Source organism: Aulonocara stuartgranti (assembly GCF_965226115.1).
Source record: "Aulonocara stuartgranti genome assembly, chromosome: 2".
Taxonomy (NCBI): Eukaryota; Metazoa; Chordata; class Actinopteri; order Cichliformes; family Cichlidae; genus Aulonocara; species Aulonocara stuartgranti.
In genome coordinates, this window is record NC_138940.1 from 2870065 (window position 1) to 3011299 (window position 141235).

The window sequence follows — 141235 nt, forward strand, 5'->3', positions numbered from 1 at the left end:
TTTTCTCCAAGTTCTACCATCGTGCTACATTGTTACCTGTTTCACCAAGTTGACACCAAGTCTCAGAGCTGCTGGCTGGATAAAACCTGATCTCAGTGCACAGCCACCAAACTACAAAAGAGAAAGTATCTGACTTATTTTCCTCTGTACAGTGACGGCCAGCTCTTCACAGAGGTGAGGAAATGCCGCGACAGTCATAAGTAGTGAGATCTCACTGATATGTGGCTAGCATGAGCACAAACATGCTGTATCAGTCTTGCCACCATGTCAGGGTCCTATTGACTAAGGACATCCTGTGTGGGAGCATCACCTAATGGACACACAAGTAGGGATTCCCCAAAGTTTGGAAATGTGTCGACCCGGTGTATTAAAAAGGTGGCAAGCTATCACCTATCCACAAACTCAGTAGAAGGTTCATGCAACAACACTTGGGACGAAAACTGATAAAGGTGTATAAACAGTTAACAGTTTATACAGTTAACAGTTTATATATTTTAATTCAATTATTTGAATTAAAATATTGACTGAAAATCTAAAAGAATATTTCAGCGTAAGCTCTCAGGTCTATATCTATTATTGTCATCATGACTGGATCCTCTACCTCCACCTCTTCATGGATGCTGCTCCCAATGCTTCTGGCTCTTTTTGTCATTTCATCCTTTTCAGCTCCTGCTACCAATAATTGTGCATTAGCACGATCGGTACTATCGACCAAAACAGAGCTTAATGCTCTGAAGGTAAGCTGACCAACCAGTGAGTGAAAAATTGTATTGTGATTCTTTTTATGTGGTGGTACTTAGAACTATAAAGAAATTCAACAAAATTATGCACAAAACCATCTTTTAAAAAGCAGTCAGATGTTATTGTGTCCTGTCTGCTTTATCTGATTACATACTTTGTTATCCAAAGTGTTTCTCTTTTCGTTTAGGTTTTAGGTTGTTATATAGACGTGTAACGTAGGGTTTCAGTATGTCAGGGGTAAAACTTTGAATTGGTGAATCAAAAGCCTCTTCTCAGGGATTCACCTGCACCATTCTCATGTAAGCTACAAGAAAACTGCTGACTTTGTGTGGGTGAAGTGCGGAATAGATAGCTGATAAAGTAGCCGATGTTGCTGCTTGGCATCTATTTGACATTTAGGTTGTCTGTTACTGCTGTTGCTTCAACTCTGTTTCTCCTTTTGACAGGAGTGCTCTGACAAGTCCAGCAAAATTGTAAGCCTACAATTTATTTTTTCCCATTTGACACCTTGTGTTGCTTGAACTTATGACTTTTCTCACCAACTTCTCTGTCATTTTAATTGATTGGAGTTCAAATTCATGAGCCTGTTAGCCCTTAGCGGCCTCTGCTTTCTTTCTTTCTGAACAATGTCTATCTGTATTCCTGCTTCCTACATTATTTCCATTCATTATATATTTATATAATTACACTGCTCTTGCACTTGTGAGAAAACATATGAGTAATGATACTGAACCATGAGTAGTAAGTATTTCAGTGCACAACAAATTCTGTTCTAACGCTGGTCATTAGCGGTGGCGTTTTTATTTCCCGTGCTTTCATTCTGTGACTGTGATTGTTATATAACAGGAGGGAAGAGATTGGACTAACAACACAGCTTGCATTCATAAATCATTTCTAAAAAAAACAACAGAATATAAAATTATAATTCACACGAGGTTAAATGTGATATACAATAAGCAAACAGACTGATAATGCTTTTTTGACTGTCACTAAAAAATGTTCAAAAACGTTCACAAATGCATTTTCTATCATGCGTGCTCTATTCTGCATCTTTACCACTTCCTCTTTGCTTCCCTCTTATCTCATCTGAACTAATTTCAGCTATTCATGTGCAGCTTTGTTGACTGGAGGATGCTTGCTTTCTAATTCATCTCTTTTTTTACATACATACAGAAACACATCCTTATAAAGTGCACCCATCCACTTTCCTTCTTGTCAGTAGTTGAAACAAGTAAAACAAGTTGTAACTCTTGCATTTGTCCTCGTACTGAACAACAGCACAAGGACAAATGCTGGTTTACTGATTCAAGAATATGATGGCTCATCTCTGTTTTCTCACTGTGTTTTCTCAGCAGTTAAACATCTCCGTAGCACAATCGGTAAGTCGGAGTTATCATTACCAAGTGCCGTAATTTTCAATCGTGAGAGGTTTTAAAAGGGGTGCATGTAGATGTAGGATAGGGAGACATGTAATGAAAACGAGCACAAAGATCCTTTAAAAGTGCTTACTCTTGGATTTATACTTTGTTAGGACACAACTGGGCATGAAAGCTGCTTCATGAACTGCATTGAATGAATGAATATGAATATTCTTTATTGTCATTGTCACAAGTACATTCGTCATTTAAAAAGTCCTGTCGCCGCTGTGTTGTAGCAACAGGGCTCAGCTCTGTTGCTTTGTGACCACAGAAAACACTATCCTGTGTGTGGTCTCATAACTAGTTCAAATATGATGTTTATGTTTCTCAGTTATAGTTCCCATTAGGGTATAAATTGAGGCATGCTTTCAAAAATCAAGTATAATTGTGGTACAAGTGTTAAATTGAGAAAATGGGGGATGTTAGAGATTTACTGTTCACTTTTAAATTCAGTCTGGGGGTTTAAACCATTTTAATCAAATTTCTAACGAATGTCTGTGTAAACTGACATTCTGACGTACTTACTATGTTATAACATGCAGGACTAAACCTGCTACATTCTGGGAGTTAAACAGCATAAGTAGGATACTTACAGCTACTTACAAGTAGGATTCCCAACGTTTGTACTAATGTTCCTGTGTTTCTCTGGAAAGAACTCTTCCATTCAGTATTTTATCGAGGGCATCAAGTTACTCAACTGTACAGACCCAAACTCACTCATCTCAAACCTGTCAGAGCGCCTGAAACGTTCCTCTCAGGTAAGCGATCATGACTGTTCATTTATGTTGAACCTAAAATCATTCATGTCACTTTTTAACATTAATCTCTGTTAATGTGTTTTCCTTTAGAGTATCGTGACGTCTGGGTGTGTGCAGACAGAACCGAATCAATCAATCGAACCAAAAGAGTTTCATAAGAAACTGGAAACGCTGTTTCATTGTTACAACAGTTGCTTAAAAACAGCGAAATTTACCACCTGATTCTTCTGTCGCAATACAACTGGCACCCAGATTCATTCTGAATCCTTTGTGTTCATGGAAAGTCTGGTTAAAGTGATTTGCTGCAACATTTGATGTTAGCTTATATGAAATTGTGTTCAACTACTTTTTCACAGAAAAATACTATTGTTTACACTTTCCTTTGATACACTTTTCCTATGGTAGAGACTGGCCGCATATTTAAGTTTGCTCTGTAGTTTGGGAAATAATGGACCACTGTATAAGTTCTCAACAAAAGAAAAGTCATCTTAAGTGCCCTGTAGGTCCCTGTGCCTCATAAATAATCTATTTAATCTGTCAGTGAGTAAATCAGACACTATCTCAGTATGACAGCAGTTCTTTTGTGGAATTTAACTTACTGATGCTGACCTGTTTTCAGATATGTTCTAATGTTGCTTTCTATTTATATTATTTATTATTTATTTATTAAAGTGCAAATTAAAAATGTTTACCTGTTACCGATTGTTTTTTTGTTTTCAAATATGCCATTTGGTTTGAGAACATAATGCTGATTGTAGTCGTGATTTTCTCTACACAACAATTTTTTTGCTTTCATGCTGCAATGACACAGCTCTGCCTGAGCTCTCGTATTCTTCTATGGCATGCAAATATCCCACCAGCTCTCTTCCTGATCAGAAATCCTTTTATCCGTTTACAAACACAGCACCAAACAAACACTGCTGCAGCCACCTTTCTATAGAAAATCAATATTCTTTGAAAACATAACTTACAATACAGAGTTTTATGTTTTCTGGCACGAAACGTAATACTGACCATGCTGTATGTACAGCACTGAAGAGACGGGTTGATGCTGATGACAACTTTATTCTTCAGTTATCAAAGTGCTTTCCTCGATGTGGAACAGAGGAGGGATAGGTAAGAAAAACCAGCCTGTGCACTGGATTCTGCTTCCCTCTATAGGCTTTCAATCACAGAGAGAGAGCGAGTTGCACATGTGCATTAGTGAAACTAAAAAGGAAGTGAGAATGCACCACAGCTGAAACAAACTGACAGTAACAGCTTCCAAACATGCAGCCACCACATAGAAAGGTAAAGTCATACTAAGAACCTGATAAATGAAAAGGAGCTAACGGTAAGGTAAAAGTGGTTACTGCTTAAACACTGTGCTAATCCACCACTTTCAATTCATGAGTAATATTAACACTACATCCACTGACAGGTTTTTGTTCATTTTTTGCAATAAATGTCCTTCACAATATTAAGTTTGTTGGGTAAGCAGGTTAAGTTCCAGCTGGAAACACAAACCAGCCTTTTGGGTTGTGTCAGGACATGAAATACCTGCCAAATCTAACCTACTATTCAAACTAGGATTTATGTGAACGTAATGAGATTGAGCTTGATTTATTTACACCAGAGACTAACCCGGGACTAAAATAACTTGTTGCCGTCTCTCGGCTCTTACATCGTGGACTCTTCCATTTCGCAGCGCTCTCTGATAAAGCTCTCAGATGTGGCAAAGTGGTTTTACTTTCTAAGAATTATTGCTGTGTTCAACTGCGTCTTGTGTCAAACTAGCAAAAAGTAGAGAACGCCTTTTGATGTGGAAAGCTGCTAAATTTATCTTTTTTCAATACTATTTGCTTGAAAATTTCTTTCACACGGCAACTGGCAAGGTTTCAAAGGAAAATTAGACTACCCTTTTTATTGTCGGATAACAAGGGTTACAGTTGAAAACAAAGTCACATTCTTATAAAGACTTAATTTGTTGAAATTCACCAACATTAAGAAGGGAACGTAATGGGGTGTGTGATGGCAAGCCACACATGGTAAGCTCCACATTTCACCACCAGTTGATTCACTTTAGTTTACTTTGCAGTCACTACTTTAAATGTATTCTACTTATTGTTCAATATTGTTTCTTTATTAAATGTATTTATTCTTCCATCACACCTTCCAGTGTTTATATGGTCAAAGTTGTGTTTTATGTTATATTAATACATCTTTCTTTGGGGTTTGGTTTCTTCTGTCTGGCAAAGGGCTGGAAGAGCTGAAGTTTTTGTTTTAAACTTTATTTAACAAACAATGAGTATACAACATACGAACAGATGAAGTATACAACAGAACATGAACACAAAAAGCCAGGGGTAAAAGAAAAAGGTAACAATTATAAGAATACACGCAAAAATTCACATACATATATTGTTGTGAGAGCCTTTTTGTTGGTGCAGTCTGATATTGATTGTATGTGCATGTGCACATCCTTAAAATAATGACAGAAATATGGTGTTTTGTTAGTAAACTTACATTTATGGATAAAAAATTCAGCTAAAAGTATTAACAAATTTATCATAAAAAAACATTTATCATGCTTCTTGGGGAACTTAAAGAAACAGAATAAAACATTTTCCCATCGTAAAGAAAACTCCCTTAAAATATGGACAATAACAAAGCTGCTAAATTCCTTCCAGAATCTCTGTGTAAAAGAACAGTACCAAAAAAGATGTGTCACAGTTTCTGGATGATCCCCACAGAAAGTACAATTAGTATTTATGTCCCTTTTAAATTTGACCATGTAGTGACTGGCTGGATAACATTTATGTAGATTTTTAAATGAGACTTCTTTCACCTTATTTACAATCAAATATTTATGGGGGACCATCCAGACTGTCTTCCACTTGATATCTGGAACAAATCGGTTCCAATAAGATTTTATATATGGGAGAGAGACGATATCTTCTTGGAATAAACTACGTATTCCCTTATTGCTGTTGAGCTGAAGTACCACTGGCAGCCTAACTGGATGAAACCACATGCTTCTCTAGGGGGCGGTGTTTCACGTTTGTTTAGTTGTTTTGTATTAGTTGGTTATGGCAGCCATTTTGTTTGCCCCGTGTGTGTCATTTGCTTTAGCTAAACCAGTATTTAAGTTCTCCCTGTGTCCTTTCAGCAGGTCAGTTTGTACGGACATGGGAGAAAAAAAAATTAAGACGGACTTTTGTGAGATCTGGCAAACGTTTTGCCAGATCTCGCAAAACAAACTCGGGATCTCGCAAAACTTTTGCGAGATCCCGAGTTTGTTCTGCGAGATCTCGCAAACCTTTGCGAGATCCCCACTTTGTTTTGCGAGATCTTGCAAAAGTCCGTCTCCCTGCAGGGCTCCGTAAGTTTGTCTTATGTTTGTTTGAGATTTCATTGTTATTTTGAGTTAAGTTTGTTAAGTTGACCTCTTTTAGTGGTCTGCCTGTTTAAGTTTTTTGGATTTGTTAAATATATTTTTTAATTAAGGCTACGTCCACACGTACACGGGTATTTTTGAAAACGGAGATTTTCCGTTTTCGTTTTAAAAAATAATCCCGTCCACACATAAAGGCAGAAATGAAGGAAAACGCTGCTAGGAACATGCCAAACCAACAGGTGGCGATGTAGTCCTAACCGTGCAGAAATGTTGGCCAATCAGAAGTCTAGAAGCCTCGGCGGGAAAAAGTAAACAAAGCTGGGGCATAGAAGCAGAACCGAGTCGTATGTGTGGACGGACAGTAACTGTGTGTATATGTAAGCATTTAAACACTGCAGAGAGTAGAATTAACAGTATTGTAGAAATTCATTTCACTGAAACAATAACGTGGCGCACAGTGTGACGTCAAAAAAGGCGCACACCTTTGACGCTGCGTTTTCTCCGTTTTTCTGTCCACACGTAAATGCAAAAAACTGAGTTTTTGAAAATATCCACCCTGGCAGGCGTTTTTAGAAATCTCCGTTTTCAGTGACCAAAAACGCCGTTTACGTGTGGACGAAAGGTGCAAACGCATAGAAAAATCTGCGTTTTCAAAAATACCCGGGTACTTGTGGACGTAGCCTAAGTATACCTGTGTCCTTTATGCTTTACTGCTTGGTCCCTGACAGGGTAATTGAACAAGCAACCAACTAAGATTTTTCTCTTGAGCTTAAAGGTTGATTGAAGAGGATCAACCTGAGCACCACCTCCACAGAGGTTAATGCAGTGTGTTTTTCTTTCCAGCCGGTAAGGTACAAAAGTATTTTTCTTCACATCTTCCACGCCTGAGGCAGGGGAGGAGGCTCGCAGGGTGACAGTGGAAAATAAGTGAGAGTGGAAGCTGGGCTTAGTACAAACTGGTGATGGGCAACAGGTGTGCCTGAAGTCTCCAGAAGCTCTGCCTTACCACTGAAAGAGACTGGTTAGTAGCTGCCCACCCACAGTCAGACAGAGGAAGAGAGATATGTGAAAGTTCCCACAGAAAATCACATTGTATGGCTTCCCTCTCTTTAATGCTGGATTATGCAGGGTTCCTTTTATTTGAAACGAACCTAACTGGTTGTGTCAAATACACTGTACACTGCCTCTATCTGGCAACAGAGCTCACTGCAGGCAGATGTGCAGTGCTGGTGGAGCAGATAGTGACACACTCCCTTTGAAAGACCATAAAACCAGCTTAAGGCTACGTTCACTCTGCAGGTCTTAATGCTCAATTCACATTTTTTGATCAAATCAGATTTTTTTGTCTGTTTGTTCACACTACAAATAAAATGCGACAGCAAACGCACTCTAGTGTGAACGCTCAAAGTGGCAGCATGCGCAAAAGAAGACGTCACACACAACGCGCTCTGTTTAGACCCAGAGCAACAGTATTGTTTCGGTCTCGGTTGGTGGTCAGAGGGCCCGGTGGCGCCAGTGTCCGGCAGCCTCGCCTCTGTCAGTGCGCCCCAGGACATCTACAATGTAGCTGCCATCACCAGTGTGTGAATGTGTGTGTGACTGGATGTAGTATAAAGCGCTTTGGGGTCCTTAGGGACTAAGAAAAGCGCTATACAAATGCAGGCCATTAAACCTTCCTGTGCAGTTGACAATCTGACATGGAAGACTGAGAATGGCAACATCCCTTCAACTGGTTTTATGTCCCTTCCTGTGTTCGGTCACACTGGGCCAATACCACCAAGTTCACTTGCTACACTGGGATTAGCCCTCAGTGCCAGAGCAAAGATAGGATGGGGCCCGATTATTTAAGACCTTGTATGTGAGGAGCAGGACTTTGAATTCAATTCTGGATTTAACAGGAAGCCAATGAAGGGAAGCCAAAACAGGAGAAGTCTGCTCTCTCTTTCTAGTCCCTGTCAGGACTCTTGCTGCAGCATTTTGGATCAGCTGAAGGCTTTTCAGGGAGTTTTTAGGACTTCCTGATAATAATGAATTACAGTCGTCCAGCCTGGAAGTAATAAATGCATGAACTAGTCTTTCAGCGTCACTCTGAGACAGGATTGCTCTAGTTTTAGAGATGTTGCACAAATGGAAGAAGAAAGGTAGGTCGTGGAAAAACTTCCAAGACCTACAGATTAAGCCTTTAGTCTCTGGTCCTAAAACTCACCTGTTGCTCTCCCTGTTGCAAATTCCACCACTTAACCTGAGTGCATATAATATATAGCTTTTTAAATTTTATGCTGCAAATTGGGTCTTTCTTCAGAGTCCATGGAATTGCTGTCATTGATTGGGACATTTAGGAGAGCACGATTGCTTTATTTCATTCTGAACAATGTCTGTTTGGATTCCTGCTTCGGTTTTTAAGTGGACGTGTTGTTTGGATCATTGTTCTAGTTTATAACTCAAGTGCGCTTGAACGTCAGACAAAAGCTGATAATTCTCTGGTAGACAGTAAAGTTCGTGGTTCCATCAGTTACTTTGGGCTCCTTTGCTGAGCCCCAGGCCACCACACCACCACGTTTGACTCTTGGTGTCATGTTCTTTTTATGAAACGTTGTGCTAGCTTTTGTCCAGATGTAACAGCACTCAAACCTTCCAAAAAGTCATTTTGTGTCATCAGTCCACAGACTGCTTTCACAGAAAAACACAAACACTGACCTTGACTGAGGCAACTGAGGCTTGCAGTTATTTAGATGTTGTTCTGGGTTCTTCTGTGACACTCCAGATAAACACCTGATAATTCTGGTTAGCTTTGGGAAACAACATTCAGGCTTCTGGGGTCTATCTCAGCTGCTTATCTAGCTAAACCTGATTAAAAAGCATGTGACAGTTTTAGATGAAATATATATAGACAACCATTCTCCACATAGATTTTAAGATAAATACACACAATAGTACCTACAGATATTAGAATACATATCAGAAATTTAGAAATAAGTAAAGGATGTGAGCAGGAAAGAGGAGAGTCCAATATGCAGGTGGTGCTGATGCAAAGTTACTGTAGCCTGAGTAAGTCAGTGTGTTGAACAATGAACACTCCTGCAAACATAACTGAGAATACAGTTTTGTTCAGCATTTTTACGTCTGTTGTAGCACAATACTCAGTGCTCACCATGCTGTGTGCATAACACAGAAAAACTGACCAAGCAGGCTCCAGAGAAGCTGTTTTGATGGAAGCTTTTGAATGTGCATAGCAAGGGGACACAAAATCCCAGACCTCGTTACAGACACTATTATTAGTTGGTTACTATTTTTCAACAGCTGTCCTGTGGTGATACAGAAGAATTATTAGTAATAACATGGACTCTTCAAACCAGTGTTACTCTGCTGCCCTCTAGAGGATTTCAAGCCAAACAGCAATCTGAGAGAGAGAGCGCGTGAGAGGGAGAGAGAGAGAGAGAGAGAGAGAGAGAGCGCGTGAGAGGGAGAGAGAGAGAGAGAGAGAGAGCGTGAGAGGGAGAGAGAGAGAGAGGGAGAGAGAGAGAGTTGCACATGTGCATTAGTGAAACTATAAAGGAAGTAACGGTGCACAAGAAGTGCAACAAACTAACGCCATAACGGAGAGAACAGCTGCCAGCTACATCCAAACATGCAGCCACCACCGAGAAAGGTAAGGATACCAAGAATCTGACGTAAATGAGTAAAATATTCACACTGCACTGACTCCTCGGGGTTGGTTCACTTTTTCTGAAAATAATTCTTTTATGGCCTCAATGTTTTGTCAGCTTTTGTTTTCCCTGCAACTCAAAAGCTAAAGAAATGAAACAACCTGGGATGTTACTGGGTTTGTATCACCTGAGGTGTTGGCTCTCAATACAAGTGTTAACAGCCTCAACATGCTCGACTGATGAATAAGCTAGCTCCTAAACGCGTTAATAGGCAGTAATGTGCACGACCTGCTCAAAGCTAATGTTTGGGACCACTTCCAGTAATTGGAAATGTAAATGAAGCTTTCTAATATTTGTTGTCTTCAGCTAGAAGGTGCTGTACTTTTCTGTGGGCTTTTTCTCTTATACAGCAATAGAATGATACATTACAGAGATACCAACAACAGAAAATGACATAACACTGTTTAATAAGGTTTAATTATCTAAATAGACTGCTGTATTTGTGTCACAGGTTAGCATTGTTTGACCTATAAAATAGCCTTGTACCCTGCACCTGGCTGTCATTTTAGCTCACAATAACTATATTATGTAAAATTATTGTAATTATTGTATATACTATATTAAATATAATTTTAGGAATCCATAAAATGTTGTTGTGCACTTTTTGTTGTCACAGCATAACGTGGCACAAACCAGCAACTAATGTAGACTAGTGAATGTTGTTTTAGTCATTAGGCTTTGGTCAAGGAGGTTGTTTTTTTATGAACCTCTCCCAGTTCCAAGTCAGGCCAAACATTACCGGGTGTCCATTAGTGGGAGCCACCATAGTCAGCACTGAAGTTATAATCTGAAAAACTTCCGGTGAAACAAAGCCCACCAATATCGTCTTTTATCAATGAGACTTACTGCACAGCTGCCCCGTGTGTGAACAGGTAAAGGAGAGCCAGCAGATGAAAGTGGTGTTCTCAGAGCAGCTCAACAAGCTGCAGACCAAACAGCATCTGGACACCGAACTGCTGGAGGAGATCAGGTCTGACACACTGTCTGTCTCATGAGCAGGTGTTACGTTACACATGTCCTGTGTGTCATGTGTTGTTTTCTGTTTGCTCCCAAAGGTCCTTCAGTAAGCATCGCACGGCTATAGAGAAAGAATACGGTCAGGTGAGTAAACATGATCTATTCTAGTCCTGTCTGCTGCTGTTACTGACACTTTTCATTGTTTACTGGAAATGCTCAAAATATATTGATTTAAGACCCACATTAGTACCTGAGTGCTGGATTGGGTTTTGACTTGTGTGACGTCTGCACACATACACGGTTTGTGTATGTGTGTGTGTGTCCTCACACAGTTTTATTAGGCTTTTGTCCTACTGTTTTTCATTGATTAGTTCTAAAAGTAATAAGATAATAATATTTTTAGGACATTTGATATCCTGGAAATAAATATGAAATGTAAATTAATGACATTTTAAACCTACCTGGTGAGAGTAACTAACACTGGTATGGGTGGAAGGGGTTATTTGGTTAACCCTGTTATTTTTCAAGTGGAGTGAGAAAAAGTGGTTTCTACCTCGGGCTGAAGGTGTTGAAGGTATAAAGGTGCTACATTTGTTGCTGCTGTTCTGGCTTTTGATGCCACAGTGTTGGCAAAGCGGTAGTTGTGTGAGTCTAGTTTACCTAGGCCGAAAAGTGTTATTACTTTGCTACTGCTGCACATCAGGTAGTCAGCAAACCACTTAGGTGCAGGGATAGGGTTAGGTTGCATTTTAGCTGCATGCTAGGCACAGTTTCAAAGGATGTTACAGAAGTTTCAGAAGATTTTGCCTCTGCAGTTTTGAGCTGCAGTTTAAAATTAAGGTGCCTGCAGGGTTTACATTAATACTAGCAAGCCACCATATTTTGTCACAGAGTCTGAAAGGCTCAGGCGTGCATCTTTTACCCCATGTGTGGCCTTGCACCTAAATGGGGAGGGGTTTTTGACACCAAGCTGGAAAGGTGACGGTCTATGTTCAGCAGTCTGAAGGTTGACTTCTAACCTAGTCTCAGTCAGGTACAAACCACAGAAGTAGGTTTGCTGTGGAGTGTCTCTGCTGAGGACAAAGTCACTGCTTCTCTCACTTAATGTTACAAATCTCCTTGGTTTCAGCTCAGAGCTTTATGTGTTTTCACACCGTGGTGTAGAATGTTTCACGTAGAACATCTGAAAAGTATGTGAGTGGATGTGTGTCTGTATGCATGCATGCATGTGTGCCTGGCTTTGTTAGAGGACAACAAGGTAGCATTCTCCTACCTTTGCTGAAATACTATTAAACTGTTAACACTGACAACTGTTGATCATATTACAACATTTATAGCTGTAAAAAGCAAACTGAGCTGCCCGGTGGGAAGAGCCAAAGGGAATATGTAGCAAATCTCAGGGGGCTACAACAGCAAAATTAGGAGTGCCAGCTCCTTAGTTTAGTTTATGTTTGTCTTGCTACAAAAACCCTACTGTAAGAAGGTAAGCTCCACCTCCAGAGGGTCCAGTGGGTCATGTAATAATACTTTGATCACAGCTACTTCAGTCCACGGGCTGAAGTGTCCCTGTGTAAGATACTGAGCCTGTAATTCCCCTAATGCATCCACTGGGCTGTGAGTGTGTGTATGATAGTGTTGAAAGGCTGTGTGATTGTGCCAGTCCATTTAACAAGTTGCCAAAACAAAAAACTCAATTGACACATTTTCTTACATTTATTACATCCCTGTGTGAGGAAAGTTACTTTGTATGTTATAGAGGATGCACTTTTTCTTGTGTTTTTTCAGGCTCTTCAAAGGTTAGCTGTCCAGTACCAAAAGAGAGACTGGCAGAGAGGAAATACAGATGTGATCACTTCTGGGTAACTACACAACTTTACAGCATGCAATCTTCTTAACAGCTGTTATTGATTGTTGATTTTACTTTGAAAGACCAAACACTCGATTGGCTCTTTTTGCTGTTTGGAAGTTACATCAGCAAAACAGACATGTTAAGAAAAACGGATGATTCTGCAAGAACTTTTTTGTAGTTTGTGAAAAAACAGTAATTGGACAGCAGTGGTAATGTGGAAATATTTTGTTGTCGTAATCTCTTGATATATACATCACATTTCACTTGTTGCCCATTTGAGGAACTGCATTCAATTACTTAATGTACATAAAGCAGAATAATATTATATGTAATATTATTAATATGTGAACAAAAGTTGTTACCAAAGGAAATAAAATACTTTTAGATCAGCAATGTGCTGATGCTTATGTTGAAATAACTTGGCTCTCTCTAGAATAAACCTCTCAAGCATGCACCTTATAGCAGATAATAAATGGCTTATGACTAATTTAGAAGAGCATCGTTTAGCCTGAAAAAAGAGTTTGTTGCTTTATAAAACAGCCCTCCATAAAGCTAGACCGCCTTACTATTGATTACTGATTCATTATTGACTGAAGGTTTCTCTTCAACTACTTTCAATACTATTGAAATATATGTTGACTGCAGCTGATCTGAGTTAACTTCAGCAATTACTTCCAATGTCTTTTAGACCCTGATCCCAAGTCCTACTATTAATTAATGCTTCGATCTTAAATATGATCTCTTTTAATGTACATCAGGTCTCAGAGTGCATCACAGCACAGAAACAGCTTTAAAGGCTACAAATGATGATCTTGTGGCCTCTGACAGTGGACTCATCTCAGTGGTTTATTACAGCGATTAGAGCACGCTTTAGCTGCAATGTTTTGAATCATATCTGTCTAAGAGACTCTAATTTGTTGATGTAAATAGAGAGTCGTCTTAACATAGTGAGGTTCCACAGGGTTCTGTGCAGGGATCGGTTCTGTTTACATTATACATGCTTCGTTAGGCAGTAACATTAGAAGACATAGCATACATTTTCACTGATGTGCAGATGATGCTCAACTTTATCTATCCATGTGTCTGTAATAAGGTTTGCAAACCCTTTGGTGTGGGTCTCCTCTGGGTACTTTGGCTCCCAAAACAGACATGCATGGTTAATTAACTGGTGATCTGTGGATGTGAGGAGTCTAAAAGGCTTTAAGATTAAAGCACACAACAGTGTGTGAATGAATGGGTGTTGCGCTTTAATCTCTCTATCTCTCTGTGTCTAATAATGCAGTGATTGGTGAGACAAAGCATTGCTACAAAAGGCCACCCTGTGTGTGTTAGTAGTATCTGACATTGTGGAAGGTGTCTGTTGGTGGTGATATGAATGCAGTTTGTGTGCTTTCAGGAGTGTGTTCAGCGTGTGGCGCTCTGTGGTCGATGCTACAGCTCAGACTGCGGCATCGAGACTTTTCGCTGCAGAAGAATACCGTCGACTCAGTGGGCAAGTCTCCAAAAGTCTCCGCAATGCAAAGGATGTCCGGGCTAAGAGAGTGAGACAGTGCACACAGATTAAACATTTCTGAACAACACTCACATAATGAAACATTTTTTTCCTGCCTTCCTCCCCGCATCCCCAAACGGTTGTGGCAGATGGCTGCCTCTCCCTGATCCTGGTTCTGAAGGAGGCGTTTTCCTGTTTAAAGGGTTTTCCTTCCCAATACTGTCAAAGCGCTTGTTTAAACCGGGCTGTTTAATTGATGGGCTTTCTCTCAGTTACTCTAGGGTCTTTACCTTACAGTATAAAGTGCCTCAATTCAACTGTTGTTGTGATTTGGCACTATATAAATAGAATTCAGTTTAATTTAGCTTAAAAAATGTATGAAATCTGATGCCTTTGGGTTGTGTGCATATGTGCGTTAGGGCCTGGAACGGCTGCAGAGGGTGCAGGCTGAAGTGGTGGATGCTCTACGGGAACTTCAAAGGGTCAAGAAGTGCTACCACGACTTCAGTCACATTGCCAGTATTGCACGTGAGAAAACTGCAGATGCACAGGCCAGGTCTGTGTTTCAATGCGGAGGTTTGAATCTTCTGCTAAGACTTTTGACCAGCATTTCATTTTGTTTTAAAATATTTTAAAAGTAACTAAAAGTCTGATTTTTAAGGTTGTATTAAATACATTTTGGAACAATGTTTGTCACTTCTATATATTTTATTCTACACTTGTACTCTTAAACTATTACTCACATTATTGTCACGACTTCTTTAATAAAACAGTAAAAAAGTTACTACTGCCGATGGGAGTTCAGCCAATAAGAGCTCAGCTTGCAGATTGAACGTTTCCCACAACTTGTATTTTATATAGAGCATTAACATAAATATGAAGCAATATGTTAAGTGCTGTAGTTTTCTCTTGTCTTGAATGACATAAATATGATTTCACTTTCTCTTCCAGAGCTAGAAAAAGTGAACATGGAATTTTTCACTTTAAAACAGGACTCCATAAAACGACCACAAAGGTACGGATGATTGAGCTGCTGAAATCTTATTTCTATGCTGAACTGTGTCCTGGTGTAAAGTGGTTTCTCCCCTGTGATTATGAGTTGTCCCAGGATAATCTCTCTTGCCTTTAATGCAAACCAAATTATATTATCACTCTATCCATCCATTTTCTTCCTGTTAACCAATGTTGGGTCGTAGTAGCAGCAGGCTAAGCTGGGTGTTCTGGGTTTCCTCTCCCAGTATGTCCATTTGCTTCCAGATCAGACTAAATGTTTAACCTCTCATGAGTTCTGGTTTCCTTTCCTCAAAATACTCAAGCTGAGTACATTTATTAGAATTAAAATTGAGACTAGAATAAAGTTTGTATTTTTATCTGATAATGTTATTTTATTATTACATTAATATAAGGTTCAGTTGCATTTACACAAAAGCAACTCCTTCAAAGATCTTAATCTGAGTCTGTACTTTCTCACTTTTTACTTGAGTACAGAAAAGAATCAGTAGTCCAACTTTTACCGGAGTATTTTTTAACACTTATTATCTGTATTTCACCTTAAGTACACAATGTCTGCACTTTTGCCACCTCTGCATTAGGATATAAACAACAACAGCAAAACATCCTAAAGAATGATCCCAGGAGGCATCATAATCAGATGACTCCTATTTTTCCGAGACTCCTTTCGAGGTCATTGGTAGGGTCTCCCAGGGGCGGGGCCACAATAAGAGATTAAAACAAAACCCCAAATGAGCTACAGCACTTCAACAAGAAGCTGTCAGGCTTGGCCGTCAGTTTGGTTCCACCACCTTGTGGGCCGTCCCCCACAGGGACAGGCGCTGGGGTCCTGAGCAAGGTGGCGGTTGACCCCCTGGGACGCAGGCTGTGTTTTTGTGAAGTGGAATGAGAAGGTTATTACACAGCACACACTGCTGAATTGTATAAATGTTGCCTGTTTGTGTGACATTGTGTTTGTGCTCACTTACATGTTTGCAGCTCACTGCCAGACTCAAAGAGTGCGATGACCGCTTGACTGAAGTTCGTAACGAGTATCTGCTGACATTAGCAGCAGTCAGAGCGCATCGGCAGCACTACTACACAAACGACTTACCATTTATTATGGAGGTAATCCACACACACTAACACCGTCAGTGTGCTACATTTATATTGACGTTTTTACAGATGGAATGGACCAAAATGTCCTTTCACAAAAAGCTTCATGGCTACTTTTTTTTAAGGAACTAGTGTCACCACAAGTGTTTGGATGACTGTTTTGCCACGTAGCGTTTAGCCTGCTGCCTGTACTGTATTTAATGAGAACACAGAGTTACAGGAAACACACATAACATAAGTGATTAGTCTTCAGCAGAAACTCAGTAGAAAATGTTTGAAAACTGACGTTTAGTGTCTGACCTTCTCAGCAAATGGATGGTGATATTTATGAGGATTTGAGATGCCATTTCACCCTGCTGTGTGGGACTGAGATGGACTGCTGTCTTCATACACACAAACAGTACAGCGGAGTGTGCGACAGTGTTGCAAAGGTTGGTGTTGTATATATGAACTACAAAAAAGAGAGATGAGATGCTTTGGCATGCTTTGTATATTTTATATATCGACACCTGTGGTCATTGGTCATCACAGGGCCTCAGACTGCAAATGATTGGTTCAATCTGTGATTAGTCCCATTGCACATTTGTCTATGTTGTAAACTGTGACAGTGTTGGATCATCATGTTAAACATGTCTTCTTAAAATAGAGTTGATACCTTGTGTGAGGATTTAGAGTTTTATTTTTGTAAGTGAATAATGAGAATGAATAAGAAGTAAAATAAACTGTAATCTGATTAGCCTGAATAAATGATGCATTGTGACAGATTCATAGTAAGACCCTCCTCACTATGAGGAAACCGTGATAACCACATTTAGAAACAATACTCTTTGAACATCCAGCTGCTTGTACAAATAAGTTCACCATCCAGCACACATGAGGTGAGAAGCATCATTTACATGTAGATGTATAGAAATGGCATAAACAGTTTCATGTGTGGACTTTGTGTAGATGTTGTTTGTAACCAAATCAAATCTGTCACTGCAGATAGTAAGCTCTAGACCGGGAGAAGCTGAATAAATCTCGAGATGTTCCCCTTAGCCTGTACTCTCTTGCCAGTTCAGAGTTATTCCCTGCACATTTTGAGTACATTTGACTTTCAGGTGTTCATCCAAAGTCGGTAGAAGTGAGAACATTGTATTTTTGTTCATGCTTTTCTAGCATTTGTGAAAAATTCAGCAGAATTTGCAGCGCTGCTGTTAATGAGAGTTATTTGTTTCTTTGAGGATGGTGTAACCTGCTTTTGTTTAATTCGTTTTTGTGTTGCAGGTGACCAGAGACAGAAATGTTCAGCAGTTTCTCCAAGATTCGGTATCGTTCAGCAAAACCCCTGAATTTACCTTCCAGCCTGCTCTGCGTGACAAGGTGTGTCTAAGGAAGACATGCTGACTGTAGTCCAAGTGCCACAGTGACAGTCCACAAATTGTAGTAGAGATTTAGTGATGAGCTCCATATTGAGATATTTTGCATATTTGGCTCAGTTTAATACAATGAGAGAAAATGTGTGACTTGGCAAACATTGGCAAAAAATTTAGAATAGAATAGAATAGAATAGAATAGAATAGAGTCTCTGAGGGGGGTGCCAATTGCCCGCCCGCTGCCCTCCCCACCCGCTGCAATTTCCTCTTGCCTACAGTACAGCAGTTGAACCAGAGTGTGGTTGCATTATATGCTCACTCAATGCCCAATGCACATATCTGATCAGAAAACCACATGGTAGTAACTCATTGTGCATGTAGACACAGTTAATGCGACCTGCTTCAGAAAGTCATTCAAAGCGATTCAAGTGAACATGGCATAAGACCCTCCTTCTTCACAACCGTTTCCACCCTTTTTGGAAGATTCAGTACCATCTGTCCTTTCCCATTTCTCTCTTTAACATCCTGCCTATCCCACACCTCACCCCTGGTCCCTTCACTTACTACTTCAACCAGTTTACTCTTATTCTTTCTCTTCTGACATCCAACCGTTGTGGACTAATAAATTGGCACTGGCAACATTCACTCTTTAAACTCATGATCGTGTCTTCACTGTTACTGAACTGGTAAATATCTACTCTCCACAAACAGCATATCTGCCTTCTCTCCACGATATCAGCCACCTTTCTCCCTGTACCTGTCCATGCTCACACCTCCACACCTGCCCAGAGATGGGCAGTAACGCGTTACTGTAATCCGATTACTTTTTTCAAGTAACGAGTAAAGTAAGGGATTACTATTGCAAAAACGGTAATTAGATTACCGTTGCTTTCCCGTAGGAACGCTGCGTTACTGCGTTACTAAAACCGTGATTTTTTTGCGAGAATGTCTCACGACAGTGACGTAAGCGAGTGCGACGTTCGTGACAACAGCTGTGTGCAGATCAACAGTGGATCATATATCGAGTGCAGAGAGAGTATGAGCGTGCAGCGTTTAAAGCGTGGAAGTACTGACCTTACTTTGAGTTTGATTCCATAAAAAGTGACAAAAACATTAGTGTCCGCTGTGCGTGGGAAGAAAACTTCTTTTTACAGCGAAAAAACCCCTAAACTTCCAACAAGCACCGAGTAGCTACGACGTAATGGGAAACTCACAGAGAAACTCACGGATTCTTCCACTGACCGCGGCACACCTGCACCAGGGTAAACCTCCGCCTACCCCACTCCTGCTTTACAGGTGAAAATAGAGCAACAGGACCGCTGAGTCTTTGACTTTATTTATTTTCTGCTGTGTTTTACTTGCATCTATTTGAAAGACTGAGTGTAAACACAAAAAATATTTTATTTTATGTGCTGGAATGTGCAGAAAATAGGTTTAAATGTTAAACTAATTTCTTCCAGTCAGAGAATGTTGCAGATAATTTAATTTTTTAAAAGATTAAAACTAATAAAACAAGTTTTAAAAAAAGACTTTTCCATTTGATTACATTTTGTATGATGGATTATGTAGAAAAAGCAGAATTGGGCTGAAAGTTCTATCGCTTTATCACCTCTTCAGGTGAAGTAATCAGTAATTAGTTACTGATTACTTTTTTCAAGTAACTTGACCAACACTGCTCCTGCCTGTCTTTCTCTCTCACCCCCTGCAAACATTCCTTCTCCCTCTCCTGTTTCTGTCTTTAACAGTAACACAGGGACATTAACTCAGTCTCCAGCCTGGAAATCTCATTCTTGATGATCCACAAGCTTTATTTGGCAAGGATTTACAACAGATCATTTACTTTTTAAATTCAAACTCCATGTTAGTTCTTGGTCATTCCAAAGGTTTTCTGTACTGCCAAATACTGAATTTTGTATTTAAAAACATTATTTTATCATTCATACAAAGTCTATATCTTAAAATGAATTACAAACTAAAGCTGTTAAGCTTTTAGTAAATTAGAAGGTTTTTTTCACTGAAATGTAATAAACCGTGACTATACTCTAAACTAAGAAATACTCAAATGAAAAAGTATCTGTGTAAATTCACATTGTGGTCGCTGGTACTCCTCTTCATAGGTGTCAGTTCTGCAGGAAGTTTGTAGTTCAGAAGAAGAGGGCTGCCTGGTGAAGGAGGCCAAGAAATGGACTGCCAAGGTGGCTAAAGACCACAAGATCGTTGCCCACGGAGAGAGGGTGAGAAACTAGAGGAAGAACCGTCACCATTGTGATGCAGTGGCTCCTTTCTGGTTTCCTGTATAATGTATAATTTTGCATTACGTTAACTTTAAGATCTGCTTTGTTTCATCAGGCTCTACAGATGTTAGAGAGCCGACTGAAGCTCCTATCCGGGGAGACGGCGCTCAGTGTGGAGCAGAAGATAGCAGAGGTACAGGAGAGCGTCAGGAAAGCCAAGGTACCGTATTTCCCGGACTACAAAGTGCACCTGAATATTAGCCGCACAAGCTAAAATCAGGGGAAAATCCTGTTTTGTACATACATTAGCCGCACCTGACCAAAAGCCGCAGGTGTTTCAATGTTGACTTATCATATGTAAGAGAATATGCACAAAGGGAATTGTCAGGAAAGAGATGGCTGTTTGGAGACATCACTTTTATTAATATTTTGAAAAACAAGTTACGGGTACATATTTGCACATGTAGTACATAACAGTAACCTACAGCACACCAGAAAAATAGATTCGGCCTACCTTTTAGGCTCAGGTGCAGCGACACGGCTTTAACAAGAAGAAAAGTCAGTCATTCACCATCTTTCTCGTCTTCCTGCGCTCTAAAACCACCAAAGTCCTCTTCTCCAATGTCGGAAACGAACAGGCTCAGGATGGCTTCGTCATCCACTCTCCGCTTCTCTCCTTCGTTGTCACTTTCAAAACCAAAGAAATCCTCGTTGTCAGTGTCAGAGTCGAACACCCTCAGAAGGGCCGTGGCGGTGTCCTCCTCTCCATCATGCAGCAGTCCAGCCCTTCAAAATCCGTTGGTGATCGTGGATGTTTTCGCACTTTTCCACGCTGTCAGAATCCACCGGTGGAGTTGAGCATAACTTGCTTTTCGCAAGTTTATCGGCGCTCGTCATCCACGCCTCCCGCTGAATGCGTAGCGCTACTTTGAAGTTTGTTTTTCGCGCTACTTAGTACGGCACTACGTTGCCTGGCGGACGGACATGTGACTAACATACCACTCTTGAACCCCGATCCTTCCGCCAGGCAACGTAGTGCCGTACAACAGCGGAACAAACAAAACAAATCATCTTACGATATGACAAAAATCATGGACAATCCATAGAAAAGCCGCACCTGACTAAAAGCCGCAGGGTTCAAAGCTTGTGCAAAAAGTAGCGACTTATAGCCCGACAATTACGGTACTTGTTTTTGAAAGTTTCTCCAGCCTATAAGTTCAAAATCCAACATTCAACATTATTGATACCACAAAGTATCAACACTATCAATCGTCAGATTAAAAACGCTCCAAAGCACAAAATCTGTTGCACTGGTGAAATAAAAATTGGTGCTGTATCAGTTTTGATCAGTTTTATATCATTAGCTGAATCTGAATCTGTGACATCACAGCAGTGACATCACCAATACCATACCAATCAGGCATAACTTCACGAGCACAGAGAGGTGAAGTGAATAACACAGACGGTGGGTTATATTAGGGAGCAATGAGTTTGGCAATATATAATAACGGCATCTGGAAATCTACATTATAATAGCTGAAATATGAAAGATGTCGTGTCTGTGTAGTTGAATTTGTCTCAGAGGGATTTAGATTTCGATGTTGATCATGGTCGTTTAACTGAGGCACACAAAATCAGCTTGGTTTCAGCTTATGACCAAACCAAAGCTCAGGAAAATTCGCGAGTTACACAGAATCCGTGCGACTCGGGGTTCAGAGTCACATGTCTGTGTGTGTCTAACTAAGTTTCCTGGTTTTTCAGCTGAACAGGGCGAAGGCCGAGGCTCGCCTGGCCCTGCTGTCAGAGAGCACACCAGGAACAGAACAATGGCTTCACGCTGCCATGAACCAGGTGGAAGAGGAGTTGGAGAGAGAGCGACATCTCAGCGAACAGAGGAAGTCTACTGAAGACTTTTCAGTATGCAAACAAACAAACACACAGATTGAGCTGCGTTTTCATCACATGGTGGCTTGCATGTCCTCTTTAGAGGCCTCTATCACTCGTAACGCAATACTCCTTTTGTCCTCTAGGGTCAAAAATGACCCCACTTCATTTGAGTGTTTTTTTTAAAGTACATGGTATAAATTGTCAATCAGTTGTGTTACACCTTAAGTTTTACTTGTGTGTTTATGACTTTTTAGCCACACCCTTTTCTTTACCCAAGAGTCTTTGCCTCTGACCATGACCTGCAGACCAACCAGAGGTGTATCTGAGATGAAGAACATAGGGATATCATCCTGACCTCATTATTTGAAACTTTATTAGACTGTATAACTTTAATATAAGCCTCCACCACTGAAACATTATACATGTGACAGAAAGTAAGGAAAGCAAAATACGTTCTCTTTAACTTCAACTTTGCCCTGACCTTAAAATCAGCCGTCAGCCTCCAACACAACACAGGAAGTCGCTTTTTGTCTACAACAAAAACACACAAGTATGACTCCACAACATAATTGCACACAACAGATGTTACACACAGGGGAACAAACAGGCTAAAGACTATTTCAGATACAGAATTAACTTCAGTGCATGCTTGCTGGATGACACTTGTTTTATCACTCAGCGTGTCTTGCAGATGCTCTAAAAATATTTTTGGGATCAGAGTGGAGACGACACCCTTAAATCCTTTGTTTTGCAGGAGGATGAGTTTGAGCTGACTGACTTTGAGGACTACGATGATAATGGAGAGATCTTCACAGATCCAGTGTCAGCATCTGGAGTGTGTGTTTACCCTGCAGCCTGCAGAGGTATTTACAGCTATCAGGTAGTGATCATCAGCACCCCCCCCCCCCCCTCCCCACACACACACACTTTTTAAAACTTTTTTTTTAGCAAATTCAATGAATCAATGAGTCTAAAAGATCTGTACAAAGTCTAAAGCAGAGCTGTTAAGCTGTTTACAAGATGCTCAAGGCTGTTGTTGGTGCCATAGTGGTGCAGTGGATAGCATTGTTGCATCAAAGCAAGAAGGTCCTTCATCAGCTACCCCAAAGCATGCTCGAGCCCGATGTTGGAGATGTGAAATGAACAAAAAAGAAGTTTAAGTCAGGAGGATCTGGTGATGGCCTGCACGGGTCATAGAGGGGAGCCAATGATTTTTTGGGCGGTGCTCTTTACCCTCTGCGCAGCCTTCCTGTCCTCAGTAGTGGCCTAGGTATGAATCACTCAGCTGAGATGTGGGTGCCCAGAAACCTGAAGGTGGAGACAGATTCCACCCATTCTCCATTTATAATGAGAGGAGGGTGGACCTGCCTGTGCCTCCTGAAGGACGTTCAGCTTCAGGTTATTTTCTGAGAACCAGCAGGACAAGTTCTCCACCTCTGCCCTTTACGCTGTCACATCTCCATCAGAGATGAGCCACAGTGGTGTCATTGGCATACTTGACGATGACATTGGTGGGTAGATCGGTTAGGGATGGGAATGATGGTGGAGCCCTTCAGACGGGTGGGAATGACATTAGTCAGGAAGAGGTTGAACAGCCCAGTGAGGATCTCTGCCATTTGGTCCGTGCAGGCTTTAACCACATCCCCTGGGATGCTGCTTGCACCCCTCCTTAGGTTGGAAGAGCGCTTCACAGAAAACTGTCCCGAGTTCTGATCAGAGCCTGTACTTCACTCATCGTCCAAAGTTTTCGGTTAGCAAAAACACAGATGTCACATTCTCTACACAGCACTTGATGTAGAAAAGGACAGACTGAGTGTCTCTGGGGTCCTGCTGTTCAAAGCTGGACCAGTCTTTGCATACAGCACTGAACTGATGTTTTCATAAAATAAGCAGGTCTGTGTTATATTTTTTAGGTTTGTATCACTATAATGTTAATATAGAGTAATAACAGCTATTTGATAACCTGCATTAACAGGCTTACAGTTAAATAATGGAAAATTATCTCTTTTAGGCTAGCCAATCAGATGAGCTGTCAATCATGGAAGGGGAGGAGCTTCAAGTAATCGAGGATGGAGATATGGAGGACTGGCTGAAGGTAACAATACTGATGTGATACAGTATAATGTACTTTATTGGAAAGGTTACTCTGATGTTCTCTGTGCAGGTGTGTAACTCGTGTGGTCAGGTGGGCTACGTCCCTGAGCGGTATGTGCAGCTTCTGTGTCTGCCAGCAGAGGACAGCACTCCGCTGGACAGCTCATTCAGCTCCACCTCCTCCACTGTGACTAAAGAGACACCAGGGAGTAGAGGTCTGTGGCCATGTTTACACTTGCACTTGACGTCACATTACTTACTGTGCACTTTGTATAAATAAGTGCTGCCTCAGAGGGGAAATATTGACCCAGGCCCTACAAATCCTTCCTAAAACTTGGATCAAGTCTATTTTCATTCAGTCACTGAAAGTCATAAGAAATAACTGAAAAACTAAGATAAATTAAGAAGATGAATCTAAGATGTATTTTTTTCCAATTTCCGTAATATGAGTTTACACCATGTGCTCTGATGTGTCTCAGGTGTAGCCAGGGCTCTGTACTCCTACCAGGCTCAGAGCGCAGAGGAGCTTTCCTTCCAAGAGGGGGCGCTAATACACCTGATACGCCGTCCACGTGGAGAGGTGTGTGTTCTACGCTGCCGTTGGACGTTGGAGTGATCACAACCCTGGATTTGTAGAAAACAACGTAGAGCCCATCATGCACCAACAGCAATACTTTTTTTAAGAATGTTTGTTTTTTTGTCCCTACAAACATGACTGCTCTACATGAATGGATAGAGGGTGTGGCTTATTTAGCGATTTACAGTAAAAAACACCTCATAACAATTTAGCTCTTTCAAAGCTACAGAGGAAGGGAGGGAAACCCTAACAGCCACCAGCTTTTACCTCGCTTCAGTCACTCAGGGTGAAGACTGCAAATCTAAGTGAGTCTTTTTACAGGTTGATGATGGTTTTTGGGAGGGAGAGCTGAACGGACACGTCGGCGTCTTCCCATCGCTGATGGTAGAGCTTGTTCACAATGAAGAGGAGGATGAGGAAGAAAAAGGGGAGATGGAGGTGAGACTACATCCTGGTAATCAGAATCTTCTGAAATTCAAAAATCAGTTTTTCTGATGTTTATTTTCCTCTCCAGCCTCTTCCAACCCCAACCATGCCCCCTTTCTCCCCTCCCATCCCCACACCCTCAGCTCCTAGCTGTAATTCAGAACTGAGCGCTGCTTCTCCGAGCAGTATGGAGGACAAACAGCAGGCTGCTCTAATGGAGGGATCAAAGCTGGCAGGCAACAGACCGGGTAGAGTCTATTTCTCTGTTTTCTATCTAAAATGTGTCATTTGAGGTGTTTCACTCTGTGTCTATTGCACCGCCAGAGGCCGGAACCAGCAGCCACAGCTCTCCTGAGCACTCCAGCACTCCACTGAGACCAGTAGGTGCAACACCCACACGTATCTTATAGAAAATAAAAGCCTACCTCAGAGGAGGTATGGAAGCACAAGCCCAGACAGGGCATTTTAACAGGCAGGAAGAGACAAAGAAAAGGCAAAAGTTTGGAGGTGAGAGCAGGGACTTTAATTATAGGGATTATAATAATAAGCATGGAGATGAAGAAAGATAAGATAGAAGTTCATGTACAGCAGAGAGAGGTGGCAAAGAAAAGGCTTAAAGTGAACTGCATATACGACTGGACTCTAAGCAAGAATAAAAGTAGGGCTGGGTATCGTCACTGATTTCTAGAATCGATTCGATTTGAATTGGGGAAATTTTGCCTCAGACAGTCAGAAATATTATAATTCTGATCATGCATCAGTACATTTTCATATTTTTATATCTATAAAAAGGAAGCTGACACTTGCCAGACTTTATCAGAGCTGTGAGCATCACAGCAGAGGCCTTTGTGTCAAAGTAGCTGAAGATAAAACACAGAAAAACATGAAGGTGATTTTCCTGTTCTGGGATTTTATAAAAATATTCTGCAGTACATCAAAAACGAAAGAAAACCATTAATCAGCATATGAACATTACCTGATGCTGCTGAAGTGAAGCAGAGCAAAGTTACAGAGGTTTGATTAGAGACACAGCTGAGTGTTTTGCAATTTTGCACAATTTTAAAAAGTTGAAATTTGTTCAGTATTGAACAGCAGAAATGAGGTTTTCTTTTCGGAAGTAAGTAAAAGTAAAAACAAGCAAGCGAATAATGCAGAAAACAGATGAGAGAGAGAGAGAGCCGTGCATGAAGTGAGATTTTATCCTGGTGGAAGCAAAACAGCAAAAGTCAGAGTGAATCCATGACGATGTTTATGTGAAGCGTAGTTTGGATCTTCTTTTGCTGCTGGTTCGGTCAATATTGTTTGGAGAGAGATAAAACTAACAGCTTTAGAATCGGCGCATAAAGGAGGAGTTCATGAATGTAGGAGATGAGAGCATGGGTGGTTAGTAAAGGAAGTGTAGAGGATTAGGAAAGGATGCCTGAGGAATGGAGAAGTGGTGTTCTGGTACTGATTTCAACAAGGATGATGTGCAGGTAGCTGTTGAAGGTACAGAGGTGGCGATCAGTGAGCAGCAGTAGGGCTTCATGCAGAGAAACAGCACCGTAGATGTGATGCTTGTGATGAGAGGGACAGATCAGGTTGATAATTTTGGAGACAAAGTTAGTGAGGAAAGGCTGAGATGGTTTGGACACATGCAGAGAGGATTCATAGATGTAGCAACGGAGGACACACAGAGGGCTGGTGTGACAGAAGAGGATGCTCAGTACAGGGTGACACGGAGACAGAGCTGGGACTAGCTGACGGAAGATTTGAATATCTTTGAGCTCACACAAATCAGTGCTTATTAAAACCCACATTTATTTTCTCTCTGTATTGTTTCAGTGTCGAGCACCTCCTCCACCTCCAACACAGAAGACTTCATCTCAGGCTTGAGACAGACTGGAGTCGTAGCTGTCTTGTTACAGCCAAAACATTGCTGATTTGTGCCATTTATGTATCGTCAGGTGGTTTTCTTGGTCATGTGAGGCGTCACACAAGTACAGTAGTTGCAATCTGTGTGTGTATCACCGCTCTGTTCATCGTCGCTTTTGCAGGAACAACAGGTTATCAAGAAAACATGGCAGCTTAGATCCAGAGCATTGTTTTTTAGTACTTGACCTTTTAAAGACTGCCAAAGCACTGTTACAAGGAATATCAAAATGCCAATTTTATTAATACAACTTGTAAAAATAAGAAATTGCACATGCAATACGACTTTGAACCACAAGATAGTCCAGCGAGTCTGTCCTGAATCCAAAATGAGACATTCCTATATGAGTATTACTAAAGCTACAGCTAGATCAACAGTCAGGATTACAATATGTCCCCACTTGTTTGGGCAGCTAGAAGAGCAAAGAAGCATTACAAAGTCATTTATATGTAAAGAATGTAATACTTGACATGAAACTTTTACAAAAAGTATCTTTTTAAAGCGGCATTGTAAAAACAACCTTAATTGATTGCAGTCGTGTGAAAAAGAAAAATTTCACAGCACTCCATACACTTCTGTGAAAGCTTATATAGCACTACTTTTTTAATAGGAATTAACAAGTTACATGGCAGCCAACTGTTGATAATCAGATGCACTTGATTAACATAAAGAAGAGGTTTTGGCAGTTTGCTGGTCGGGAGCATGGAGGTGTGCAAACTCACTCCAAGTTCAGACTTTGCAATTGTCAGAGAATTGCAAAACACCCGAGCGCTACATCTTACACTCTTCAGACCCCAGTAAGTATGTTAAATATTAAAGTCAAATGTGCACAAACCCCAACTAATCGAAGCAACACTGTAAAGAAGAGCGGGCTAAAACTCCTGCACAATGTGTGATTCATAAAGAAATACAGAAAGTTGTTGTTGCTAAAGGTGGCTCTGCAGCTATGCAACCCTTCCAAAATGCAACCCATCCTTCCCACATGACTACACAATCGCGTGTTAAACTTGGACCTCTTAAGTTTTAGTGTAGCAATCACTAACAAACACAGTTCAGATGTAACATTAGGTATTTGTTTTATTTTCATGAAGTCTAACATTAGCTAGCATACATGCTATTCTAAACGGCAACAGTTAAGCTAGTTAGCATGTCGAAGGCTAACATATGATCTACTTGTTTACCCTTATATTATGATATTATAATAACAAGGCTAGTGTCATAATTAAACAATTTGCTTTTGGATTTTTGAAATATCCTCTTCTATATAATTGTTTTTGTACTGTAAGTCATTGTTGTGGAATAAATTAAGTTATTAAATTTGGAGTTTGTTTGGTTATTTATGTAAGTCATTACCACCTGAATCACTTGGCTCTTGTGGCATTATCTAATAAGGAAAAAAGACACACTCAGAGCTTTCAGAAGCACAGACCAGAGTTTTTTGTTTTTTATTGCATCAGAATATATTATAATCCATCTGCTTATTTACATTTTCTTTAGTGTTTGTATAATATTTTACAAATATTCCAAGCTCATCACAAGAAACATCTCTCAAACACTCACACTCCAGGATTTGATCAAGCCAATTATAGTAGTTATTTTTGTTTGCTTGCTTATTTATTTCAGGTTTTGCAGCTTTCAGTGGCGCTTCAGTAGCAGCACGAGTTCTTATCTCAATGAACCACACAAATTCCAAGAACTGGTTTTATCTTGTCAGCCTGAAGCAGAAGAAAAAAATGCAACTAAAGTGAAAACCAGATGACGAGTCATGTGACTTTACATACTTTTTCTACTAACAAATATCACGTTTGTTTGTCAGTATAGCATCAGTTCCTCACACGCGGACAGTACAGGTGATATGTGAAGTATAGACCTGCCTTTATTCTGGTTTTAACTTCGATCAGTCAATACATAATCTGACCTCTGCATAAAAACACAGCACTGTCCATGAGGTCAACTTTTATATTTAAAGAAAAGAAATCTGTGAAATTCATTGCAATTGAAGCTCGGAATGAGATATCTTAGCAACAAATGGTTCTGAATAACTCGATGCGATGCTGCAATCCAGTAAACTTGACTCATGATTTAAGTTGAATTCATTAACCTGTAGAAAACAGACAGACTGATCTAATCATGGTTAACCAGGAACATAGTATCAGTGTTTAAATCATCGGCTTCATTTTGACCGAATACAATTATGTGAATGAAAATCCAGCTTTACATGGAATCATATTGTTATCATCACCACAAAAAGAATAGGTCTTAAATCATGGGCTCCATATTTTTTTATAATCCAGTCACTATACTGTATTTGAGCTTTATTTTTAATTGTACTTAGTCTAACTGGAAATTTTGATATGTTAGAGGTAATTAAGAATGTCAAGTTTTCACTTCAACTGTAAAAATAAAAAATAAAATAGAACATTAATGAATCATCTGCACTGAACTATACTTTTTATTAATCTCTGTCTCTCTTCCACAGCATGTCTTTATCCTGTCTTCCTTCTCTCACCCCAACCAATCACAGCAGATGGCCCCGCCCCTCCCTGAGCCTGGTTCTGCTGGAGGTTTCTTCCTGTTAAAAGGGAGTTTTTCCTTCTCACTGTCGCCAAACTGCTTGCTCATAGGGGGTCATATGATTGTTGGGCTTTTCTCTGTATCTACTGTACAATATAAAGCGCCTTGAGGCAACTGTTGATGTGATTTGGCGCTGTATAAATAAAATTGAATTGAAGAGAAAATAAGCTACAGACACCTGCTCTGTTAAGGCAAATCATAGGCAGTTCATATAGTTATTTTTATGTTTTCAAAGAGTATATAATATATATGCATGTAATGCCGAGTTAACTGTTATGGGTGTTTAATTATAGTGCATAAGTGAAAAAAAAACTTGTGTCTTTCATATACACATATCCAGCTGTGTAAAACAAACAGCCCTGTGAACGTATCATTTTGAAAAGTACAGACATGTTAATGCTGCTAGAAAAGTTTGCTGGAGAATAATGGAAATACACGCTAACGCATGAAGATGCTATATGTTCATTCATTTATAGCCATGCATAACACTGCACAAGGAGGCAAGCCACTCAGAGAATGGAATGAAAAGCGAACGCATGGGAAAAAATGAAAACTGGGACACTAGACCAGGGACTTCTGGGTTTGTTTCTCACAAGGACAGGAAATAATGCTGAACTCTGAACTGTGTCTCTTAAACTTTCTGTTTTAACACAGCTGTGAGTCCCAGGGCTCGAAGCACACAAGAAAGTATAAAGCTGAATAAATACAGATTAGCCCCATTTTAAGGCTACATCATTGAGAGCTAAGTGAGATCAAATTTGTCTATAGCTTATATTGTAGCTTGCTAAACAAGCATATAACTTTGTGCTCCATTCTCTTGTTCAAAGATGGCCAAAACACCAATATTGTGGTTTCTGTCAGTAGTACGGAAAGTTGTATATTAACATTTCACATCCTGTTGTTCTCCCTGCTTTATGAGAGTGTTTTAGGCTTTTCTTCATGAAGTGAGGGAGGTTCTATACATTCAAAGATCAATTATATGATAATGTAGTCTGATAGCTATAGCAGCTTCAAACAAATTAAAACTTGTGTGGTTATCAGTGCTCAGCCTCATCAGTTATTTTAGTGACTAAATGAGTAAAGTGTCGTTACACAAAAATGGAACTAAATTTCTAAACAACTAAAAGCAGACAATAAGTCTTCTTCTGGCCTCTGGAATATATAAGTAGCTAAGTATGCTTCTGTAGTTGAAGCATATAATGACCTTGTTACTATTAATATTCATTAAATTAGACAATATATAGACATAAAAGTAAAGTTATAAATAAATAAAGAATGAATAATATCACCCTGGTTTTACTCTGACACGTGGCCTTTCTTCATATAACCATGTTCAAGTTTCACAGCTACGATCAACTGTACAATCAAATATTGCAAACAGAGTGCATGCATCAATAGAGATCCAGTCTATTCACTTTTATTTTATATCATGTAAAATGTTACAAGTTGCAGTTTAGCATTCCCAATATTTTGAAAATGTACACCTTTACATTATTTTTATTTTTAAGTTTACTTGGAAGTTGCCTGCAGGTTGACAGCTTCTTGGGAAGAAAGTGCAGCTTAGTCGTCCAAACGACCAGCTGACAGTTTGCTGCTCTGCTTTCCAATATTGTTTTTGCATCAGTTTAATGTTGAAAATAACATGTTTGATTTATGCATTTATTTACTTATGCATTCATATTTAAACGACAGAAAACTGAGCCATGGTGTGGGGTTAAAGAGGTTTGTATTTGCCAATGAAAGTGTCTAGCACCATCATAAAAGGCAAAGGTTCTTGAACAAAGTAACAGTGTGCAAGTCCTTATCGGGGCACTACTACTGACAGGGCACATACAGAAGAGTGTATATCATAAATGTTCTGCTGTCAAGGTAAAGTTCTTTGTTGTGCTGTCACCTACTCTCCTATGAATGACAGTTAGCAGTAATTTAGCACAAATATTAATTTGGAGGAAAGAAAATGGAATAATAGGACTGTTTGAACCAGCTTGCAACATTTGCACCTTTATATAGCATAGCATCAAACACAATTACAACTTAATGGAGAGCCAGCACATTAATAAATCTCCAGCTGCCCATGGAGTCATTATGGCTCCACTTTGCTTCACAATCTAATGGATGTGTTGTAAAGAATTACTGTTTCAACCATCAGCTAGACCATCTTACATCTCAACAGCCCGCTGATCCACAGGTCATACTACAGCCATTAGTAAAAGGATATCACTTTATGTAAAAGTGATGGGCTCTGCTATCACCTCAGCTATAGCTAGCTTAGTGCTCATGTCCATGCACTAAATGTGAAAGAAATAACCTTCAAGTACATATCTTCTGCAGTTCAGCCAATAAACACACTTTTTTAATTCAAAGACGAAGCAAACCTAAGTTTCTGTAACACCGGGTGTTCAACATAAAATTACACCTGCAATACACAGGAACCATTCATTCAGGATCTAGTGTGGTCACTAGTGTTTTTAGGCCCATCATGATTAGATTTGCCAGCCATCGTATGAATATGCTCATCTTTGACTCGAGTTATTTAACAAACAACCATTTTGTGTTCATTTCTGTGTGGTATGAAATCTTGAAAGACAGTGAACACCATCTGTTCATGTTGAATATAAAAGCAAACTTAAAAATCACACAATTCAACACTCCTCAGGAGTTTCGTTAGCATGCTAAAGTCTGCTAATTACCCCTGAAGTCAAAGTACAGCTGAGGCTAATAGGAACATGATTTCTTTTAGCAGCTGTGGAATTAAAACCTACGGAGCCCCACAAGGGACAAAAAAATGACAATGAACTTTTGTGAGATCCAGAGTTACTTTTGCGAGATCTCGCAAAATAGGCCGCATCCTTCGCAGGTCGCATTTGAAGGCCGAGTCGGTGTATCCTTCGTGGTCCAAACTATCCCAGAATTCATAGCGCACCCCAGCCACTTCCAGTTTCCAACAATGGTGGCAGCTACTTAGTTTTAATATTACTCTTTCTGGGTCTCAAAATAAACTAAACTAAGATATTTTGAGGCAAGAATGTAGCTGTGTAAACTTCAAACATCTGCTCGGTTTATCAAGACATCACATATTTGCAAAAGCGCTCCGACGTTTTCGAAGACATCTGTTACCCACCGGCTTGAACCTGACTGCTAGGTCGAGGCTTACTAGAGCCGGGGGGAGGACCATACTCCCGGCACACTGTGCCTCGACCTCACGGTCAGCTTCGAGCTGGCGACCTCTGAAGGATGCGGCCTATTTCGCGAGATCTCGCAAAAGTTCATCTCCATTTTTTTTCTCCAATGTCCTCTGTGGGGCTCTGTAATAAACCAGCATGTGGGAAAGAATAATAATTTTGACGTGATCGTGGAGCTAGACAAAAAGTTATTGAGATGCATCTCGAGAAAAACTTGATGAAATGTCAAAAAATGTCAATGCAATCATTCTAAAAGATACCGAAATTTCATTCAAGATCACCAGAGGTATTGAGATTCATTCAGAATGAATGTCTGTAAAAAATTGACTCAATGACTGATCCATCCAATTTATATCTAAACAACTTTGTTGAAAAACACTTTGAGAGTTTTGAGGTAAAACTGGATGTTCTATGTCATCTTTTGTGAGATAAACAAAAGAACAAGGATCACTAAACATCAGTTTCATCGGGAAATTTGAAGTAATGTCAGTGGTTGATAAGGTAACATCACCTATAGTTGTGTTATTTTCTTGTAATCCTGTTTCAGCCACTTTAATTTCTCTTTACATTTCTTCACTATGAGGTGAGTATTTTTTTTAGAAAAACTAAATTGCATCTTTGCTGTCAGTTCTCTTCTTTCTGATTTGGTCCATTTTTAGGGCTCATGTTAAAACTGTTGTTTGTATGGTAATATTTTGCCAGATCTACATTCATGTGATTGACCAAACTGTATCTGGACAAATCACTGTATGTTTGCTTCACTTATGTCCTACTCTTACACACAGCCCAAAAACAGATCTAATAACTTGAATTTTTAGCTACGCAGTAAAAAGTTCCTCCATCGGTTCCCAGAACTTTGACAAAGCTCCGGCTGTGAGAAAGTGTGTAGAGCTTAGAGGATTCCCATCATTTGGGGATATTTGGTACTGAAGTGCTTAGTATGGACCAAAGTGTGAACTGAAGAGTGGTTATCCATTATATAAAGACAATTTGAAATTTGTGTGGATGGCTTTTCAATCAAGCATCCAGTCCAGTCCCCCTACAGTGTAACCAGTTAATAATTAAAAATATGCTCATGGTTATTTTATAAGAATGCCTTATTCTACTCAGTGGTGGCAACAGTCACTTTCTTTAGATCAGCACTGGACACTTAACTTTTCACCACTTTGTGACTTCAGCTGTCAGTCCTTTTCCATCTTCAGCTCCACTTCTTCCTCCATTAACTGTGCTCCTTCCACCTGCATCACCTTGCAGTCTCTAATATCTTCCATTTCCATCATGTCCTCCTTCTCTTGACTCAAAGACGGGATAACCTCTACACCAGAAGTTTTTCCGCTCTGGCTCTCAGGTTGTGTAGCACCTGGTACAAAATCTTCTCCTTCAGCTGATCTGATAACCCTCTTGTCTGTTTCAGCTCCAAGTTCATAATCGTCTTCTTTCTGGTCGTTAGTGGTTGACTTCTCTTCTTCCACCATTGTGACAACAGAGAACTCCCTCTGGCTGTCAGGACTGGCTTTAACAATGGTCACACTACTTATTCTGCCACCTTGAGGTGAGGAGGGAGACAGGCTAGAAGGTGACAAAGGTAAACTGCTTGATCTGTCTTTAAAAAGTTGTTCAGGTGAAGATGAAAGGGCAGAGCTTTTAGACTCCCCTGCTGCAACTGGTGACAGTTTATTTTTTTTTAGAATTCCAGGTCTCTTAAATTCTAATTTTTCTTCAGCTTTGGGCATTGTGGTGCCTTCAAGCTCTCTCTCCGGAGCCCGGGCTTGTGATGGACTATAAGTTTGTCTAAAGGATGAATAGGAAACAGGTGATTGGCTAGACATTTCTTGGTGAAGTGGGAGTTTCGGGCTTGGTGTGAGGACACGAGGAAGTTCTCCTTTTACAGCTTCTGGTGGCATATTTTTTGAGCCAACTTTGGGACTTGCTGCCCCTGCTAGGGGGGATGTAGGAGTTTTTAATGAAGAAACTGAAGATGGCGTCTTGATTGGGAAGGAAGATGAAGGGGATGAATCTAGGGTTAAACCTGGTTCCATATCTGAACCAGAGCTTAGGTCTTGAATAAGCTGAGAACCTGTCCTGGAACAGGCGTCAAGCTGACCAGTATGAGTGACAGAAGTGAAACCTGGAATTGATGTGGGCATAGGTACAATGGGTGTAGATGTCTGCAGTGGACCAAACTCATATGCCTCTTCAGGTTTTATCCACTGACCCTCAACATTTACTCCCTTCTCAGATGGAATAGGAAGAGAACTTGGGGCAGAAACAACTGTACTCCCGGATGAAGACTGGATCTTTTTACAAGGTTCAGGATTGAGCAGAGTTTTAATCTGGGAAGAAGGAGAATTAAGAGAACTTGATGTTTTGTTCTCCTGTTGTAGCTCAGTCTCAAGTATGGAATCAGATTTAGTGCCATGCTGAAGATCAACTTTAATGTTCTTAACAGGCACGGGCTCTTCCAGCACTACAGGTTGCTGCTGAACAGCAAATTTAACCCCTCCAATATCTTTGCCCGTCTCCTCCCCTACCTTCATACCTACAGGGTCACTGCCCCGCCTTAGCCCAAATATAGTCACGCTCTTTTTTCTTCTTCCCACATTTGCAGATACTCCACTGGCACTTTCTGAAGGTCGGCGGACTTCCTTAAACATGCTTCTCAGGTTGTATCCGCCATCTTTCCTATCATCGCTGTCTTGGGATTGGTCCAGCTGGTCCCCTGAAATGGCCAATGGACTTGGCCCACCATGAGACTTTTTATCAGTGTGTGTCACTCGGAACCTGAAAGGATTTCAATAAATTAATTATAAATCCTCTTATTTGTCACTACTTTATCTCTGTGTCTGTCCAGTTCTTCATTATTACCTGCCAACAGAGAAGACAGTCTGTTCCCCAGGTCGTTGCTTGGCACGTAGGGTTCTGCTTTGTCTGCGGCCTTTTTTAGATTTAATCTGGGCACAGAGGTGGCAGGAGTTGTGGTCGGTGCCTGAGTGAACTGTGTGGAGATGGGGAGGAATACCACCAATGGACTCCTTACGCAACCTGGCCATTAACATGAGCAAAGTTTTGAAATTAGATTAAATACCTTTCTACCTTAAATAGATCAGAATGTTTTATCCAGCTCAATCCCCTCAGTGCCTTGATTTTACAAGAAACCTGAAGCTACCTTACAGTCTCTGGCTCTAAGATGTTAATGTCCAAATCAACCCCATATTTTGGAAAATGGGGAAAAAAGTGAAGTCCTAGAACATTTAGATCACACTTAGGCTACGTCCACACGTACCCGGGTATTTTTGAAAACGAAAACGGAAAATCTCCGTTTGCAAAAATACCCGTGTACGTGTGGACGTAGCCTTAGATTATTAGAGTCTCAGTGACGTTCACATAGGCAGATTCTTGAAGAATGCCCAGATCATCCTTATGACTGGGTCATAAAATGTGATAAAATGTGTAATTCTTTAACGGTTAATGCAATAATTGTTAGAGGTCATATAAAAAAGTAAAGATTACCATGTAGTGTAACATAGCTTTAGCTGAATAAGCATACCTGGGGTCATGACGTACGCAGACTTTATGGTTTCCCAACATCTCATTGAAGGCTTCCATATTTGCTAGAGGACACAAATAAAAGAAGTAAATAGTAAATTAACAGGAATACAACTTCTACTGTTAGGTCCTGGGTCCGTGATCCAGTTTTATGTATCTGGACATTTTTGTTCCGGTTTATTTAATGCTCTAAAATGTAGTTTATGTTCCTGGCTTTGGTTCTTATTGTTGCGTTTCTGCCTTGTGTAGTATTTGCATCTGTTTGTCTTGTAGTTTTAAGGTTTCTGTTTCTATGCATGTTACATGTCACCCTTGTCATTTTACTCCCAGTCCTAGTGTCACATTCACATGTTTCTGCGTCTTGGTGTTAGGTCCAGTTCCTGTTCCTGTCTCGTCAACCTGATTAGTGTCAGCTCTGTTCCCACCTGAAGCCTGTTCCCTCATTACCCATCCCATGACATTATGAAGGAACTGCCCACTCCCACCCATGAAATAGCCTTTAAGTCAATAGTCCAGTTACTTTTGGTCCCTTTAAAAAGAGCGAGGCACACGTCGAGGAGCTGAAACTCCTAAACCGGGGGTGCATCCCTACTCCAACACAGCTGAATCATATGGTTGGATTACCTCTTCAGCATGCCATCAAGTCTGACAAAGGCCTGATAACAAGCCAATCAAACGAGCCATTTGATTCAGGTGTGTTGGAACAAGGATGCATCTAAAAGCTGCAGGACAGTAGCTCTCGAGGACTGAAGTTGGACACCCCTGTCCTAAACCCTTCATCCAATTTGAATGTGGATACCCTTAAATGAAAGTTGAGAGTCTACATCAGGGGTCTTGAGGGCCGGTGTCCTGCAGCTTTTAGCTCTCACCCTGGGTCAGCACACCTGTATCAAATGAATAGTTCATTACCAGGCCTCTGGAGAACTTCAGACCCCTGGTCTACACATCATTTCCATGACCATTATATAACTATAATTGGAATATGTTATAGGTTTAGAATTTCCAAATTCCAACAAGAAATTAAAAAAATATTGAGAAAATATTGGTGGGTTGTCACCTTCATTTTGTATGATACATTTAAGGATCTGCTCCACCGTGTCCTGGTTCTCTTCATCCTCATCTGAAACACAGTAAAACAAACACATTCATCTTCTAGCTGATAAATTCCTTTTATTTTGTTCTTAAAACATAAGAGAGTGAAAGTCAAGATATGGGCCTGAATGCAGGACCTGGCAGGAGGTGGCAAGCAGACCAGCCAACCATCTCTGGAGCTCCACTATTCAGGTTTACTCTGCTGGCATTTGTCTGTACCAGGACAGCCACAAGGTAATGGGGCTATTTACTCAAAGCTGGGGATCTGGTGTGTGCCTATGAGAGCATGTCCACACACCAGTGGGCGTGGGTGCGGAACAAGTGGTGGTGGTCCGATTTCTAAAGTGTGCCGTAGTTCAGTCTGGAAGGTGCTCAGCTGATGTGTGTCATCAAAAGAAGACACTTCAGTGATTCTTAATGGCAGAAAGGCCATGTACTGTCAGGGAGAGACTCACCTACTCACTTCTGCTTTTCACAGTGCTGCAAGCAGCAATGCTAGCTGGCACTGTAAGCTAGAGGCACGTGATTCACATCACTTCAGTTTTATTTGCACACCGCTTATTGCAGTATAACGCAGGGAGTGTTCAAGGTCAGCTGATCCAGACCCAAAACGGAAAGCTTTAAGACTAATCTTAACATTTTTGTCAGAAGAGGGACCTGAAAGTTGAAGGCTCTGCCTCCCATCCTACTTTTTACCACAAGTAAAGTGCGCTCTAACGAGGTACTATGCTACACTGAGGTCTTTAAGATAACATGGAATTCATCCCAGAGGAAATGAAGGGAAGCCAGTAAAACTGCTCTCTTTCTAGTCCCTGTCTGCTCCCACTGCAGCATTTGGATCAACTGAAGGATTTTCTGGGAGTTTTTAGGTAATAATAATTATGATGAATTACAGTAGTCAAACTACAAGTAACAAATGCAAGTGGTAAATGAACTGGTTGTTATACAGCGCTTTTCTATGCTTAACTGCTTTCTATCTAACATTCACACACATACTTCGATGGATCCATCGGCGAGCAACTTGTGTTCAGTATCTTGCCCAAGGATACTTGGCACACAGACTCGAGCAGCCAGGGATCAAACCGCCAACTTTCCGATTAGCGGATGGTCTGCTCTACTATCTGTTAAGCTACACGACTGGCATCTCAGCTTCACGCTAAGACCGAATGTTTCTCATTTTAAATTTACTGTCATGGGTCTGTGACTCAGTGTTTTGCGTTTGTTGATTAATTTATATTCTTCGATTATTGTTATTCAGGGTTTTGGATATTCCTTAAGTTGGCCTGTGTATAATCTCAGTCTCTGGGTTTTTCTCTCTGCCTGTTTCATGTTTCCTGTTTTATTTTGGGTCGAGTACAATAACCTCAGTTTTATCTGAATTAAGAAGCAGGAAATTAGAGGTCATCCAGGTCTTTGTCTCTTTGGTGTGTGTTATCTGAAGCTGGGTATCATCTGCATAGCAGTGAAAATGTCTGCTATGGTTTCTAATAGCAATGGGAACTATTTAGAATTCAACTTATTTTAATTATGTAGCGCAAACTCAAAACAACAGTTGCATCAGTGCGCTTCATATTGCACGGTAAAGACCCTACAACAATACAAAGAAAGAGAAAACCCAACAACCCAAACAGTGGGAAGGAAAAACACCCGTTTAACAGGAAGAAACTTCCAGCAGAACCAGGCTCAGGGAGGGGCATCTATCTGCCACGACTGGTTGGGGTGGAGAGGAAGAAGAGACAAGAGATTAATGATAACAAATGACTACATGCAGAGAGGTGTATAAACACATTGTGGGTGGAAAAGGTGAATGAAAATCAAAATTTCCACAGAACCCTGTGGAACTTTATAATTCCAGCCTTATTGTGTTATGAAGACTCCCCGATTCCGTGAACCAACTGGAGTCTATTAGATAGTTATGTAATAGACTAGCTACTAACCAAACCACTGCAGTGCCTTAATATGTGCAGCACATACTATAATATCTGTAATAAAATATTGTGCTGGGGTCTAGCGCAGAGATGAGTCCCCCGCAGAGATCATAAGATCATCTGTAACCTTCACTAAAGCCGTTCCTGTGCTGTGAATTTGAAACCTGACTGAAAGTCTTCAAATGAACCTCTGCAGATGATCTGTTAGCTGGTTTACAACTACTCTTTCAAGAATCTTCTAGATAAAAGGAAGGTTGGAGATATGCCTACATTTAGCGAAGACAGCTGCGTCAAGCGATGGCTGTTTAAGTAACAGTTTAACTACTGCCAGCCTAAAGTCCTGTGGTACGTGTCGGTATTTGGTTCATTTATTAAGGAAAAGATTTTTGGAGGTTAACCCTGAACAACTGGAGCAAAAAATGTAAATAAATATCAATAGTATTGAAAGCAGCTGCAGGTAGTGATACATCTGCGAGATGGTTATGAATGATCTTTTCTTTAACAATTAAAACATTCATGAAGGGAAAGCTTTGCTCAACAGAGCTCTGACTTTCAGCCTGGCTACAATCACTGATTACCAGTAAGATGTTCTAGTTTTACAAAGTATTTCTCCAGGCTAAATGATGATCTTTGAAATTAGCGAGACGCTATTTCCTCTCCAGCTTACGAGTCATCTGCTTTAACGTGCACATCTGTGACATGACAAGCACACGAGCACAGCCACTACGATAGATGTGTTAGCAAGCTAACAATAGCCCACTGTTTGTCATTGTTGTGGTTAAATAAATGAATGCAGCTTTAATCCTCTATTTATGTTACTAACAGACACTGTCACAAACAACAAAATGTTTCTGTTCGCTCTGTATTATTGTAGAGTCTTTATCTTACAATATAAAGCACCTTAATGCAACTGTTGCTGTGATTTCTTGCTATACAAATAAAATTGGATCATATACATTACTCATAGTACTCTAATAGTAATCTATTACAAATATATATGTAATTGTCACATGCACAATAATGCCAGTATGGCTAACTTAAACCTTATTTTACTTTCTGTCTTCCTTGATTAGCCTTTTCTCTCCAACCCACCATCTGCATTTTCTCCTAGCTTCTCCTCCTCCTCCTCATCCCCCACGTCTGTTCGACAGTGATAGCCCTTCTTCTTCAAGAGGTGGCAGATTAGGAAGCCCAGCAGTCCCGTAAGAAAGAAAAGGAAGACCACCAGAAACATTATGTAGGGTGGAGGCGTCCCTGCCCCCATGGCTTCTAATTCAGTCATAATGTGGCTTCAACCTGAAACAAAACAGAATCCATGTCATCCTTGAACTCCACTGTTGGGACAGTAATGATCTAAGCAGGAACATTTTTTCAGAGGCTGCAACATTAACATCAATATTAGGTTAAGAGGATAGAGAGACTCCTCTAGAGGAAGTGGACGTGAAACAGAGCAGGAAGAAATGTGTGTCATACTACGTGCATGCCTCATCTGTATTAGTTAATGCAAATGCCACACACACATCTACTGTTGTCTTATTATAGGCAGTTAGGCTGTGAAGGGTTGTTTTCTAACCTTTAGCATGACTACGCTTTAACAGGGTGTATGAGTTGTGAAAGTTACGTACGTGTTTTCTATCATAAACTAATTATTATTTAGTTGAAAGTTTTGTCATGGTCCTCCTGTGCGTCTCCACCATCTCTCTTTGTCTCTGCGTCTGATATTGTGCTTGTTGCTCTGTGTGTGGGTGTTTTTACCAGCCTCACAGAGGCGGGATCCTCCTGGAAGCTCCGCCCTCTGCACCTGAATCAATCAAGCACCTGTGGCTCAGCTGGCACTCAGCTGTTTGCTACTTAAGCTGGGACCTGACCTTCAGTCTTTGCCTGAGTGTTGTCTAACTGTAGTCGTCTGCACTGTGTCTCTCTGCAAGGCTCTGTTTCAGTTTACTGGCTAAAGAGTTTAATGCGTCTCTTCCTGTGGCAGGACGGCCCAGTGGAGTTTGGAGAAAGTGTTTGTTGCTTGGCGGATTCTCGAGAGACTCAGAGGATCGGGAACTCGGATTCACCGACCTTCCTTCCAGGGAATTTTGTACAAATAGGACGTTTGAACTGAGAACTTCAAAAAGACTTTGTATAGAGTACTGTCTGCACCAACACTGTAAATAATCTCAGTCCTGCATTTGAGTCTGGCCAGACAAACCGTGACAAATGTACCTTTATTTAAAACACCTGTTTGTCTAATTCAGAATAGTCTCAAGAATTATATATGTATCTTACATTAAACCTAATAATTATTCTATTAACACCAGTAATTGTAACACTCATATAATCTTTTTAGTGGTATTTTGGATTATATTACAGATTGCGTGAAGTTTTTTTAAACATACCAACAGAAAGCCATGGAGGCAGACATGATTAACAAAAAGATCCAAAGATGTATTTTGGATTGCATTAACCCCACAAACACAAAATCCAACTAAGCCCACAAAGGGAATCCAAAATCTCCTGGAAATAGGAGTAAGAACAGGAATCATGAGGGAAAGCAAGCAGGCTGATGACACAACAAATCCCACACACGTGTTCATGTAGTTCCTGAAAAAATTCCAAATCATTGACATTTTCTTATGGTTAAAAAAAAGCTTATGTGTAGTAGATCTTAGACAAACACAGATCTGGAAAAAGGTGTCACCTGCAAACGTCTCAACCACTCAATCTTTTTCCTTCTCATTGTTTACCATACTCGTCTTATTCTTCATTTACTTTGCTTTGGTTATTGTAAAGTCTCTTAGGCTCTGCCCAGGCAACAGTTTCACCTACAAATACACATTATAGGTTCAGAACTCAGCTTTTTGTCTGTTAAGCAACAAATATTCCTGTAACAAATATTTCTTACCAGGTTCACTGCCTGCGTGGACACATCGGAACTTGTGAAAGTCTGCGATGTTACTAAAAAACAAGCTACTAAAAGAAACCAATAACAACAAAGCAAAAACGCTGTTCAGATTTAGCCGATAAACATTGTTTCCAATGAGTGTGGTGGATAAGAAACTATCATACAGCGTGTGCCCCTCCAGTCTGGCTTCCCTTTAGCCCCACCTTTTCTGTCTATCTCCAGAGAAGAGATGGGGGCGCAGGGCAACCACGTCCTTTTTATTCACAAAAAGAAATGTTACAAAATCTTTTACAAGTAAAGCTTTATGCCTGTAGTACAACTTGTGCTTTAATGTAGTGATACTACAAACTGTATCATAGAGAAAGGTTAGAGTCATGTATTTGTAGTATTACTGTGTATATGTACATTTTACATAACGTGATTATGAATAACATACTTGCATACATGTACTGTATGGTGTAACATATGACTGCTTATCAGTTTGGCCCTCCAGCTGGCTTATCAGCATCCAGTTACGCCCTTGCATGCATGCACGCGCACACACACACACACACATGCACACACACACACACACATGCACACACACACATGCACACACACACACATGCACACACACACACATGCACACACACACGCGCGCACACACACACACATGCACACACACACACATGCACACACACACACACACACACGCACACACACACATACTGTATTAGCACTTGTTCCCTTTGAAAGTGTTTTTAAGCAGTGATAACAAATATCATTAGGATCATATTCAAAATAGAAAATCTTTGTGAATTGAATAGTTATGTGGCAATTATTCAAAATGTAAAGTTCACAGAGGAGGCAAAAATACACATCTTTACTTGAGTAGAAGTACAGATACCTGTGTTAAAAAATACTATGGTAAAATTTTTTTAAAAAGTACTGATTCAACTTTTTTACTCAAGTAAAAGTGAAAAAGTACTGTCTCTGAATGTACTCAAAGTAAAAAGCAGCTCTTTGAAGGATATTTCTACCAGCTACTTTTGTGGAAATCTCCTGGAACCTTGTGATATATTAATATAATAAACAAAATAATATTAATATATAACTTTATTTGTGTAGCTCAGTTCAAAAACACAGATATACAAAGTGCTTGACAGTTTAAATAAAAGCCACATGTTCCAACACAGAGACATGTGAACAGACAGGGTTACACATTCACTTTAACATTGGGTGGGATCGCCAGTAACAATTAGAAGACCTGATCAGAGACGTCACTGCAGTGATAAGGTTTCAGGAGTTCTGATATATAAGCAGGGTCCTGTTTATGAAGAGCTTCATATGGTAAAAGAGGGGGATTGTAAAGCTGATTCTATGCAGGACTCAGAGATGTGAAAAGCCAGCTATGATAATCATGGCAAAGGAAAGTGAAGGTGTTTACTAAAGGTTTCAGATGCCCGAATGACAGGAAAGATTTGCTTTGCAATGTTTCTGAGGTGGAGAAAGCCAGACTGGGTGAGCTTAGAAATCTCAGATTCAAAATTCAGTATTGGTGAAACATGATAACAAGGTTCTTAGCAAATGTTTTGATGTCGCTGGAAAGGGGGGCAATGTACTGACTGACCTCGTTAGAGAAAGCGTCGAACACGAGAACATCAGCTTTACTGACACTGAGATGGAGCAGAGGGAGGGGTTCGCTGAGGTATGAGAAGCTGCTGAGAAAAGTAAAGCTGTGTGTCGTCTACATAGCAAAGGTAAGAGTGTTAAGTGAATAGCCTGAGGGTTATATCCATCTCCCCCTCTCTCTCTGCAGATAAGTCAAGCAGGACTAAAATAAATGTTCATCTTCATCCAAGCAAATAGGTCATTTTTACTGAAGCTGTTTCCGTGGTGTGGCTTTGTCTGCAACCAGATTGGAGTTTACCAAACATACTGTTTACCTCAACTAGCTGAAGGAGCTAATGAGCCAAAATCCGTAAGGAAAATCAGACTCAGACAACAGAACTGAATGAGAGACCTGGGTTGAAAGGGCACCGACCTGAACAATGACCTGATCCTATCGATCTTCCCAGTAAAGTCTTTGCAGTCATTAGAAGCTGTGCGTGGAAGGCCACAAACTGAGGAGTGTGGATTGTGTTTATCACCACTGATCAAACTAAAAAAATGAGATGTTGTTGGTTCTTTAATGAGCTGAGTGTGGTTAGGAACTCCCTCATGTGGAAGTTAGAAAGAGTTATAACTGCAGACACACTTCAGAGGCAGAAGCTTACACAGCACAGTCATTAGATTATTATTAAAAATGGTCAATATGAGACATTTCCATCTGCTTTTTTTATTGATAAGCATCATGATTTTAAAAAAGGACACTTATTTGTACTTGTTGCAGAGACTGGGCCTCCCTTTGGATTCTGCTTTTTAATTCATTACCTGCGCTCTGACTGTTAAATGCCACCAGGATTGCAGCTGAAAGAATATTAACTAAAACTGTCTTAAATATTTAATTATAGTCCTGCAGGATGTTGTCCTACTGATAGAGTCGGACAAAATCTGTTAAGTACTTTTCTCTGACTTTCCTTCCTTGAATACTCATGCAGTGCTTTTAATACTAGACTTTTGTGCAGTACTGTTCTTCTTGCACACACTAATGTCTTGTCTGCAGCAGCCATGTTGCATTCAGACTGTGTTATGAACTTCTCCATATTTTATCATGTATAATTTTCCCTTCCTGTGCTATCAGTACACTTATTCATAGTTATAAAAGGTCAGAGGGGAAACCGCATGCTAACTTAGCGAGCTGATAAGCAGCTTTGCTCTTTCTAATTCCCAGATAATTGAAAGATAAAGAATTTAATAAACAAAAAATGCAAAACAAACAACACCGTATTCATTTTGTAACCTTTTGACCTTTTTATTTTTATAAGTTACATTCTTGGCGTGAGCGTTTCGAGTGCATACTACCAGAACTGTCATCAGGGATGATTTGCCTTTGCTGTATTTAACATTTGATTTAATACTGTATTTAACTGAAAGACTTACTCCTCAGTGTTGCACTTCTCTGTCTACAGGCTGTATTCTCAGAGATTTTCTTCCCTCTTCCTCCTACTTTCCAGTCCCAGCCTCTCTTCCTTTCCTTTTTATGGAATTCTGTTTAACGTCTGTTTTTCAGAGTGAATACTCCAGGGGCTAAAGGGAACCCCAAGAGGAGTAATGTCTCATAGTTTGTTTGCTTTTCTAACTGAACTGTTCGTTCATTTGGCTGTTGTTCTCATGTAGAAGAACGTGCACTAGAGATGCATTTTTATAGCAGTCTACGATGAAGCATTTACACACAAAACTAGAAACGGATTGGAAATACTTGTGCACTCACTCTGAAATCTTGGGGGGAGACATATTTAGCCTCACTTGGTTTTCTGCAGACAGCTAGACCTTCACCTGCTCCCAGTTATATTGTTGCAGCCTTGATTGCCACGGCTTCAGTGCTGACTCACTCGTCACATGGCCTTCGTGGATGACAGACGCCTATTCGGTTGTTTTTTCTGAAGTTTCGACGACTTTTTCTCTATGAAATGTTTTGTGAGGAATTTTTCATAATCAGAGTGGAGCATCTGAGCACAGAGGAAATTAGCTTGTAAATTTAGGATTTCACATTATGCTCATTTTGGAGTATAATCGACATCTCAAAGGACTCGAATATCCAACTTGTAAATGCAACACCCAGCATTTCATCTAACTTCACAGTAAAAACACTTTCTGTCATATACAAAAGCAAATGTCATTCCAAAGACATTCAGCGAGCGCCTCCTACCCAACTCCCACTGAATCAGCTGATTTTTTTTAATGATAACTTAAACATATCTGATGCAGCCATGAAAATGATTTGCCCTTTTCTTGTATGAAACCTTGTACATAGCTAGCTACATACTTTCATCATTTTTAATCTCTCATAACTTCTTAAGTAGAAGACTTACACATCATAAAGCCAATCTCTCTTTTGGCTTTAGCAAGAACGAGCACTCAAAGGACATTTTTAAAAACCCAATAAAACACATTACAAATGCTGTAATAGTTTTGATCAGCCGTCTATACCACATGGTGATATGACCCTTTAAATATACAGAAAAAGACTATTCAATTTTCCTCAAATAAACGATCGAAAACAGATCCTGTCAGGATTCACACGGACAAAACCAGACACAAATCCATCCAGGATCACAAAAGCAGTTTTGCTGTGATACATCTCATAAGAATGATGCTCAAGGTCAGTCATGGAAAACAGGCCTTCATTTCTGGCACTTGCAGTGGATGCAACGTTTGTTTCCCCGTAGATTTAAACAGAGCTTAAATTTGTTTGAAAACCTTGTATACCCGTCTCCTGTACGTAGACGTTACAAGGGATCAAAACTTCAGTCAAAAGAACACAGTTGTAAGGCCCTGTAACTAGGATCATTTTAATGGATAAGTGGAATGGAAATTGCACAATAATGTTACGTTATTGTACAAAAACCCATCAGGTGAAACTCTCAGAATGACGGAGACACATTATCACACTAACAGTCTCCTCTCTCTCGCGCTCCCATCTTAAAGAACCAAAGAGCTCAGAGAAGCAGAGAGATGACTCAGCATCCTCATGACCTCAATAGTATCTCTTCCCTGTTTGTTTCACGATATGCTTGCAACGCTGCCTTACGTCAAAGAACGCTGACATCAAGATCTATAACAATTTGCATGTGCTACATCAGAGAGGGAGGAGAACGTTCTAGACCACTCTGTTGGTAGTTTAATATTAACTTTATTCTATTTCTATAATTAGCTTTTAAAATGTCCATGGATATGAAAACTGAGTGGCAAGGACTCATTTTACACAGTAAAACTCCCAACGTGTTTAAACTGGTTAACATGAAAGTACTGCTAGTGATAATACAACTGGTCAGATGGGAACACGTTTACATCATTCTTGCTTCTCCATGATGTCTTTTATTGTCTGCATTTAACAGTGTTATTACCTGAGATAACTCTGGTCCCACCGTACATATTTAGATGAACTTCTTTCTAACTGGACCAGGCTTTAAGTCACTGCAGCACTAGCTGCACTTTTCAGCCATAGATGTTATCTCAGTCTTTTATATACAGTCTTTGTTTCCAATATTTTCACACTTTCGAGTATAAAGGGATGATGGAACACTGTGTTGCATGAGCCCGTGCATAATTCGCCCTGAAGTCCACATATTTTCCTCTTGAGCTTGTGAAAATATAATAACTTTGCCTTGTGGCATGAAATAGCAGCTGATGTTAAACTGTCGCCACAAAGTAGCGAACATGGTCAGCAGTACTTAATGTGGTTGCAGCATTAAGACCATGACAAACAAAACACTATTCCACATATCATTACGATGAGCAACGAGTACTCGGCAGGTTAGGCAGTGGGTCCATGCTGTTGCCCCCCATCTGCAATCTCAACAGAAACTGCAATAGCCAATGAGCAGTCATACCTGCCCCCCTTCATCACATCGGTTTGGTTTGGTTTTTCTAAACCAAGACAACAATATGAACACACTCATCTCTAGGCATTTCCTAGTTAGTTAGTTAGCTAGGACTAATTAGGCAATACTTAGCTGTATATAGTTAGACAACAAAGCCCATTAGTTTTGGCTGGAAGCATGCACTTAGTATTGTTAGGTATTTTAGCACCATGGGAGCATTTACTGGATATTGTTTTATAGTGACATTATGCAGGAAAACTCTGTCATTCAATAAGGCCCCTTTGTTTTAGTTATTTTTCTCTTTGACCCAAGAATTGATGTGTGAGAATCACAGGCTGGTACAAGGTTGAAATACCACAGAGATCACTCCCTCAGCTACATTAGTTTCTTAATCTTTTAGATGCCTGTTGAAGGCCAAATGGTTTGTTTCAGATTTCACTAATGTAAGAACTCTTCGTTTTGTGCCTTGAAAATATGTCGCTGAGATAATCACAATTGTAGCTGAACTAATAAACTACACAAAGGATGCTTCTTCACCCAAGGGCAGGAAGACGCTGCCTTATCTTGGTCTGTACTGGTTTAAACTGATAATCTGCTGTCTCATGAATTTTACCCTCTATATAAACTGTTGTACTTGTGAATAAAGTTGAGTCACTTTGGGAAGACAATCTAAAGCAGTCTCTGTTTTCTTGTTCTCCCAAGCTGCTCCCGAGCTCGTACTAACACGCTGAATGGCATGCTTGAATATTACTTGAGAATATATTTGACTGTGTTACAGACTAAGGGACATTCTCTGCTGATAGGTGAAAGTACATTCTCTTTTTTTTTTTTTTTTCTAAATGACATCAGAAACAGCAGTATGCGACATTACGTGATGGCAGAGCTTCAGTTCATCCTTTGTCATTTTTTTTTTTTTTTTTTTTAATAAATAGGACAGGGGGAATGAATGAGAGAAAGAGGGGGAGAGAAAGAAAGAAAACCAAAGGGGAGAAGAGACGGTGAGAAGGGGGGGGGAAGAGAGAGAAAAAAAAAAAAAAGAACTCCTGGGTCACCTGTATGGAGAAAAAAAACAAAAAACAAACAAACAAAAAAAACAAACAGAGGAGACAGCAAACAACAAAGAGCAACATAATAATAGAGAAAACAAAGCACCATCACAATAAACTAGCTAGTCATAGATATCAATATTTACTAAATAATAAACGATATTGTGCAGCACGCAAGATAGACAGCGCACAGTGTGCTTTGAGGCAGCAGCCAAGAAAGCTTTAGTCCGCGTCTGTGAATACCCATGTGTGCATACCTGTGTGGATCAGCATGCTTGCATTCCAAAGGTTTCTCCATGTAATGATCTGCTAGGGAGTGTGGGGGGGCCACAGCCCCGTCCTCCAGGGTGTGAAGCGGGTATGGAGGAGATCAAAACTCCAGACATCCAGAGGCCCCCAGAACACAAGAGACCATGGAAGACCAACAGAGGGGCAGCCGCGCCACTGTCCCAGTAAGAGCTGAGGAGAGTCCCAGATGAGGGCTCGCCCAGCAGCCGCGGAGCAGAAGTCAGGGGGAGTTGCAGTGACGTGCCCGTGAGCTCCGCCGGCAGCCAGCTGCGCCTGAGTGACCGAGCCCCAGGCCGAGAGGCCGGGGGCACCCCACCTCCAAAGGGGCCCGAGCAAGCCCCAGGCCCCAGGCCCCGACAAGCGGCCGCCAAGGAGTGAGCCGGTGTGTACCCGGACGCCCACCCCCAGACACAAAGAACCACCAACACACCGACACCTGAGGGAGTCCGCCACCGGCAGGGGAAGTGGTGGTGGGTGGAGATAGGCCTCCAAACCTTGGAGGGCCTGAGGTGTCCCCAGAGAGGTGGCGTCTGATACCCAACCTGACATATAGACACAGACATACAGGCACACACAGATACAAACATCCATTCCCACCCTCATGCTCTCAGGTGAAGGGACATTCTCTGCTGATAGACGTCCACGCCTCGGAGGAAGTCGATCCACGGATTAGGCCTTGGAAACCGTTTCCTTCAAGTATCATCATACTGCCATCATAATAAGCTGTAACAACACTGTAAACTAGTAGCACAATTTCAAGTGTTTATGTTCATCTTAACCACAGACTGTACGTAAAGGTTGGACACAGCCCAATGCATTTGGTTAGTATTTTATGACCAGCTGCCATCTTGGTACACTATATTGCCAAAAGTATTCACTCATTCATCCAAATGCTCATTCCTTCCATTGCCACATGTGTATAAAATCAAGCACCCAGGCATGCAGACTGCAGACTGGGTCCCTGTCAGGGACTAAGACTGCATAGAGCCGCTGAACCCAAGCCTTACATCACCAAACACAATGCAAAGTGTGGATGCAGTGGTGTAAAGCACGCTGCCACTGACTCTAGAGCAGTGGAAACACGTCCTCTGAAGTGACAAATCACGCTTCTTGCTGGAGTGAATGAGACAAAAAACTAACCTGGAGAGTGTTTGTTTATGTCACTGGGGATGTTTGAACTGATTTTTTTATTCATTCATGTGGTTATTTATTCTTTGGACCTTCTGTTGTTTTTATATTTTCATTTCACACCCAGTTATGAACAGCACATGGCAGTCATTTCTTTAAGTGGCTGAAATCATTCATATAGTTCTGTATATACAGCTTGAATCATATCAGCATGAGTGCAATCTGATAAATATTTGACCAGCTTCCTGTGGGGGGGCTGCGAGGAGAGGAAAACCATTCCAGGGAGGAGGGATTTTTATTATTATTCTGGGCCAGAAAATCATTAATCGTATCTTAAGGTCATTAAAGACCCGCTGGAGCTTACCTCTTAGCATCAAACACACCGACTTGCTTTTAGCACCGATGATAGATTACGACATCGCTCTCTGATTGTAGAGTGATCCAAGAGAATCACCAAACATAATTGGGAAATGTTAAACTTTTATACGTTTTTTTTAAACCCTGCAAATATTTCATTGAATCAAAGACAACTGCCTTCTCAATCGGGTCACACGGGATCCATATTCCCGTTTCCGAAATGTACTGGCAGCCTGAGAATCGTCCCTGTTTTGTGAAGATTTCTAAAGTAAATGTAACACTAAGATTGGACGAATTAGTGAATCAACGTCAGCCGAATTCACAAGTGCTGCCCATATATTCCTAAAATGCCGAGCACTCTATTTTATTCGATAAATGTGCCGTCTGAAACGGCACAAAACTTTAAATCCTGGCGATTCGTAATAGAGTTTGGCGCGTAATTTTTCTTAGCCTCGAAAGGCTACAGTACTGCGTGTTTCGGGTCTGTGGTCTATGCCATCATCTACCATAGCGCTGATTCACTCCATTATTCAGCTCACCTGGTCAACAGCAGCAAAAGCCCACCAGCATCCTCGTCACTGTGCTCACATTCCGATACCTGAGAGGACAGCGGTCCCCCACACCCAGCGTGAGAACGTCTCCTGAAGGTTAAATACGAGGCAGTACCACAACACAGACACACCTAGCTCGGATCCTCACCTTCAGCCAGGCAGGCTGGGACACAGCCTGGTCCTCTCACACTCAGTGTACCTGCCGGTTTTGATAACGTCCCATACTGCAGCCTTCTCTCCGTGTCCTCTGGCCCGAAGGGGACGATGAGGTTTGCTGTCAGCTGAGGAGAGCAGGATGACAGGAAGCTCGGAGGCATGTGTGCTCCATAGGCAGCTAGTGCTGCAACTTTGAATTTAACCTTTGTGTCTCCACACAGTCAGCTAAGCTGCAGGCTGACTCTTTATGTTTCTCTTTCTGCTCGTTTAAAGATGTTGTCAGGTGGGGACATGAATATTTGATTTTTCAAAGCCATTTTTCTGATAGACGTTTATTATAGACGTGACTGTTAAAAGAATAAACTAAAAAAAAGTCGCAGGCTTTAAGTAAAATAAAATGCACATGTTTTTTGGGCCAGTGGCCAGCCATTGATCAGAACAGATAACAGCAGCATCTCTGGGGATGTGAGGACTGAGGAGTTATATCTACAATCTTTGTTTATTGTCCAGCTGGATCAGCTCACCATGCCTTCTTGTTTTCTATTGTATGGTATTCTTCTCATTAGTGCTTTTTAAAATAGACCTAATATGCTTTGTTTGTTGTCATATACAGTGGTATTTGTTATAAGGAACCCCATTAGCTTCCACAACAGTGGTTGCTTCCTTTTTTCTGTACAGAAATCTAAACCAAAGCTACAAAGTTTGAAGATTCATTTTCTGATCTTCTATGTTTGATCATTTAAATATTAATCATATTTGCTATTTAATTTCTATATTAGACAACGATAACACAAGTAAACACTAAATTTCTGTAGCCACACCCAGGTCTGATTACTGCCACGCCTGTTATTAATCAGGAAATCGCTTACGAAGGACAAAGTGGAGTAGACCAAAAGATCCTGAAAAGCCAGATATCATGACCCAAGGTAATTTAGGAACAAATGAGAAGCACGGCAATTGAGATCTCAGAGTCTGGACGAGATGATAAAGCCCTTTCTAAAGCTGTGGGACTCCAGCAAATGATAGTGAGAGCCATTATCCACAAATGGCCAACACTAGTGATGTGCAAATCAAGCAATGAACCAGTATTGAACCACTTCATGAGTTGTATAGAAAACAGATGAATTCACTTAGACCCCCGGAGAGCAGTCATTTTGGTTTTCTACCTTAGACCCCCGCGGAGTCATCATTTTGCGTTTCTACCTTTAAAAGCCGGAGAGCAGTCAGTCAAATGCTGGAAGTGGAAGCTAAATTGGCTAGTCATTCATATGTATATTAGGTCATTACCTAGGAATTCTGGAGGGAGGGGAGTGGGGGTGAGTGATTGAGGGGGTGGGGGAGTGGAGTGTTTCAGTTTGCCATCTTAGGGAGAAATCAACACATGTCCTTTGTATGTCCTTTGTTGCTGACATTTATTGATGAAAACAGTACAAAAAACCAACCATTTGTACACATATTTACAAATAATGATAAAAAGTGAGTGAGTACATTTCAACATTTTCAGCAATCACTCACAATCCTGGCACTGCCACGGTATCTGTCGTCTGCATTTACCACATGTGTATCTTTTGCAGTGAACACATCGCACAGTGGCATGATTGTTCTTGCATCTGTGTTTGACCTGACACGTGGCCCTTTTTCCAGGGCTCGGTGTGGAGGGTTGTGTCCGAAGCAACTGATCTTTTCTTGCCTTCTTCGCAGCTACATGAGAGCGAGCCAACTCCCTTGCAAGCTCCACCAGGAAGTCCACCCGTCTTTCCTTCGTCCCGGTGCATGCTTGATACAGCACATGTGCATTCAGTGCTGCCATGTCAATCATGTTATAAAACACGGCGACTGGCCAGCGCCGTGTTCCTCTGCGGACAGTGTACTCCCGAACCATCTGGTCCATCACATCCACGCCACACTTTGTTTTGTTGTAAAGGGTGACAGTGTTTGGCTTCCTTTTGGTGGTGTTATCAGTCTGAACCACGCTGTGCATGCTGCTAAGAATATAGACTGTCTTCTTCCGTTTGGCCGCATACGCTGTCAGCGTGGCAGCAGAGGTTGAAAACACCTAAGAAATAAGATAAATTGTTATTTCCATAGCCCTTTTACACACAATGAAACACATAAACATAGAACCACAAAAGACCTGCAACATACCTGAGTGGTGAATTCATTGCGATCTGTCTGTCTAGTGGATTGAGGAATTTCCCTGCGAATCTTGTTGACTGTGCCGAGGATGGTGGTTTTCCGTCCAAGAAGTTTTTGCGCAAGTGAAAGCGATGTGAAGAAATTGTCCGTGGTAACATTTCTGCCCTTGTCTAGGAATGGTTCCATCAGCCTCATTACTACATTTTCAGAAAGTCTCTCCCCACTGGGACGATTGGGGTCCTTGCCAAGATATGGGAAGACATTGCAAATGTACTTGGATTTTAGGTCGCAAGCCACCCAAAACTTGATCCCAAACTTGTCAGGTTTACTTGCAATATACTGCAGGAAACAGCACTGAGTCTTTGATGGGAAAAGCTGCTCATCAACGGTGATATGTAGACCAGGGTTGTAGCACGTGATGCAGTTGGTGACAAATGATCCCCACAAACTGGAAATTGCAGCAAACTTATCAGTCTTTGCTCGATCACTGCGGGTGGACTTGTCATCAAAGCGTAGGTGTTGCATGATGTCTTGGAAGCGGTTTCGTGCCATAGTTCCAATTATCTGTGGGTTTCCCAGGTTTGCTGACCAGCAGTCATTTACCGATGGAAGCCTGCAAACCCCCCGCAAGATCACAATTGCAATAAATGCCATTAGTTCAGGGAGGTCCATGAACCAATGAACATGCTCCGTTTGCTGTGCATGTTGAATAGTCCATTCTTGAATGCTATGAAGCATGTCAAGAGTGATGAAACACAGGAAGCTCTGAAGGCGACTCGAGATACTTCTCCTGGCCTCAGCTGTTGGCTCTCCATCTGCAGCGTACGCTTCTATTGGGGTGAAAGGGAGACGGGTCCCCACCTGTTCTTCACGCCACACTGTGCCATCTTTCGCTGTCTCAGTCCCCAAACAAGCTCTCTTTTTCGGTGGAGAAGCAGTCTCCTCATCTGCAGTGTGAACAAATTCAAATTGTGAGCAATGGGAAGGTCAAACAAACTTACTAACTACATCCACTTACTTGTTTGAAATGAAAAAGGAAATAACATGAAATGAAACTAACCGGAAGACTGATCAGACAGCTCTGAGTCCGAATCTGGCTGAACTTCTAGGTCTTCTCCATCCGAGTCACAAGGGTCGACTTCCGTCAGGATAATTTCCAACGCCTGCTGAGTAGTGAGTCTTCTCTGCATTTTCTTTCCTTGGAGAGGAGGTCCGTACACCACAGAATTCTTCAGGGCAATGAAGGGTTAGGCTAAGTGCAGTGAGATTGTGTCATATATATACCCAGTACAAAAAACACCCAGTGCTCTGATTGGTGCACAATCATAGAGATGATTGTGCACCAATCATAGAGCACTGGGTGTGCCCCGTCACAGTACCCCGCTTAGCGGGGCACACCCAGTGCTCTATGATGGCATTTATTGCAATTGTCATCTTGCGGGGGGTTAACAGGGTTCCATCGGTAAATGACTGCTGGTCAGCAAACCTGGGAAACCCACAGATAATTGGAACTATGGCACGAAACCGCTTCCAAGACATCATGCAACACCTACGCTTTGATGACAAGTCCACCCGCAGTGATCGAGCAAAGACTGATAAGTTCGCTGCAATTTCCAGTGTGTGGGGATCATTTGTCACCAACTGCATCACGTGCTACAACCCTGGTCTACATATCACCGTTGATGAGCAGCTTTTCCCATCAAAGACTCAGTGCTGTTTCCTGCAGTATATTGCAAGTAAACCTGACAAGTTTGGGATCAAGTTTTGGGTGGCTTGCGACCTAAAATCCAAGTACATTTGCAATGTCTTCCCATATCTTGGCAAGGACCCCAATCGTCCCAGTGGGGAGAGACTTTCTGAAAATGTAGTAATGAGGCTGATGGAACCATTCCTAGACAAGGGCAGAAATGTTACCACGGACAATTTCTTCACATCGCTTTCACTTGCGCAAAAACTTCTTGGACGGAAAACCACCATCCTCGGCACAGTCAACAAGATTCGCAGGGAAATTCCTCAATCCACTAGACAGACAGATCGCAATGAATTCACCACTCAGGTATGTTGCAGGTCTTTTGTGGTTCTATGTTTATGTGTTTCATTGTGTGTAAAAGGGCTATGGAAATAACAATTTATCTTATTTCTTAGGTGTTTTCAACCTCTGCTGCCACGCTGACGGCGTATGCGGCCAAACGGAAGAAGACAGTCTATATTCTTAGCAGCATGCACAGCGTGGTTCAGACTGATAACACCACCAAAAGGAAGCCAAACACTGTCACCCTTTACAACAAAACAAAGTGTGGCGTGGATGTGATGGACCAGATGGTTCGGGAGTACACTGTCCGCAGAGGAACACGGCGCTGGCCAGTCGCCGTGTTTTATAACATGATTGACATGGCAGCACTGAATGCACATGTGCTGTATCAAGCATGCACCGGGACGAAGGAAAGACGGGTGGACTTCCTGGTGGAGCTTGCAAGGGAGTTGGCTCGCTCTCATGTAGCTGCGAAGAAGGCAAGAAAAGATCAGTTGCTTCGGACACAACCCTCCACACCGAGCCCTGGAAAAAGGGCCACGTGTCAGGTCAAACACAGATGCAAAAAAAATCAGGCCACTGTGCGATGTGTTCACTGCTACAGGTACACATGTGGTAAATGCAGACGACAGATACCGTGGCAGTGCCAGGATTGTGAGTGATTGCTGAAAATGTTGAAATGTACTCACTCACTTTTTATCATTATTTGTAAATATGTGTACAAATGGTTGGTTTTTTGTACTGTTTTCATCAATAAATGTCAGCAACAAAGGACATACAAAGGACATGTGTTGATTTCTCCCTAAGATGGCAAACTGAAACACTCCACTCCCCCACCCCCTCAATCACTCACCCCCACTCCCCTCCCTCCAGAATTCCTAGGTAACGACCTAATATACATATGAATGACTAGCCAATTTAGCTTCCACTTCCAGCATTTGACTGCTCTCCGGCTTTTAAAGGTAGAACGGTAGAAGCCTGGAAATCCCAGTGTTAAAAGCTTTGTTTCAGTGACATCTAGTGACAAAACAGGGAACAGCAAACAGTGTAATCGTGTGCTGAGTGTAACGAAGGTTTGTGTGAATGATATCAATACAATTTTGGATGAATTGACAGATCAGTTGCTTCTATACAAACAGAGGGTGTGATTATGTTCATGGGATTGGGATTTTTAGATTTTTAATGACAAAAAATATTTTTTCCACTGCTTTTCTTTATTTTCTTGCTGACAACTTTCACATGGCACTGGGGTGTTACAAAGCGTCTCGTGTTACGTAGCAGTATTGATGATTTTGACCACTTATGTGAGCCAAGTGGTCAAAACATCGCGTGTGATTTTCTGCACTGGAGCAAGCTTTGAGGCGGCGGTTCGAGGAAAATGCAACTTCAAGTTAGCAGCTTGTATCGGAGCATTGGTGTCATGTGGCCATCACAAGAGAAGACATGGAACAGTGGTGAACCTTAATTTTGGTGGCTGACCAAAATTACCCCAAGATCACAGCGATCACTCAGTCACAAAAGACCGCAGAGCAACATCCAGAGAACCGCAGGTCTCATTTGCCTCGTCTAAGGTCAGTGTTCATGACTCTACCATAAGAAAGAGACTGGGGGAAATGGCCTGCGTTTTTTTCCAAGACAAAAACCACTGCTGAAAAACTTTCGCCAGAAAACTCTTGATGGTCACCAAGACTGTTGGGAAAATACTCTGTGGCCTGACGAGACGAAAGCTGAACTTTTTTGGAAGGTGTGTGTCCCATTACAACTCACTTAAAAGTAACAGAGCATTTCTAAAAAGGAACATCATACTATCAGTAAAATATGGTAATGTGATGGTCTGGGCTATTTTGCTGCCTCAGGACTGAAAGACTTGCTGTGGTAAATGGAACCATGAATTCTGCTGTCTTCCATAATGTCCTAAAGGAGAATGTTCGGCCAACTGTTTGTGACCTCAAGCTGAAGCACACTTGGGTTCTGAAGCAGGACAATGATCCAGAACACACCAGCAAGTCCACCTCTGAATGACTTAAGAAAAACTATATGAAGACTTTGGAGTAGCCTAGTCAAAGTCCCGACCAGAATGAGATTCAATTCAATTCAATTCAATTGTATTTATTTATATAGCGCCAAATCACAACAAAAGTCGCCTCAAGGCGCTTTATATTGTACAGTAGATACAGAGAAAAGCCCAACAATCATATGACCCCCTATGAGCAACACTTTGGCGACAGTGGGAAGGAAAAACTCCCTTTTAACAGGAAGAAACCTCCAGCAGAACCAGGCTCAGGAGGGGCGGGGCCATCTGCTGCGACCGGTTGGTGTGGGAGATGGTGTGACCTTAAAAACACGGTTCAGACTCAAAAATGTGGCTGAATAAAAACAATCATGCATGTAGGTTTGGATTTTTTGCCTAATAATAAACACCTTCATTTAAACACTGTATTTTGTGTGTACTTGTGTTATTTTTGTCTTATATTGTAATTTGTTTGATGATTGGAAACATTTGTTTGTGACAGACATCCAAGGAAATCAGGACGGGAGCAAACACTTTTCACACCACAATATATCCTTTAGATATTACAGTAGACTGCAATGCAACAATGACATGCTAAATATCATACTTATCATATAACAGTGGGGGTGATGCTTGAAGATGGTGAGACTTATTTATTATATCAATCAGACAGCTCAAGTTTGGGTGGTTTGGAGGCAATGTTAGGGAAGCAAGGCTGAGATGTTTGGGACATGTGTGGAGCAGAGATAGTGGATATGTTGGGAAAAGGTTGGAGCTGCCAGACAGGAGTAAAAGAGGAACGCTGCAGAGAATGTTTATGGATGAATGCAAGAGAAAGAGTGAGATGGAGGAAGATAATCCACTGTGGCAACCTTTAAAGGAAGAAGGCATTCAAATAATATACTGTTATTATATAAAATATAATTCAAATAATCAAAGTCGTTTATTTTCTTCAGTGTATCATGTCTAAAACATAATTTTCTAATATGACATTGAGCAGATTTCTTTGTATAGGTTTTGTGTAGAGCCATCATTGGTATCCTTATATTTTTTTTTCTTTCTCATTTCTCCTTCTTGTAAAACAAACAAAAAAAAACGTCACCTGACAGAAAAACTGGTACTCAACGGCACTTTAATTTTGAAAAGTCGCACCGGAAGTGATATTGAACTTCTGCTAGACCGCTAACTAGCTGGAGTTTGTTGTTCCTTCAGCAATCGCTTCTAGAGTAGCTGTCATTTTCTAGCTTTTCGAGGTTGACACATCGTGTTCTTGTGACCGCAGGTAGAATTTAGCTAGAAAGAAGTCACGCAGTGTGGAACTAAACCTGGTGTATGTGTACTAGGTACATTTGCAACCTCGCCCATTGGCTAGCTAACGCTAAGCGTTAACCTTGTAAGATAACGCTAGTGATCTGCTAACAGTACATAAAGTACAGTTAGCTAACTTAACCAAGCTTGCTGAGCTCAGCCCCTAACAAATTCATTTGAAGTGATGCACTGAGGTATGTTGTCGTTTCGTGATTCTGTATGTGTTTTATTACGGACGCTAAATGCAGTGTCACTAACGTTAGCCGAATCATGTTTCAGTTCCGCTTCTGTCTTCAGGCGTCTGTATTTGTATTGTATTTTTCTGGCCGTCAGAACGTATACAGTGCTGTCCGCATTTAACCTGTTTTTGTATAAATGGGAGGCCTGTCTGTTTACTTTCTTCCTTCAAAAGTGTCGCGCTTTGTTTCGTGTAGTATAAATACTTGTTATACTCAGCTGCTTGTCCCACCTCTGCCTGCGTTCATCTTCAGTGGTTCCTCTTGAATTTCGTTGTGATTGCGCAAAATATATTTTACATACATTCATTTTTTTTCCATCGCCAAACTGTTGAAACACGGCAGCGTATTGATTGGAAATAATTAACCATTATTGATTGGACTGTAGGCTTGATGTATGGGCCTATCTGATGCTGCTGCAGTGATATTGCCCTTTTTTGTGTAGGTGTATCTATTGTTGAACCATCAGGATGGCAGGGTCCCAGTGGGAGCTTCCTCCGGAGCTATGTTGCCGGCCCATGGCATTTGTGGCTTTGACTGGCCTGGATGTGGTATACAATGCTGTGCACCGGGCCATTTGGGATGCCTTCTGTGCCAATCGTCGTGCTGACAGAGTCCCTATCTCTTTCAAAGTGCTACCAGGAGACCACGAGTACCCAAAATGTCGCACTAAGGTGAGCTGCAGCTTGAGAAATCTTTGACAAGTTGAAATTTACACTATATTATATCCCAGTAAAACTCAAACTATTACTGGTTTATCGTTTTCACACTTGCAAATAACAGCATCACTCCTAAAATGTAGGAAAACACTAACCGCTATCAACAATACTGTTTTCTGCTCTGTGCCTAGCGAACATCATATGAGTGGTACATCCCTAAAGGCATCCTGAAAACCGGCTGGATGAACAAACATTTAAACCTGGTACCTGCTCTTGTAGTCCTGTTCTATGAATTGGACTGGGATGACCCGCAGTGGAAAGAGAAACAGTCTGAATGTGCAACTAAAGTGGAGATTGTTAGGTGGGTGAAATGAAATTTGTGAAATGCCTTTGGGGGTTTTTTTTCTCAGAAATGTGTAGTGAGTTTTTTCCGTTGTGTGGCATTTGTCTACCTTTAGGACCAGTCTTCAGGGTAGAAACACCAAAGTGGCTGTGGTTTTAATCCAGAAGAAAACTCCTCTGCCTCCAGGTAGAGCCTTCTACAAAATAACAATATGTGCTCATGGCAGCTTTTTTTTATTTCACAGTCATGCAAAAAACAAACAAACCTGTAGACCATGCTGACACCTACCATCTTTGTTTCACAGGAGAGGACCTGGTGGCATCAGAGCGGGCACAAGCTCTCTGTCATGCCTGTGATCTGTCTGGCAAGAGCCTCTTTGTTCTCCCTCACACTGACCACTTAGTGGGCTACATTATAAGGTACCTATGACTGACTGAGCCGGTGACCTGATTTAAAGTGAAGATTGTGTTTTCACTGAGTATCTTTTTGGTGTGATTCTAAAGGTTGGAGAACGCGTTCTACGAGCATGCTCAGACCTATTATTACACTGAGATTCGGCGCGTCAAATCTCACAAAGAGTTCCTCAACAAGACAACCCACCAGGTATGAATATGTTCCTCCGTGAACAGTGAACGGATACATGAAAGGTCTCGTGCTGTTTCTGGTCCTTTCGTTTGTTTATTACACAGCAGTTGTAGGTGCTATGCAAACAATGTGAATCTATCAAAATGCTCAGTGCACAGCAGAAATTGCACAAACAGGATGCATGCAGGAATTATATCTTTTAAATAATCAGTCAAGCTGTGATGACTCTGCGATATTGTTACTGCCCTCTTCTATGCACATCCATTTTTCTGTCATTAGTTCCTCTTCTGCTAACATTAAATTGTCTCAGTTAGGAAGGAGAAGATCACACCAAATATTCTGTGGTTGGTCATGTGGCTAATTGAGCAAGCATTGCATTTGATCATCAGGCCAGCACTATTTGAAAATTGTAGCTCTACAATCAGAGGTTGTAGACAGACCATTCAGAAACCAGTTAACATGCTGAGTGTGGAATACTGGCTTTTCCTGTTGTCTTCTATGGCCTGTGCTGTGGTGCTGCCTGCACTCAGCGAGCTTTTTTTCTATTTCCTGACAGTGCCAGTATGCCTTACACTGTTGGAACAACAGTGAAAAGGGCACAGGTTAGAAAATTCATTCATGATCTGGCCGGTTACTGAAGTTATTTCGACCCCCTCATATATTATGTGACGGTATCAGACTGAATCCACTTCTTGAGTATCACGTGTTCAGTTTACTCTTACCAGCATTGCTCTGTTGCTTCATTTGTAGCAGCACTCTTGCCTTTTTTTGTTTTTACTGAATGAAGTAGGCAGCACTCGTTTAATCCATATTAACTAATGATTAAAGAAGAGCTTTATTAAACACTCCTCTGTGTGAGCATGCAAAGCCTAAGAAAGTTGGTATCTGATTGTGAGCAGGGTTTAAGGTTTTGTTGAGCCAGTTAACACAAAGAAAGCTGTTTTGAGTTTGATTCCCCCCCGGTGTCTCGATTGTAGGAGAACTACTACTATCATGTGACAAAACTTTCCTGGCTCAAGATTATCAAAATAAGACCCCAAACTTTGTCCAGCTAATAGTTCTCAGAGTGGTGCAGCTTAACTAGTAATACTTGGGCTCAGCGTACATTTTCGCACCTGTGACATTTCACAATACAGAGATGCATGTCTTATTATCTATTATCTCATCCTATTTTTTTTGACTGGGTGATCCATTGACGTTGAGACAGAGGTGTCACACATGAGGTTACGGGCCTCTAACAGATTATTGTAGAATGAAAAATAATCTGCTGAAATGAAACTTATTCTAAACCTAATCTAACGTCATTTCAATATTTTTTTCAAATGAATCCAGTAATAGAACAGTTTAGAAAGCTGCTTAGAGATGGAAGGAAACACAGTGTAAGAAGTCATTGTGTTTGAACAGCTTTCTAATCTCTCTGTTCCCAGCTGCTGTTTGTCAGGCATCAGTTTAAAATCGCTTTCTTCAGTGAACTGAAGCAGGACACCCAAAATGCTCTCAAGTAAGTGTGTGTCCTGAGATTCACAATAGGTGCTAAAATAGTCAGCGTCCTAAATGATAGCTGATCAGTTTATCTTGTGTGTTTGTGTCTGTAGGTATTACAGAACTGCCTACAGTCTTGTGCATGAGCTCCGATCACATGAGACCAACATGTTGGAGATCAAAACTATGGCTGGATTCATCAACTACAAGGTACAGTCGTGCTTGTCCTCTGTGTAACTGTTCTTCAGATAAACAGCAGTGGATCTGACTTTTTGTCAGATTCATGTCTTTAAATTACTCAACATTAGTAGGGACGTCTGTGCACACGTTGTGACAAACAACTTGAGCAACTACAAACACACGGCTGTGTGAATTTGTTCTCCACGCGGTGACGTGTCGGGCCCTCCAGGTAGCAGTTAATGTCAGCTACTGTCATGGTTGCAGTTCAAGTTAGCAGAGTTGGTGTAAATCCAAAACGGAGGTCAGAGCCACAAAAACAACCTGTGGGCCAAGTAATAGAACAGGGGCCAGATGTTTAGCATAAAAAGCCAACAACAAGTAATGAATCATCGAACAGTCCTGGTAAACACAGTCCCAACCAATGTTCCCTCTGATGTTTCATGTGTCTGAGCGAACACACAAACTCCCTGAGCGGACACTTGGACCACTGTGAGCGACAGCAGACGTGTGCCCTGTCGTCACGCCAGCATCGAATCCACCCAAGTTACATGTTTATTAAAATAATCAAATTACAGCATTTATGTTAGACTACTTTTGATTAGCCCACTTACAATGAAAATTTAAAAAAAATCTAGTTCCTGACCTGTGTAGCATGTTAACACTATTGGAAGGAAAAATAACTTGAACTCCAATTTTGAAAACACAACTTTCTTTCTTTCTTTATTTTTTAAATAAAGCTCTGACTTATATTATGAGTCTGTGGTCTGGGAGAGAGTCTGTAACTCTCTGTCTGCAAAATACAGGATATAATGACCAGTGTTGGGTAATTAATTATATAGTTACTTCTTCAAAAAAGTAACTGAGTTTTGCAAACAACAAAGTATTTTGCAGCTGTTTACCTAAAAATGCAGCCAAGGCGTTTTTAAATAAACATTTCAAACTATTTACAGAACAATCAGCTGTTCTGCATCAAATCTGATGCCACACAAATTATTTGTGCCGCTCCACAAAATAATTTCTGTCCACTATGAGATGAAGGAGAACAACAGCCTGATACCTGCAGGCCTGACAGCAGCAGATGTGTCACTGCTGTAACACCTGTAACACTCAGCAGGCGCCTCATTGTTCTGACACACAACAAAACTACTGACTACACACTAACTGCACACTAACTGCACACTAACTGCACACTAACTGCACACTAACTGCACACTAACTGCACACTAACTGCACACTAACTGCACACTAACTGCACACTAACTGCACACTAACTGCACACTAACTGCACACCAACTGCACACTAACTGCACAAGATTTGTGCTAAACGTCGCAAATCACTCACATCTCAAACACGCCGTCACTCCTAAAACTTCCCCCTCCCTAAACAACTAGATGCCATGTTGCCATATCACTTTTTGATTGGTCGACATGGTACATTTTTCACCAATAGGAAAGGGCGGTGTTTTTGTTCACAGGCTTTCCAGCGTTTTTCTTATAAAACGCCGTTTTTACCGTTTCTTCCTGCAGTAAATATAAACAACGACAGTATTCAGGAAGAAAACCAAACATTGCAGATATTTTATCATAACTCTGGTTTTACGTGGCCGATCAACACAATTTAAAAACTGGTATAAAGTCCACACTTTGTCCGTCAGTTGTTCCGTCTGTCCTGCTCACATCTCCAATGGTTGGACACGTTGTCATTAACGTGGCTTCACTCCACATCAGCCGCTTTGCTAAAACACCGGTGTCGGCACATAAGGACGCTGTCATAGCCGGTCACCGACGCTGATCAGCTGCGTATATACGAATGTGAATCGCATCATTGGCTGGACTATGGGATAAGGTGGCATCGTTGTAATCAGCCAGTCACTGACTGACTCACACTGCAAAACAGAATTATTAACGTATTAATTTTAATTTCAATTCAGGTTAGATTTTTTCTTGTGCGCAGAGACGTGCCAGCAGTGCGCAGCTTAGAGGGAACATTGCTCCCAACTGTACTATAAACTAAACTTTTTGTGACACTTCTCCCTTTATGTTTCTCTCCTGTTCTCGGTGTCTGCAGATCTGCCGCCTGTGTTTCCAGCATAACACTCCTCTAGATGCTATAGCCCAGTTCCGAAAGCACATCGACCTGTGTAAGAAGAAGATCGGCAGCGCTGAACTAGCCTTTGAGCACTCTGCGTGGATGTCTAAACAGTGAGATATGCTCATTGGATATGAACACACAGAAATTACACATGTGGCCGATAGTCCATCACCCTCTGTATGGAACAAGATGAAGTGATTAAACCTTATAATAAAAATGTTAATTCACAATGGTGAACATGCAAACTCCACAGTGAAAAGGCCCCACACTTGTCCTCTAATGAGTGTACATGAACACAGTACATTATATAAGGACTCATGTTTATTTATAATGCACATCCATACATCATGTCTGCACATCTTGACTGTTCGACTTTGCCCCGTTCAGGTTCCAGTCATTTGGGGAACTGTTTGATGAAGCTATAAAGTTGGGACTGACGGCAATCCAGACCCAGAACCCTGGATTTTACTACCAGCAGGCTGCCTGCTACAGTCAGGACAGGAAGCAGCTGGCACAGCAGCTCTGTCAGGTGATGGCGGTACAGCTACTGTAACTATGCCTCAGTGTACCAGCAACACCAAAGACAGCATGAACTCGCCGCTTTAAAATGCAACTGAATCGTAGCTTCTTTTAGGAGGTTTCTAATTATCATATTGCATATCAAACACAGCTTAACAGTTTCATTGGTCGGTTGTTCCAGGCTGGTGCAAGTTACCCCTCCCCCGACCCTCTGGACACCCAAAGCGCAGGACTGGATTTCTATGGCCAGAGACCTTGGAGGCAGGGACAACAGAGTATGTTGACAGATACAGACATGGAACAACACTGCTGGCCTCAGACACTGTTAATGTTACTGCTTCATTCACAAATCTGCACAACAGTGCTTGTGCAATATTATGTACTGTAGCTGAGACGTGACCGTGCGTGATTAAACTGTTTTGAGTTTCTAGATTTGGCCATATTTTGTTTACATTTCCTTTATCTTGTTGTGAGGACACGTGTGCACACCCCTATGATGAAGGTCAACAGTAAACAGACTAACTGCTGTTAGATTGTTGCTTTAAAAGGACAGCTGGCTTCTCTGAAGTAAAGAACACTTTAATTAGCTGTTAGGTCCTGAGTGATCTTGTCTAAATATTTTATTGTGGACACGTGTAACACATCCAACGTGCTTTTAGAAAGCTTATGAGAGGATCCTTCTGCTGTCTGATGCTGCGTGTACCACTGCTTCTAATGAAACCTTCCAAAATGAAGCTTAATATCAAGAGTTTGTTCAGTAATTACGTCTGCATCACTTCACTTCCAGGTATTGATCCTCCAGATGCTGAAAAAGAGAAGACGGGGATTCTAGCTCTGCAGATTAAAGAGAGAGATGTACCACATTCTGTAAGAGCACACAGCAATATTTTACTGCTTTAGTCCTGCTTATTTAAAAAAAATCATTGTTATTGATGACACACACCCTCAGCCTTACATATGAAGTTAAACTAGCCTATTTTTAACATGGTAGCTGATAAAATCATTTGAAAATGACCAGCTTGGTTTGTGAAGTAGCTTAAAATGTAGAGTTTGTTGGACGCTGGCATCCTTGCATCGTGCATCCTTCACATGCCCACAGAAGTCAGTGTGCAGCCTTTTAAAAGGTTCAGACATTATTGGAGAAAGTGCCTGATCCGTGAGAAAATGTTACCTAAAGCTACAGTTGGTCTAAAATCAGTGGAAGCGCACTTTGGGTTCGGTTATTGAGTTTTTCAGAACGCCAATCCCTGTAAAGATCTGTGATTTGTTTGTTTTCTACAACAGTAGCTTTTCTTGGTACTATTGAAGATACTCAAAGGTATAGAATTCTTAAATACAGCAAGAAAAATGTAGGAATTGTGTGTTTTTGTGTTGCGGGAATCTAAATGTGTTGGCACATCGTATGCTGAGGTCCTGTTTGTACAGAGGAAACGATAGGCTGCTCTGCATGTGACGCATTTTCCCAGCTAGAGCAGAAAAAGCTTTACACAGAGACATGAACATTCAGCTTTGAAGCTTTGTTGTGTCATTCTCATAATTGTGTTTTACTTCTAGTTCCTGTCAGGTTGAATTAATCCTCTGGTGTCTCTGCCCCTGCAGGAGCTGATAATAGCACTTCTCAGCAACGCCGTCGCCCAGTTTAAGAAGTACAAGTGTCCTCGAATGAAGAGCCACCTCAGTGCGTATGATTAGCGTTTTATAGTCGCTGGGTTACCTTCTTACAGGTGGACGTGTTCTAATCCCTGTAGTATATAAAGAACATCGACACTGTGGTGATTTTTTAATATGAGCACGTTGCAGTTCGCAGCTGTTGTGTCGTTTCACCTCGTCTCACTGTGTGTATCTTCTGTAGTGGTGCAGATGGGAGAGGAATACTACCATGCAAAAGACTACACCAAGGCGCTGAAGTAAGTGAGACACAGCTTTTCCAAGTTACGTCCCACTTTTATTTTGATATAGAAGCTGAGAGCAGGACACGTCACACCCAGAATCTTACAAACTCCTCACACGAGGGGAAAGGGAACAGAACTCTTTACCTCTCACTCTTAGAAAGCAGGCTGTGTGAAGAATCGTCTTTACCCATTGTGTGTGTTTTCTTATCAGGCTGTTGGACTATGTGATGTGTGACTATCGCACAGAGCGATGGTGGGGTCTCCTGACAGCCATATTGACCACAGCTCTACGCTGTGCTTATCTGATGGCTAGTATTAAGGACTACGTTATCTACTGTATGGAGCTGCTGGGCAGAGGTGAGAAAAAGACGGAACTGAAAACTACGACAAAACATCAGGAATAGTTAAAGAACAAAAGATGCCAAATAATCCTGTAAAACACAATCCTTTAATCTGTGGGGTGGTATTAGAAACTGCTGCTGACACTCAGAACATTCTTACTTGCGTGTGGTAAATCTGAGAAATTTGTTGCAACTGTCCAAGGATGTTTAAAATATCAAAGATGACGTTTGAGTGGAAAACTGAATAATATCAGATCAGAAGACTCACGCTGATCTTGTCTTTTAGCTTCCACCCTCAAGGAGGAGCAAAAGTCAAGGATTGAGAGGAATCTCATCAAAGTCCTCACGGTGAGCTGAAGGGTTCCACCGATCTAATACTCATGATTTCAAACGTTAATATAATTGTAGTGTGTTTCGTAGGAATTAAATGCTTAAAAGCTGCAGTTTGTAGCTGTGTTGTAAAGCTCAGAGTAGCTAAGCAGAGGTCAAATCAAAATTGATGCATCCACATATTTTAATTTCCAGAACGAGGTCCCAGATGCTGAGCCGGAGTGCGATCCGTCTTCTGTCACTGCTGCCAGGTCTTTGTGGAATGACCGCATGGCTTTGGCTGGATCGAACGAACTAACTATAGAAGTGCAAGACTACATCCCATTCAGTTAGTAAACACACGATTCGCTCAAAACAGGGGTTTTAGTTCTCCTCTTTTATCGTGTACGTGGCAGGAAGAAAAGGTGCATGCTGACGAACGATACTGGGTTTAGAAAGAGTTTAGTATAAAATGGGATCCGTCTTAAGTAATAAGTTGATGCAGCATTCTTCTATATCTCTTTATAAATGGGTTATAATAGCTGTCCTTTTTTTCTTACTCCAGTCCAGTGTAAAGCCAAATTCCAGTCTCCCAGTTTCCACGTGGACCAGCCTGTCCAACTGCAGGTCTTCCTCCGAGCTGACTGCCCTCATCCCGTGTCTTTCAGCAAGCTAGCTGTCAGCCTCAGTAACCAGGTACGTGCTGTTTGCATCGCCGCCTCCAGGTATGATGTCAGCTTGGAGCGCTTTGTCTGTCCAACGTCCCACAAAAGCAGCTTCAGGTGAGCTGGTGTGCTCTCAGTCCACACAAACTGAACACATTCAGTCTCGTGTTTATTTACTTCTGTAATTATGTTGCATGCTCACCATGTTAGTTAAAAAACTGCAGTAATAAAACCCAGACTGGTTCGTGTTCACCTCGTTTTAGTGCAGACAGCTGAAAATAACATAAACCTTACGTTCACTGTTCTTCATGGTTATGCTGCAGTAGCTTAGCTTCCTATCCCTCAGCCATAAACCACTGATGGGGTATTGTATGTGATGTATAAAGGTGTTTTTGTTTATTAGGAGTATAACCAGTGGTGTGTGGCAGAGTGGTCAGGCCAGGAGGCCATGAGTCTGTTACCAGGAAAAACCACATGCTACAACTTCAGCTTTGTGGCAAAAACTGAAGATGTTGGTAAGAAGATAGAGGTAAGGAGACTTTGTTGTTTGTGATTGCGAGAGAGAGACATGGATGGAAACATTGATTAATATGTGTGTTATCATAGATGACGGGTATCGAGGTGATGTTGGGTGGCGACAGTGGTCGCTGTGTGTTTGTGAGCTGGAGAGGAGCAGGTGGAGACGCCGCGTCTGCACATGAAGCCTTGCAGGCCAGCAGGTGTTCACGGCGTTGGGGCCGTAACATCGAAGCACGTCAGGAGCTGGACTGGGACAGCTTGACCATGCAGCACAGCACCATGTGAGTCAGAAAAAGCCATTACCAACCCGTCAGTTTGAGCAGTGTCCGTGCTGGGATCGAATCAGCAGAAATGGTTCTTGTGTTTAGGATCATCTCCAGAGTCCCAAAGATCTCTGTTCAGCTGAGCCACCAGCCTCCTGCACTCACCAATGAAATGTACTGCATCAAGCTTACTGTCCAATCACAGGAGGAGGCCATGGCTAAAGATGTTAAATTAACTGCTGGCCTCAAACCAGGTAGATCGGTACTGTAATCATTTCAATAACATACAGCAGCATACGAATGCTAATTTAGCGTTTGTCTTGGTTTGCTTGTTCAGGTCAGGATGCCAATCTAGGCCAGACCACTCACGTCACACTTGACGGATCAAAGTTTTGCGATGACAGCGCGCCTTCTTTGCTCCCCGATGTGCCTCTGGGAGAGCTGAAACCGGGTGAAAAGGTGAGTCTCACAAAGAAATGTCGATTCAGCATACCACGCAAAACGCCAACACTGTCAGTTCACAGCAAAAGAAGAAATTTGAGTTTGCGAGCTGTGTGTTTGCCTCTAGTTGGAGAAGTGCGTGTTTGTCAAGTGTGTGTCAACCGGACCCAGGGTCTTCTTGTTCCACGTGGCCTACGGCATCGACACCACAGTAGAAGGACGACAGATTATGTGCAAGTGTCACAAGGTAGAAAGCTCGTCCGACCCACAGTACAGCTGACAGACGGCTCAGCGATAAACACGTTAACATTTGTTTTACTTTCCTGCTTTACACCTCTCTCTTTTTCTTCTTCTCCAGGATGAGACGGTAACCATAGAGACACTTGTTCCATTTGAGGTTTCGGTCAAGTTTGTTTCCACCAAGGTTTGTATTTAGGATTCCCCGTTTTTATTTTAGCGTGGACTTTACTAATAGTCAGGGAGGTGTGAGGGGATCTTTAAGGGGGCAAGGGTAGAGGGCATAAGCTTAATATCATGAAATACAAAAGCGGGAAATGAGAAACATCCAGATTTGTCTGATTACATTTACATTAGCGTAAGTTAGCATAAACCTACCTCAACAACCTGTTTGTATGACAGCTGCTTGTAGAAACTGAAACAGACACTCCAAGTACAAAGTAAAGGACAAAAAATAAGTAAGACAAAGGTTAAAGTAGAGAGAAAAGCCGGAGCTTTGGTATGTTGCATTCGATTAAATAAATTTCATCCTGTTAAAGTAGGATAATGAGTCTTTTTATAGTAAGTCTAATAAAGAGTATTATTATTGTCTCTGCTGTGCTGCTGCAGTTTGAGCCGTTGGACCGGGTATCAGTGGACATTCCCTTTCTCCTAATGACTGACATCGTGTCGTCGTCTCCGTGGCCCCTCCTCCTGACTTCCTCTTCTCTGCAGCTTCTTACTGTGACCAGTAACACACCGCAGCTTCAGTCACAGTTACAGGAAGGTACCCGATTACTTAAAATAGTTACCTAAAATTTCCTGTTTAAATTTATCGCTGAAAAGTAAAAAGTGTGCGCTTGTGTTCAGTTGTTCTACAAACAGGGGAGTGTGCCAGTGAGTGTTTCTGTCTCCGATGCCCGCCACAGACCAGCATCAATAACACGGTGGCTACAGGGCAGTACCTGATATCATGGAGGAGGTACGTACACGTTAATGGAGGCTGTGACGTGCTGCTGCTGGGTTTTCAGAGGGCTTGAACAGACTTCTAAAACTCTGTTTGACAGAAACTCCTCCAGTCCAGACAGTCCTCTCATCCAGACTATAGTTAGTCTGCCTCATGTGGTCCTGGAGATGGTGCCTCTGTACATCCACGCTGGTCAGTATGCAAGCATCGCATGCACACAGTGTTCCTGATTTTACAGAAAATATTCCAATACACGAAGTAGAATTCAAGAAATGTTCTCATTATTTGCATTTGCTATTGTGAAAGATGTTAACCTCTGGCTGTTGGTGGTGTCACATTGTTGTTTTGATGTTTTGGGCTATAGATTTACCGTCGTTCGGGCGAGTCAGGGAGTCTCTTCCTGTGCGTTACCACATAGAAAACAGAACGGCTCTGGTGCAGGAGGTGGAGATGGCCGTGGAACCATCCGATGCCTTCATGTTTTCTGGTCTCAAACAGGTACAGCTGCACCGCCTGTAAGGACTGACGGGTCATATTGATGGACAGTTTTGGTGATGTCATCGTGCTTCATCAGTACTGAAAATCTGGTTTTCATGCAGCACTTGTGTGTGTTTTCTATCTATCTGTAAATATAAAACTGTGTGTGTGTGTGTGTGTGTGTGTGTGTGTGTGTGTGTGTGTGTGTGTGCGTGTGTGTGTTTTCTATCTATCTGTAAATATAAAACTGTGTGTGTGTGTGTGTGTAGGTGCGTCTCCGTATCCTCCCCAGTTCAGAGCAGGAGATGCTGTATAACTACTATCCACTGATGGCTGGTTACCAAACACTACCACAGCTCAACATCAGCCTGCCACGTTGCCCCAACTTCGGTACTCAAGCTCTGAAACGCTTCCTGCCCCAGCGAATCTTCGTCAAGGTAACACGCATAGAAACCCATAAACACTAAGGTAACCGTGGAGATGTTTTCCTTGTTGGGCTAAAGCCTCGTTTCTGTCTTTCTCCACAGCCTCAGGGTCGACAGTTGGACGACGCCTCCATTGCTGCAGCTTGAGGAGAAAATGAAAGTGTTTCTTGTAAATAAAAAGCAGCATTGTGTACTGCAGGCTGTTCTAGATGTATGATACCACAGAGATTGACACTATTTGCTTAGATCATCTGTTGACCAAACACCAGCAAGCATCGAGCACCAATGATCATTTAACAGCTAAGATCGTGTGTGAATCTGATGTGAGCTTTATGGACATTTGAGGAAAGTTTAATATATGAATAGGATGTGATGAAGATTTGATTAAACTGAAGTGATCTAAACCTGCTGTGTGTACAACCGTGAAAGTGTGAGACAATTGTACATACTTAAAAATGGCTACATTATATCGATGAAGTTGAGGGTCATAATGTTCAGAAGTGGGAAAAGGGTTAGTTGGTTCTGAAAGACGGTATAGAAAAGAGACGCCTGTCGCTATTGCCCATTTTCTTTTGGTTCATGGATTTTAAGCACTAGTAAAGTGATCAGGTAATGCTAACAATAGGGCCCGAGACTGAGTCTGAGACACGGATACCAGCTCATTTTTGCTTCTTAGTTCTTAGACTAGTTTAGAAGAGACATATTTATAATTCAGGAAAAAAATTTAAATACTTTTAATTGGCCAATAAAGGAATTGCAGTTTTTTCCACATTAAGTTTAATAATTCACTGAAGCTTGTTGGCTGGTTCAAAAATGGCAGGTTGTTAACTCACCAAACATGAGCTGTACTGTCAGCACTCAGATTATAACCACGCTAAAGTGACTCCACACTGTAGTCATGTACACATTTGCATAACTAGCTAAATTTCCCTACTTGATCCTGGAAGGTGATGAAAATCACATCTGAGGCCTGTGAAGCAGAATTTCAGGGTTAACTCTGGGCCTAACCCTGCGCTGCAAAGCTGGTTTAATACTTACTGCTGTACATCGCCATGGTAACTTGTGATGGGAACATGTTCCAGACTAAATATCAACAGGTATAAAATCACCGTCTGCTGATAAACCAAGTTTCCAGAAAACATCCGTACGATTCTTTGAAGATCTCTGTGTGCGAATAGTAGCAGGAGCTCAAGTTTATTAATTGTCTGACGCCTGTGTGTTTCCCGAATGCGCATCAGTAATAAGTACAGATTCTTACATGCAACTTTATTCCTTGCTGCTGTTTTTTTTTTTTACCTTTTGGCCGTGAAATAATTGAACCCTTTAAATCCAATTGTGTGTCTTTGTGAGTTTTTAAGACTTCTACATCATCAGTGTGACTTAAATTGTTCACAATTAAAATCATATAAGGTGCATGACACATTTTTAATGACTACATTGCAAAAATATGGTTTATGTAGCAAATGTGATACAAATTAAAACTCATATACAGATTAAAAGTTGATATTTTTTTATATATTGTCTGAAGGTTCAGCAAACACTCCATTATCAAAACATTAAAGAGTGATTTTATAGTTCAGGTTTTAAAGGGTTAAGAACAATTAAGTATTATAGGCATTAATATATAAATTGGATCAAATGCAGGTAGACTCAGCCCATATTTGATTTGTTTTTGTTCTTTAGCTGATCTCAGACCAGTACACACTCGGGGCTGCAGCTGAAAAAATAAAAACTAAAGCTGTCTTATGCAAATTTGGAGATTATTTAATGGGATAGCAGGTTCTAATCAGACTCCCCTGTCTACACTGGATTTACAGAATTCCTGGACTTCCAGGAACAATTCTGAGATGTTCTCTGGGGTTTTCATATAATTCGAGAAACTTAAAGGTTAAAAAAAAATATGGTGTTGTGTTTTAATTTCATGTGTGGAATGTGGTAAATATAAGAGATAAATGTAATAATGCTATGAAATGCGTGTCTTAGAAACCGAATATCTTAAATAGAACCTGCAGCTATAATCTGTACACCTCATAAAATGTTTGGTAAAGATCCAGAACGCACGCTGAAGCTGAAGTTCAGAGGACAGAGCAGATCATCTACCAGTTGGAAGGTTGGTGGTTCAAGCCCTACTCCACCAGTTTGCCCTAAAACATTTTTGGGTGAGATACTGAATTGTTACTTTCAGCAGAGTACAAACGTGTGAATGTTGGACAGAAACCTCTAAAGGCCTTTCCCCCCCAAAACTTATATAAAGCTCTTTCAGTGCTTGAGTATAAAAAAGTGTAAAAGAACGGGTCCATTTGCCACTTTTCAGATTTTTCATAGAAAAAACATAATGATACAAAACTGAAATTGATTCTGTTTATATTTTTCAAAGACAATTTCTCTCTGAATCTTGTAATGACTACATTAAATGCTGTAAAAATGATTTCCCAGCCGCCACAGAAGTGATTAAATTACTGCTGTTTTATTGGTAGATTTTTATGATTTCAGTTATTGTGTAGGTTCGTTTCTGGATGACAGCTCGGACTCTTTGTGGCACCCTGAGTATTTTGAGTATTAAGAACAAGTCCCCCCCCAATCAGCTTTTTTTGCTATTTGTTGTGACAACAGTTTGCATCATGGTACAGAGCCAAAAGCTCATTTGCTTCCACCTGATGTGATGTTAGGGCGATATTTAGTTTCGCCAGTAGGTGGCGGTGGCGGCTCAGCCAAACGGGTAACTGCCAAAATAATCCCTCACAAAAGTAACGCAGGCCAGTTATTACGATGGAAGCCGCCAGTAACACTGAACTGTTTTGCTGTGTTTCAGCGCAATAAACCTTCATGTGCACCTGGATGAACCTTGTCTTCCTTCAGTGTGTAACAACTTTGTGGAGGAGAGGACGTGATGTTTGAGTCTGCATCCTCTACTAATCATTCTCCTTTAACCCACAATTAAAATCCGTTCCACTAGAGTCGCATATCCATTTGCACCCTTAATCTCTCTAACATGCTGCACAACCTTACCAGCTTGATTTCTCTTCCTAGCCAAAGTCCTTTTCACCTTGCTTAGATCCGGTCTCACATGCAGCTCATTACAAGCTAGGGTTGCCAACTCCCTGAAAAATAAATAAGGGACACCTCGTGGCCAGGGCCGGGCAACCCAGTTGTCTTCACCCTTCCCAGTGTGGTAGCTCTTTTTTTGTGTGTGAAATTATTTTTTAACCATTTGACTTGAACTTGATTTAAGCAGATGCATATTCTTTGTGATATGACCATATGTGAAACAAATGATCATTTAGCCATTTATTTCTAGCTCAAAATGACAACATTAACACAGTAAAACAGGTCTCTTTCTTAAACAGAAGCCTGTCATGCTTAACTTTTGAGAATATAAGTAAATCTTTCTTTAAAAGAACTCTGTCCTGCTTAACTTAAAATTATATAAATTAATAGAAAGCAATAGAACGAAAAATATTCTTGTAACAGTGCACATTTAGTGCATTTAGTACAATCGGCTTCAGTTGAGGTATTATTTCAGCTTTTCTAATGCTAATCAGCTGCTCCTGTTTGTAAACCCGCTTGTTCCCATGATTACGCATCATAACTCATCATCATTATTCATCTATGTATTACTTTTATGTATTAGTGATCTATTTGTTGTAATCATCTATCCTTGGAGTTGTTTATTACACAAAATAAGTTATATTATCACACTTCTGGCCACATAGAGCTGATATTCACTGCACATGCCCATATTAACCTTAACCAGAGGGTTTAAAAAAACAAACCAGTGTTTACATACCATATCTGCTTCTGCCGTGGCCTGGTGGACAAGAAATTGGTTAAGGGTTCCCCGAGCTTTCACGCCCCTCGTGTTCTTCATGTGCCCACCATTAGAAGCATGCCTATGGAAAAAGTGCGCCAGCACACAGTGCAGTGCGCTTTATAGTGCACTTTTCCAGCCAGGTGTTTTCCTTTTCCCAGTCCTCCCTGTACTTTTGCAGTCTATTTTTTCTTTCTCTGAGCGAACAAACATTGCTGCTCTAACGCTGGGCTCACACTGTGCGATTTTTGGCCCATTTTGAGACGATTTTTGAGTCGTGCGACCGATTTGGTGATCAGCCCGATTTTGGCCTTCATCGTGCGTCGTGTAGTATACGTGGGGTAACGAGAAGCGATTAACACCTCACGACCAGCTCCCGATCATCAATCGCTCGTGAGGGTGTCACCGCAGCCGCTCACGCGCAAACACGTAAACGTCGGTGAAAAAGACGGAGCAGCACGGCTGTGCAGCGTGTGATCTGGACACAAGTGATGGAGGCACAACTTGTAGAACTTTGGAAAGCTCATCCGAGCCTTTTCGATGTGGCCTCACAAAATGATCACGACCACAACAACCGTGAAAATAGTTGGATCTACACTGCTGCTCAATCACAGCTGATCATGTTTTTCATTAGCAATTTAGCAAAGTTGGTGGTGGTGGTGTGTCTGTGTGAGTGAAAGACAGAGAGAGCGCGACAGATTTTCTGTTATAACCTTCATTTTATGGAGGCACAGTGTGCCGTCCGAGACTTGCACCGCAGTGTCGGCGTTTGTTTCCCTGTTGGCCGGTATTTTCTTCGTAAGCGACCTTTCCTCGACCAATGAGATGAGCGATAATCTAACTTGTCATACTCGAATTGTCATAAGTGTGCTGTCAGCTCATTGGTCACAAAGCAGGAGAGGGGCTGGGAATTATGTTTTCAAACAAAGTGTTAATTCCATTAAAAGTTATAGACTACTTTTGATTCTCACTGTATTACGGGACAAAGTGCGTCCCTTATTAGCTCAATACGGGACGTGTACTTTTGTTTCTAAATACGGGACGATTCCGTTTTTTAAGGGACGGTTGGCAACCCTATTACAAGCCGTTTCCTATGTCTTTGCTGTACATCTAGCAGTTCTCTTTACTTTCTTTATCTTCATGACTATCTCTCTTTTTGCCCCCTTGTATACTTTCCAGTATTTCCACATTCCACTTCCAGATCTCTGTCCAGAGACACACCAAACACCGCCTTGGCAGTTTCCCTCTGCACTGCAGCTGTACATTCCCAGCCATCTGGTATCTCTTCACTACCATCCAAAGCTGTTGAATTTGAGTACATATTTGACTATTTTTTAAATTTGATTAAAATAAATTGAATTTATGAATGGATTCATACATTTAGAAATATTTATTTGTACCTACTGTTTTTACTGTCCATTAATTTATCACAACATTAATTCCTTTAATAATAAAAAAAATCATGTGTAAATGAAGGTACTAATGAATATTTAATTGCGCTATTAATTATTTATCAATGAAATTGTTTATTTCGATGTGCGCAAGTGTCTCGGTCCTCCATACCTAGAGGGCGATATCTCAACAGCGCCAGGTTGACGAATCCCCAAAAAGTCTCGCCGAGTCAAGATGTCGCGATAACTGCTTGGAGTCGGATTCAAATTGTGGCGCTTTGACTGATCGCTAACAAGGTATATTTAATCCTTGTTTTTGTTTATCTATCTTATAGGCACTTCGTCAGTAGAAGAACTGCCCACAGTAGAGTTGTTGCTGCTAATTAAAAGAAAATATCGTTAGTTCGGAGTTTGTCATATTGAAATCTTAACCCCCCCCCCAGGCTTAGATTGTGTGGCTGAATACGAGCAGGAGCTAGCCATCTTTACCTGACTTGTTGACATTTTTTGGCCGATACTGTTGCTTTTATATCTGCTGTAGCGGTTGCTTATTGTCCTCCTGGACATTTACTGTCACTATTTATCTTATTAACAGCGGGACGTTAGCTTCAGATTAATTGGAAATAAGGAAATTAAAGCTGTATAGCACTGTCTTACAAAACAAACGAGAGCACGGTATAGACGTTAGCATAAACGGTTGCATTTATTTAAGCCTTTTTTGATTACTTTTGTGTGTCACTTTTTAAATACATGCATTGTTTCTGAGTTGGACAGTGGAGTATAAAAAATCTCAAAGCTGCCTCTGACTGCATCAGACTGTAAGTGACAGAGAAAATGAAAACGATAGATAAAATAAAAGTCACATGGTGATAGCAAATAATTCAGGAACTGGATATTGTTAAGACTGACACCAATATTTGCTGATTCAAAAGGCTGATACATCAAATTATATATATATATAATATAAGGTTACGGGCTTTTTCGGTAAAGACTGGCGCACACAACAAACTTTAACACACATTTGTGCGTCCTTCACTTTCCAGATGGCAGCAGAAGAGGAGATCAAGGTACTGAGGATCCAGCTCAGAGAGAAGGAGGAGCAGGTTCATCAGGCTGCTCAAGCTGGCCTGGATCTCCTCAACCAGCAGGTGGAGCTGCAGAACCGACTGGATGAACAAAGAGTAGAGATGACCAACGCCCTTGAGGTCCGCTCTTACACAAATAAAGAGAAAAAGCTCCAGTAAACTGCCATGAGCCCAATACAAAAGTCCTTGTTTTCCTAAGTTTCCCGCCCTGTTGGTCATCCAAACTAACTTCATCATTGTTTCAGACCTCTCCACCTATCTTTGTCTGATGTGTGTGCCACAGGCTCTCGAGCAAGACAAGTACTCGTTGCAGAAGGAAGTGGAGCTGAAAACTCGGATGCTGGAATCACTGCAGTCGGACTTTGACTGTGTGAAGAATCAGCAGAAACGGCACCTTCAAGAACAACAAGAACATCTGGAGAGGGCTCATAGCATGGCACTCAGTGAGCTTCACAACAAGGTACAACAGCACGTGGTCTCATCTGGTATGAGGCCTGTACTAATGAGTGAAATTAGGGATAGGGAGCTATGCTAAATGTAAATGGTAAATGGCCTGTATTTGTATAGCGCTTTTCTAGTCCCTAAGGACCCCAAAGCGCTTTACACAACCTGTCATCCACCCATTCACACACACATTCACACACTGTGTACTATGTGTATCTATGTGAGTTATGAGGTTAAATGCACTATGGTATCTTACACCAGTAAAAGCCCCAATTCTTGAGTGGCTGTTAGAGCAGTAAAGTGAGATAGTTGTTGAGGTGTACCACGCTGTCACTGCCTTCAGAACTGCCTTCATTCTTTTTGGGGCTGGAAACATGATTCAGAGAATCTGGTCCGTATTGAAATGATGGAGTTACACAGTTGCTGCAGATTTGTTGGCTGTACATGCAGATGCAAATTTCCCATTCCACCACATCTGTATGAGTACAGTAACTGTCCTGTTGTAGAAAACAGATTGACATGAATTAAGCTTTGCATTATGCTGTGCATTACACTGCTGGAAGCAGACATGGAGACACTGTGGTCATAAAGGGTCACGGTCAGCAACAATACTCAGATATGCTGCAGGATTCAAACTATGCTCAGGTAGTGCTAATGGGCTCAGAGTGTACCAAGAAAATCTCCCTCACAGCCTGACTGGTACACGGCAGGATGGATACACGCTGTCATGTTGTTTTCCAACCTGTGATTGTGGTTTTTGCTGTCTCAGATCCTGAGGTTGCAGTCTTCTCTAGAAGAGTCCCAGCTGAATGAAAAACAGCTGAAACATAAGCTGGAAATGCAGACCGAGACGCTGAATAACAAGACGGAGGAGCTCCGAGCTCTAAATGAACACACACAGAGTTCCATGACGTCGGAAATGATAGAGGTGCAGATGAAGATCACAGAGCTGGAGAACGTTAAAGTGAGTGACTTACAAAGGAAGGTTCTACAGACGGCTCATTCTCACAGCGACAGTGTGATAATAGAGACCATCCAGAGCTGAGCTGCTATGTTAAGCTGTTCAGAGAAAGGCTTGTGGATCTGACAAGCTGCTTAGTTTTTCCAGATGTTTTTGGTCCTTTGAGCACCACAAAGCATGTACCATCCAGGTCAACTAACACGAGAAGTACCTAGATGAATAAAAATCATTAATGGCATGAGAAGAAGAGGTGTTGAATCAGCATGTGGTGTAATCTGTTCATCTACCAGGTGGAGCTGGAGCAGGCACTGCAGGAATCGCAGTACAAGGAGCAGCAGCTGGAACTGAGCAACAGCAGCCTGCAGCGGCAGCTGGAGCGAATCACCGAAGAAAAGGAGGAAAGGCAGAAAGAAGCGGTGTCCTGGTTCAATGCATTAGAGGTGAACATGTTACAGTCTGCTGTTCTCTGTGTTGTGCAGTCACACCAGGGTGGAAATGCCTGGAAAGGTCTTAAATAAGCACTTTCACTAATCTCAAAATAGATTAACAATATAATAATCTAAAAGTATTAATGGAACGATTGAAATTAGGCAAGTAGGAGATGATATTGTGCATTTGATGAAGCTCGTACTTGCTGCTTGGTTGGTTGTGTCCGACTCTGCTGCGGTCACGTCCTGTGATAGTCTAATCAGGGCAAAGTTGATAATACAATCCAATTTTGAATTCTTAGAGAAGCGTGTTTAGTTTCACACAGTAAGCATTTCCACAGACTGTCGCTTCAGTTGTTGTCTTTCTCTCTCTGTAATGACAGAAATCTCGTGAGGCCAACAGGGATCTGCAGATCGAGTTGGATCAGGTTCTTCAGCAGGCCCAGGATCCAAACAGCAAAGGGAACTCGCTGTTTGCTGAGGTGTGTCACACTTTCCTTTGGCAGCAGGTCTCTCTGTAAGTCCAGAGTTGTGCTTGAATCGAACCTGGAACCTCAGTAAATGGCTCCATGTTGTGTTGCAGCTGGAGGATAAGCGGGCTGAGATGGAGAGGCAGCTCATCAGTGTGAAGGTCCAGTACCAGTCGCTGCAGAAAATACACGCCTTTAGCAAACAGCAGATGCAGCGCTTGAAGGTAGCGTGCGATAGCTCATCTGGTCGGTCGCCGGTTTGTAACTGGTTGGTGGTTGGCTGACAGTATGGATGTGCGTGTTTGGTGCAGGTGCAGATAGCCACTCTGATGCAGCTGCAGGGCTCCAGGGCTGACCCTGCTCAGCTGGAGAGACTGCAGTCCATGCTGTCGGAGAAAAATGGAGAGATCCAGAATCTGATGACTAAACTGCAGAGGCTGGAGAAGGTGGAGGTGAGAACGTAACAGTCAGTGCAGTTTGTAGAACGACTTCACGTTGAGAAAGTGTGTGCGCTCGTGCGAGAGTAACACCTGCCCTGTTCCACAGACAATTACACAAAATGCTTTTAGAGCAGATTTACTTCACGTTAGTCCTACTTACTGAAAAAAACTTTCCCAGCAGACTAAGAGGTGCTAGCATAGCATTTATAAATTAGAGCTGGATATTAACAAGTCCAAAATCTACAGAAAACTACAGGCTCAGATAGAGCCTTGTCTCTAGCAAATGGGATGTTTTCTGCTTTAACAGGAGCTCGGCTAAGCCTCTCACATAACATGAACTTGTGCTGTTTTACTTATGAGATAAAATGCTACTCCTGCTCTCCTAGATTCGGACACAGTCACATGTCGTTTGTTCCGTGTGTAGATGTTATTGAAGTCTCAGCCAGCTAATCCGGCTCCAGCCGATGATGGAGATGGCCAGGATGAAACATACTACACCGACCTGCTCAAAATGAAGCTCAGCAACACTCTGTGAGTTTGGCTGTTTTCTGGCCTTTTGCTTGACCATCTACAGGTTGCCTAGAAATATAATGATCTGAATAAAAGAAAGAAATTGTCAGTTGGCCTTTCTTGCCATCAAAATGAGTCTGGATCCATATTTTGGGACAGATGTATCCATAAATGTCTGATTATTGGCTCGTTAGAGCAGCATACAATCTTGGTTCACTTTCATGGTAAATGGACTGATACAGTGATTATTCTGCTCTGCTTGAACACTGAAAGTGCTTTAAAGAAAGGTCAGTGAAACAATGTTAAACAATTTATCTTTAATGTGAGATATTCAGGTTGACACAATGAGAACGCGTGAAAAACATGTTGGAAATGTAGCTTTAAAAAACGAAACAAAAAAGACAACAGGTTGGATCGACGGGAAAAATACATTACAGGTAAATTTATGTGAAGAAGCCAGTGCTTTGAGCCCCATTCATCGGGAGACAACTTGAAGTCCGCCACCTTATAGACGGTCCTTGGGTGCTTAATGTAACAGTGTTGTTGGACTTGGATGAAAGTGGGAAAACGGCCACAGTAATTAGGCTCAGACGTTAGAATAGAAGTAGAATCACTGTGCAGCTGAAGAAACCATCACAAGAACAAAAGAGGTTTTATCCATTTATAACGGATTTTTCTGTCTTTCGATCTTTATGCAGGAAGTCTGGGTCAGGTGGTTGGTTTTCTTGGTTTCATGAATCAGTGCTTAATTGTAAAACACATATTTGTCTGCACTGGGAAGATTTGATATTTTCAGGATAAAAAATAAACTGTTACTGTAACAAAGAAGGTTAGACTTCAGTTATTTCATCTACATATTTAACTTCGGCTTCAAATAGTGTGTGTGTGTGTGTGTGTGTGTGTGTGTGTGCGTGCGTGTGCGTGTGTGTGTGTCTTAGTAAGGATGCAGAGCGTCTGAGAGATGAGCTTTCTCTTCAGAGGATGAAGTCTTTGTCAGAGAGTCAGAGAGCTCTGGAGCTGGAGAGGAAACTCTTCACATCTGAGCGGCTGCTCAAACAGGTAACAGGCTGCTCTCACTGCAGCACTTCCCTGTGTTAGTATCTCTTACAAGTGCCGTTTAAAACTACAAAGCAGATGGAAGCACAAGAGGTAGTGTTTTACCTCTAGGTAGTGTTTTCTGTGGAAATCTTAAATAATTATAAAATGACATCTAAAAAAGTAACAATACTAAAATAACTTCATGGTTTTACAGTAATCGTGTAGCTCTAGTTGGTATATGTACTTGGTTTGTTTCTTCTACTGAGCTGTAAATTTGAGCCCCATGATGGGATTTTTGTAAGGAATGTGGACTATTGTATCTGCTGTGATCTTATATTTGCTATTTGATTGGATATTTCCATTTCCTGCTGCAGGCTCAGAGTGACAAGATCAAGTTACAGTTGCGAGTAGAGGAGCTCCAACACAAATATGAGCCAAAAGGTATGTAGCATAGCGCGCCCGCTCTGTACACATGTACACATGCGCCGGGGTTGTTGCAGCTCTGTAACTGTGCTGTCACCTGCAGAGGCAAAGAAGAATCTCATCCAGAAGAGAAAGAGAGAGAAACTTCCTGTTGACATCACACCCTCCGTGGAGGAGGCACCGCTGGACCGGACCAAGGAGGCCGTTGCTGTGGTGACAGATACAGCGGACCCCGAGGCTGACATGCGTCCTCCACTGAGCTCCTCAGCAGGTGTTTCAGAGGCTGAGCCACGGCCTGCAAAGTGTGTGAAGATCAGTGAAAACGAAGCTAGTGTAATTCCCAACCCCAGGTATGTACTAACAGCAGGGATGTGTACGACCAACTAAGTTCTTGGGAGTTTAGCGTTGGCTTTAACCCCGACCTTGCAGAGACGCCAAGGTAGTTTACATGACTGTACGTAAATTTCTGTCCACAAGTTGCAGCTAAGGCATAAATACAGGTGGTTTTTCTGTTTAGGGGATTATTAGTAACATTTTGTCTGTATTTGTTAAACTGGAAGGATTTCATGAGTTTTAATCTTTGGTTTTGAAAAGTTGAGGCATTGTTCTCTGTAATATCTATGCTCCTCGTGATGAAGATGATGGGGGTGATTGTGATTGGCAGTTTGATTCTAGTCCACAGTAGGGCTGCCACAAACGATTATTTTGATAGTCGACTAGTCACCGATTATTTTTGCGATTAGTCGACTAATCAGATCATCATCCACTGGACGTAAAACTACAGCTTATTGCACCAGCAGCATCTGCTCTTATATAACTATCATTAGCTTACAGCTTTAAGCTTTTAAGGTGCTAACTAAAAATAAAGACAAGATGATAGTTTATTAAATTTTAATGAAATTTGCAGATTGTTTCGGTGAAGTTTAATAAACTCCTTGCTATCTAAAATATAACAGGACACTGGAGTATATTCTGGAGCATCTCACACTTCTGATAATCAGCTGTCTGCTTGATGTTTATTCAGCTGTGTAAAAACTATAACTTTAATCTCAGACAAACCGATTTACTCAGGAACAAATAAAATACTAAAAAAAAAAGCCAAACAATAACATTTTAAGTTATCTAAGTGACTTATATATATTTAACCTGAGGAGTGAAAGACGGCGGTGGGTTTGAAAACGATTTGCGGGGAGTCCGGTGTTCTCACGGCTCTAGTTAGCCTTGCCCCCGGCTAGCTATCGAGCTAGTGGGTAACAGATGTCTCCGAAAACGTCGGAGCGCTTTTGAAAATATGCGGTGTCTTGATAAACTGAGCAGATATTTGAGGTTTACACAGCTACATTCTCGCCTGAAAATATGTTAAACGTTTATTTTGTGACCCAGAAAGAATAATAAGAGTAATATTAAAACTAACTAGCTGCCGCCATTGTTGGAAACTAAGCAGGGCCGCGCTATGAATTCTGGGACACAGCTGCTTCTTCTTCTTCTTCTTCTTCGGGGTTTAACGGCAGCTGACATCCTTGTACATGCAGTGCTGCCATCTTCTGTTTCAGTCCGTTATTACACTCTTAAATCCTGCCACTTATTCCTGCGTCTTTTGGGATCTTACAAAGCTTCAAACGACGCGTCGACTATTAAATCAGTCGTCGACGATTTTGATAGTCGACGTAATCGTGACTAGTCGACAAATCGTGGCAGCCCTAGTCCACAGTGTGATCTTTGAGTGGAAAATTTAATGTTTCTTGGTTGTGTTTTGTTTTTCCAGTAGATTTTGTAGTCTGTGTTATTGGAAACACTGATAGTTGGTATAGGAGAGAATGTTTGTCTCCACTGTTGCAATTTGGCCAATAAAAAAAAGGCCTTTGATAGCAGAGCATGACTTTTGTCTTCCACCCCTCACCCCCGACCGCTCATGGCACATGGCCCCACCCCCCCGGTTCTGATGGAGGTTTCTTCCTGTTAAAAGGGAGTTTTTCCTTTCCACTGTCCCAAAGTGCTGCTCATAAGGGGTCATATGATTGTTGGGGTTCCTCTGTTTTCTCTGTTGTCTTTACCTTACAATCTAAAGCACTGTGAGGCAACTGTTGTGATTTGGTGCTATATAAATAAATGTTTCATATTGGGAGGGAAGAATTGTGAGCTGTAGAAGCTCGGGCATCCTTAAAGAGTTACTGCGAGGTTGGTTTATTCTAATTTCTGACATAGTGGGTCTAGTAACTAATAATAAAGCATCAGGCCTTTTTTCCCTGTGAATTGTTATGTTCCTTTAATTTTATGGTTTTGTCATATTGCTCAAAGAAAATTGCAAATATTTTAAAGTGTTTAGTGTTCTTCTGAATCAGTGACTTGCCAAATCCATATTTGAAGCTGAGTGCTGAAGAGAAAGGTCCTGTTTACTTTGTCAAATGCTTTTTCTTCTAATGACACTAATAAGCTTGTTTAAAAATAAATAGTCTCAGCGCAACTTTAGTCCTGTTTTGGCACATCGTGTTGTTGACTAAGTACAGATGAAAACTGTAAGATCAGGAGCCGAATGAGCAGTAACTGAATTGTTTTTGGTTGTTCTCAGCTCTCCTTCAGCTGACTGTAAGGAGAAAGTGATGGAGGAGAACCAGCAGCAGAATAAGCGAGAGGAGAGGAGAAAGAAACAGAAAGCAGTGGAGATGATCCATGTCAGTTCTAACAGCAGCATGGAGAACCAGTGCGCTCAGCAGTAGGACTCATCAGGCCTGGACTACACACCGTCACATGTGGACATGTATATGATGCTGCTGTCATTTCTAATAGTCTTTAAAATAAAACAACTTCTGTTCTTATAAATATTATAATTATTAATTTGTTCTACAATTGTACCCACACATTTAAATCTATTAAAATGTTTCCAACATGCTGTATATTCATTTTTTCAATTCTTTCTTGTTACATTCTGTGATATGCAACATATCTTTAAAATACATCAAGTGCAGTAAGTATACATACGTTTCATATAAATATACTCTATAACTTTCTTATTTTCTCTAGCCCACATAATTAAACATTTCAGTTACATAAAACATGTGAATTTTGATTTTATGTACTGTATAACCTGTATAATAAATATGTGTAAAATATGCCACCTCCTACACCAGCTGCTGTATCCCGTTTATTTGAATATATAACACGCTACACCAGCAGGGGGCAGCAGCGGGAGGTTTGTGTACTGTACCGCAGCTCAAAGAAGAGAAGCTGTACGTGGACCAATGAGAATCGACGGAAAAGTAGAAGCTTTCGGATGTCTGCGGGAACTGTCAGAACAGGTGAAGGCATCGCTTCAGCGTCACTGCTGCTCTACTGTCGCTCGGACTGGTGAGTGTTTGCTAACCTGAACGCTGTCGCCGTCACGGAGCGGTTCTTGGTCGCAGCTTTCTGGTTCCTCGGGATTTGGGAACTCTTAGCTGTCAGCTGTTACGGCGTTACTTACGTGCTCATTGTGTCGCCTAGATATGCAAACATGTGTAGAGCTGTCATTGTGTCACTTTTTTGGTAGCCAATCTGTAAAGACGCTCACAGCCCGGTGAGTCACGCCAGACTCTATTCAACATCTTGACTTTTTAAATCGACATATTTCTCAAAGCAGATTATCACCAGGGACGGAACAAAAAGTAGTTTAGTCCCATTTTTTGGTTAAAACACGAGATTAGAGAGTGGAGTTTTGCCCCGGGCTGGAGAACAGTAATAAGGACCAGTGGTGTAGTGGTTAACCCCCCTCGTAAAGCTCATGCAGCACCTGAAGGTAGCTATGATTCTGACATGCCGTGCTGTGTATTCCAGTCACCATGAAGCTGATACCCTTTCATGTCGGGGGAACCTCCTTCATCCTGGCCGTCCTCTTGGTGCTGCATTACTGTCACATAGCCAGCATTCTTGGCCACAAGGTAGGTTAAACCTTTTGCTCTGATAAAGTGTTTAAAGCTCTCAGATGTTCTCGAGAATGTCATTTAGTTTCGCTGCACCTGTGATAAGATGGATTTGGCAGCAGTGATGGGTGGAAAGAGCTGCTGATCAAAGCCTGGCTGTGGGCAAACTGAAGACTCGTGAGAACATCCACGTGTGTTTCAGCTGCAGCTGGGACTTGGCTGGAATTAGCGGTGTGATAAAACCTTTTAACCCAGGTAACTCTCACTGGTAACCAGTGTTGGTCAAGTTACTTGAAAAAAAGTAATCAGTAACTAATTACTGATTACTTCCCCCCAAAATAATCCGTTGCTTTACTGATTACTTATTTTCAAAAGTAATTAATTACTTAGTTACTTTTTAAAACACTATTTACAACCTGAAGAGGTGATAAAGTGATAGATCTCTCAGCCCAATTCTACTTTTTCTGCATAATCCATCATACAAAATGTAATCAAATGGAAAAGTCTCTTTTTAAAACTTGTTTTATCAGTTTTAATCGTTTAACTTTATGCATCAAGCAAACATTTAATTATATGCACTATTCTCTGACTGGAAGAAATTAGTTTAACATTTAAACCTATTTTCTGCACATTCCAGCACATAAAATAAAATATTTTTTGTGTTTACACTCAGTCTTTCAAATAGATGCAAGTAAAACAACAGAAAATAAAGTCAAAGACTCAGCGGTCCTGTTGCTCTATTTTCACCTGTAAAGCAGGAGTGGGGCAGGCGGAGGTTTACCCTGGTGCAGGTGTGCCGCGGTCAGTGGAAGGATACGGCAGTTTCTCTGTGAACGTCACATTCCCGTCATAGCGCACTCAGTGCTTGCTCGGAAGTTTAGGGGTTTTTTCGCTGTAAAAAGAAGTTTTCTTCCCACACACAGCGGACACTAATGTTTTTGTCACTTTTTATGGAATCAAACTCAAAGTAAGGTCAGTACTTCCACGCTTTAAACGCTGCACGCTCATACTCTCTCTGCACTCGATATGTGATCCACTGTTTCACTAACGTTGCACTGGCTTACGTCACTGTCATGAGACATTCTCGCAAAAAATCACGGTTTTAGTAACGCAGCGTTCCTATGGGAAAGTAATCTAATTACCGTTTTTGCAATAGTAATCCCTTACTTTTACTCCTTACTTTAAAAAAGTAATCGGATTACAGTAACGCTACTGCCCATCTCTGCTGGTAACAAATGAAGACATCAGTGTTTTTATGGCAGTACACCATAAATGACAGTATCTTGTAACGGGACTCATGCAAAGAATAAAAATGAAGGGCTGCAAATCAGCAGAACTGGTCTCCTTGTTTTACATGCTAAAAGCGATGATGCCTTTGTTCTGTGCACTGTCGCTTCTCAGGAGGAATGTGACTCATAGTCTAAAGGGGCTGTGCATGCTTAGTAACACTAAAGAAAAGAAAGGCGCTGTATAAATGCTGGTATATTTCCATGAAGTTAATTAGCCTCTTTAGAGAGAACTTGGAGTGTTAGAGCTGGAGTGCTCGTATGCTGATGTAAGAGCTATGAAGTAAAAATAAAAAACAGCAAGCACCATCAAAAATGGCATCTGAGTTTGAATGAAACCCAAAGAAAGGTGTTTGTCATTAAACCAGGGAGGTGTCTAAATTTCTTCCCATGTTTCTCTTTGTGCAGTCTGGAGGCGATTTAATCGTGGTGGAAAACCCAGAACATGAGGCTGTAAACGGTGAAGAGGAAGACGTGGCAGTAGATGATGTGGAAGATGATGAAGGAGATTTAGACGTTGTCCAGCCCAGTGAGCAGTGGCAGACACTTAAACCAGGTCATGCCCTCAGTGTTTTCCTTCACAGGGCTTTTTCTCTGGTTCTGAATAATGACAATCAGTCCTAAGATAAACACAACTTTGTGTATGATCTAATGCTTCAGATGAGGATAGACCTTATATAGATGAAGCCTCCATATGGGATTTATTTGATCCTCCTTTCATGTAACCTCACAAAGGTTGTTACTAAAATGATGATTTTGCATAGAGAAAATGTATCTGTGAAGTTTAATCGTGCCAACACAGTTATTGTGATAGCCAATATTTGTTAAATAACCATTATTGACGCAACAATCAACACTTACCCATGTTGCAGTTCCTTTGGTGGCTCCAGAAGGGAGTGAGTCCCAGTAGCTGTAGCAATCTCCATGGATGTCCTGTTAATAAGGCCAACGAAACGATGTTTAGTCTCTTACAAGCTGGTAACAAAGTGTTGTCTGGTTCACCCTTAAACCTAGCTGGTGTTTTTTCTGCTTGAATGATTCGGTGTTAAGTGGCTTAACAAACCAAAAGGTACAAAGTCTAGAGTGGAAAGAAGTGAAAAGCAGCCAGTGCACAAAGAGGCTCTGAAAGACTTTCAGAAAGCAGAAAATCTAAATGTAGCAACAGGAAGGGTGGTTCAAAACATTTTCAGAGTACTTCATTACAAAAATTCACATTAGAGTGTGGCAGCGTGTAATTGTTGTTATTGACAGACATGATTTGCTGCACATACTAAAGGCCTTTATGCGGGACCTTATATCACATATACACAGCCATTAGCTGACTCAAACATCGGTTTGTATTTGCATCCATCCATTTTCTGCTGCTTCTGGGTCGCATCAATCTGCGAGCTCACGAGTTTCATAATATTCAGCAGTCGTATAATTATTTTGAGCAACTCTGTCTGTGCACACACAGGTCAGGCAGTGCCACAAGGTTCTCACGTGAGGCTGAATCTGCAGACAGGTGAGAGGGAGGTCAGACTGGGAGAAGAGCAGCTGAAATACTGGACAGAGGAGCACAGGTGGGGGTCCAGGCTAAAACTTCAGTCTGCAGACAGTAGTTTATTTCGCTCCCTTTAATACTTCTTCCAGCAAAGTGCACCCAGTAGGGGGCAGTAGTAGGAAAAGATAAAATGGCTTTGCAGTAAAAGTGTACATTTGCAGGGAGGAAGAAGCGCTCCGGTCTTCCTTTAATCCCGATGAGCTGAAACGAGCCATGAAGAAGATAAAAGAGGACTGGAAGCTTGGAAGCAAGGACACAGAGCAGAAGGTAGCAGCTCAAATGCCACTGTTGAACTTCTGATTACATGCTGGCAGCAGAAGCTTTAAGTGTGCCCACATATGAGCCTTTACTGTGTGTCTCCACTGCTCGCTGGGCGCTTCTAGGACTCTGTGGCTTCTAAGTTTCGCACAATGGAGGAGTTGAAGAAAGACATGGCTCAGCTGGACCTGCTGCTGGAGACGGATGTTCAGGTACATCAGTGTTCCTGGATCTCACGTATGATTGTGACGTGAGCTGTTACTGTGAAACGTTTTGAGCTTCAGTCAAATGAAGTTTCTTGCATGTGTAGATAATGAGGCGTCTGCTGGAGCAGTTCAACAGCAGCAACTCAACTAGCGAACAAAGACTGAGCATCCTGACGGAGCTCGAATATCTGGTGCATCAGGTAACACACACACAGGATGATGTTTCACACTGTGGTGAATTGTCCCGTCTCTAACCCTGCATGCATGCTTGTATGTGTGCTAGGTGGATAATGCTCAGACTCTGTGCTCCATGGGGGGCCTCCAGTTCCTTTTAGAAGGTCTGAACAGCTCTGACTTCAGATTACAGGAAAGCTCTGCTTTCGTCCTGGGCTCTGCATTAGCCAGGTATGATATTTAGACTTGATTAAGCTTGATTAGTCTGATGTTCCAGATGTTCCAGATATGCAGATATGTCACTTCTTGCTGTACAGTGGTGTCTGTGATCACATCGAGCTTCTGTAGCTGTTTAAAATCAAAACAGGTGGTTTTTAAATACATTTTTGACTTTTCTCTGCAAATTGTGCACAACATTATGTTTTGTTCTTGTTTACTATGTGACTGAGTTGTAATGCAATAACCCTGATTGCGATGGCACTCCAACAGTGCTGCAGCTTATCAGATGAGATCGTATAATGTCACAGAACACTGGCTGCACAACATGTGGTACATCATGGTTTTGGGTTCTTTTTGGAAAAAAACCAAATTTGAATTTTGAAAGCCAAGCAGCAACTTCCAGGCGTCGAAAAGTTCCAAATAATAGTCAAATAAATAGTTGAATATGAGAATATGAGTCTTGAAAGTCTCAAATCTCTTCTGAGCAAAACACTTGAGTTGAAAGCAAACACGACTGTCAGCGTTGTCACACTTTGTGTGTCCTGCAGTAATCCAGCAGTTCAAGTTGAAGCCGTGGAGAATGGCGCTCTCCAGACACTGTTAACCACGCTGGCCACTGCTCAGCAACTCAGAGTCCAAAAAAAGGTAAGCACACCCACACAGCTTTCAGTTTATGTTCAGAAAGTTGGAGGCAACACGTTGCACAGAGAGCTTGACAAAAGAAGGCAACTCGACTTGTTTAGGTTTGTGAAGATGCTTCACCTCTCATCCAGGAAACTCTCAAGACTACCATGACTTGTAAGAATGAGAACCGCCACAGACACACACACACACACACACACACACACACTCTTCAGCTGTGTGTGTGTTCGTTCTGTCTAGGTTCTGTTTGCAGTGGCTTCCCTCTTGCGTCACTTCCCCTATGCACAGCGTCACTTCCTGACACGTGGGGGTCTGCAGGTCCTGTCAGAGCTGTTCAGGACTGACAACAGTGGAATTCTGCGTACACGCATCGTCACCATGTTATACGATATGATTACTGAGAAGGTACAGTAGACGCACGCTCCTGCTCCTCGATTCCAAGCCCAGTGCAGTGCTCCTCTTCAAATACAAGGTCTAAATGATCTGAATGATTAAAGTTGGTATCAGTAGGTTGGGACTTTCCAGTGCCCAGCTCGTGGGATCGTTCTCATGATCTCTTCTCTCCTCTTCCAGGAGCTGATCTTCCAGGGAGGTCTGGACCCAGTACTGGACGCGTCTCATGATGAGCGGCGGCGTCAGTACTCTAAGGTGTCTTTGCAGGAGGAGCTGTTGGAGAAGGGCTGGTGCATTCTGGTCCCACAGCTCCTGGAGTCTTCAGAGAATGACTACAGAGAGAAGGTGGGTGGTTTCATCTATTTTGCATTAATAGTATAACAACTGTTAAAAAGAACTTTCCCTGAGAGTCGGTGCTGTTTTTTGCAGGCTCTCCGGGCTTTGTTGGCAATGGCTCCAGTGTGTTTGGATCAGTACCGCTCAGACGGCTCTCTGCAGGCTTCTCTTCACTCTCTGAAGCAAGAGTACCAGGACATGATCCAGTCAGAAATAATTCTAGCAGAAGAGAACACCTACTTTGAGGAGATTGTAGAACTCATCGATGCACTGCAAGTGAAAATGAAATGATCAGAGGACAGCACTTTGACGTTTCATATGAACATGGCGTACATCGAGGAGCTGGCACTTTTACTCTGTTGGGGTCAGTCGATCGCAGAGCAGTGGACAAGGAACACAATTTTGAGGACATAACGAGTGAGCTGGAAGACAGATCTGCGATTAGTCAGCATGAACACAACCAACAAATACTTCACGTGTTGCCTAAAAATGTTCTCCACACTTCTGAAGCTGTTCGTATGGCCTCTCTGAGAGGTCACATCGAGGGTGATTTTACCATCAATAACGTTGCTTTTCTTCCAATCACTGTGGTGTGTGGGTAGGGTGGTGTAGTCCAGGTATGTGCTCCAGATGCTATAGAGGATGTGCACATACTGACTGCACACACACTGCTAATCCCAAAGAGCAGTGATCCCTGTTGCTGTATGGAGTCTCTTCTGGTTGCCGTCACAAGTGAATGTGTCACAGAAGGAATTGGTTCACAGTGATGGTGGCATGGTGATGGCCATGTAGTCCCGCTGCACGTTTGATAGGAAGCAAGAGCTGGGTCATGTGCTTTGCAGCAACGTCACTTTGCCAGGATGTAACTGGCTTCACTTCCTCTAACATTAGACATCAGGTTGGGTAAGTGCGCGTGTTATGGGTGTTAAGTCAGTTTCATGCAGAAGGCAGTGTCGGCAACGTCTGACTGATCACAAACGTGGATGTTTACTGGCAGCAGAGCGACGGATTTTATGAAGACCGTCAAGCAACGCAGCAACCACGGCTGAAGTATCTGAATGTGGAATAGAGTGCTGTACATACAGTATTAAACAACACTGTATGATTGCATGTTCAAGGTTAACCCTTAAGTTGCTGTGCTTATCCCCAGATCCCCCTCTGTATGCCTCATGAAAACCAGACTTTGTGACCACATGGGGATGTAAAAACTGTTTGACACTTAATTTTAAAGTCATGCCGCTCTGTGTGGTGGACAGTGTGAATGATACTGTAACATGAACGAGTGTTGTTGGTGGCATACAGACAGAAGGACATCGTCTGCTGTGCCAGGTGTAGCAGTCCACTTCCAGCTCCTCTAGGTCCCGACCTGAACCCGCTGCACCACCCCTTCCCTGCAGCAGAGCCACAGACCACACCCCCACCACAATTACTGTTTATGTAACTTAGGCAACCTGACTTCACACCCAATGGAAACACGTTTTTCATCTGTTTTAAAATAAGAAAACAGGATTGTATTTGAAATGTTATTTTCTAAGACTAATATGTTCTACTCTATAGGTTACAGGAAATTTAAGCGTCTGGTAATACAAGTTATTGCAACTAACAAGAATGTGCTGCAAGTTGCAGTAGAATTTGGATAGATTTAGCTCTTTTGGGGTGTGGTGGGTTTTGTAGTAATATTTTCACTCTGGACTGATAACTTCAACATATTCATGTGCTTATTTATTTGAAAAAGATGGTGTTCTGTTGATGTATGTTCGAGAAAATAACTTATAGCTCCACAATAAAAAATGAGTGTTTCCAGACAAAAATGTTCACTAAACTTTCTTTTAGATTCTCTCTGCTGTATTTCAGTAAGTGTGCAGACACTGTAGATGTATTTGCAACCGTGCATGGGTACAAGATAGATTTTCAAGATTAATCTGGTAAAGAATGCAAATAGATCTCTTCCCTGTGTAATTCTGTGAATGGCACTTTGATCACTCAGTGTTGTCGCATAGATCAGATTGTGCTGCCACCATGAGGTGGAAAGAGAAATGACATTTTAGTAATTCTGTTTGTGGTCGCTGACCGTAAATAATACATCTTAATGTAGAAGCGGAGGCCCATGTAAAATCTGACTTAGGTCCATGATTTGGACACGCCCCCATACATACTACATATGTGTATGAAAAGGAAAACATTTATTTTGAAGGGGTCACTTTTAAAAAGTTTTTTTTAACACTGGAAATCCTCGCCTCTCTCAAACCCAGACTGCAGCCGATGTTTAAGAACTGTGTTTAGGAAAAGCAGCTGTTTGTTGTTGCCCACTCACCCCTGAGCTACAGTCAGTAAAATGATAAAGCACAATCGACAGGCACAGTTTGAAGCTCTTATTCTGAAAAGTCAAACCGGTAGTACGTTCGCTTTCAGGAAGTGCATGACATAACTAAACGCTGCCGTATGTAAACAGAGAAATACAGCCGCGTTTCAGTTGTTGATCTTTGTCATGAATGAAGCGGCTCACCGAGGGGACTCGTTAACCGGCAGAAGCCTCCCTGAGGTTCAGTGTGTTTGAACAAGCTGGTAAGAAGCTAACCGGCAGATGCTGTTGTGTTCGTGTTTTGTTAGGATTGTGCCAGCTAGGTGGATGCTAGCCTTAAATGACTCCACCTGAAATCTGGAGACTTCTTTGTTTCTTTGATTTGAATTGTGTATATTTTTCTGTATCTGGTTAAATTCTATAAAATAAAAAACGCTGCACAAATATCTGATTAATACTGACTGCCAGTAGCAAACAGCTTGTGTCAGCGACTGTTATAAAGGTCACAGTTACTAACGTGGGTCATACTGGGCTGTGAAAAATAACAGATGATTTGCTTAAAAATGGCAGTGGTGTACCTAAAATGCTAATAACAAGTTTTTCAACTTCAGCATTGCCAGCTGTCCAGTTTTAATATGAAAGATTTTAATTCAGAGTAAAGGTTTACCTTTGTGTAACTCGAGTCACTCTGTATAGTTAAAGGTCTGTTTTTGTGTGCAGATGAACAGTGATGGAGCTGTCTCAGAGGGAGCGTCTATCGGTGTTGGTGGAGGAACTGACCACATCAGGACAGCCACAGCTCAACCAAGACAAAATGAAGGAGGTCAAAAAGCTCTGCAAGTATGGCATCAGCATTTCCACAGGGATTATTTAGTTGCAGGTGTAAAGTGGAATTATGAAACAAATGAAAGACTCCAAAATGTGCAATCCTTTGGAAAGGGGTCAGGATTGCAAGTATCTGACATCACAGTAAGGAAACCCTGAATCTATCAAGATCTGTTATCAAGCGCGCAGATTGTCTAGAGAATGTCAAAAGGGGCACATAGAATAACAACAACCCACATTCATCAGCAAGCTAATTTAATATCACTTCATACTATATCACTGTCATCAAGTGGGGACAATGCAATGCAAACATAGCCCATGTGTTACCTGATGGGTGCAGCGTTGATGTTGAGGGGTTACTGTTGCTGCTGATAGTGCTGGAGAGCAGGGCTGTGATGATCTGAGACGTGAGAGATTAAAAAGTCCACAGGAGATGGTAGCTGATAGAACAAGTCTAATGAGATTACAATAAAATAAGAATTCAGCCAAAAAATCTATACACATAAAATACACACACACATGCACATACAGTGACATTTTACACTGTACATACTATGGCCACTTTCCAGAATCCTTCTCTTATTAATTATTCCACGTGCTATAATAATAAAGTAATAAATATTAAATAATGTATTTATGATGATTCAATTTGCTTGACTATCCGCTCTGTGCAGAAAGCTTTTAAATGTTTAAACTGTAGAGATAAAATCATTTTGCTGCTGTAAATTCAGCATTTTGTCTTATTTTCAATGTAAATCTAATATAATCTGTTTCTTAATGTATTTTCTTAGAAAGACAGTGTGTTTTAATCCATAATTATGTGGATATGCATATCAGTTTTTAGTGAAATATAAACCCCCAAGAAAGGCAGGGAACTTGCTTTAAAACTAAATATGTTCCCTAAAGCGTGGACAGACCTACAGACCCATGACACTCTTACTCAGTTAGCTAGCAGCTAATGACCAGCACAGTTGTGCAGTTAATAAAAGGACAGGTAATATTTGTCGTGCTGTTGCACACACAGCACGCTCATTTGTCTCATCAGTTACCACAAGACAATTTACCAACGTGTAATAATAACTTAATACTCCTGTGTGTTATAATTCAATAGAAGGACTAGATGTTACAGTGCCTGATAATCCACTGCTTCAAATGGAGAAAGTCTTGGTGGCTGTTATGAGGACAGCTGAACGCATCGTTGTGTGCCTCAACTTCACGGCGTGTTTCGTCTTTTATCACAAGTTAATCTGCCATTTTTTACCTTCCTTGGTTTGGTTTAGGAATTGGAGATCTGATCTAGACTATAATATTTAAATCTTGGGACACATCGTCAGTAGTGGACCTTGGATTCATCGGGTTTTTCGGCCATTATCACCAGACACCCTCATCCAAGGAGGCTCTGCTAGGGTTGAACTAGTGTGTCACTAGTTTATGTTAACATTGTTATTTCTCTTCTACTTTCTTCTGTTTAGTTTTCTACCATTTATCCACCGCAGCACGGTGGCACAGCGGTTAGCACTGTTGCCTCAGGTCCCGAGTTCAGTGCCGCCATCAGGCTGGGGTCTGATGTTTGCATGTTCGTGTGGGTTCTCCCCGGGTGCTCCGGCTTCCTCCCACAGTTATGCAGTTAATGGGGATAGGTTAATTGGAAACACTAACTTGCCCATAGTGTGAATGCGCGAATGAGTTTAAAACGAATGGTTGTCTTTGTATGTGCGTTAGCCCGGCTGCGACAGACCGGTGACCTGTGCACCCCGCCTCTTGCCCTAAGACAGCTGGGATAGGCTCCCACGACCCTGAAAAGGATAAGCGGAAGCGAATGGATGGATGGATGGATGGACATCAATTCACTGTAACTGAGAAGTAAAATTTAAAAAATTTTAAAGCTTTAAAATTTTGGAGCCTCACTTTTTCAAAGGTTGATAGAGACAAGTAAGACAAAAGAGACGAGAGGAGAGCCAGGAGGGGGGGCACCTGATCTGGCTTCCCACATCTCCCTGCCGGATCGGGCTGTACGCTCTACCTACAGTGTATGCTGTACACCCTGCTTACTGGTTTCTGTTGCATCAGTCTTCGTCTCGCAACCAGCGCGCTCTGCCATCAAGGGCGAGCATTGGTCAATGGTAGTCACGTGACCGATGCAAGCCAGATCATTTTATTTAGCGAAATTGTGATTAATAATTAAATGTTATTGTTGAGAGGCACAGGGAACGCCACATGCGCACACACCGTTAAAAAAAATGTCTAAAGAAAAGGCCACCTGGGGCACCATCAGGAAAGGGGGAGGAGCTCAAGCCCCAACCCCTGCACGTGCCTGCCACAGAGGATCAGGATGAGAATCACAGTTTCCCACGAACAGATAAAAAGTTACTGGACAGTCAAATAAAGGTTACACAAAGAACGAAAGAAAACAGCTGATCATTCAATACAATAAGACCGTATCATCCAAAGCAATTTATGTAAGTGTGTATGAACTTGTATTTGTCTATACAAGAAAGGTTTTATGAAAACTGACAGTATTTATGGTAAATTATGGTTACGTGTTAAATACAGTCGTGTAATTCTTTGTCAGCATTATGAGTACAACAAATGTCAAATTCTTTCGTGATTCATAACATAAAATTTAGTTACTCTCCACCTGTTCTCCACTCCTCACAGAGTGTCTAATGACTGCATAGACCATGTGTACCACTCAGTGATGTCCCAGCTCAACCAAGAACATGCTGAGATCCGGCTGTCTGCCTTCCAGATCGCCGGTGAGCTCTTCTCCAGGTCACACCACTTCAGGATGCTGCTAGTGGACAACTTCCAGGTAAATCAGCTGCTAGTAACTAGTAATCATCTGAGATCATCCAGTGCACACCAAACATTACAGGACCTGCTTTCTACTGGCAGAATAAGGCCAATGATGGCTTTTTATAGCAGTCACCACACTGCTACAAAAGCCATCATATCAGTTTTGACAATATCCTCAACTCTACTCGCAGAAATGCTACCCTGTGACAGAGCCTCCAGGATATTTTTTGTGTTTAAACATCCTGGTTGTCTAGCGCCATTAGCATGCTAGCACTGCTAACTGTTGAGTCGAATGTTTGTTGTGAGCGGGTCCCAGTCTTACAGTTATTTAACACTAAAAACAAAATAAAAAAGTAACGGCGCGAAGGCAAACTGAAAGTCTTTTTAGCTTTTCGGCTGATATCGGTTCACGTTTGCGCACTAAGTGATCTGTGTAGGATAAATCCACGTACAGTGAATCCCATTCAAAGAGGAACGATACAAACACTCAGCTTTAATATTAGGATGTCTTTCTTTCTGTGTCCCCCTCATCTATTCCTCCGCCTCTCTTCTTCCCACAGGAGTTCTTGGAGCTGACGGTAGAGACTGATTCAGAGCAGCCCCTCCCTCCTCCTAAAGAAGTAGCCAGGAAGCTGAGAGCTCTGGCAGTCCAGACTGTGCAGTCATGGCAAACGTCTTATGGCTCTGCTTATAAGAAGCTGGCACTGGGCTACAACTTCCTCAAACAAGTTAAAAAGGTGAGCGATGCAGAGATACAGAGTGACTTTTATTAACTGGAAACAACCCATGTGGTATGAGGCTAATGCAGAGGCCTCGGTTTGAATCCGCCGCAAGACCCTGTACATGAGGAAAACACACTCATGAAACACACTGAAATAACATCTGAATTACCTGTGAGAAGATCCACAGGCAGTATGATACAAACAACGAGGTAAAGGAGTGTTATTAGGAAGCGTTCTGTGTTCTGCTTATCAGATTTAGATTTCAGAACTCTCAGTATCAGCCTTAAAAATCCTCTAGCAGTTGGACTTTATGAAAAATAGAAGTGCACTACAGATTCTGGAAACTGCATGATGCTGGTGATCTGTAAAGACATGTTAAAGAGCCATATGTTTACCAGCTGCAACAGTGACATTGTTTGGACCTTGTGAGTGAGGAACCACCATAAAGGCAGTTGTTCATCTTTGTGTGCATGGGTAGATTTACTATTTGAGAAGATACTCTCTAGTTTTTGTGATCAACAATGTGTACATGCTTTCAGGTGGACTTCCAGGACATTGAGGCGAGAACAGTAGCAGAGAGGACGAGGGAGGAGGAAAGACGGAGGAGAATGGAGAGGATCTACAAGGAGAAAGTAGAAGCAGCAGCTAAAGAAATGGAGGGTAAAACGACATCGTGTTATCCCTGCTTCTAGTTTTAATACCAAGGTTTTTATTTCCATTATCAGAAACTGTTAAACACCCAAAGTCTCAGTGGTTTTGTTTGTAACTGGATCTTTACACATAGTGTTATTAATGTTTGGGCATTAAGACTTTTATATTGTTTCTTATTCATTTGTTAGAGTTACAGCAAGAAATAGAAGCAACGCTGACAGAGATGGAATCGTGCATGAGGCTGCTTTTCCCAGATTTCAGCCCCATAGACATCCAAACAGCCAACAGCAGCCCCTCCAACTCCCAGCCAGCCACTAAGTGTCCTTCAGATGATGAGCAGCCCTGCTGCAGCAAAGACCTGAGGGCTGATGACAGAGTGGGAAAGGTGCAAGAAAGAGATGAGAATACAGGAAACATGGGAATGACAGAGGAAAACAGAAAGAACTGGAAGGAGAAAAGAGAGAGGGAAAAAACAAAGAAAAGGTCTGAAGGTACAGAAGGCAAGGATGGGGAGAAGCAGGAAATGGACAAAAGTAAGGAAGCTGAAAGGAGGGAAGTCATGGAGGTGGAGCAAGAAGAAGAGAGCGAGCAGGAGGAAAGTAATACAGACAATGAAGAAGAGGCTGGTGATGAAGACTTTATCAGGAACTCAGGCCTCATATCTCACTCCTACAGTCTGGATCTGAACCTCAGTCCTGGTGCGTAGAACACACACATGTGGAAGCTTGATGTTGAAACTCCAGTGAAGAAAACAATAAATCACAGCAAAACCTTCGAACACACCACAAACGTTACTCCTGAAACAGCCTCTGGACATTATTAAGCTAATACATTTATACAGCGTACCTTATGAACTGGCAATTTAGAGTGTAGCATTCACACACTATCCAGTCTAACCACTTATTTGTAGGGCTGTGTGTCAGACTGCACTCAAAGTGATGAAAAGGGTTAGTTGCTACATCCAGAAATGTGTTCGACGTTTTATCGGGCAAAGAGCAGCAGTCACAGTCTATGCCACATCATGTCTGTGTGTCAGCAGGATGTGCATGTGTGGGTAGCATGTCTGGCTTTGGATGATGAACATTTGACTTTTTATCTTCACTCAGAGCTGAACGCAGTGCTTAAAGTGCTCACGCTTTTATCTCAACAGGGCAAAAGTAAATGCAGGTAATAAAAATTCATTGAAGACTGAGGCCTTTGGTCTGTTCAGTGAAATGAAGACGAGGGTTTGGGAGCAGCAGAGATTTCCTGTCTGTGTAAAGCGCTCGATGTGTTACGTGTGATTACAGTTCAGTCGTTAACATTCAGACATAACACAGTGCCTGTTTCACTTTCCACACTTGTTTTATTAAAGCCTGTAAACATGTGACTGCACCACAGATAAGTTTGACTCTAATAGAACTCATGAAGGATGTTGCACTTGTGGCATTTCATATACAAATGTCTAAATAATATCACGGGGCTCTTCTGAGTACAGCAGCGGTGTCCAGGTAAATGGATCATGCTGTTTAATGAGAATCCTTCTCAAAACAGGCCTCTGATAGTCCTTCCTGTTAATGTGTTCGCACAGTCAGACGAGTGAGTGCAGTTTTTCTTCCAGGTCTTCATGTGAAGGAGACGGAGGATAACGAGCCGGTGGTTTCCACTGTGATAGACCTCCATAAACTCATAACAACCAAACATCTGCCAGCTGTGCAGGGCTGGGTTCAGGTAAGAACACACACACACACACACACACACACACACACACACACACACACACACACACACACACACACACACCCCTTGTGTGTTTGTTATGGTGTTACATTCTTTTAAGACTCTCGAGTGCCTCTCTGCTAGCGCTGCATTAAACATGAAAATAAGCTTCTGAGCACTTGTTTCCATGTAAACAGAGGGTGAGATATTATTTTAGACATTTAGTACTTTGAGAACATTGCTTCTTTTGATGTGCGTATATTTGTATCTTCTGCGTGTATGTAAGAATATATAAGCAGCATATATAAGATTGCGGACAGAGAGAACGTAGTCAGCGTTCTGAGAGTTTGGAGACAGTCTGCCTCTGTCTCTGTGCGTTAACTGTGTTACTGTTTTAGAGAGAACAAATACTGGTGTAAATACCTGCAGTGGCTCTGCTATCATACATCAATGTTCCTACATCAATGCTTAACCATGGTTTTGGAATCCACGATTATTTAGATTATTTCAAACCCGCTCCTGCTGGCTCACAGCATGATTTCTATTGGTCACATTACTGAGGGCAGCCTGAGCAGCTGTCTGAGGATGGATGGATGGATGGATGGATGGATGGATGGATGGATGGATGGATGCCATCTTAGCTATACTTCTGGTTTCCCTGTGTGTGCAGGTGTTCACCAAATCAGGTGCTGAGGAGCAGCTGTTGAGACGAGCACTTGACCTGAAGAGGTCTTTGGAAGCCACGCTGCAGAAACACAAAGAGCTTCACATCGACTACAAGGCCAGGGTCCGCAAAGTGGTGAGTTATAGCTAACGATACAGCTCGTAGTTAAGATTAGGCACGGGGCTCTCTTATTGTTAAATAATAAAAAAAGTTGTTTGCTTACATTTAACATGTGTGAGCAGATTTATTTGGTGCTCGTATAGAAGATAACCAGTAGATGGCAGCATTCTATTGTAAATCAAATAGGGGAGCCTTCCATTACATAGGTGACAGTACAGGAGTGAGGACTCTGATAGAGCAGCTGCAGCTGATACCTGGCTGCCTCTCTGCAGTGACCGACGGAGAAAAGCTTCATGTTTCTCTAAATTCTGTTGCGTTCTCCTGCGGCAGCAACCTGAGTGTGTTTATAGAGGGACACTGATTCCTCAACCAGAACTCCCATTAAAATAAATTGCTTTTTAAAGGTTCTTTGTATTTGGAGAGAGAAGTTTAATGGAGTCCATAGAAGAATTTTCTGGAGTCAGCGCTGTCATCTCTGCTTCTCCGAGGACACTCAATATGTCATCAACTCCCTTTTAAAAAGTTTCCCTTTTACATCCAGGAAGGTGCATTTGGACTAAATTGGGTCCTTGTGTTTGTTTGGTTTTGCTACAGCTGGCTACAGCTGTATATGTAGTAAAGCTGGCTGAAGCCTCACTCTGTGCTATGTCAGCAGTACGTGACAGAGAAATATGTTGTACGTAAAGGCTTTGAAGGTGATGTTTACTTTAGCCACTTCTTTGTTGTCTTGGCAATATGTTCTGGGTCATCCATCTATCACAGTTCTGACTGAGGGGAGGAGGTTCTCATCCATCATCATTTGTTTCTTTAGTTGAATCTATGAAGATGACACATTTCGATAGACACACAGCAGTGTTTCTTTACTTTAAAGAGGCTTTAACAAGGTAATCCCTGAAGTGCTATTGGTAGAAAACTTGGAGTTCTTGTCGTAGTCTGCAGAGTGTCCTGACTGTGGCAACCTGAAAACAGTATGTGAAAGGCATGTTTTAACAGAAACGTTCATCAAAGATCTGACCTGGGAGAGCCAGTAGCAACAGGCTTATGGAGCGATGAATCCAGACTCAAAATAAGGAGAAAGGTAGAAGACTGAGTGTCTGAAGTCATCTGTAAAACATGCTGGAGGCTCTGTCATGGTTTCTGTCTGCATTTCTTTCAGTGGTGCTGCAGAATTTCCTTCGGGATTAATAAAGTATTCTGATTCTGATGTTGTCAAAACTATTTAAAGTACAACATACTGTCAGATTTGGATCCACCATGCAACGCCATCTGGGAAGCGTTTGCGTTGGCTTCATGATCCCAAACACACTGCCGGTGCAGTAGAAGCATACTGGGATAGAAAAGCTCACTATCAGTCATGGATTGGCCTCCCCACAGCCTGGATCGCGTGGGATCCATCTTCATAGACAGCAGATCAAAAGTTGGCCAACGTCGGAAGAAGATCTGTGCTGGGTGCAAATCCACCATCTGATCGGAGTTTGTTCTTCTCGTGTCTTAATAATAATAGATTGCATTTGTATAGCGCTTTTTGAGACCCTCAAAGCGCTTTACGATTCATTCACTCTCACACACTGGTGGAGGCAGCTACAGTTGTAGCCACAGCTGCCCTGGGGCGCACTGACAGAAGCGAGGCTGCCATATCGCGCCACCGGCCCCTCTGGCCATCACCAGTAGGCGGTAGGTGAAGTGTCTTGCCCAAGGACACAACGACCGAGACTGTCCGAGCCAGGGCTCGAACCGGCAACCTTCCGATCACAGGACGAACTGCCAACTCTTGAGCCACGGTCGCCCACATCTTCATGTGTTCCTTCTGGGTACTCTGGCTTCCTCCCATAATCCAGAGACATGCAGTTAGTAAGGTTAGATTAAATAGTGATTGTAAACTGTGCGACCTGTGCAGGGTCTCCCTGCCCTTCCCCGTTCCTATGACAGACTCTAGCTCCATTATGACCCTGGATTGGAGAAGAAAACGGATCTAGCCCAGACTCGGTTCACTTCCTTTCCCTCAGACATTTTTATTGAATTTTATGCATCAATTTTACAAAAGACAAATTGAACAACATGCTGTTTTCTTTTTGTAGAACGTACAACAACATGAGACATACATTCCTGACTCTGTTCACTTTTAACAGCTGATGGCTGATATCAATGAAAGCTGTGCATTAGTCCCAGAAGGGCTCTAGCTTCCATCAACACAGCTTCACATGCTTCACCACGAGCCGTGATACTCTCTGACTCAGTCAGTCAGGACTATTTTGGGAAATGTTAGTAAGTGGTGTCTTACGTAGTCTAGTCTAGTCTCACATTGTACCTCCAGGGCTTGTAGCTAACGTGCAACTATCTCTAAAAGGTTAGCTAGTGACAGAGCAGGTAAGAGTGAAAACGTGCGCGCACACATTGTGTGAAAGTGTGACTTTAATCATGTACGTGTGGAGTTTATATGCACAGTTAACCACAGATTAGTGCGCACACTTTGAACGAGACCCATCGCTGCCCTTCTGTCATGTAGATGCTCTTCAGGGATTTATTGTAATCTTTTTGCACTGTGCAAGGGTCCCTTTGGGTCCAATCATATAAATGTGGTCAGTGCAGAGTGCTGATGCTGTGGGGCTGCCACTAACTTCTCGCAGCTGCACATCTGCAACATTGCTAGCACGCAGCGTACTATGAGGACAAGCCTTGTTGTGTCTGCGTCCGTGTCACCAAGCGAGCGCATCATCATTGTTTTTTGTTTTGATGTGCAAGGCTATAAAATATCCTCCTCCTTTTTCTTCTTTGAACGTCTTTTCCTGCGTGGGCTTCCAAGTCTCATGAGAGATCGAGATAGCAAGGATGGAAATATTAATAGTAGAGACATTTGGGAGAGGTGAGATAGTAGTGAGGTACAGCCATAATGCATAATGCATTAGAGGAGAGAGGAGAAATTGGGGAGCAAGGGGGAGGATGTACCCATTCATTCACTTCACCACCGCTAATGTGCCCCGTGGCTTGATAGCTGATAGGTCTATCTCGCTGCCTCTGTATCTGACTTGGGATCGCCACTCTGCTGCTGTTTGAGCAGGAGGGGCAGGAGAAGCGGCCCCTCCGACCAGCGGAAATGTCATTTCACGAGAGCTCTGCTTCATATTATTTGAAGCGGTTTAATGATGAACAGTTGCTGTTTTAGAGATGCTTACAACATGCTTGAAGTGCAGATAATTTCTAAAAGGGGAAAAAGAGGCAAATCCTAGAGAATCATTATCAAAGGACCGACAAATGCAAAGTACATTACATGTTTGGGGAAAAAAGGCATAAAATTTGTAGAGTCTGAATCCATCTTTAGCTGAACAGAGTGGCACAGTGACAGTGACAGAGCGCCGGGCGTCTTACTCTGCCTGGTTATCACTGTCAGGGACCAGTCTGCTGCACCAGCAGGCCCAGCACTGTGATAACCACACAACTTACAGCCCCTTTATCATAATTAGCTTTTCCTTTTTAACCTTAAAAGGCCTTCCATTACTGGGTCCTTCTCTGTCGGGTGGCTGACACACCACGCGATTGGTTTCTCTCACAGCGGGCCTCTCAATATAGTCTCCCATAACGGGTGAACTGCAGAGAAGGAAGAGCAGCTTTATGGAGGCAGATAGAGCTGCTGGTTTAAATAATGAGAAAAGAGAATCTAGGAGGGTGGAGTCAATTCAAATTCAAATTTTATTTGTCACATGCACAGTCATACACGGTACGATATGCTTAGACAACTGCTCGTGACCTAAAGAGAAAAAGACTATGAATAAGATGTAGGGCTGAACGATTATGGAAAATAATCTAATTGCGATTTTTTGCCCCAATATTGCGATTGCGATGCGATATGCGATTATTTTTTAAGGTCTTTGTCTTCTGTATTATTAAACAAAGACAAGCAATACATCATATAGTATGGCCAATACTATATTACATTAATTTTAAACTGTTCTTTCCTGGAAGACAGACCTCTGTTATGATGACATGAGGTGATGCATGAATTGATGACTGACATTTTTATTTAACTTCTTCAATCACAACAGTATATTTGAACATACACAATAGTTTATTTTTAGCTTACAAACATCTGAGCATAAAGTGCTGACAAGGAACCCTGGTGTAAACATTAAAATGAAAGTCAGTACAATGTGCAGATTGCAGAAATATACATAAACAAAATCAGTGGCTTTACCACACTCAGTTTTTCGACATCTGTGAACTACTAGACAGTCATTCAATTAAAAAATAATATTAAATAAATCAAACTAATAAATAAAAAATACACACATCTTACTGATCTCTGCAGTCAGTAACATTACACATAAAGTGCAAACATAATAGCAATTGTATAAACACACACACAAACACGCCTTTAAAGTTTAAAGGCGTGAAATTGGACGGTCTAGTTCTGATTAGCGTCACCGCTGTCTCGGTGGAGTTTAATAAACTCGGCCGTCTGCTTCTTGCTATCTAAAATATAACCAGACACTGGTGTAAATTCTCGACTGTCTCATACTTCTGTTTAATAAGTTTTCTGTTTGACGTTTAGTCAGCTGTGTGAAAACCAAGGAGGAACCCACCCGGGGGATTAATAAAGTTTTATTTTATCTAATCTAATAACTTTAATCTCAGCCAAACCGATTTACTCACGAACAAACAAAACACTGAAAAAAGCCCAACAATAACATTTTTAGGTTGTCTAAGTGACTTATATATTACGTTTAACCCGAGCAGCGAAACTCCGCGGTGATCTGAAAATGATGTGCCGGGAGTTGTGCCGTTCTCGGCCGCATCAGTAACCCTCGAGCTCCCGGCTAGCTGTCGAGCTGGTGGGTAGCAGACGCCTCTGAAAACGTCGAAGCACTTTTGCAAATATGGGATATCTTGATAAACCGAGCAGATATTTGATGTTTACACAGCTACTTTCTCGCCTGAAAATATGTTAAAAGTTTATTTTGTGACCCAGAAAGATTAGTATGAGTAATTTTAAAACTTAGTAGCGGCCGCCATTGTTGGAAACTGGAGTTTGGCTGGGCCGCGCTATGAATTCTGGGATATGGTAGTAATTTGGACAGCCTTCGGCGCGTCGCTGTGACGTAATCGGTCTACAAATGCGGCCTCAGGAGGATGCAGCCCATGAATTTGGACATGTCCAGAGTATAATCGCAGCCTTTGCGGTTAGAAAATTGCACTTGATCATGTCGCGATATTATCGCAAATGCGATATATCGTTCAGCCCTAATAAGATGTATGAAGAAATATAAATATATATATATATATACAATAACAGCAGCTGTACAAGTATTAAATGGAAATGAAGAAATATAATGTCCAGTGTTGTGCAATCCACATGTGTAAGTGTCTTGTGCAGTGCAAATATGCTTAAAATGATTTAAGTGATGACCACGCATCCAATCGAATTAGTGTAAACAGTGTCGAGTGGATGGGAAGTAAAAGTAAAGGTTGTGGGGGGAAACGGCCCTGTGAAGCTGTAGGCTTTCATGCCAATAATCCCACAGATGCAGTTGGGCGCACTCACGTTGCACCACGTTGCTCTGCTGTTGCACCTTACATCGAGACTCCTGCTATTACTTAATTCGTTTGTAGCATCCAAGAGCTTCCTGTTAGCTTTGTTCAGAATGCTGCTACCTCTGCGAGCAATGTTATCACAATAGATTTGTGCGTCCAGACAATCTGAACCTTTTTCTATAGATTTCCACGGTGACGGCGGACTCTGTAACTATTATATAATATAATGTAACTACGTTGGTGATGCAGCGCTGCAGGATTTGTTGGTGTCTGGGGCTGAACAATGAAAACTGCAGTTCCTTGAATGGCCACTTTAGGCTGAATAAATAACATCAGGATAGTGAGTCAAATGGAAACGCGTGCATCTCTAAATATATGCTATATTCTTTCTTTTTGAATGATCATTTCGACCTTTTTTAAATTTGTCCTTTATCCATTGATGGAATTTTTCTTTGTTGTGTCAGTTGCACGTGCTTCCTGTCTGCTGATGAAGGCTGTGACATGAAAAAGACAAAGAAAATCCCATTTATTTGATGCTGTGATCAACAGCAGACGACACTCTTTGGTTTAATATTGTTACATTGCAGGTATGAGGCTGGTGCTGTTCAGCTAGTAAAAGCTTTTTTGTGTTTTGTGTGGAGGGACTTTAAGCATTTTAGCGCTGTCTCCTGCAGCGTCTTCTACAGGACCCTGCATACTTTTTAGAACAGCGGCTGCTTGAAATGCATTTTCAGTAAGAGCTATGAGATGTGAATCCTATATGCATCTGTCGAACCCCGCAAACTGAAAACGTGGGCTAATGTTTAGGAAAGGATAAGACACGCGGACTTATTTAAACATATCTGTTTTTAAGACTATATTCAGTCATTCCGGGCTCCATTCATACAGGCCAGGGCCTTGTTTACTGCTGATAACCCATCTTATCACAGCACAATGGATATGGCCGCCTGTTTCTCACTGGAGATAAACAAAGAAAGACTATCTCTCTATTTCTCTTCCAGCCCTCCCTCTTTCTCATGCGTACATCCATTCTCTGAATGGACCGGCTTCTCTCAGTTCTATACATAACATAGACACCAAATATACTTGTCTCAGTACCTTTGGGAATTTGCCTGCTCGATTTGGCCAAAAAGGTTTCATATAAATCCTTAGAACTTCGCATCCAGCCTTCATTGTTGTTCATTCATTTGTGGCCAGTCAGAAAACTGTCGGCTCGGTTGATTGGATCATCTTGTGCACATAACATGCATTTAAAAAATGGACGTAGCAAGTTTGCGAAGTCTCGTTCTTTTACGTGGAGCCAAACGGACAAAGGGGTGAAGTACGCGGTACTTCAGTGCTTATTAGAATCATTTAATGCAAAATGACTGCAGTTGCAGGTGTATAGGGTACATTGCACAAACTCCTAAGAAGCCCACTGAAAGTTGGTATACCAGCTCAAAGCGAACAATTCTCTAAATATGAGTGGATGGAAATGGATGGTTCTGCTACTGGAGTATAATGCAGTGAATCAGATTGGGCACAGTCTGGTTTCATCAAGGATCTCTGATAGTATGAAAGAGGAAGGGTTTCCAAATTGGAAATGATGGATGCACTGGGATAGTCACGGTCCACCACTGACCAAAGGACCAAACCAGGCTCCGTAGCCCGGTCCTTCTTTGAAAGGTTTTTCTGGACATTTTAATTGTCTCGCCAAAGCTTTCAGTAGTTTTACTAGTAAAATAGAATAGCAGGGTAATTTCACTATGGTAGTAGGTGACAGTGGATAATAATGACTGTTTTGATCACAGATTGAGACGGGCTGGGAGGGGGAAATGAACTAGACAGCTGAAAATAAGCTCGCTGACAGGGGAAGGTTTGAGAAGCTCCAGGCTGGCTAATAGACCTGCCAGGCTAGGTTAGTGAAATAAAGATGTCACCTTATACATCATATAAGCTGACTGCTCTCCAGAGACAAAGGCTGCGTGTGTGTGTGTGTGTGTGTGTGTGTGTGTGTGAGTGAGGGTAATGGGGGTAAAGCAGCAGAGAAGAGACTACAGAGAGAGGGGAGTGCAAAGCTTTTTGTCATTAGAGTGGATCCCATGGGATCCTTCTAGGTAGTAATGAATAGAAGTGCAAGATGGTAATAGAGATGTGGGATGTTGTGGCAAATCAAGCCCTGAATAGGTCAGGCTCCACTGCGAGCTTTAGGCCTAATTAGTTTGTAAATATGTTGAAATCAATCAGAGGCAGCAGACCTTGGGTCTCCTCAACAAAGCAAAGATGGAAAAAGGAATGTCTTGTAACAGTGGTAATAATTGAAGCAGGGTCTCACAGATGGGTTACTTACAGGTTTATAAGTAAACGTAATCGATGATTAAAATAGCAAAGATGGCGGCTGACCCACCCCTGCCTCCAGGCCAGGTGGGAAACGTATGATGTAGTCCACAAACTCCAGAAGGCAAAGGTGATAAAATGGCTCTGTGTCAGTTTTGGGCTGAAAAGTAGAAGCGCCGAGTTACAGAGCAGCAGCCGTCCCCACGCGCACGCCTCAGCTTCTAATATCTGCACAGATGTGCGCACGTAATTTATGCATGATATTGCGAAGAAGATGACTGTATGTTTAGAAAAGCATTTGTGTATGATGTGTTCATTAAGCTAACTGTTTCTCGCTTGCCCTCTCTTAAAGCAAATGCCTTGTGATAATGGCGGCATTAGAGCCAGTCGGTATTCCCGACAGACATTTTCCATTTCGGCCTCAAATGTACAATGAAATTATCTCGTCAGCGAGTGTGTGCATAGCCTGCCGGAGAGCTATATATAACGTGTCTGCACGGGCAGCGTTTTAGGGCTTTCTCGCCTCCTCGTTTCTCGTCTCCTCTCCTCCTTCCTTCTCCCCTTCGCTTCCTCCTGCTCACTCTTGTTCTCGCCCTCCATGTGTGTCTGTGTGCTGGTTAACCTGCCCCTCCCCTCTCTGCCATACACCTGACTTATGGCTGTGCAGTAATAATTTGCCAGGCCTTGGCAGGCTGAGTGTACATTAGCATATAAATAGCAGATGCACTGAGTGCCCATCACACTCGACTACATTTAATTTTTGGTTTATAAGATTGAATGGGTTTTTAAACGCAGCGCCATCAAACTTGCCAAGAGACAAATGAAGTCAGGGGAGCAGTTGTCCGAGGCGGCGCCCTCACATCATTTTTATAAAGGATAAGAGTCTTACTTAAGAGAGAGGAGGGGGAGGGCAGAGGGTGAGACGCTGTAGAAGCTGAATAAGCAGCACACCTGTGGATGCAGGGACATACTTTAGTTTCTAGTTGCACCTTTCCCCCCACAGCTGTGGGTCTGAGGCAGGTACTGTGTGCACATCTTAACATCAAAATGCATTTGCTGTAACAAGCTTCACTCTAAAGTGTGTCGGGATTTCCTGCCAGACATGAGAGAGCTGATGTTAGGTGACCTGACTCACAGTCACTGTCCAGTTATCGGTTACTTGAACCCCGGATGGAGTTTAGCTCAGGACTTTGTCTCCATCTCTGTGTTTGCACTGGTTTGCAGTTCAAATTACTTGTTGTTTATTTTATACAGCGTCTTGGTGCAGCCCCTCCCAGCTAGAAGTGCCCGTGTCAGGGGTGTCCCTTATGACATTGCATAGATCCAATAGTAGAAAACTTCATAGAGCTCCATACGCTGACCTCATTGGTCAGTTTGACTTTTAACTGGAGGTGCTGATGGTGTCGTATCAGCTGTGATGCCAGTGACACCACACGTCCTCCTCATCCTGGTGTCAGAGTAGTGTCCAGTGCTGCCTCGCAGCATTGCATCTGTCTCTGCTGTTACTCGAATACGTTAGAGAGAAAATCCTAAATTCTCTTACTTTGACGTGCTATTATTTTGTGGCGTTTTGATAGATTGTGTTATAGATTTTATTTTTTTTAGGAAAAAAATGACAGTTTGGTAGAAAGAACAGAGTTTTTGGGGATGAGTTCAGTAGGTAGTCGCCATTGCAAACCCACAGTTGTTTTATTGCCCAAATAATGTATGGTCTCAACTTTAGTAGCCAATTTCAACAGATCTCTTTTTATTTGCTTGTTACAGGAATGCTTATTTTTCATCCTCGCCCATTTCTCTGCTTTATTTTATTTGCCAGTAAACATTGCCATTACAGTAACACATAGCCCTGCTTTACTTAAACAACTTTTTATTTATTCTGCTCTGTTCCGGAGCTATTTTTATTTCTATCTGGGCCTGTTTTTAATGTGAAAGTTACCAATATTTGTTTTGTCCTTTTCCTATTACAGTGACGCATGGCTCCGCTTTACTTAAACTATCACTTCTAATTTGTCTGCTAGATCTAGAGTTTCAGTTAAAGAAGCAGTTTTTATCTCCCGTGGGGAACTCAGTGTTACCGTGTGGTTTTCTCCCTCTGTGTGTGTGTGTGTGTGTGTGTGTGTGTGTGTGTGTGTGTGTGTGTGTGTGTCCCAGGGAATAAACCAAAGCTCTGTTAAAATGCAAAGCAGCCCCCCGTGCAGCCATGTGGGGGAATAGAAGCCATATTTTAAGTGCTCTGCCCGTCAGCAAAATGTTTCTAGGGGAAAGCTAATTCTACTGTGAGACTTACAGCTCTGCCAGGCCGGCCGACAGGACTCGATGCTATCAGGATTAAATTAAGGTGAATTAGAGACAAAGAGGCAGAAAGAGGGGGAAAAAGGATGATGTTAGGGCAGGATTTTCGTCCAGCTGGGTGATCACTTCTTAGTCTTAGGTCATTGATCAGAACAGAATAAACCAGCCGGGATTAAAGTAGACAAGCAAAAAACCTATAGAGACTATATCTGTGTGTATATGTGTGTGTGCATTTGCTGTGTGCGGAGCCGTCGTCCTCCGAGGATGAATAAGGATAGCAGCAGAGTGGATAACAGAGAAAGTTTGGGGTTTGTACTCTTGTGTTTAGCAGTATTCTTTCAGCTTTTTCAAATAATAAAAACTTCAGTCAAGTATCAGGATCTCAGACTTTATGTTCACTCTGTGCAAAATCTTTCCTTTGAAGAAACGAATATTTGTATTAATAACACCTAAGCTGGGAAATGTACATGAACTGCAGCGTCTGCGGGGTTTGGGCCTGGGTTTGCTTCTTCCTCGTTTCCTGTCCAGAAAAGGCTCGTATTATTGTCTTTATCTTACAATATAAGGCACTTTGTTGTTGTGATTTGGTGATATATAAATAAAAATGAAGTGAAAATTGACTAAAGGAAGAAAACCCCACAAAAAACCCAAAACCCTGCAGTTCCTCTAATCAGCTGGCTCCAAGAGTGAGTTGGTTCCCACAGACTCCCATCTTATCATGGCTGGTTTTATCTGAAAATGTTTAGAGCCTGCTGCAATTGGATTTATGACATGATAAATAACAAAAGGTGAGTGAATGAATTATTTTACAACGAGCCTGTCAATCAGAGCATGACGCTTTGATCGACAGGTACGCTGACACACACACGGTGTGCGGACCTCACTTTGGCAACTTAAATGACTGAACTGTAGTTTGTATTTATATGTTAATTAGCACTTATTAGCAGGTATCTGTGTGATCCACCAATAACACATACTGATGCAGCACGGCGTGGTTAAAACGCCAGCAGTAAGGGTTGCTGTCACAGTGCCTCAGGATCCTGTAAATATCAGTAACAGTCAGTAAACAAAGAAAATACAATGAATGAATCGACGGTTTGCACTGTGGCTACAATAAACACAGCAGCTAGTTATTTTGGTTCAAGGTTAGCGAGTTAGTCATTTCACTCAGATGACTTCATGTCAGTGTTTCTAATTTTAAAAGTATTTAACTGCTGCAAAACTCGAGCCTTTCTCTATTAAGTCTTATTGAAATGCACCCAACTGTATGTCTGTGAAGGTTCTCAGTCATCCAGGTCATCGTAGTCGAAGGAGCTTGCAAAGAAAAGCGTCTGGACTTCTTTAAGTTGCTTGAAGACGATTCACCTCTCATCCGAGAAGCTTCTTCAGTTCTAAGGTCAAATGGTGGAGAGTCCCAGATGTAAACCTAGTGGGAGTTTCCCCCCACAGAGGGACAAAAGGACCCCCTGATGATCCTCTAATCGCCTGAGCCAAGGTGGGAAACTGGGCGTGGGTCCCAATCAGCCAGAGTTTCGGGTGTGTTCATTGTGAAACCTGGCCCCACCTTATCATGCGAATTCCTGAGGTCAGATGGCCCAGGATGTGAGTGGGCGTTAAGGCGTCTGGGAGGGATCTCAAAACTGGAATATAGATGGCAGAGAGTTGGTGTCGTAAACCCCGCCTCTGTTCAAAGATGGTCGCTCACAGTGGACATAGATGCTTCTTTCACTCCTCTTTCAAACCCTCTGTCCTCTCTGTCCAAAATGTGAACATTGGCATCCTCGAAAGAGTGACCTTAAAGAGTGTCTTTAAAGAGTGACCTTAAAGAGTGACCTTAAAGAGTGACCTTAAAGAGTGTCCTTAAAGAGTGACCTTAAAGAGTGACCTTAAAGAGTGTCCTGAAGAAGCTTCTCGGGTGAGAGGTGAAACGTCTTCAAGCAACTTAAAAAAGTCCAGACGCTTTTCTTTGCAAGCTCCTTTGAGTACCCAATTGTAGAGTCTACCTTACAATATAAAGCGCCTCGAGGTGACTGTATGAATAAAATTGAATTGAAATTGAAGTAATTTAATGCATATTTATTCTAGAGGTTTTAATCCACTTGTACCGTATTTGTTCACATGTCATAAACGAGGTCTAATTTCTCTCTGATTCAAACCTTCTTCCACAATACGTCAGCCTTTGTAGCTGCATTAATGAGAGGTAATTAGGCTTTAATTGTTTAGTTGCTTGTTAACTGAATGTTGAGTATTGTAATATGAAGTGTTTTAATTGGTCTCTGCGTAGTGGATCAGAGGTGTGTATCCAGCTTTGTGACACGGTTAACTGAGTCTGTCCTGTGGTTGAGCTGTAAATGTGTGCGTGTATATATGTTGGGGGGAGGGACATGTGGGTAATTATTCAGGGACTCATTATTGGTAAACCAATTCTAACATTTTAATGGGCTTTATCAGCAGTAACGCAGCAGCCTTCTATCGCTCTCACACACACAATCGGGTATTACACTCTAATGAAAAAGAGGCGTTTGGGAATTAGAGGTTAGTTTAACGTTAGCTTTTACTGCTCCTCATAACACTAATCATTGTGATTATTATACTGCCAGATGTGCGACTCTGTGTGTGTGGCTCCTCAGCTGTTAAAAGCATAGGGCCACCGCACACAAATGCATGCACGCACACGGATTTGTGTTATGGAAATGAGCCTGTGTGTGTGTTGTGTTCTGCATTGTAGCCCAGCCAATGGCTAACAAGCTCACCAGGAAATTAAAAACCATAAATTTTGCTTACTACTGATAGAAGCTCATCACAGACACACACACATTGCCATCCCTCTCCCCTTAGCTAATAAGAAAACCAGAGTGATCCGCAGGAGAGTCGCACGAACTGTATATGCTGCCATCTAGTGGTGCAGCCATTACAGCGGTATTCGGGTGCAGCGACAGAGTAGTGTGCGCTGTTAGATTGATTGTGGTTATGCAGTATGTGAAAAAATTCATGGCCCATTTTTGTCATTAAACAATTAAAATAAAGATTCAAGTTAAGGCTGATAGAAGGCAGCTTGCACCCCATGGTTCAATAGTTCATCAAACCACCTTAAGTAACTTGAAATGATTAATTTCTGCATGACATTTAGTCTTTCCCAGGACAATGTTAGCTCAATCTTCTTTACAGCGCTGTTTCTGTTTGCATTTGTTGTTGTGGATTAGCAGCGTCTGGCTTCTACTTGCCTTCTTGATTCATGTTTTTCCACAGGACATCTTCTTTTACATGACTGCATCTACAACATTAGATTAGATGTGTGGAGTTTCCTGCAGCTGCTTTAACTGGATGCTTAAACATAAAAGGACATACTTTTAATGAAATGAAGCAGCTGTTATTTCACACTCAAAACTATGAAAAAGCTAACGATTCTCCCCTTCCTCAGATGAAGGTCTCTTCAGACGGAGAGGAGGATGACGACGATGATGATTTTGATGAAGTTCCAGAGAAAGAAGGTTATGAGCCACACATTCCAGAGCATCTGCGAGCCGAGTACGGTGAGTTTATGTACACAAACACACATGCATGTGCACTTCAAATCTACAGACACGTGCACAAACAGTGAGGTTAAGCTACAAAGCTGCTGTCCTGATCTCCTGAGATCCACACACGTACTCTACAAATAAACGATCGCACTTTAAAGTACTGGCCTTCAGCAGCTGGTAAAACGCAGGTAATGTGCTTCTTAAGTGGATTTATGTGCGTGTGCCCACAAACGTTTCTGCACAATACAAAGGAAAAGCAGCCAACATGATGAAGTATTTCGATATCATTAGTCCAGATTGTATCTTTAATGAGGAAACATTCATGATAGTTTGTCCATAACAAGCCCTTATTCTGAAATTTAATTCATCATTAATATTGTCCCAAAACTGGTCGTTTTGTTTTTACTTTGTTTGACTTCCTTTAAAAAAAATATTCAAAAGCTTCAGAGGACGTCTGCTTTCAGTTTTCATTTAAGTGTGTTTAATAAAACTTTTGCCTTGACTATTTTCTACTGATTCTCAGACAGTAGGCTGTCTCCTGGACAGTAGGCTGTCTCTTGGACAGTAATGTCTCCTGGACAGTAATGTCTCTTGGACAGTAATGTCTCCTGGACAGTAGGCTGTCTCCTGGACAGTAGGCTGTCTCCTGGACAGTAATGTCTCCTGGACAGTAATGTCTCCTGGACAGTAATGTCTCCTGGACAGTAGGCTGTCTCCTGGACAGTAATGTCTCCTGGACAGTAATGTCTCCTGGACAGTAGGCTGTCTCCTGGACAATAATGTCTCCTGGACAGTAATATCTCTTGGACAGTAGGCTGTCTCCTGGACAGTAATGTCTCCTGGACAGTAATGTCTCCTGGACAGTAGGCTGTCTCTTGGACAGTAGGCTGTCTCCTGGACAGTAATGTCTCCTGGACAGTAGGCTGTCTCTTGGACAGTAGGCTGTCTCTTGGACAGTAATGTCTCTTGGACAGTAATGTCTCTTGGACAGTAATGTCTCTTGGACAGTAGGCTGTCTCTTGGACAGTAATGTCTCCTGGACAGTAGGCTGTCTCCTGGACAGTAATGTCTCTTGGACAGTAGGCTGTCTCCTGGACAGTAGGCTGTCTCTTGGACAGTAGGCTGTCTCCTGGACAGTAGGCTGTCTCTTGGACAGTAGACTGTCTCTTGGACAGTAGACTGTCTCCTGGACAGTAATGTCTCCTGGACAGTAATGTCTCCTGGACAGTAATGTCTCCTGGACAGTAGGCTGTCTCTTGGACAGTAATGTCTCCTGGACAGTAGGCTGTCTCTTGGACAGTAGGCTGTCTCCTGGACAGTAATGTCTCCTGGACAGTAGGCTGTCTCCTGGACAGTAATGTCTCCTGGACAGTAATGTCTCTTGGACAGTAGGCTGTCTCCTGGACAGTAATGTCTCTTGGACAGTAATGTCTCTTGGACAGTAATGTCTCTTGGACAGTAGGCTGTCTCCTGGACAGTAGGCTGTCTCCTGGACAGTAGGCTGTCTCTTGGACAGTAATGTCTCTTGGACGGTAGGCTGTCTCCTGGACGGTAGGCTGTCAGATTAATGGCCTTCCCTTGTCATGACGTTATAAATGAAGGAGACATAATGTCTGAACTTGACTCAAAGTGTTGAATTGGTTTTTATAGCTTGTCTCTCGTCCAAACAGATTTTAATGCTAAAGAAGGCCGAAGACAACAGTAATCCCAGAGATGATGAACACGGCCAAAGCAACAGTCTAGTATATTTTTTTAAATCAATGCACTACCAGCTCAGCAACATCAAAAAGCCCAGTAAACACCTGACAGCTGACTGGTAGCCTATGTCACCATCTTCAGTCTCCTCTGAAAGTGCAGCAAACGTCTTGTCAAGTTAACTATTTTAGTTAAAACATCAACAATATGGTTGATTTTTAGCACATACCAATTTCAGTTCTGGGTTGATTTCAATCACTTTTATCTGGACATCACCTCGGTGAACAAAGCAGTCCTGCCTAGTCCTAATCCAGTCCTAATCTAAACCTCTGTCATTATCCAATATTTAAAGATGAGTAACTGGGCTGTGTTGTAGACATCAGAGGTCTTGTCCAGAACCAAAATGATCGCATTTGTTTTTCATCTGAAGCTCCAGGTGTCCTGCAGTGTCCTCAGTGTGTTTTGTTACCGTTCGCCTGGCGAGGGCCACATTCTCATTCTTTGTTTTTTCAGACACTCTTTGATAAACTCCTCATCAGAGAATGGTGTGATGCTTTCTGTGATTCTGTGGGGAATCACAAAGCTGACTGTGACGGCTCCCAGGATGTGTAAAGCTTGGTACAACCGTTCCTGCTCTGCATTCGGCAAGCTCTTGCATTTCTGTGTGCTCTTCCCTAACTGATCACACACTCATCCGACTTTAATAAATTAATACTTAGTCCATGTCTTGGTAAAAATTCAAACGTTAGCGTGTGCTGGCATCCATCTCAGACGTCTGTTACAGTGAAGCTGCATTCTCTTGGACATGCACAATAAAAATAGGAGTCACTTTAAAAATAAAAGAAACAAAAGTTGTGTTGTGATTTCCCACAAAATAAAAAACACAGAAAGCCAGTTTCTTATGGGGAGTTTGCCAAAGATGTTTGGTGGCTGAAATGAGACAAATTGCATGATGTGCGCTGATCTCTCCTGAAGGCAGCGTAGGTTTGTAATAGAGACACTCTTGTTTCTGCAAGCCTTTTTCTGCTGCTTACATATGAATGGCTGTGAGAGTCCCTCGTATACCACGGCTGCATTGGACATGTATGGATCATGTCTAGCCTCCAGGCAGCAAACTGGGTTAAAGGTCAAATTTTCAGGTCAGTAACCAGCCGCCTGTGCATTTTATTGCTATGTCAGCTACATGATAACATTTTTTGCAAATCTAAGTTGCAGTTTGACTGTTTTTAATACGTACAAGCTCCAGGCAACAGTAAATACTAAAACCTCTCTCAGGATTTTAGTGTGTTCTGCCACGAGCAGCGCTGCCTCCACCCCTCCATCACTCATACGATTTCATATGTGAAGTTATGTACTGTGTGTGCGTGTAAGAGAGAGGCCGACCATATTTATGTGTTAGTGTTAATGACATCATAACACAGGATGTTGTTGCCCAGGCACTTATTGCTGGCTCAGCTATGTAGTTTGGCTGCACTGTGACCTTTGACCCCCAGCGAGTGCTTGGCACCACCTTCCTGAGTCATTACATTCACACTGAGCCTGTTTTACCTGTGAACCCATCCACTCCCGCCTCCCTCCATTACTAATCAGTTAGACGTTAGAGTAATTAGATTATATCTGATGGGCCCAAAACAGCTGTGCGTGCGTGTGTGTGTGTGCACTTGTGCGTGCGTGTGTGTGTGTGCACTTGTGTGTGTGTGTGTGTGTTTGTCAGGGTGATTAGTGGCCTAGGTAATGATCTAGAGGGGCCACACCAAATTAACAATGCAACCTCTTTAATGAGCCCCTATTAGCCCTGCACTCAGATTTTACCACCCATCGTCAAATGGACACACACACACGCACACACAGAGTCCCAATGCCATCTTCTTTAAATTGTAAAGAAATAAGAAGTATTTGGACTTTGACTCAGTGTTTCTGCTTTGCCTGCACACATCACTGTAGTGGGTGTTCAATCAAACAATCAGGTACAGGCTTTCATCTTTAATCCAAATGTTTACGAGTTTTTGCTGGTTTTTAGATGAAGTCCAGGACTTTTCAGAAACCCAAATGTGATTGGACACATTGCTCTTGCATAATTATAAATGTAAGGATGGATCGTTGAAGCCTTGGTAACAGGTTGTAGTGAGTACTCAGCTGAAATGTAAATGTTAACACCGAATGTTGCATTTACTCAGACGGGCAGCTTCATTTCTTTTTCTGCTTTAATTTTTGTCTTCACTAAATGAATGAATGTTCCTGTTGGGTCGAGAGGTGAGGGGTTTGACCTGGTGAATTAATGGTCCTGCAGGATCAAAAGTAGAATCCGATGTATGGATGGGTGAGAGTTCGTCTTTGTTCCTCCCCTATCATATCCATTTTCCTCTCTCTCCTAATTTCCTTGATCACAATAGCATTTCGGTTCCTCTCACTCTTTTCATCTCTGCCAGTGGATCACATTTATCATTTTTTAGCATTTCCTCTTCTTTCTTTTCAATTCTTCCTGACTTCGTCCACTCCTTCTGTTTCTCGTCTTCCCGTGTCCCCTTCTTTCCACTTTCTCATTCCACCTCTCTGTCTTGTTCTGTCATCCTGATTATCAGTCCTCTTATCCCTCTCTCTGCTGTCAGTACACTATCGCTCTCTTTCTCAAATTAACATTTTAATTACAGGCCCTGCTTAACCTGGGAAAATCAATACCTCTTCCTGCCTTTCCTCTCTTTCTCTTTCACTCTTTTTTTCTTGCACCCTGTTAACCCCCCGCATTTGTGTCTTTCTCTAACAACCCAGGCACACACACACACGCGCACAAACACACACACACACACACACACACACACACACACACACACACACACACACACACTACTATACACATTTCCTCCCATTGATCTGTGTGTCTTAACATCCACAACAAGCAGACTAACCTCTTCCATTTGGTGCTCTGAAATGAGCAGGTGTGTGTGTGTCTGTGTGTGTTTGGGGAGGTATTTTTAATTCCCAATCTCCATGAACTGGGAAAAGCGCCATGAATTATTTAAAAAATCACTGTCATGTAAAACTACACTCACCAGTCAAATCTGATTTTAACAAAAAACACAAAATTATCAGCAACAAATGTCGTTTATTGGAGGTTATCCGGTCGTTAAGTGATGACGTGACGAATCCTACTTCCGGGCCTAAAGTAGTCTGCGTTTAATATGGCTTTTGTGTTGTTAACATGTTTAATGCTTTGTATTTTCTTCTATTTAATCTCAAAAAGCTCCTAAAACAGTCAGTGATCACTGTTGACCTCCCTCGGCTTTTATTACCGCTAATCATTTATTTAAGCTCAGTTTTTAAAACCTTAGGATGTAACTACAGCCCAGCCCATGCAGCAGTATATGAATGACTAACCTCGTATTGTGGATGGATTATCTCAGTTGTTCTCCTGGCTGAAGTTTGGTCCTTTTACAGCATCCTGCCATGCGATTACATTTGTTCCTGACCACCGAGAACACTCACGTTAACTTTTATCGAGTGGAAAAAAAGTTAGCTTGTTTATATTATGCTAACATAGCTGTGTCGCTAGCGGTCACGTAGCACATCATTATATACCAGCTAGCCCAACTTCAGTAACCCTACAAACGTCACTGCTGTTTAGTTTTCTGTCTTCATTTATGTTGGAAGTGACAACAGAGCTGTACGTTTGAATTTGTTTCCAAACCCCCGCAGTCAGGACATGCTATATTGTATTTAGATAGAAGCTAGCAGGGAGTTAGCTCGCTAGCTTCTAACTCCGTTAAATGTCATAAATTCCGTTTTCATGGATGCCTGGATGTTAAACTCAATTGTTACACCTGGTAGAGCAGAACGCTGATCATTTTATTAAAGATGAAAGACTTTAGACAGTTTTTAACTCTCAGTAATGCCACAGTGATCGTTTGATATATGGACCTGCAGCGGAGTTTAGACCCAGACACGGCTAGTGACGTCAGACTGAACGACCGGATACAGCTGCCATGAGCTGTGCTCTTACAGAATCATCCCATAGATTTCAGCTGAAAGTCAGGAAGATGTTTACCAGTTGATTGAATTGTTGGGGTTTTGTTTGTGCAGTCTCTGGAAGTAGATGTATTTTGTTTCAACGAGCCTGTCTCGGTTATTGCACAGTCAGTCTTCAGGATGGCTTGTAAACTCCATGCGATTGCTTTCTGTCATTTTAGATGCTTCTCGAATCTCATTTCCGGTGACCGCCTGTATCTTCTCCGGATTCACTAACTCCATTTGCAACGCAGTAAATTACGGAAATCGTGATCACAGTTACTGTGTTGTTTTTCCCTGTCCCTGACTTTATTCCCCATTTCCATCTGCTGCTGTTATATTAGCAGTTTGTTGTTAGCATGAACTGATTCTGCAGTTCGTGCCCAAAAGAACCCAGTGCAGGAGAAGAGGACACGAAGAGTGCTGGTTGAAGCTTAAACAGTGCAAAGAATACAGAGTGATTAAAACATCACTGAGTCATTTCAGTTAATGCATGCTCTCCAGTGGACTGTGTGTAAACGATAGACTTCTAAGGTCTTCCAGGTGTTTTATCTGCATTCCTCCTGATGACCAGATGCTTCTGTGAGCCAGCAGCTCAGGGGGAAGATGACCTTCAGCTTCTTTGCTCTGTGGCCTCAGAAACACAGCTTTTCTGACAGGTTTATGGCCTCAGCTACTACCTTTGAGTGTTATTGAAAATAGCATGTCCATTTAGTAAATGATGTCCAGAAGGATGATAAAGCTGGTTATGCTTTAGGGCAGGGCTACATTGAGCATACAATGTCCTTCAGATTCATCCCTTGCTTGTCATTTTCTGATTATTGTAAGAAGGTGACTGTAACAATGAGGCTTTAAGACAGAACTTTACTAATCGAATGGCGATGTCACAGTAGCTTTAGCCATCTTTTATATTATTAAGTTGACTGGTTTTCTTATCAGGCGGTTGCTGGTTTGTTTCCTGCCTGCTCCAGTCTACATGCCACACATCCTTGGGCAAGATACCAACATCAAGTTCCTCTCCAGTGCATCCTTTGGAGCAGCGGTCTCCAACCTTTTTTGTGCCATGGACCGGTTTATGCCTGACAATATTTTCACGGACCGGCCTTTAAGGTGTCGCGGATAAATACAACAAAATAAAACTAGTACCAGTACCGAAAAAAGAAAATTTATTCATAACACACGTGACAAGACCCAGGGAAACAGAGTTAACGATAAAAACGATAACAAAATAACGCTGAAAACCGAGAAAAACCCTGAAAACCACACATTTCACACCTGAGCCTCAACTCTCACGGACCGGTACCGGTCCGAGGCCCGGGGGTTGGGGACCGCTGCTTTGGAGTATGAATATGTGTGAATGTTAGATAGAAAGCACTTACCCATAGGAAGTAGTGCTTGTATGAATGACTCAGTGAGTGTGCTGCAAAGTGCTTTGAGTGCTCAGACAGAAAAGAAAAGCTCTTTATAAGAAACAGTCCATGTACCGTTTAATTAAAGAAGAAGAAAGAGTCGGAAAATATGAACCTGTCTTATTGTTTGAACAGGCCGTGCACCGTGTGAATGACTTGTGTTAGTCTCTTGTGCCAGTGATTGAATCCCTGAAGCACTCGGGTCAGTCCTAATAATGTTTGGGATCAGCATGTTGGCAGCTCTCGGCTTACTGCATCCCTCTGATCTCACCTGCTGTGTGTGTGTGTTTAAGTCTTGTTCAATCCCCGGAGACTCCAGATGATATTGTGCTTGACCACACACACACACACACACACACACACACACACACACAACAGCCAGCGTCTGACTTCACTTATCCTGGAGATATAACCCCACACTGCTGGAGGTCTGTCTTCATTCCTGTCGGCACTCCTGATCAGGCAGTAATCCCAGATGTACCAATGTGGGCAGAAAATAAAAGGGGACTTCTTTATATACTCAAGTGCTCAAAACTCTTTACATAACATGCCTCATTGACCCATTCACACACATTTTCAGCACTATTTTTCTGCACTTACTTTCTGTCTAATGTGCGCACATGCTCACACTCCAATGAACACAACTCGGGGTTCAGAAGGTTCTGTGAAGGTTTCAAGAACTATCGCTCAATACCACTTTCAAAAATTCAAGTCTGGCTCCTAAGAAGCCAAACATGTAAGAGGGAGCGGCTCAAGAGTTCAGCAGCTTGGAGAGAGCACAGAAAGCATGCTAAAGTTTCAGCGGCCATGTTCTCAGGTGACATTAATGAGCAGGTGATGTTAGCGATCACCACTGATGTTGGCCATTTTAATCAGAGGAAGGAAGAGTGAGCAGCGTGTTTTCACTATTAGTTCTTGGGAGCTGGAGCGAAAATAAACCCAGATGTCAGACGAACCGGTCCTTACACATTGATATCCGCCTCTCTCTGCAGGTTTGGATCCCTCTCCTTCCACCTCAACAGGATCAGTCGCAGAAAAGAAACCTTCCACTAAAAAACCTGCAGCTCCTCCTCTTTCTTCCTCCTCTTATTCTTCAATGAGGCGGCTGAAGCAGCTTGCAGAAGAGGTTCAGGATCCAACCTCTGTTGTCGCCACACTGCACCTCCTTAGAGAGAAGATGCCGCCGCCCATAGAATCCAGGTGAAGTCTGACCGCTGCCTCTGCAGGTCTGCTTTCTGTAAACCCCCAGCAACCATCTCCCACCCCCTCCTCTTCTCACTACATTATAGTCATATAGTAACACTGCCGTGTTATGTCTCAGTGACGCCAACTGTTGTAAATATAAAGGAGAGACTAGAACAGTGTGAAGTCTGAGGAACTTGGAAAGGTTTTTAATGGTTCTCCAAACGTGTTCCATTTAGCAGCAGCTCCTCGGAGCCCAGTTCATCTCAGTCCATTTCAAAGCAGACCAGTGTCAACGCTCCAGTGGTTCCATTTGGTTTGGACCTGTTCTACTGGGGTCAGGAGCAGCCCAGCGCTGGCAGGATCATTAAGTATGCACCAGACAAGCACCGTCCCTAGTTTACTGATCTGTGTGTTGTGTCATAGATGATAAAGTAAAAAGGATCATTTTAATGTGATATTAAAGCTACAGAGCGTTTACTCTTCTTTAACATTCATTTAACATGTGTCACATTCTTTCCGCTGCAGGTCAGCCTCTCAGCACCAGTTCTGGGTTCCAGCAGAGGTGGAGGAGGAGGTGGAGAATGAAGAGCTGCTGGCAGAGAGCAGGAGCAGATACATCTCCTTCCCTGGGAGCTTCGTTCCTGTCAGCCATTTCTGCAGAGCTCCACTGGGTGATGGCAAGCTCTGTCAGCGGCAGGACCGCTTCAAGGTAACAGGATAAACTTGGAGTCTGTCATAAAGTGAGAAGCTGTTGGTCTCCCTCTGGCTCACCAAACTGAGCGAGGCCTGTGTCTCCTCAGTGTCCTTTCCATGGCCCCATCGTTCCACGAGACCAGGAGGGTCGACCCTGCCGGCAGGAGGACCGAGAGAGGGAGGCGCAGGAAGAAAGGAGGAAGAGAGAGCAGCAGCCTGGTGAGAAGTGAAAAATACAAACACATTTGAATCACACAGAAGAAATGTCATCAGAGGGATAACTTTTAACAATAGCATCAAAGGTTTGTAAGGGAAGGGCACACAGAGTCTTTGTGACTCTAGAGGAAGGAGGAGGAAGTCAGGAGTGGCAGAGAAATATGCGAGCGGTTCTGGGTGGATCTGGGATTACATCAGGGCTGACCTCTGAGCCTGTGGTTGTGGACAGGGTGACAGAGGCTATGGAGATGCTCGAAGTGAGTGTAGGGAGTCAAGCCTTGAGGGGGAGGCATGTTCTGGAGTAGAGAGGATGGAAAGTCTGTAGAAATGAGAAACATGCACGAATGAGACGGAGGCAGGTGTCAAGGGTGATGTGTGACCGAGGTGGCAGTGAGAGCTCTATGATGTATGCAGGCTGTGGCACTGCCACAAAGACAGGACCTGGAGTTGGAGGTGGAAGAGTTAAAAATGCTCAGCTTTTCTTTGAGAGTAACCAAGAGCGACAGAATTAGAAATGAGTGTATGTGAGGGACGGCTCAGGTCATGTGGCTGCGTCTGCAGGATGTCCAGCAGCTGCCTGCAGTGTCTTAACCAGCTGCTCTGTGTGTGTGTGTGTGTGTGTGTGTGTGTGTGTGTGTGTGTGTGTGTGTGTGTGTGTGTGTGTGTGTGGCTGTAGCTTGCAGTCCAGTGAGTTGTGAAATAGCATCTTTTGTTACCAACTACAGTATCGATCCAAGAGTCTTAGACGCACATACACACACATCAGCTTCACAGTAGGGGGGCGCTGGCCTGAATAACTTGATGAACTGTTGGCCTCAGCTGCTTTTACCTCTTCAAACATCCACAGGCGCATACAGTGAGCCTAAACGGCCAGTAACACACACACTTCCTACAGTAGCAGCTACGCTCAAACATAATTGTTTTTGCTGAATTATTGCCTTATATCCATGCCAAGGGTTGCCCGTAGTAACCACCCCTGTAGACCGCTCCAAGGAAGCTAATATCAGACTCTGACTGTAAGTGTATTTGTAACAGTACAGTTGTGTTACCAAAAAGTTCTGTCAGCCAGAGAATAAAAATCAAAAGCTTCACTTGATGTAACCATAAAATTCCATCAGTACAATCTGTCAGCAGTCTGGATCCTCTCTGAATGCTTTTAGAGGATAAGAAGTACTTTAGCTGTTAGTGTCATTTGCCGTCCAAGAGCACTGTCATCATGGAAGTCTTCTTTGAGTTACTGTCAGTCACGTAGCAGCAGTGCCTTTGTTTTACAGCTATATTAATCCTGCAGTGTCCACAAAGCAATAGCTGAACCTTCCTGCTTAATTGCTTCCAGATGACCACAAGTCAACAAAGTACAACAGGGTGAGCTGGCTGATGTGAACCCGGTCGAGATTAGCGTCAGTCTTCCTGGTCGGCTTCCTTATACTGAAGTCAGTAGGGCAGCGAAGGATTTCTTAATGGAGTTTGATGAAGCCGGTGACTGACAGATGAGAAGCAGCAGGTGGTGAGGAAGCACACAGCCGGCCTAAAGAAACGATGTCTAACTTATCAGAAAGTAGAAGCAATTTATTATCCATATTATTATTTAGGGTGTGAACTAGAAATTGAAAACTATAGACAGACACACCCACAACACAAAAGGCAATTAGGAAATGGAGGAAATCAAAGATTATAAATATTCGTGTTTTAATTGAATCCATTTGCTGTCAAGTTTCCGGATTAAAAGCTAAACTGAACACAGATTCCTATAAGCTACAGCCTGTAAATCATAGTGAAGATTATTTTTCAGTCTTCTGGTGAATACTGCAGGCATCTGTTGCTATGGTGACTCAGTTCTATTTACAACTGTTAGTGAAATTTACTGCTACTATCTAGCCACAAATGTTTTCATAGGACTCTGTGCAGCCCTTTGAAGTAAGTACTACTTTACTGCTTCCATAGGAGTTTAGTAGCAACCCGATGCTCTTAATCAAGTGCACTTGATTAACTGTTCATCAGCATGTGGAAAAAAGCAGAATTAGTGGAGCATCCAGGGCGAAAGACATCAGCAGCTGTTGCTGCCCATCAGTATTAGAGAGGTTACGAAGTCATTACCAGATGATATGAAGTTTATTAAGATTATTCACAAGTGCAAACAGTCAAGACAGTCGCCATCTTTCCAGGAGGACACATCCCAGCATATTCGCCCTGCCATGGGTGAATATGCTGCTCCCATGCTCAGAGAAACAAAACAACAAAAGCCAGTTACATCTTAGTCTCTGCACGACTCAGAATGTCAGATGTTCGAGTTTATGACAGTAGAGGAACTAACAGCCAGGGTTTGGAAGGGTCACCAGAAGACAGCCGCACAAGACGAGCTTCATTCACTAATGTTTGTATGGAATCATTCTTATTCTGCGCAGAAAGTTGGTTCCCACGAAACGTTTATGAAAAGTGCGTGCCAGCCTATTTTGTTCTTATTAGCAAGTCGGACTCGTTCGGAAACAACAGCCTTGTGCGATCTCTACTACGATCTGCATACTGCCCTGCCCCCGTTTTTCAATCTAAGGAAACATGTTTCTTTCCAGGTGAAGCGGAGGTGGCGATGTGTCTTTAGAGGAGCCTGCACCTCTAGGCAAGAAATAAGGAGGAAGTCTGACTATATATATATATATATATATATATATATATATATATACTATAGATATTGTGCTTTTCTTCTCTCCCAGAGTACTCAAAGCACTCTATACAACACATTCACTCAGTCACTTTTCTTCTACGTTTTCAGTGCTTCCTCACGAACATTCATCCATCGAAGCGCAACTTGGGGTTAGTATATTGCCTAAGGATAAACTGGAGGAGCCAGGAATCGAACCACTAACCTTCCGATCAGTAGATGGCCTGCTGTACCGCCTGAGCTACAGCCACCCCAACTAGAAAGTTAAATAATGTCTGAGGTGTAAGGCGGGAGCCTGCAGAGGCGCACTCAGGAGTGGTGACCCTTTAAAAATAAACGAATGAATAAAAAGGGACACAAGAAAAAGTAGAATACATCTGCCAAAATCCAGATCTTCCAGCATTCATGGGACAAACAAAACAACAGTCATCGTTGCCATGGAAACGGTGTGGGAAGCTGCACCTCTCCCAGCTTCCTTCCTTGACCTCAAATGTTTTTTAGTTTCTCACATTCAAGGTGCAGGCTTCTCTCTTACAACATCACCTGGATAACATAGAGAACTGTGGGCGGGGCACAAGTTCTGTTGGCGCAGAGCTCAGAACAGAGGCAGGTAAAGTCACACAGAAGACAGACATTTCAAGGTAATGCTGCTGAAGGTGGTTCTACAATTTACTGACCAATGGGGTGTGCTTTGATTTTTACCTGCACAGAGACACAGAGGTCTGTGCAAATGTCCTTTTTCTCATGACTGTGTTACTCTTTTTTTTTTTTAGCTCTGCTCTTGTCTTATAATAAGAATTGTATGTTGCGTTATGCGTCTGACTCAGACCCACACACACACACACACACACACACTCTTACCAAAAAATAAGAAGTCCATTCAGGTGATTGACAGGAGGAGGGAAATGGATGCTGTGCTACTCTGTCACATATATGCAGGCTCCTTGTGTTAAGTGATGCGTAACCGAGTTACATTTGAACCAACCAAAGACCCCAGGCGCACACACACCTCTGCCCCCTGCCCTAACACACACACACACACACACACACAGAGACCCCAGCTGGACAGACTAAGAGGTGTTGACGGAGAAAAGAGCCCTGCTGCAACACTGATTAAATTCCCACTGTTATTCGCGCTTGCCTGTCTTTTTTCTCCTCTCGTGCTTTTCTTTCGATTCTTCTTTCATCTCTTCTCTTTTTATTTTCTCTGAAACTTTCAACAACAAAGTGACACACACTCTGAACACGCATGAATGTAAATGCAGCTGCTCCTCTTATAGCAGTAATGAGTCCCCTAAATACACCAGCTGCTTTTCAATTACTGCTCCAGCGTGTGTGAGAGTGTGATGAGGGATAGTTGAAGGTCCAGTCAGACCCGGGTCAGAGCAGCTGATTAATAACCCTGCATACACGCTCGCTCTGAGCTGGGGTCAGTGTTTTGACGGAGTGTGTGGCTTCAGGCCCATCACAATCACGGTGTAATTACTTTGCATTACCGCAGGTTTATCTGGAATTCCTTCGCAGTACATCATTAACTAGAAACGTCTCTTCGTTTAGATCGTCATTGCTCTGCATTACTGCTGCTTTTACTTTATCAGCCAGAATTATGACGTTACAGTTTTCATTAACACCAAAATTGCATCCGAATGAGCCGCAGGACACACGGTTTACGACCCGTGCTCTGTAAGGCCCGCCGCTGTGAGCTCATTTACATTATCACTTCTAATTACTTCATTACACTTCTCAGTCAAATTGGTTTTTGTTCAAGTTTTAGGCTTTCATAGCAGCTCATACAGGGAGTAACCTCACACGCACCAGGCCTTTGTGGCTGAAACACACAAAGTACGCGTGCAGAGAGAAGTTTAATATCCTCATTTTTAAATGTTTGTTTGTTTTAGTCCAGTTTGAGGCTTCAGTCCCAGTCTTAACCTTAGTCCATAGGCTGTATAGAAAAGTTGGACAATAAGTGAAACCTGGATTCTTTTAAATCATTAATAGTGTGTAGAAGTCTGAGAAAATTCCCCTCAGCTGCCTTGGTCTATGATCTCAGAGAACATTTTCCTAATGGCCATATTGGATTAAACAACATAAAGTCCTGTTTGTAAATCCTGGCAGGGATCCTGGGGCAGGACGTCAGTCCAGGCTGACGTGAAGTGGTCCGATGGTGAACGGGTATTTCTTTTAATCCCGTGGCCGTGCTGCTACAGGACGCCCACTGCTGTCAAAGCCACAGGTGTTGCTGCACAGAACAAATCTCAGCTGAAATGAAAAAAGTTTTCATAGTTTTCTCAGGACCTCTGATCTTGTCCCACTGTTGCGGCAGCTCTCTCTGTTCCACCTGGCAGATCTTTGCACCGCACTGCTGGATTATATAGACAAAAGTGCCACGCCTCTTCATCTCTCTGAATGAGGTGCGATGAAGAGCGGGAGAATCCTAAACGTCCTCCAGGAGCAGAGTAACATTGGTCTCTCTGTTGCAGATTGGCGAGATGCAGAGTTGATGCGAGACATTGAGGCAGCAACAGGAGAGGACCTGGGTTCTGAGCGGCTGGGCGGTAAAAAAGGGAAAGGAAAGAAGAAGAAATACCCCCACCTCAGCGACCTGAAGCAGAGCAGCAACACGTCCCGCTGCAGACTAGAGAAGAAAGTCTTTAACAAGTACGGATGCTAACTTCAGCTTCTAGATGATTCTCTGAGTGTAGGAGCTAAGTGCTTGGTGAAACTGGAAACAACCAACTAACTAAAAGATGGAAACTTTGTCATAGACAAAACAGTGTGGCGTACATCGAGTTAAATAAAGTTAAGCCACTGAACACAGGCCTCAAAAAGGCACCTCACTGCTAAACTGTCATCTATGGGTAGGCTAGCTAAGACCCAATTAATCAGTGTATTTTAGGCACTTGACTTACTAGCATCATATCACAAGAAACACATCATTTGTTTTCTTTCACCAAATCTACAAAACAAATCCACAGATGACACTGTGATGGAAATGAAATTCTATTTTTGCACCATCGAGTTGATTCTCAAAGTGCTCTTAGTCCAAGGCCTAGACCAAGTCCATAAAATAACCAATGATTCATTATTTTTTAAACTGTGGAGGCAAGTATCACAGTCTAAGAGTAGAAATATGGAGCTAGAGATGAGCAGAATGGGTTTTAGCTCCTGGGCTTAAAGTTGTTGTTTCTTTGGATTTTTCCCATCAATCCTTCTCATTTCCTCCCTGCTCTGTTCTCCCTCCCTTCAGGAGTTCCCTGAGACGAGTGGCTCAGGTGATGAATAAGGCCGACAAGAGGAAACACGACAAGTTCTCCAACCAGTTCAACTATGCTCTCAACTAAGCTCGTGTGCCTTTAACTGAAGTCAGACGGGTGGAGCGTTGCTCTCAGTAACCTTTCAGCCCCCGACCGCTCCTGCGTTTATCGTTTGTTATTTATATGTCTCTTTTATGTCTCCACCTCTTGTAGAGATTCAGGGAAACAAGGAGCTAAAGAATGCATTGTCACATTTCAAATTGGAACTTTTTGTATTTGTAGTTGAGCTTATGAGGCGGACTCTGTAGGAACAGTGAAGGAGGCGGAAGCTGGAAGACTGAATCGCCAAACCTGATCCACAGTTTTGTACAATAAAGGTGAAATGTTAAGGGTCCAGAGTTGTTGTTTCTTTGTAATGAAAGAAGAAGTGTTTCAATAATTGCTGGGAAATATGATGATAAAGGATTCTGTGTGTTCTACCTCAAAGCTGATGCTCGATACAGGACATGAAAGTTGTTTCATATGATATCACTTCTGTGGCAGCTGAAGCTAAAGCTAGTGATCAGCTGACTTTTACGCTTTCTTATTACGTCGGTGTTTTGTGCGACTGACAGGTTTCAAATGTGTTTTAGTGAGAATAAAATTGTAAACCTGCATCTTGTTACATTTTTGCCTTTTTTCTGTCCTTTCAAACGAGATTCATTGAACACAACAACACTGACTGTGGGAAAGTTCTCCTGTGAAGCTATTTTAGGAATAAGTGGCAACTAAGGGGAGTAAATAAATATATATTTGCAACACTATATTGAAAAGACAGGTGATATTTGGTTTACATTGCAGTGACATCACGAGAACAGCAGACATCCTGCAGCTTAAGAAAAATGATTTGCATCTTTTCTCTGTGATCTGTGATTCTCTGCACTTAATGAAGAGCTCACAGCTCAGTTATGCATTTCCATCAAATTACACGTCTTACAGAGAATGTTTTTTCACAAATGGTTGAAACTAAATAATTTAGCTTCAGTAACACAAGATCCTACATTTCTCATAGCACAACTAATGATGCCTGGTAGGGGCAACGTGGCGTTGTTGGCACTGTTGTGTCACAGAAGGTTCTGGGGTCACATCGTCAGCGTGTCTGTGTGGAGAACCCCATGTCTGCATGGGTTCTCTCTGGCTTCCTCCCACAGTCCAAAGACTTACATGGGGTCAGTTTAATAGGCTGTAAGTGTGAGTGTGAGTGTTCTGTGTTTGCCTCTGGCCCTATGACAGCTGGGATAGGCTGCAGCCCCCATTAAACCTGTACTGGATAAGCAGGAGAGGATGGATGAATGGTTGGAACTTGTACTCCGCTGACTTCTGATTGTGGATTTTGTAGGGTTGGTCCTGGCCTCCCATGGGACACCTTAAAGCCTCATCTCATCCATGATTTGCTCTGCCTCTCCAGGCTTCACTGCTTGCTGCTGCCTTGATCTGATGCCACGAGGATCCACCAGCACTCCTCCCCAGCAGACATGCCGTTCCTGAAACACTCACACAGACTTTCTTAGCCTGTCCTACCACCTCACTCCGGACTGTTTCAGCGTCATTAAATCCCTTGGACTTCTATATTATCCATAAAGGCGGCAATTTTGTCTATGCAGAACATGGTTGTTCCTTTGTGCTGTCTAACAGGCACATGGAACGTGTTATTCAGTCGGTACTTTTGCAATGATGACATAACAAATCTAATGATTCTGGGATCCACACCTGTCCAAACATCAGCTATCATTTTATTGCTGGTTATTATTATTATTATTATTATTATTATTATTATTATTATTATTATTATCATTATTAATAAGAAATGCTAAAACCTGCAGCTCCTCTAGTGGCCACTTGATCCTGGTTAAAAAAAATTTGTGAGTCCTCAATGACCGTCATGTTAAAACGTCCAGTTTACAGCAAAAACTACGGAACATGTTTACAGCCTGCTGCATAACAGCGGGTTCCTCCTTCGTGACAGTTGGAAAGCTTAAATCAGGGGTGTGGCTGCCGTGATTGACAGGTGTGCTGAAACAAGGAGCTGTAGCTCTAAAAGTCAGTCACTCCCACACACACTAATTTATCTGTTTTGGGCTTGTTTCATTTATACCAGTTTGTGGGGAAAAACTGTGATAATATAGCTTCAAGCATTAATTGTGCTGCCAAATGTGTATCAACACTTTTGTTTAAGCTGTGCTGAGATCTGAACCCAAACCTCAACACAGCTTTTTCAAGTTAAACTATTAACCAAACTAGAACTTCAGTTGCTCTAAGCAGTTTCATATGATTGGCTGTAGATTGTTAAGCTACTGGATGAGTGCACAGAGTACCGTCTTCTAACTTGGTATTCTATATGAAGCCATTTAAGTTCAGGATGGGATGTTGTGGGAGTCAAAGTGATATGCACTGCACCCGGACACGCTGCACAAATTATTCAGGGATTATATCAACGCACCTTTGAAACACGTGTGGCCTCTTGCAGTGGAGTGACTGCAGAAAGTGATGGAGGCATGCTAGCTGACAGACGCTGCATGAATATGCAAAGTTCATGTGAAACTAAAAAAATACTACTCTATATCACTTTTTGTTAAATGAAAAAATGCTACTACTGAAGGGTGGCCGCTGCTTTTTTTTAAGAAGCTTTCTATCATTAATATCCGGGAGGCGTGTCTTTCTGGAGCATTTGACCTCCTTCTGTGTTGACTGTCAGCGTCCTGTCGAGGTCTTGACATCATGCTGCAGACTCTACTTCATCTGTTGTTCCTATTTTGATCGGAGGGCTGAAAAATACATCCAATGCAGAAATGCCTAAAACTATTTTGCAAATAGCCATTTGAGGAAAAAAATGTACACATGCCTACAGTAAGGGTGGCTATAGATCCGTGTTTTATACGCAGTGTGTGAATCATGTTCTTCATATTTAACAGCAGCACAAACACTTTGAAAGCAGGCTGGTTGTCACAGCACTTTCCCCTTTTAAGCAACAGAGACTAACACTGGCGCTTTTCTCTGATAATAACACGAAACAAAAGAATCCCACTCAGAGAGATGCTTACACTTAACGATGACTGATAAACCAACTAGATTTGATGCCGTTTCCTCTTAAATATGTTCTTCGATTTGCCAACACTGCAGAGTCCTGTGAAGACTTTCACTCCTGAGGCTCGTGAGCTAAAATAAGTTGGATTTATTTATTTTTATTGTTATTTTTTTAACTGAAGATAAAAGATTCATTTTGATTAAATGTTTTTCATTTTGTGTCAGACCATAAATGTCCTGTGGAACATGATACAGCTCTATTTAATCCTGACCAATCAAAAGCTTCAAGTATTACAAAAACAGACAAATAAAACATTTTTGTCACTTCCGGATAAATATTGTAGACATCATTACAAGATAAAATTTCAAAAAAAAATATTGTTATAAATTAAAGGCGCTCAAATGTAAATAAAGGAGAACATAAACAAACGGACATACACTCAGCTGAACTGAAACTAAATCATCTGGAATAATGAAATGTTTAAAGAAAGGCCGCTCGACACTCTGTTCAGCAGGGATTTGCTCCAGATGCTCCTGTTACTGGCTCTTTGGGCACATGCTTCAAGCACAGTATTTAAAGTCCGACAAAGAAGCAAAAACTGCAAACTCTCACTGCACTCTCGCTTCTTTTCAACAGTTTTCTGGTCTTTTGAGACAAACAAAAATGGTGACATTGTGACACTGTCGCTCCAGTTTTCGTTAAAATGTTCAATTTTCAAATTTCCTTTTATTAAAAGAAAATCTCGCGCACTCTTAGTGGACTTTGCACGTGCTGTGCGGCTCCCGCTGCGGTCCGTGCGCACTACTTCAACTTATCCGTATCACGCGGCTCAGTCTGTTTTCCAGGCACATGATTGGCTCGGCTCAGTGCTATTCTTATTGTCATTGGCCTATTGTGCTGTCTGTCAAAACATTAACGAAAGATTGTAATCGACGTTATATTCGTCACGTCTCATATTTCTATGACAGAAAAGTCATTTCACTGTAATTATCTTTATCGTTTTTGAGATTTGTATTGTTTGCAAACCCCTTCCTCGCATAAATATTTTCCAGTTCCCATTTGGATTTTTTTATTGGTTTGTTTTTGACAAACAGGAAACCTCACAGATATCCAAACCAACCAACAGGCCCAGGATTAGCTTCACACCCAAACCCTGCATGGAAGTTACTTACCTCTGAGGCACTGCAGCACCCAACGCTTCAGCTCACTGTTATTAAAAAAAAACATTACTGGGATACTTTTCTGTTTAATTGTCATCATTTTAATATCAAAGGACAATACCATGTTGAGCTGAGGACTCAGTACATCCAAGGATTTTATGGAAACTGTTAACCACCTCAATAAATAAAAGAAATGAAAACGATCACAGCTGGAGTTACATGGTACTGACAATAGATCAAGCCATTCTCAAGTCTTAAATAAACATTCAATATTTTTACAGACTTTAGAAAAGAAAACAATGAGATCAACTATTTGTCTATTACAGTGTTTAAAACAGCATTCAGAGCTAGAACATAGATTTATGTACAGTTCTGCAAGATATTAACATTCTATCAAAATAAAATTAAAGCCTTTAAACGGTAAAAAAGGGGGAGGAGCTGAACGCTGTGCTGCAGTTCATACTGGGACATTTCAGTCAGGGCTTCTGTGTGTGTTTGTGTGTATCTACAGGTGTGTGCTGTAGAACGCAGGTGCAGCATAACTCTGTGTCCCCAGCATGAAGGGAGACAGGACGTGGCTGGCGGTGAGGAAAGGCAGCTGGACAAGGCTCCCAGCAGGGGGGTGATGGTGGCCGGCATAGCCTGTGTGCATGGCCAGATGCCCACTGACTGGAGGGGATTGGCTCAGAGGGCTGAGGCTTCCCAAGCCTCCTCCCGCTCCTCCCCCTGTGCCTCCCGTGCCTCCTGCTCCTCCCGTGGGGGCCGAGGTGTCGGCTCCAGGGTTCTGCTTCTTCCATTTGGTTCGCCGGTTCTGGAACCAGATCTTAACTTGGGTCTCAGTGAGGGAGAGGGACAGGGCCAGGTTGAGGCGCTCACACACTGACAGGTAGCGTGTGGACTTGAACTTGTTCTCCAGCGCCACCAGTTGCTCGTAGGTGAAGGCAGTCCGGGCTCTGCGGGGCTTCCCCGACTTGGAGTCTGAGCCAGAGCGTTTCCTCTTGGGCTTGGCCCCTTGGCCCCCATTGGTTTGGGGACTGGTGATCTGGCTTGTGGGGCCTCCGTTAGGGGTCTTTGTGTCTCTGCTGGGATCCTGGTGGCTGTGCTGGCCTAGTTCTCTGTCTCCATTACTGGGAAGAGCCGAGCTGCTCTCCTCACTGCTGTAGGGCCCGTCTGCAGCCTCTGAGTCCGGGGTCCCAGATCTGTGGAAGTCTTCCTCATCCGGACTTCTGTATATAAAGCCCTCCTCTAGAAGAACGCACACAACAAAGAGTTCAGCCACATGTAACATCCAACAGATTCTCCATCCTATATGGTTGTACAGGTGGTTTGTCTCTACAGCCCACAGTAGCTTAATGAAGTGGTTTATTCAGATTAAGGCATACCAAGCTCATGTTTAGGCTTACGTAAGTAGTTCACTACCTGGATCACTACCAATACCTTAAGATATTTAGGCAGGCTAAATAAAACCCATGGTTTAACCAAGGTCCTGCACTAGCAAGTTAAGCCAGTTAAACTAGATTTGGTACCAAATGTCACAGCTACAGAAACAAAGATACCAAAATATTGTGTAATTCAAATTATTAGCATCTGACAAATATGCATATGAACAAGTTAGCTCACAATATGGAGACTTCATAAAATGACTAGAGCTTTTTAATTGATCTTTTCTGTAATATCAAACTGAAGTCTTATTTCATCAGTTACAATCAGAAACATTTTTATTTCTTCACTGCAAAGAAGGTTTGGCTTCAAATAAATACTTTAAGGTTCAGCTTCTTGGTTGCAGTAATAAATTGGTGGTATGGATTATGAAATGGTTAGAGCTAGAAGAAGCAATGCTGGCCATAAAGCAAACAGTGGTCTTCTAAGTACTAAGTTTACTGGCCCATCTATTTACCCCTATCTCCTCATAATTACCGTTGCCACGGTAGGCCAATTAATCTAAAAATGTAGCTGAGGATTGTAATTATCTTAATTATCTGCTATATGGAAAAACAGTCTCTTCCCAGCATAATCAGTGAGTGTTGAACTGCGGTCCCAATTATGGCCACTGTACGCTTCCTTCAGAAACTTGCAGTTGAATTTAAAAATATCTTGAATGAATAAACACGTCAAGTTTCCAAAGACAGAGCAGCCATGAGCCTAACCTGAGTAAAGTGCTAAAGAGCCAGAGGGCAAGAATGAGCTGCTGATACTGAGCTGCCAACTCTCCATTAGTATTAATCACTGTGTCATCCGGTATCCATCATCATTTTTTGCTATGTGCTCCACTTTCTGGAGTTTACTCATCACACGATTACTGCATCATAAGTCTGTGGTGTCTTACTTCATTTGTGGCTAAATGAGTGAGGGCAATATTTGGAAATAAAACGATAAAATCAACAGAAATAAGAAGGCAATTAGATCAAGAAGGTTCTGAAAACAGTATCTTCAGACGAAACGAAAAGGTATGAAATGACCATAAACTGATCACCGTACATTACTGTGCACTGTAAAATATACTAGATGATTATCAGGCAAAAGAAATTGTGTTTGAATACTAATAGTGTGCTAAAATAACAATGGAGCATTGGAATATGGTGGATTTTAAGGTACCACAGATCAGCAGAAAAACATTAATAGACATTGTTGGACCTCTTAAATGTCCAATTAAATATTTTAGCTGCAAATCGACTGCTTTTACGTCAGCCCTTCAGAGGAGCACATGGTGCTTTAGTCTTTAATGAAACTGTAACTCTTTCTGCAATTATACGTTAGGGACAAAAACGATCTGGACGTTCACGCTAAGCTTTCATACAGTTTGTGCATTGTGCACGTACATGTCATGAAAACACCGAGCACAGTCCACCTCAACATGTACAGCACACATGTGCTTACAGCCCTGCAAATGCTCTTATTGCTAATGTTAGAGAGATACTGTGTGTGCTTTTTTCACGTTATTGGTTTGAATATTTATGTCCCAATTATGCTGTTCCTTTTGTCCTTAATCTCGACAACATCAACAGTTTTAAATGGCAAGAAAAAGTAAACTGCACCTTGAATAATACTAAATTATATATTTTTAAAAATGTATAATGTAAGACATTATATTGTTATAACCGCCCCCCCCCCCAAAAAAAGTGAGAAAATAAAAGCATTTATTAACCAGTGACAAATCCACCTGCATGATTTCCACTGAAAAATGACTGAGCATGTGTTAGATCATCTGGAGTAAGACTGTGTAGTTTTACAGATTAAATCAGAGACAAAATATGTATGAAAGCTAACACAGAAGGGTTAGTTTAGCTGTGATGATGTAGACAGAAGAACCTGAGAGAAATTTAAAAAACAAGCAGGTTTACAGGTGTGCAGAAAAGATAGCTCAATAAGATTATGTTTTACATGTAATTTACTCATAAAATGTCCACTTTTTCATTTTTCTCATATGTAATAATAATAATAATATTATTATTATATTAATAAAAATAATTAAGAATAAAGGAACCATGATGCTTGGTGAGATGGTTTCTTGTCCATTTTATAACAAACAGAAATTAATAATAATTTGGTTTGTTTTTGCAAAAACACGCCAGCCATTTAATCATATACTGATTCTAATTTAAATTTTTATTTTTAAAAAGGCCTGATTTTACAGTCGTTAAAAATAAAGCCTTATGTTACCACTATATTTATTATAGTCTGTACGTGATATGTATTTCGCTAGTTTCACTGTGCTGGGATACTTTTTGGCAGTCAGTATAATAAAACAGAATAATAGTATACAAACTACAACAGCAGTGCATGCGTTCCTGTGATGTTTTTACTGTTTTCTTTCTTTTTCTTTTGTTTTGAGCTTTTGTTTTTAACCCAGCTCGACTATATCACGAAGTTATAATTATTTATGATGTAGGGTATATGCCTGTGTCTGCTTCTGAAAAATAAAGTCAGAATTTTGTTGATTTGAAATCTGTAAAATGTACGGAAAATTTAATTAAAACAAATGAGAGATTTAAAAATAAATAAATAAGGAAAATAAAAATGTGACGGAAAAAACAAAGAAAAGAGGACAAAAGGAGGAAAACGTCCAATATTATAATAATATGAAATCGAGGAGACGGAGCTGATTGGAGCTACTGCGTTTACGTGGGGTCCATGAACTTAGTGCACACCTGTCCAATAATACCGATCACACACAGGAACTGCAGCCAATTAACTTTTTTGCTCCTTTTAATTCTAGATAAAAACAGATGCTGTTTTAAACTTAAAACCAGAGAGCTCGTTCTCCCCATTCTTCCATGTTTTAATGGTCCGTACTCGGTAGTTTTCTCATCTCTTACATCATCACAAGATTTCACCGAATAAGTGGCCTGGAACACAGATTTCTGTGTGACATCAGGGTTTAGTGAGAAAATATTTACGGACGAAGCAAAAGCCCAACAACAACTGGTGGGTAATTAAAACCAGAATCCTTAGGTCACAGTGAAACCACACACAACAATGCAGTGCCCTTAAAATATGATCACAATTAGAAAGGCCTTCTTCTTCCGTCGGAAAAGCCTAGCGGTGTTCACAACACATGTATTATTGATAAATAGCGTAAACGGGCTATATTAAAAGCTCTATATTCGATTTGGGGTAAAACGGTTACATTGGTTAGGTTTCACTCATGTTTAACTATACATGAATAAATCAGTTAATTCACCGGTAAGAATAAATATGATTTGAATGACACAGAAAATAAACAACCTAATTACTAACTACAAACGCGCGAGCACACACGCTCGCGCGCACACCTATTTTAATCATATAAAAAAACAGGTCAAATTTCTGAAAACGTTAAAGGATGTTGCAGAATCATTCAGAGTGGTTTCTAAGGAAACGGGACTTTGAACCGTAACAGGAGCAGTTCGACTGAATTCAGCTGCCCGAAGGAAAAGACGTTACTGACGCAATGGCGGGAAATTAAAGGAAATTAAAAATAAATGATTCGATAATGGACTTGGTTTGAAGTCCACGGAGACTTACTGCTCTGGTATTCGTCTGCACCGTAGCCCTTGCTGGCCTCGAGGCTGGGCTCGCGCTCCCCGGCTCCTCCTCTCCGGTTCTCCGCTCCGTACACGCTCTGCTCGAGCTCGCCGCGGTGGCTCACGTGCTGTTGTTGCAGCTGGTGTCGCCGGTTGCTCGTGAACTTGTTGGGGTCCAGGATGTCCAGCACGGAGAAAGAAGTTGTCCGGTGCCCGATGGGGCCCTGGAGAGTAACAAATGGGAATGATTTATTTAGTTAAAAAACAAGACATCATCGCCTTTTATCCCGTATAGCTGAATTTATTTGAACTTGCTTTTTTTTCTTGTCCCCCCACAATTACGTTTTGCCACGCATTTTAACTGCTATATATTTAATTGTAATATTAATAATGATCACTTTAAATATTATTATTTTTATTATTACTATTATTACTATTAGTAGTAAGCAGTGTTAAAGTCAAAGACAAATCCCAGTGTTAGGTGTTGGTAGCACACATCACATCCAATAAAACAGACGGTAAAGTGTGTTCATAAAGCAAACATGAACACAGATCAGCTGCATTTCCTGCGCAGGCTGTGTAGCGGTCAATAGGCTATCAGAAGAAAAACGAATCAATCCCATTTTAAGTAGTGCAGTCTATAGATTTCTAAAACTTCAGTTTTACATTTCCACACGTAATTGGTTGGAAAATATGTGAGTTCAGGGGAAGGCTTACACTTAAGGTAAAATACTGCTTTACCAGATTGTTTGAACCTGCATGTGGGCATAAGGTTTACAGTGTGATGTAGAAATGTTCAGACTTTTTATATCATAATTTATGTGGAGCCAAAAAGGTAGCCAAGTGTAAAAGACAGATAAAAGGTGGTGCAGTGACTCTGTTTCCACCCCTCCCTGCATTACATCCTGATTAGGATCATCCATTTATTAATGAGGCCAGTCTTGAGCATGTCGACATGAATAATCCTACATTAATATTCTCTCTTTAAATAATCCCAGGGAGCCTCTGGAGAAAGACCCAGGGGCGTATTAACAACTGGTGATAAGAATAGTCTAATGGAAAAATGCCACAATCAGAGCTGCGAATAAACACAATCACGTTTTATTTAAGAATAAACAAATTCGCGTCTATGGAAAAAATATAGAGAAACGCCCGTCTTTACAAACAGGCCTACTTTGAATTATTTTGAATTCAATTAATTTCGTTCAGAAACGAACGAAAAAAATCTAATAGCTTTAATTAGAGCAATAATAATTATAACAAAATAAAAGTCGGTGTCCTTTACGGGAGCGAATTTGAATGCTTTTAATTTAGAACTTTTTATTTTGTCTCTTTCCGATCACACTTTCCAGCTGCATTTTATTAAAGGCCTCATCTCCATAATATGACCCATAACCTGACAACACGGGCCACATTTTAAAAACAAAGAATCATAGCAGTTACACAACAGGACCAAGTAACCAAATAATTTTATTTTAAAAACCGTCTTCCGTTTTCGGTGCTTCGGCTGCTCCCTGTGCTAAGAATTCTTACTTTTCTGCTCGCCCAGCTACTTTTCGTGCCATCCTTCTTTCCTGTAATGTAATATCTGTCTGTCTCGATGCTTCTTTATTTATGCTGCAGTGTCCCGGTTGTGTCCTGTCCGCTGGTCTATATAGGCTACCTGAGAGTCTGCCGTTACTGTCTGCTGCTACCGTCACGCACCGCTCCGGTAGCGCTTCACAAAGTTTGCTCGTGCCCGTATTAGCCTACCTGCTGTGGCGGGGCCAACACCGGATTCGTCGGTGGAGCTTCCGAGTGGTTCTCCGTGGCCTGAGCATCTCTGCCGCCGGCGGTCGCGCTGGAGAAGAGCCGCTTCTCCCCTGCGGCGGCTCCGTCTAACAAGTCACCGCTGTCCGGGCTCACCACAGTTTGGACGCCGTCCCCGCCGCTGGGCGCCGGTAGCGCTCTGTCCCGACTCATGACGGGTGGCACGGCGTCCGTCACTGGCCCCGCCGCAGCTCTCTCCCGGCTTATCACGGTCTGGACCCCATCCGCTCTGTCCCGGTTCATCACTTTACTCTCCCTTTCCCATATAATAACAATCCGTTAGAGATGAAAATTTAAAGAAACAAATCAACACCAAGTCGTTTTAAAGAGCTTGGATGATACTCATGTCAAATAACAAGTTCACACCACAGGCCGGTTCATGTGTCCCGTCAGCATTCTGTCTCAAGCGGTGTGTTCACCCAGGTAAAGTTTTCCATTGGCATCCGGACAGTCTGGGCAGAATACGAGCTTTAGCTGGACTCTCGCTTCCGTCAAACTTTAAACTTGTTCTC

At 41.9% G+C, this 141235-nt stretch overlaps 9 protein-coding genes and 1 long non-coding RNA gene across 22 annotated transcripts in view; 7 read left to right on the top strand and 3 right to left on the bottom strand.

Annotated features, from left to right (window-relative positions):
• The first annotated feature begins 1088 nt into the window (after positions 1–1088).
• LOC309689103 lies at positions 1089–3530 on the top strand. Its single transcript, XR_014271256.1, has 4 exons — positions 1089–1214; positions 2094–2120; positions 2813–2917; positions 3008–3530. It is a non-coding gene; the product is annotated as an uncharacterized lncRNA (long non-coding RNA).
• Positions 3531–5995: 2465 nt separating this feature from the next.
• On the top strand, positions 5996–28113 carry LOC309717878 (F-BAR and double SH3 domains protein 1-like). Of its 4 annotated transcripts, none has more exons than XM_082552765.1 (22): positions 5996–6068; positions 7137–9942; positions 10873–10970; positions 11056–11101; positions 12743–12816; positions 14203–14347; positions 14718–14854; positions 15250–15313; positions 16288–16416; positions 16713–16835; positions 17671–17766; positions 19877–19993; positions 20109–20213; positions 21755–21910; positions 22635–22760; positions 23892–23975; positions 24045–24189; positions 24454–24554; positions 24873–24989; positions 25066–25225; positions 25302–25357; positions 26802–28112. In XM_082552765.1, the coding sequence occupies exons 2-22, from the start codon at positions 9922–9924 to the stop codon at positions 26850–26852; spliced, it is 2151 nt and encodes a 716-aa protein (XP_082408891.1). In that variant the 5' UTR covers positions 5996–6068; positions 7137–9921; the 3' UTR covers positions 26853–28112. The 4 variants fall into 4 exon arrangements, with proteins under 4 accessions (XP_082408891.1, XP_082408890.1, XP_082408892.1 ...); XM_082552764.1 differs by lacking the exon at positions 5996–6068 and adding an exon at positions 6232–6278; XM_082552766.1 differs by lacking the exon at positions 5996–6068 and adding an exon at positions 6289–7022.
• A 169-nt stretch (positions 28114–28282) lies between these two features.
• rell2 (RELT like 2) lies at positions 28283–51374 on the bottom strand. 5 transcript variants are annotated; one of them, XM_082552802.1, is made up of 7 exons: positions 51085–51374; positions 50925–50983; positions 40304–40507; positions 37249–37311; positions 36193–36256; positions 35511–35687; positions 28283–35426 (listed from the first exon to the last, which is right to left on the bottom strand). In XM_082552802.1, exons 3-7 carry the CDS (start codon positions 40491–40493, stop codon positions 33827–33829), a joined length of 2094 nt encoding a protein of 697 aa, XP_082408928.1. In that variant the 5' UTR covers positions 40494–40507; positions 50925–50983; positions 51085–51374; the 3' UTR covers positions 28283–33826. The 5 variants fall into 5 exon arrangements, with proteins under 5 accessions (XP_082408928.1, XP_082408927.1, XP_082408930.1 ...); XM_082552801.1 differs by having other exon boundaries at positions 50925–51374; XM_082552804.1 differs by lacking the exons at positions 50925–50983; positions 51085–51374 and adding an exon at positions 42102–42167.
• Positions 51375–52340: 966 nt separating this feature from the next.
• Positions 52341–54016, bottom strand: LOC309689418 (piggyBac transposable element-derived protein 4-like). The gene is made up of 2 exons (XM_082505813.1): positions 53238–54016; positions 52341–53148 (listed from the first exon to the last, which is right to left on the bottom strand). The coding sequence occupies exons 1-2, from the start codon at positions 53964–53966 to the stop codon at positions 52600–52602; spliced, it is 1278 nt and encodes a 425-aa protein (XP_082361939.1). The 5' UTR covers positions 53967–54016; the 3' UTR covers positions 52341–52599.
• Positions 54017–54673: 657 nt separating this feature from the next.
• LOC309713630 (piggyBac transposable element-derived protein 4-like) lies at positions 54674–56263 on the top strand. Its single transcript, XM_082545414.1, has 2 exons — positions 54674–55284; positions 55374–56263. Exons 1-2 carry the CDS (start codon positions 54742–54744, stop codon positions 55920–55922), a joined length of 1092 nt encoding a protein of 363 aa, XP_082401540.1. The 5' UTR covers positions 54674–54741; the 3' UTR covers positions 55923–56263.
• A 2159-nt stretch (positions 56264–58422) lies between these two features.
• trappc11 (trafficking protein particle complex subunit 11) lies at positions 58423–71618 on the top strand. Its single transcript, XM_082501965.1, has 30 exons — positions 58423–58773; positions 59261–59489; positions 59666–59835; positions 59933–60003; positions 60122–60236; positions 60321–60420; positions 61830–61903; positions 61998–62094; positions 64133–64266; positions 64544–64685; positions 64857–64950; positions 65463–65542; positions 66275–66353; positions 66528–66582; positions 66779–66924; positions 67195–67256; positions 67434–67566; positions 67783–67913; positions 68286–68411; positions 68489–68682; positions 68770–68918; positions 69002–69123; positions 69233–69352; positions 69464–69529; positions 69952–70108; positions 70192–70303; positions 70389–70480; positions 70653–70786; positions 71035–71202; positions 71293–71618. Exons 2-30 carry the CDS (start codon positions 59286–59288, stop codon positions 71335–71337), a joined length of 3372 nt encoding a protein of 1123 aa, XP_082358091.1. The 5' UTR covers positions 58423–58773; positions 59261–59285; the 3' UTR covers positions 71338–71618.
• Positions 71619–76582: 4964 nt separating this feature from the next.
• Positions 76583–85082, top strand: spdl1 (spindle apparatus coiled-coil protein 1). Its single transcript, XM_082501774.1, has 13 exons — positions 76583–76686; positions 77433–77594; positions 77758–77934; positions 78688–78882; positions 79170–79319; positions 79691–79789; positions 79891–80001; positions 80089–80229; positions 80642–80748; positions 81666–81786; positions 82140–82206; positions 82292–82538; positions 84758–85082. Exons 2-13 carry the CDS (start codon positions 77433–77435, stop codon positions 84903–84905), a joined length of 1725 nt encoding a protein of 574 aa, XP_082357900.1. The 5' UTR covers positions 76583–76686; the 3' UTR covers positions 84906–85082.
• A 200-nt stretch (positions 85083–85282) lies between these two features.
• sil1 (SIL1 nucleotide exchange factor) lies at positions 85283–92952 on the top strand. Of its 2 annotated transcripts, XM_082501789.1 has the most exons (12): positions 85413–85533; positions 85999–86102; positions 87779–87926; positions 88827–88932; positions 89075–89180; positions 89297–89383; positions 89482–89577; positions 89661–89782; positions 90319–90415; positions 90653–90817; positions 90986–91150; positions 91235–92952. In XM_082501789.1, the coding sequence occupies exons 1-12, from the start codon at positions 85428–85430 to the stop codon at positions 91430–91432; spliced, it is 1500 nt and encodes a 499-aa protein (XP_082357915.1). In that variant the 5' UTR covers positions 85413–85427; the 3' UTR covers positions 91433–92952. The 2 variants fall into 2 exon arrangements, with proteins under 2 accessions (XP_082357916.1, XP_082357915.1); XM_082501790.1 differs by lacking the exon at positions 87779–87926 and having other exon boundaries at positions 85283–85533.
• uvssa (UV-stimulated scaffold protein A) lies at positions 86806–130343 on the top strand (the record flags this gene model as incomplete). 5 transcript variants are annotated; one of them, XM_082501731.1, is made up of 15 exons in its annotated part: positions 86806–87056; positions 94164–94283; positions 96927–97080; positions 97625–97801; positions 98326–98446; positions 98626–99135; positions 100038–100147; positions 100806–100934; positions 114475–114586; positions 122673–122880; positions 123102–123233; positions 123391–123574; positions 123666–123777; positions 128914–129091; positions 129681–130343. In XM_082501731.1, 14 exons carry the CDS (start codon positions 94174–94176, stop codon positions 129772–129774), a joined length of 2331 nt encoding a protein of 776 aa, XP_082357857.1. In that variant the 3' UTR covers positions 129775–130343. The 5 variants fall into 5 exon arrangements, with proteins under 5 accessions (XP_082357857.1, XP_082357856.1, XP_082357858.1 ...); XM_082501730.1 differs by lacking the exon at positions 86806–87056 and adding an exon at positions 93529–93706; XM_082501732.1 differs by lacking the exon at positions 86806–87056 and adding an exon at positions 93529–93706 and having other exon boundaries at positions 123105–123233.
• Positions 130344–134078: 3735 nt separating this feature from the next.
• The window catches only part of nkx1.2lb (NK1 transcription factor related 2-like,b), an 8045-nt gene continuing 888 nt past the window's right edge, over positions 134079–141235 (bottom strand). Inside the window, exons 1-4 of the mRNA XM_082556315.1 lie at positions 141090–141235; positions 140667–140979; positions 138916–139138; positions 134079–135156 (exon numbers count right to left, since the gene is read on the bottom strand). The exon at positions 141090–141235 is cut by the window's right edge and continues 888 nt beyond it. Of these exons, the coding sequence (XP_082412441.1) occupies positions 134417–135156; positions 138916–139138; positions 140667–140966 (1263 nt within the window). The 5' untranslated portion in view covers positions 140967–140979; positions 141090–141235 and the 3' untranslated portion in view covers positions 134079–134416. The remainder of the gene's footprint in view (positions 135157–138915; positions 139139–140666; positions 140980–141089) is intronic.

Excerpts from the sequence above, each read along its gene's own strand:
- spdl1 (XM_082501774.1), top strand. The coding sequence starts at position 77,433 with ATGGCAGCAGAAGAGGAGATCAAGGTACTGAGGATCCAGCTCAGAGAG. Across the intron at positions 80,230-80,641 it reads AGAGGCTGGAGAAGGTGGAG|ATGTTATTGAAGTCTCAGCC; the intron begins GTGAGAACGTAA and ends TTCCGTGTGTAG. Across the intron at positions 81,787-82,139 it reads CTGAGCGGCTGCTCAAACAG|GCTCAGAGTGACAAGATCAA; the intron begins GTAACAGGCTGC and ends TTCCTGCTGCAG.
- LOC309713630 (XM_082545414.1), top strand. The coding sequence starts at position 54,742 with ATGGCACGAAACCGCTTCCAAGACATCATGCAACACCTACGCTTTGAT. Across the intron at positions 55,285-55,373 it reads GCAATGAATTCACCACTCAG|GTGTTTTCAACCTCTGCTGC; the intron begins GTATGTTGCAGG and ends CTTATTTCTTAG.
- trappc11 (XM_082501965.1), top strand. The coding sequence starts at position 59,286 with ATGGCAGGGTCCCAGTGGGAGCTTCCTCCGGAGCTATGTTGCCGGCCC. Across the intron at positions 59,836-59,932 it reads ACTAAAGTGGAGATTGTTAG|GACCAGTCTTCAGGGTAGAA; the intron begins GTGGGTGAAATG and ends GTCTACCTTTAG. Across the intron at positions 67,257-67,433 it reads ATCTCATCAAAGTCCTCACG|AACGAGGTCCCAGATGCTGA; the intron begins GTGAGCTGAAGG and ends TTTAATTTCCAG.
- LOC309717878 (XM_082552765.1), top strand. The coding sequence starts at position 9,922 with ATGCAGCCACCACCGAGAAAG. Across the intron at positions 14,855-15,249 it reads ACTGCAGATGCACAGGCCAG|AGCTAGAAAAAGTGAACATG; the intron begins GTCTGTGTTTCA and ends TTTCTCTTCCAG. Across the intron at positions 19,994-20,108 it reads TCGTTGCCCACGGAGAGAGG|GCTCTACAGATGTTAGAGAG; the intron begins GTGAGAAACTAG and ends TTGTTTCATCAG.
- rell2 (XM_082552802.1), bottom strand. The coding sequence starts at position 40,493 with ATGACTGAATTAGAAGCCATGGGGGCAGGGACGCCTCCACCCTACATA. Across the intron at positions 36,257-37,248 it reads ATGTATCATACAAAATGAAG|CAAATATGGAAGCCTTCAAT; the intron begins GTGACAACCCAC and ends TGTGTCCTCTAG. Across the intron at positions 35,688-36,192 it reads TGCGTACGTCATGACCCCAG|GTTGCGTAAGGAGTCCATTG; the intron begins GTATGCTTATTC and ends GTTAATGGCCAG.
- LOC309689418 (XM_082505813.1), bottom strand. The coding sequence starts at position 53,966 with ATGCTTCATAGCATTCAAGAATGGACTATTCAACATGCACAGCAAACG. Across the intron at positions 53,149-53,237 it reads GCAATGAATTCACCACTCAG|GTGTTTTCAACCTCTGCTGC; the intron begins GTATGTTGCAGG and ends CTTATTTCTTAG.
- sil1 (XM_082501789.1), top strand. The coding sequence starts at position 85,428 with ATGAGAATCGACGGAAAAGTAGAAGCTTTCGGATGTCTGCGGGAACTG. Across the intron at positions 89,181-89,296 it reads GCAAGGACACAGAGCAGAAG|GACTCTGTGGCTTCTAAGTT; the intron begins GTAGCAGCTCAA and ends GGGCGCTTCTAG. Across the intron at positions 91,151-91,234 it reads AGAATGACTACAGAGAGAAG|GCTCTCCGGGCTTTGTTGGC; the intron begins GTGGGTGGTTTC and ends TGTTTTTTGCAG.